The sequence below is a fragment of the Papio anubis genome, chromosome 1 (assembly GCF_008728515.1).
Source record: "Papio anubis isolate 15944 chromosome 1, Panubis1.0, whole genome shotgun sequence".
NCBI classification, from domain to species: domain Eukaryota; kingdom Metazoa; phylum Chordata; class Mammalia; order Primates; family Cercopithecidae; genus Papio; species Papio anubis.
In genome coordinates, this window is record NC_044976.1 from 97,928,915 (window position 1) to 98,073,093 (window position 144,179).

The 144,179-nt window shown below is 36.2% G+C and overlaps 1 protein-coding gene across 1 annotated transcript; it reads left to right on the forward strand.

The window, feature by feature from the left end:
- The first annotated feature begins 52,529 nt into the window (after positions 1-52,529).
- PLPPR4 (phospholipid phosphatase related 4) lies at positions 52,530-98,016 on the forward strand. The gene is made up of 7 exons (XM_003892246.5): positions 52,530-52,914; positions 76,811-76,996; positions 85,641-85,770; positions 87,932-88,127; positions 89,801-89,858; positions 90,640-90,813; positions 94,120-98,016. The coding sequence occupies exons 1-7, from the start codon at positions 52,693-52,695 to the stop codon at positions 95,443-95,445; spliced, it is 2,292 nt and encodes a 763-aa protein (XP_003892295.1). The 5' UTR covers positions 52,530-52,692; the 3' UTR covers positions 95,446-98,016.
- The last annotated feature ends 46,163 nt before the right edge of the window (positions 98,017-144,179 follow it).

A 144,179-nucleotide genomic window follows, 5' to 3' on the forward strand; every position in this document is an offset into this window, starting at 1 on the left:
GGGAGCTGGAGAAATCTAGATTCTGATCTTAGGTCTCCCACTTTTCTCTGGCTATAAGCCTTAGGCACAACTACAGAGGCCCAGTTTCCTCATTCTAAACTAGAGCCAATACAGTTTATTTTGAAAGAAGATTAAATGAGGTAATGGGGTGAATATGTTAGAAACCCCTAATAAATACTAGTGCTCTTCACCTTCCTTGTTTTCTGAGCTGCTTATTTGGTGTTTTTTGACCCAATACACTAGCCCCTGTTTTTTCCACACTGAGAAGTGAGAAAAAATAGTTCAACAATACATACAGTTTTTTAGTTTCACCAGTGATGAAATCTATATTAAAGTCATAAAATATATTGTGAAGAATCAGAAATATTGGTCAATCCTTTATTTATTAGAGTAATGGGATAATAATGTTGGAAGCAAAATTATGGTTCAATATGATTATGATTGATTTTAAAGGGGCATTAGAAAAATCATTTTTCATTTAATCTTTCTTAAACCAGTTATGCCAATTTTCTTATGTTCACAAGAGCCAGAAAGGCTTGCAGATTCATTTCCACTCTCTGATTAAGAAAAATGTCACATATGAATAGTAAGAATGATTCCTTTAGTGGAGGGATGTGGAAGAAGAAACTAGCTCATCTGTTATACTAATGATACAGTAAAGATATCAGTTTTTAAAAAGAATTGATTTTTAATGAATGGAATAAGCTTGTAAGATCACTTGTCAATGCTCTCTGTTATGGATATAATATATTCAGCACACACGTCTATTGGTCAGCTTTTTGGGAAGGAAAGGGAAAGAAAAAGAATAGCCTTTAATTACTTACTCCAGGCTTATTTTAATTTAATTCAGTTTATTTTTCCTTTGACTCTGTGTTAACTCGTAATACATAGCTGACTGTATCATTCAACCCTTCCTTAAAATTCAAAGATCACTTAGAACTTTTAAATAAGTCCCCCAAACAAATGTAAAATCAAATTCTTATCTAAAAACTGAATGAATTCTGTCCTCACAGGATACATGAGAATATTACAGTCATTTTAATGAACTAAATATCTTGAAAATTGTCACCACAACTTCCTTGATATTCAGAGACATCTTCTTTATCATGAAGGGGATCTGTTTCTGGTGCATTTCTTCTTCCAGCCAATACGACATTTGTTGAGCATCTAACTGTGCAAAGCAATGTTTTAGACACTTTACTAGTCGCTGTGAGAGACATGTGGAAAACATGGGCTCTTTCTTAGGAAACTTAAAATCTATGTGGAAATACAAAGTACAGAGAAATAACTATAATAGCAGGCATATTTCTCATTTTATTTCTTGTTTGAGAATTACCAGATTACCATTTCATTGCTTGGAAATTATTATCTTTTGTTAGGTAGGGGAATCAAATGTTAGGTAGGGTTGTGAATGAAGGCTATAATTTGCTAAAACTTGTCAATGACATAAGAAGTAAAAGGCACAGTAGTATTGAGGAGGGAGAATTATCATTTGGAAATGGAGTAAATACGAATAAATTTTGAGTGCATTTTATAAATGAGTAAGAACGAAAGTGAGCAACAATCAGAAATAATGTAAAGAATATAATTCCATTGTCTGATGCCCAACATAAAACAATATAGAAATTTAATACGGTCCTTAAGTCGTTGGTAACTAAATATCTGCTCACTGGTTGAAGCTTTTGCTGAATGAACTTGATACAGGATAGCACAAACTATCTAAGGCAATGTTTGTTCTAACATATATTTATTTCATACTAAGAAATTCAAACCACTTCAGAGTAGAACTTCCTAATGGCCGTCCCCCTAACAGCAGCTTCCGTTTAGCTGGGGCTTTGCACGTTGCAATTTATATTGTAATTCCAACACAGCGGTTTATCTGTGGAAAATCAATAACTAATACTGGCAATAGCCAAAGTAAAGCAGAGTTTGTAGAAATGAGGGTGATGTAACTTGATCTTGCCTTATGATACAAACACCTGCTACTATCACTTGGTCTGGGTTAAATGCTTTAACTGAGCAACCGATCCGGTGGTCTAGTGTCAGGTAACAAGACAGTTAGGACTGCTGCAAGGGTGTTACATGCCCTCATTTCAAATGACAGCTAGGTTTACTCTCACAAACTGAACAAAAGAATGGATTCTGGTCTAACAAGTGATTTTAAAAGCTAGTGGCTGGGACTCAGCTGTTCAATTAAATTGAGCTTAGAGAGAACCAATTAATAGAAGAAATTTAACTTTTGGGAAAAAAAAAAAAACAAACTGCTTCTAAAGACAGCTTCGCACAGGATTCAGATCTAGTCCTTTTGAAATATAAGTCATGTTAAAATACACAGTCCTCAAAAAGTTGATAGAAAGGACCCAGGTTTCCCCCATTAAAAAATCTCTCTCCTCCCTCTCCCCCCACACCAATAACCCAATAACTATTATAATTTAAGTAAAAGCTGAGCATAGCTAGGACTTGGCACCTGACACTATGTGAGGTTCCAAAATGTTTTCTTAGAGAGGTAGGGGCTGCTGAGGTTGTGAAACTCCCTGTCCTCACCTTTCAACCCTTAACCCAGAGCGCAACTTGGCTCTCCCATGGCTGGAGTGGGAAGATGGTGCTGGCTCTCACCCTTTGCTGTGAGGCACGTGAGCCCTCCCGAAACCTGAGGCTCCTCAAGTCCCCAAAACACACCCCTCATGCAATTGGGTTGCCTTGGGAGCTCCAAGCTGTCAGTTAGAGCACAAGGACAAATAGGCATTAAAAATAAGAGGCTTAATTCTGGCAGTTGAAAATAGAAGAAGAGATTTCCCTCTCCTCTTTCTCAGAATATTTACATTAGAAAACTTGTCATTGTAAATACTTTATCATCTCTTTAAAATGTATATAAATTATTTAAAGATGAGATAGGCCTTTTGTCAACTTTATGACTGGAGAATGTCTTTCTCAAGGACCAGGGATCCACCTCTTTGAAACGCAAACATTAAAAAGATACCACCCCTGTCTTCCAGTTTCTGTGGGAACCTAGGAGTCTAACTTCAGTGCCTGCTCCAAGTTGCAAAACCACCTACTGTCATAAAAACATGAGAAGTTTGTTTTACCTAATTGTAAGCCAATTAGATAACACAGATGGTCACTTGAATTACCTAATCAGATAAAGTAGGGATCAACTATGTGTGACAAATGGTGTTGTCAAGCCTTTTTGTTTGAGGACTAGTTATTGTTTATCTTGAAAATGTGGATGTATTGGGTTGTATCTGCTTAGCTACAGAAAAGAGTGAGATTTCTTTCTGTCTTTGCAATCTCTTATGCAGATTGCTGATGATGAGTATCACATGCTGGTTTAATGCTTAATAGTGGTTTTTTTTTTTTTTTCTTTCTCTACTACCTTCATGGAAAGGATTTCTGGGTTGAGAGAAGATTTTATTTTTTAGCACATTTTCCCAACACAGAAAGAGTCCAATTGACCGCTTAGGGAGCCCTGAGTTTCTGTCTGGGAGCCGTCAGTCATGGTAACAGAGCTAGATACTTATTTATTCACCTATTTGAAACTCACCCCCTTTTGCCCTCACCCTAGAGTAAGGGAGATTTGAAGCTGTTCCTCTTGTCCTGGAGATGTACAAATACTCAATGACCTCCACGTTTCATTTAGACAATAGCCATGGTAGCTTTTTGTATGTTGGCTTTATCAGAGTCATTTATGAATGGAAACAATTGAAGTGAAACTTTGCTAAGGTTCAAAAATGTTTTCTGTAACTAGAATTTTTGTTTTTGATAAATCATAATACCCTAAATCTGTAATCAAAACAACAATTGTGGCAAACAAACATTACTACCCCAACTTCCCCTGCTACCACCACCAACCAGCCTCGGGTCTTTTCTTCCAGTCAAATGAAAATCCATGTAATACAAGATCTACTCTCTTAACAAAATTTTAAGTGTACAGTGCAGGACTGTTTATGATATGCACATTGTTGTACAGCAGATCTCCAGAATTTTTCACCTTGCATTACTGAAGCTATACCCATTGAACAGTAACTTCCACTTCTTCCTCTTTCCAGCTCCCGGCAACCAATATTCTACTTTCTGTTTCTATGAGTTTGGCTGCTTTATATACTTCATGTCAGTGGAATCATACAGTATTTATTCTTCTATGACTGGCTTATTTCACTTAGCATAGTATCTTCAAGGTTTATTCATATTGAAATATATTACAGGATTTCCTTCTTTAAGATTGAATAATATTCCATTGTATGTATAAACTACATTTCTTTACCCATTCATCCATCAATGGACCTTCAAATTGTTTCCACAGCTTGGCTATTGTGAATAATGCTGCAATGAAAATGAGATTGCAAATATCTATTCAAGATCATCTCTTCAATACTTTTGAATGATTATCAAGAAGTGGGATTTCTGGATCATATGGCAGTTCTATTTTTAATTTTTAGAGGAACTTTCATATTGTTGTTTATAGCAGCTGTATCATTTTTATATTCCCACCAACAGTATAAAAGAGTTCCAATTTCTCCGTATTCTCACCAAATCTTGTTATTTCTGTATTTTTAAAATAATGGCCATCCCAGCAGGTATGAGGTAAAATATCATTGTGATAATGACTTGCATTTCCCCAATTATTAGTGACATTGAGCATCTTTTTATTATTATTATCATTATTATTATTATTATTATACTTTAAGTTCTAGGGTACATGTGCATAACGTGCAGGTTTGTTACATATGTATACTTGTGCCATGTTGCTGTGCTGCACCCATCAACTCGTCAGCACCCATCAACTCGTCATTTACATCAGGTATAACTCCCAATGCAATCCCTTCCCCCTTCTCCCTCCCCCCTCCCCATGATAGGCCCCAGTGTGTGATGTTCCCCTTCCCGAGTCCAAGTGATCTCATTGTTCAGTTCCCACCTATGAGTGAGAACATGCGGTGTTTGGTTTTCTGTTCTTGTGATAGTTTGCTAAGAATGATGATTTCCAGCTGCATCCATGTCCCTACAAAGGACGCAAACTCATCCTTTTTTATGGCTGCATAGTATTCCATGGTGTATATGTGCCACATTTTCTTAATCCAGTCTGTCACTGATGGACATTTGGGTTGATTCCAAGTCTTTGCTATTGTGAATAGTGCCGCAATAAACATACGTGTGCATGTGTCTTTATAGCAGCATGATTTATAATCCTTTGGGTATATACCCAGTAATGGGATGGCTGGGTCATATGGTACATCTAGTTCTAGATCCTTGAGGAATCGCCATACTGTTTTCCATAATGGTTGAACTAGTTTACAATCCCACCAACAGTGTAAAAGTGTTCCTATTTCTCCACATCCTCTCCAGCACCTGTTGTTTCCTGACTTTTTAATGATCGCCATTCTAACTGGTGTGAGATGGTATCTCATTGTGGTTTTGATTTGCATTTCTCTGATGGCCAGTGATGATGAGCATTTTTTCATGTGTTTGTTGGCTGTATGAATGTCTTCTTTTGAGAAATGTCTATTCATATCCTTTGCCCACTTTTTGATGGGGTTGTTTGTTTTTTTCTTGTAAATTTGTTTGAGTTCTTTGTAGGTTCTGGATATTAGCCCTTTGTCAGATGAGTAGATTGCAAAAATTTTCTCCCATTCTGTAGGTTGCCTGTTCACTCTGATGGTAGTTTCTTTTGCTGTGCAGAAGCTCTTTAGTTTAATGAGATCCCATTTGTCAATTTTGGCTTTTGCTGCCGTTGCTTTTGGTGTTTTAGACATGAAGTCTTTGCCCATGCCTATGTCCTGAATGGTACTACCTGGGTTTTCCTCTAGGATTTTTATGGTATTAGGTCTAACATTTAAGTCTCTAATCCATCTTGAATTAATTTTCGTATAAGGAGTAAGGAAAGGATCCAGTTTCAGCTTTCTACTTATGGCTAGCCAATTTTCCCAGCACCATTTATTAAATAGGGAATCCTTTCCCCATTTCTTGTGTTTCTCAGGTTTGTCAAAGATCAGATGGCTGTAGATGTGTGGTATTATTTCTGAGGACTCTGTTCTGTTCCATTGGTCTATATCTCTGTTTTGGTACCAGTACCATGCTGTTTTGGTTACTGTAGCCTTGTAGTATAGTTTGAAGTCAGGTAGTGTGATGCCTCCAGCTTTGTTCCTTTGACTTAGGATTGTCTTGGAGATGCGGGCTCTTTTTTGGTTCCATATGAACTTTAAAGCAGTTTTTTCCAATTCTGTGAAGAAACTCATTGGTAGCTTGATGGGGATGGCATTGAATCTATAAATAACCTTGGGCAGTATGGCAATTTTCACAATATTGATTCTTCCTATCCATGAGCATGGTATGTTCTTCCATTTGTTTGTGTCCTCTTTTATTTCACTGAGCAGTGGTTTGTAGTTCTCCTTGAAGAGGTCCTTTACATCCCTTGTAAGTTGAATTCCTAGGTATTTTATTCTCTTTGAAGCAATTGTGAATGGAAGTTCATTCATGATTTGGCTCTCCTCAATAAAATACTGGCAAACCGGATTCAACAACACATCAAAAAGCTTATCCACCATGATCAAGTGGGCTTCATCCCTGGGATGCAAGGCTGGTTCAACATTCGCAAATCAATAAACATAATCCAGCATATAAACAGAACCAAAGACAAGAACCACATGATTATCTCAATAGATGCAGAAAAGGCTTTTGACAAAATTCAACAGCCCTTCATGCTAAAAACGCTCAATAAATTCGGTATTGATGGAACGTACCTCAAAATAATAAGAGCTATTTATGAAAAACCCACAGCCAATATCATACTGAATGGGCAAAAACTGGAAAAATTCCCTTTGAAAACTGGCACAAGACAGGGATGCCCTCTCTCACCACTCCTATTCAACATAGTGTTGGAAGTTCTGGCTAGGGCAATCAGGCAAGAGAAAGAAATCAAGGGTATTCAGTTAGGAAAAGAAGAAGTCAAATTGTCCCTGTTTGCAGATGACATGATTGTATATTTAGAAAATCCCATTGTCTCAGCCCAAAATCTCCTTAAGCTGATAAGCAACTTCAGCAAAGTCTCAGGATACAAAATTAATGTGCAAAAATCACAAGCATTCATATACACCAGTAACAGACATTGAGCATCTTTTGGCATACTTACTACTTGTATGTCTTTTTTGAAGAATGTCTATTCAAATCCTTTGCCCATTTTCTAATTGAATTATTTATTTATTTATTTAATTTTTTGCTATTTAGTTTTAAAAGCTCCTCATGTATTTTGGATATTAACCCATTATTATATGTGTGATTTGTTAATATTTCTCCCATTCTGTTGATTGCCTTTATATTCTGTTGATTGCTTCCTTTGCTACACAGATACTTTTAGTTTGATGTAATCCTATTTACCTATTTTTGCTATTGTTACCAGTGATTTTTGTGTCATATCCAAGAAATCATTACTAAGACCAACGTTATAAGGCTTTCCCCCTATGTTTTTTCCTAGAGGGTTTATAGCTTAGATCTTACATTTAACTTTTTAATCTCCTTTGAGTTGATTGTTATGCATGGTGTAAGATAAGGGTTCATTTTGCATGTAAACATTCAGTTTCCCCAACACCAATTGTTAAAGAGACTGTTCTTTCCTCCTTGTGTAGTCTTGACACCATTGTCAAACATCAGGTGACTAAATGTGTGGCTCTCTATTTTGTTCCATTTTTTTGTATATCTGTCTTTATGCCAGTACCATACTGTTTTGTTTCCTATAGCTTTGTAATATGTTTTGAAATCAGGACGTGTGAAGCCTCCAACTTTGCTCTTGTTTCTCTAAATTGTTTTGGCTATTCATGGCTTTTTGTGGTTTCATATCAATTTTAGGTTGTTTTATCTATTTCTAAAAAAAAAAAAATTCAATCGAGGTTTTGACAAGGATTGCATTTAAGTCTATAGATGACTTTGGATACTCAAACTCTTCCAAAAAATCAAAAGGAAGTAACAAAAACTACCAAACTCTTTTTATGAGGCCAGCATTATCCTGATAGCAAAGCCAAAGACACTGAAAGGAAATAAAGCTACAGACTAATATTCTTGATGAATATAGATACAAAAAATAATACTCAACAAAATATTAGCAAACTGACTTCAACAGCACATTAAAAGGATCATACAACATGATCAAGGGAGATTGATCCCTGGGATATAAGGATGATTTAACACATGAAAATTTGACACACCACACTAATAGAATGAAGATATTAAAAATCACATGACCATCTCAATCCATGCAGAAAAAGCATTTGACAAAATTCAAACTCTTATGATAAAAACACCACGCAGACTGGGAATGGGAAGAAATTATCTCAACATAATAAAAGTCATATATAAAAAGTCGACAGCTAACATCATATTTAATGGTAAAAAACTGAAAACTTTTCCTCTAGGACCAGGAACAAAACAAGGATGATCACTCTCGCCACTTCTATTTAGCATAATACTAGAAGCCCTAGACAGAAAAATTGGGCAAGAAAAAGAAATAAAAGGCATCTAAATTATAAAGGAAGCAGTAAAACTATCTCTGTTCACAGATGACATGATCTTATAAGTAGAAATCCTAAAGATTCCACAAATATATTAGATGTGATAAACAAATTCAGGAAAGTTGCAGGCTACAAAATCAACATAACAGAAATCAATTCTGTTTTTATACACCAACAATGAGCAATTCAAAATGGAAATTTAAAAACACTCAATTTACAAGAGCATCAAAAGAATAAAATAGTTACGAATAAACTTAACCAAGGATGTGAAAGACTTGTACACTATCAAACATTGCTGAAAGAAATTTTTTTGTAGATTTCAAAATAACTACAGGAGTGGATGTGAAATGTGCCCAACAGAATGAAATGAAAAGTGTTTGAGGTAATGAATATCCCAGTTACCCTGATTTTATTATTGTATATTGCATGCTTATATCAAACATCACATGTACTCCTAAGTACATAAAACTGTTATGTACCCATAACAATTAAAAATTTAAAAAATTAAAGAAGATACAAATAAATGAAAAGAAATTTCCTCTTTTCTGAGTGGTGCCTATTGGTATCCTGTATTTTGATTAACTCAAATCTTTAAATGTATACTTAGCCTGGTTAGCTCTGACTAGATTAATCTATATGTTGATGCAATCACTTTACAATTAAATGGATTTTTTTAAAACCTCTAGATGGGATGAAGCAGGTTAAGTGGGTACGCTTGATGTGGAATACAGAGCCTGAGGAGGCACAGTAGAGAAAAGTGATAAAGAAGGGACTGGGAAATAAAGAATCTGGGAAATACATGGACTCATAGAAAGAGGAAGAGTTAATAGAATTTAGGGAGCTCAAACCAATGAAATGCCTGTAGGAAATTAAGATTTTTGGGGTTACTCTGGACCAAGGATTCAAAGGTAAGAGCAGCTAATTTTAGGTGTTATGGGTAGATTATGATATGTACCATTTGCTTGAACTGGGAGATATCCCTCTAGCTAATCCAGACAGGGTCCTAAAGGGAAGAAGGAGAAAAGACAGATATTATCCAACAGAGTAACTCCAAGTTCAAGAAAAAAAAAAAAAAAAACTTTACATAGAAATACTAACTCTAATTATATGGCCTATCAAAAATTTGCCTGCTTCTCTGTAGTTTATGCACAAAGAATCTAAATTGAATTAAAAAGTAATTTATATACATTATGCAATTAGTTGAGATTGTGCTGGTTCCTGGAAGCCATTGAAAATGAGAATTCGGGTCCTGTTCCTCAGACCCAAAGAGGTCAAGTGTTCTCAATCCCTTGAATGATGTTTCTAGAAGAGACTGGTGGCAGAGGTACCCACTCTTTATTACAGAAAAGTATTTTCAGACACTTGACCTCATTATCTATTATGCCATATTTATGTTTATAACTTCTGTCCTCTTAAACTGAGATTTTATTGTTAACCTAGAACTGAGTGTGTGGGGAACAGAGTATGAAAGGCAGTTCTCCTATTGCCAAGTCTGGTAAGCAAGGGACATTGTAAGAGAGAAGGTAACATGGGAACCACAAATGCAGTCAGAAACATCATTTCTTCTTTTCTAAATATGACCCCTAAATATGGCAAACAAAACTGGTTCTAACTTTTGAACTGCTCCTTCCAAAGACCTTGAGGAGCAAAAGAACCATTGGTATATTCAGAACCAGTGAAGACGATGGATGCTTTACTCAAAAATAGTGTAGTATATCTGCCTCTGAAAATTGGAGGATTAGTCTGACTCAGGAATTTATGAAGGTAAATACTATACAATCCAACCAATGTCTGTTCTTTCTGTTTGGGGAAAATTGAAATCTATTCATGAAAGGACTTTGTAGCTGCTAAAAAGAATAATTAATACTCAGTTGGATTTCATATGATGTGTTTGTTACAGATATTGTTTGACTTCCCAATTTCTCATAAGACAGGCGTTAGAGGAAACATAAACTCTCATACTTGAAACTCCCCAACTGTGCTTTATTCATTATTTTAGTTACCTTATTACTTCCAAAGTTCCAATTACACTGATTTATGTTCTAAGGAGGCAGCCTTTTTTTTTTTGATGTTTTTGTTTTTTTTAATGGAGTTTTGCTCTTGTTGCCCAGGCTGGAGTGCAATGGCACGATCTCAGCTTACTGCACCCTCTGCCTCCCAGGTTCAAGTAACCAGCTAATTTTTGTATTTTTAGTACAGACAGGGTTTTACTACATTGACCACGTCGGTCTCGATCTCCTGACCTCAGGTGATTCTCCTGCCTTGGCCTCCCAGAGTGCTGGGATTGCAGATATGAGCCACCACACCTGGCCAAGGAGGCAGCTTTTGAAGTTACCAGCTCTTTAAAGAGCACAAATCAATGCTGAAGAAACAGGTAACTTATTTGGCATATGGGTTTTATAGTTTTGATGGCATTTTTTAATACTGTACCCATTGAATAACAGAGAATTGATGTTGAAGAAGCAGCTGATAGTGTAGCACTCAATCAATGAGCATGTAATGGCAAAGAGTTATTCAATTTGTGCCACTGCCATGGAACTCTGTAGGAAGATCTGTGCTAATTTTAGTCATCAGAAAAAGATATTGATGTCCTTGAAGAGGACATTTTAGTATTAGTTTTATTAGAGAATAGAAAAGCCTCTTGTCCTCAAAATCTCTTTCCACATTATCTCACTTGATTCTCCAACCAACTTTTTAAGACAGATGTACTATTGTGACCTCTATTTTACAGATACAGTAGCAACTAACATTTATCTAGTGGTTTCTAGTTTCTGATGTGCTTTCAGTGTCTTCTTCACAATTACATCTGAGGTGGGATGAAGACACCTGGGCTCAAAGTTCTTACTAACATAGCAAGCCCCCAGGTGACTGTCTTTGCCACTACTCCTAAAAGAGCACCATCATCTCCCCTGGTAATTTTTTGAAGAATATTTATCAACAATATTTTAGATAACTTCAAATCTATTTGGAACTCTTTATTTAAGCAAATATCCTCATAAATCTGGAATAGTGTCCCAGTAATCAGTGGCAAGATTGCATAGCCATTCCAAGTATGAAAATCAAATTTGTAAAATGTCATTTTTGGGAAGAGCTCCTCTTGGAAGCCAACTATTGCTGCTCTCAATGCTCCATAAATACATGAATAGTACAAGAAAACTCTACCTTTCCGGCAATCTCCAGATGAAGATTCAGTAATGGCAACTTCTAAAATTGGCATGGGATCACAGTTTGCATACATTTATTATAAAATATATGACCTGATATCTGTGAACAGTAGAAATTCATAATGTCTGCTCTTGTAGAAGGTTGTGGTAAGTCAGATGTGATGGTCAAGTCACAGATTTATGTCCTGAACTCACAAAGCAAACATTAAGCCTGCGCTGCTCATCCTCAGCCAACAAATATTTGCTACGTGTCAACAATGTACGAGTGAGAGAGGAGAATTCCCTTGACCCCTTCATAGGACACACAAATGGGGTGGCTCATTTACTCACCTGCCATGCTCAGTCCTTTATGAGAGGGAGCACATGAGTGGACGGGAGCGGGAACCAGAGTGAACAAAAGCTGAAACTGGCCAGTTGCTCCTCTCTGGTGGGGAGCAGGCTCTGTGTGGGCCCTGTGGCAGCTTCTAAGTGGGTTACAATGCTCTTTTAGCTCTGCTGTCCAGGAGGGGGTGTCTTTGACCCCCCAGATCGCAAGAGGGTGTGTGTTACAATCAGTGCTCTTTTAGCATTTGCTGTCCATGGACAGGGAAGTGTTAACCAGCTCAATGGAGGGTCAGGGTGACAGCCTTTTATATCCTTCCCTTTGGTATCCAAGTTCTTGTCCAGTGTCCAGGAAGAATTAGGTCACACAAATAAATTGAAGGGTGGTGAATGTGAAGGACTTTATTGAGCAATGGAAGTGGCTCTCAGTGGGAAGGGAAGCTGGAAAGGGGGTGAAGTGGGAAGATAATCTTCCCCTGGAGTCCGGCCCTCCCTGGCTGAGCTCCCCTCTGACTATCCCTGGCAGAACTCCTCTCTGACCATAATCTCTGATGTCCAGCTGCTTCTTTTCTTGTGTTTGTGTGTGTATGTGTGTCCTCAGTCTGGGGTTTAGAGTTTTTATAGGCACAGGATAGGGGGTGGGGTGAGCCAAAAGGCAACATTCTGGCAAGAAAACAGGGATAGTTTGCACTTTGGGCCCCAGGTCCAGGCTTGAGAGTGGAGGCCTTGCCAGGGACCCTGCCCTCTTCTACCTAGTATTTCCCTGCCTCCTGTCCATATCACCAGTTGCAGTACTAGGCATGTGAAAGACTTAGATGTGAGTGAGACAAGATTCCTGAATTGTTAAAAGAACGAGAAGAGCATATATGCAAAAACTATTAACATTCTATAAGTACTAAATACTCACTGAACATAACACAGAATTTATAATCTCTAAATAAGTATAATGCTATATTATTATTACTAGTAATTTTTATTACTGCTATAATATTATTTATTGTTAATAGAGATATTTATGGCTGTACTCCAGTTTATGAGCTAATATTCAGATTCATACTTCGTCTTACCAGTATTAAAAAATCAAACCATCGAAAACTAATTAGTATCATTCCACAAGATATAATTTGATCTTTTCAGAGTACTACTCTAGGCCTTGAAGCCATATCTAAAGAGACTGACTTTTTAAAAAAAATTGAAGAAGTGATATTTTCCTGGGGCTCCTTGGATTAAATCCAGTCTTCTCATTCTTATTTCCATAATGTGTATTGTGCTAGATCTTGAAAATGCATTTAATCTCTTGGCTATTGTTTGGTTGCTTTTTAAAACTGATACTGGCATGAGTTTGCTTTGGCAAACCTAAGTGCGTGGGCACTGAGCTAAGATTCATGGTGAAAGGAGAAGCATTGTGGATGGGATGTTGGAATTATAGTTCAAATTTGGTTAGAGGTTGGGCCTAAAAGTAGGTGTAAAAATTCAGGCTGAATGTAGATGCGCAAGTGAGTAGGAGGTATAAGAGAGAGCTGCTGAGACCAGTGAGAAATATGCAGCTCTATCTCCCCAGTGCCAAAGTCAGTCCTAGAAAATAGAAACATTCAATCAACGGATCATCATGCTTCTGAAATTGTTTTCACTGATGCTCCATATCACGACTTCCCACCACAGACCTGGGTGCTGTGCCAACTCTAAAGCTAAGCACAATCTCTGCCTTTCTAGCTGAATTGTTAAAGAGACTGAGCTCAATCTCCATGGGTAGAATGTGGGATGAATGGGGACAGAGGAAGTGAAAAGACAAACAGCTGTTCCTCATTAGGTGATGAAGGGCTACAGTCACTTATAGAACAGAACAATGTATTTTTGAGTATCCCTCTAGGTCCACCCAAATTATTTACAGGACTCAATCATTCCTGCCTTCACTTAGTGAAGAAAAAAATGGATCTCTTTTTTACTGATACTTTATACCACAGCCAAATCAGGAAAGGATAGAAATCTATCTGCCTACAAGAGATGGAGGACTTTCTAATAAGCTAGCTATTTCCCCTCTCCTCAACACATGGAACCCCCCCCCCCCCCACAACACACACATTGACATACATAAACATACATTTTGGCCTTAGTGGAGAAGGCACAGGATCTCCCCTCTCTCCTGGCTGCTGGTTCATGACCGAAAACCCAGACAAGGCCCTCCTTCAGTTCTCTGAGTTCTAATCCTCCTGCCCACTGTCACATACTTATCTCTCACCTATGTCTTCCTCATTAGTAATTCATCTGGAATATGCATCAGACTCAATCTGACCTTGTTCGATATTTATATGAATTCCGAGTTTCTGTTAGATGTCCTGAATTTCTTTTGACTTCATCTCTTTACTACAGAGCAATAATCACCTCTGTGCAAAACACAAGCACACACACATACCGACACCCACAGCAAAATGCAAACAGGCTATACACACACACACACTCACCAAGAAAAGTCTCGAATTTCTAGCCCTTGGGCTTAGTTTTATGCCATTAATGTATTCCTTGCCATCTTGATCTAAATGTGACCGATTTGAGGTGCTGCCCAATTTTACAGCCTCATTGAGTCACATTTTAAAGCTCATTACAGGGTCTAAAATGATTTGTATCGCCTCCCACTTTGAAATATAAGCGTTTTAAAAATAAAGTTTCACTATAAATAGAACTGCTCTGAAATTACATGTGGCACATAATTAAGTGATACACATTTAAGCACCCAGCTGTTTCATAATTCTCCAGGACCTGCTGCTGCTGCACTGAAATTCAGAAAATACACTGCCCTTATTCTGGGCACACTCAAACCAATGAGAGAGGTAGGCACAGATATAGTTCAGCAGGATGCCTTGTGAATAAGCAATATTTGGAAGCAGAGAGCCCCACATCTAATGGGTTTTCTTTCTTCAACTCAGAAGCACCAAGACATCAATGCCTAGAATCTTGACTGAGCAGTTGTTCCTCTGATGAACAGAAGCTGACCTTTCCTCCTGCTGGGAGAATAGCCTCCGCACATTCCGATAAGTATCAGAAAAATGTATAGCTTGCACGAGAAGTGGAGCTTCTCCCTGGGTAGTAAATCTATTGACACACACATGGGTTTTTCTGTCCTTGGCAAGCTTGAAGTCCAGAGACTACAGAAGAGCAAGTAATGGAAGGAAAACATGTACAAGTCACTTACCTGCTACAGAACCTGCAGCTCGCCTTGCCTCTGCAGAGTGCCAGCCACAGTTACATTAGGAAGCGGCTGGTGTGATACCATCAATATTTAAAGGGGAAAGAGGGCATGGTAGGAGGGGGTGTCAAGGGAGGGGAGGGATGAGAGTAATCTTTTCAGAAAGAGGCCAGAGAGTATCTCCTTTCCTTCTCTAATAACTCATTGCTCTGAGCTCTGGGACTGAATGGTAATGCCTAAAGCAAGCCTTCAGGTAAGAACAGGAGTACAAAAAGGAGGGGGGAAAGAATAGGATGAGGAAGAAAGGAAAAAGATGGAGAAGAGAAGAGAATGAGATGAAGAAAGAGGGAAACTGAGGAGGTGGGTATATGGCAAGAAAAAGAGAAGCAAGAGAAAGAAGAAGAAAAAAGGGATGATAAAATGAAAATAGAAAAGCAGAACAGAAAAAAAAGATTTATTTAACCTGAGCATAATCAAATACTTGTTTAGTATAGTCTTGGTGGAAGATTTTTTCACTTTCCTAGTCAGAGGGGAAACAGATATGAATGATCATTTACCTCTGTAAATAGTGCTGAATGATACAGCATCATGGGAAGCTTCTCTGTCTGCCTTGCTCAAGAGACAGTTATAGAAGCATATTATTTTAGCACTGAAATGAAATTTAGAGGTCATTTAATTCAATCTCTTATTTAATGTATGCTTTCTCCACAACGTTTCTGATAATTAACTCTCCCTCTTCTTCTCGCACATCTCTTAAAACAAGGGGGTCACTCCCAGAAAAGTCGTTTGTGTCAATTTCAGATAATGCTCAGATTTCCGAAAGTTCTTCATCTTCTGAGTAGAAAACTGTTTCCTTAGAGCTTCCTTCCATTGGTACTCTTCTTTCTTATGCGGGGACAAAGAGGAGAATAGAAAAGAAACACATAGAAAGGAAGGGAAAGAGGGACATTACGGTGGAACATCACACAACAACTAGAAAGAATGTAAAAAAACAAAAATAAATACTTAAAAGGGATGTAAAAGTTGTGACTCTGAAAAAAAGGGAAATCGAATAAGAAAGGATGAAAGAAGATACAAAACATAGAAGAAAGAGAGAGTGAAACACGGAAGAATGTTTTGTCATCTAATTATTGTCATCTAATTAATTTTTATTTTAATATTTCTCTAATGACTTTTATTCTTTTATGTATTTTCCAAACTGGAACTTTATTGTCGTGAGGAATAATGGCAGCTGCTTAATTGTCTTTTTTTGTGTTATAATTTTGAAAGTGTTATTTTTCTCTCATTTTCCAAATATAGTCATAATCTCCAGAGTCCAGCTTTTGATTTAAAAATGATGCAGTTAAATTTGTGATTCTTCTGTCTAACATGGTCATTACACGGTTGGAGATACAGTAATTGCTTTTTTGTTTTGTTTTGTTTTTCAAGTGTTAATGATTTCTGTACTATAAATAAACTGGATGTTCTCTAGTTGTTCACAAACAACTTCCATCTGGGGTTCAAAATTATAATGGTTTTGGCTTGGTTCATATTTATGTATTGTTAGCATCTGAAATCAACTAAAAGGAGAGATTTTATCTACCACCGACTTGTTCCTAGCCCGTTTCTGAATTTTCAAATCATTTCAAAATACTCTGCTCATTTGTATCTCCTTATAGCAAATATAACTTTATAGAATCAATGTTAATTTTTAATTTATTCTCTAAGCAAAATAGGAAGCCATAAGTACATATTATTAACTGTGGAGGAAACCTCTTCACATAAGATACATTAGGTTAAAAAAAACTAAAGTCAATGGCTACAGTAAAGAGATTATATCCACTTGAAGGATTTTTTTTAAGTTCAGTTTTTCTATCTATTTATCAGAAACCTTTCCTCCAAGGAAACATTTGAGGAACCAGTACTGTCAAGAAAAAAAGAATTTTCTCAAAATTATGTTATTTAAAATAAAGGCTTTGTTATGAAAACCCTCCAAGTTTTATATAAAATCTTCTCTAATTAGCTTAAATAGATTTCTTGACATAAAAATTTACACTGAAAGCTTCTTGTTATTGTATCATTTGGATGTTGCCTTTAAATTAGAAAATATCTCCTATAGTCTTTTACACTTAAAATGTTTTCATTATTAGTTTTTAATTGTATAGTTCTCAGGTAAAATAGCAGCATTTTGAGAATTTTTAAAAAATGCCATTTTCTTCCTCAATGTAAGAACAGATTTGAAATCTAGGAGGGCAAAAACATTTTTTCACCAAACCAAGATTTTAAAAAAATGAGTTATTTTGTATTAAATAGTATAATTAACTCACATGAACGCTGATGGCAAATGAATATTGTCATCAGATAAAGAATTGTTCATATGCTCTTATCATTTTTGAGACATTTCCTAAGATCTTACCCATATTATTTGCTGAAAAATTTCAAGTTAAAGAATATCTATATAACTCAAAACTACTGTTTTCAATAACAAGATCTGAGAGTAAGTAAAAGTTGTATTTCCCCACCCAGGGATTCAATCTGTTTTGCTTCTTTATACATTTTTATCTCTGATACCTAAAATTTGAAAGACTTATTTAAGAAATTGATAATGATTACTATATGGACTATATTAATCCATATTAACATGGATATTCTGGTAGCTTTTTCTTCTTCTCGTGTATTCTTTTCTCTGAGAACAGAGTTGAGTAGAGTTGAGTTGAACAAGAAATTTCTCTCTCTTTCAATTTTCTACCTAGGATGCTTTCTCTGAATGTAACAAAATACTTTCTGCTGTTTTAGCTTTCTAGTCTTTATCTACTTACTCTGTGACCCTTCCAGTCACTAACCTTTCTGGCTTCTCTTGTCTTCAGCTGAGGCCTTGCTGGGATTAATCAATAGGCTGGGATCTTAAAAAAACTTTCACAGATGGATGGATGTGTTGGAAAAGAAGAAGAGATAAAGGATGACTAAATTTTTCTGGTAAAGAGATTTAGTTAATCTATACTCATACTACTGCCACTCTTACAAAAACCACAGGATGGATATTTTTATTAAAATGTCACAATTATTATTTCCTGAGAGAATAATAACTGTTTAAAAAGAAAATCAATCATTGTAACATCAGGAATAATTTCTTTTTCCAAGAAGAAATAATCTAACAAAGGAAAAACAACTATTTTTTAAAATAAATGTGTCATAGAGTTGATATCTTCTATGTAGGAAGTAGCAGATAGACTGCAAAGCATTTAGGAAAGGAAATGATTTACGTCACTTTATATACTAGGTACTTTTCTAGGAGTAGTTGAAATAATACTGAATAAGACATAGTCCTGGACACTTAGTTTGTTTGTATCAGTAGAAAAGATGAGACATTGTGCAAATAAATGAGATACTAGGCACAATACAATCAATGGGTAGTAAACGAAAGAGAGTGGACTGCTTTGGGCACATTATACCCATCAAATAAAATGTATACTTCGAAAGCCACTGGAGCCAGTGGCTCCACCAGAATCTGGGGAAAGGGTTAATCAGAGAAGGCAGTGTGTATTACTATTGTCTCTAGCATTCCCTCACATTGCTTTGTGGAAATTGAAAACCTGGAGCTGTTTCTATGTTCTTCAGCCTTTGAGAAAGCCTGTCTGGTAGACAAACAGGAGCTTTATCTTGCCTAGAAGAAAATGGGACAGACAACACCAATACAATGGTCTTAGGCTTTATTTAATTCCTGAGTTTAGAAAATATCAGAATGAAGTTGATTTTCCTAAGCCTTCAGCAGCAATAAAGCAGCTCCAGCTACTAAATGGAAGTATTGTGTCAACGTTAGGATATTGCAAAACCCTTTGCTGCCTACTCAGGTCTGATTTTATAAAAAGGCACAAAACTCTGCTTTAGATTTGAGAGATTTTAGAGAGGCTTGAACCAAGAAGCCTTCCATCGCGTCACTAGAAATACACGTTTGTGTTTTTTATTTTTTAAACATCACTCTTTCATTCATTTAGTCATTAGTTCCACAATATTTCTTGATATGCTATTGTGAGCCAGGCACTGTACGTGACACTAGGAATAAAAAATCTCAGGGGACAGAGTGAAGTTGACAATTGAAAAGATTTGATAGAGATAATGATTAAGCTGAGACTTAAAATGTGCTTGGGAAAGAAAACTTATGCATTCTGACAATACTTTAGTAGGAGTCAAGATAGCAAATGGTTGCGTCTAGCGACTGGAGAGTCTAGGGCAACTGGACCACATTTGGAATTTGGGCCCGGAGGATGGAGGGAATAGACACCAAAATGGGGCAAAAGCTTTGAAACAGAAAATGTGGGTGCTGCTAACTTGTTTGGCAACAGCATTTTTTAATGACAGCCATTTCTAGTAGTCAGATTATCTCAGTCTGTTCGGGCTGTTGTAACAAAATATTATATACTTGGTAACTTATAAGCAATAGGAATTTATTTTTCACAGTTCTGAAGCTCAGAAGTCCCAGATCAAGATGCTGGCCGATTTCATTCTCTGGTGAGGGCCTGTTTCCTGGTTTATAAACAGTACCGTCTCACCACGTCTTCTCATAATGGGAAGGACAAGGGTCTCTCCAGGGCCTCTTTTATAAGAGCACTTCCCATCGATAAGGGCTCTGATTTCATGACCTAATCACTTCCTATTTTCTAATTTTAACCTTGGGGGTTAAGACTTCAACATATGAATTTATGAGAGACATTCAGAACATAGAAGAGGTGTTTAGGAGGTTAAAACATCATGTTTTTTCAAGCAAAATCCCACTTTATCAGATGAGCTGGCCTTTTACCATCCACTTCTGACTGCTGTTGCTTGATCACTAATAACTCTCGCATGAACAGAGCTCCAACCCACTACTTCAGTTGAAATATGAAATGTCCTTCTCTGATGCTGGGTGCATCCCAACCATTCTGGATCCTGTCCCAGGAAATAGCACCTGATGAAAGTTTTGCCCCCTGTTGTCCATCAGTTAACCAGTGGGTACACAATGAGGAGATAGGCTCTCTGGGGGCATCAGGTGCCATGTGGCAGGTGTCCCTGAAGTTTTATCTCTTTATTCCAACCACAATGAGCAAGTAGTAGGGTTGCATCCAGCAAAGAAGCAGATTATTTTTCAAAAACAACTAGATGAACATCAAGTTAGAATCTGGTTAGAAAGCTAATTTCTAAACATAAGTGGTATAAAAGCTATAGTTGAAGATTTACAGTTCTGTGGAAATATCTATGTTATATTACTACTATAAATGAATAGAATAGGCAACAAAGTAATATGTAAGCAATATTTTGGAGGGAAATGCATATATAATTTGAATGTGTAAATATGTATGATACTGGAAGGGCTCTTATCAAAATGCTTAAAGCGATCGTCTTTGGGCAATAGGGGTAAAGGTGTTTTTCCTCTATCATTTTCTTTGTTTTCAAGTTCTTTTTGTTGTTGCATTGAGGATTTTATACCAAAATGTTACATACATATATAATTTGATAAAATTAAATCATTCAAGGTTGGAATTGTGCACTGGAGAAGCATATGTCTCCATTTTGGTCTGGAAACTGGACCTCTGACACTTTTAGAGTCATAATTTTATTCATAATTTTTTATTGTTAACAAATTAAAAATATGTAAACAACACAGTTAGCTTCATTGTGAGGTGGAGTCTCTCTAAAATTTATTTTAGGCAAATAAGGTTATAGCCTGTCCAGTCCAGTGTCCTTTGCTAATAGGTATTATAATAAAACAAAAATATGAATATGTATCACTTTCTGAATTTCCCTTTGTCAAATGTACCATCAAGCACATTTTGTAGACCTCCCTGGCTTTTCTTATTACAGAACACCAGATGGACATAGAAGCACACAGTGTGCTACAAAACATTTACTCCTACTCAAGATTTGTGCTGACAGATTCTACTCCACAATTTCCCTTAAACTGTATCATAGCCAATGCCATTATGGAATTAACTCACTGCCAGCAAATACAGTGGTTGGTAACTTTTATTACAATGAAAGCTAAGCTGCTGACATTGAATCAGGATGCTCAGGATGCTAGTTTTGATTAACTTGTACCCTTCTTGTATTTTCTGCTATTAAAAAAAAAAACAATATTGTCATTACTTTGCAACACTTCAGCTTGACATGAAAATTGGGCAAGTTAGTAGCATTCTGCTGCAGGTGCACTTGTTGAAACTTACTAGTGAATGCTATTGGTATAAATACTCACACTGCACCATAGATTTCATCCAAAGTTGTATTTTTCTGCAACTCTCCGGTTAAAATTCTTCTCTCCTTGTATAGCACCTTCTTGCACATTTTAAATACAAAATCTTAAATGAAAGGGTAAGAAATTGCTTTATATTTAATTCATTTGCAAAGGATGCATTGTTCTTTGCAGCTAGGTTTGGAAAGAATCCAGTATTTACCTTCTTTTCCCAGGGAAGTATATAATTTTAACTTCAATGTTAAATTGTCATCTATGGTTGATACAAAATATTTTTAGCACCTTTCCCTTCAATATTAAAAACAACAACAATGATGATAAAAGTAATCTGAAAACGCAAGTAACAATTTAAAGAGCGGAACTATTACTGTGTTCCTATAGTAAATACTGCTGGAGTGATTGCTGATGATTTTCATGGTGCATAGTATAAACACTTTTGTGCACTGGAATTATTGTCTAAAAGTTTTCACAAAATGTAAGCCAATCTCTTCAAAGACCTAATTGACTCAACCCTTGAGGTATTCCCTTGAGGAAGAGGGGTTTTGTAGCAGCCTCTGGTCGGTGCATTCTCAGAAGCCCTAACCTTCAGTGACGGAAATGTTAGAAAAATATAAAAATCTAGTTTTTCTGCAAAATACTTCTGGCAACCTGCAGGATACAAAATAGTGCTAAGAGTGCTTCCAGAATGTCAAATTTGCTGGCGGAGCTGGTATTACTGGGCACTCATCTAGGGAAAGACAGTTGTAGTACAGCAGCTCTAGAAACCAAAGCATTACACATATAGTCATGGAAGACCAATGATGGAGCTTGTGAATCGAGATATAAGGATTGATTTAAGCTCTATCACAAGCAACTTTCTGGGTGTAGTCTTGGAAAAACTCTTATATCAGTAAACTTTAGGGTGGACCATCTTTTTGAGACTTTAACCTCTCAAGTTACTTCCTAGGTTAAAATTTAACTATTACTTATTAACCGTTAGACTTTTTAACATACATTACATCCATCTTATGACTCTCAAATCTCTTCTGACCTTGTCACTCCCAAATCTTCGATCAATAAGTCATGTAGTAAATTAATCTGTAATTTTGAAAAGCAACTTTTCTTCTTTTAGAGTCTATGCAAGTGCTTTCTAGGGGTAGTTGTTTCACTATTGCAGTCAAAAGGTGAGATTTTAATAAAAACAATTTTCAATAAGCAAGAAGTAGAGAACAGACCTGTAGAGGAACGTTGTGTAATATATGGTGAGAGAAGAATATATTTCAGAGGGTCTGTCTCAAATAATAAATTAAGCTTTATTATGCCACAAATTATGGTACTTAATTTATTGTGATCTACATATTATGTATACATGTACACTCACAGCATTGCCATGTAATCCTTTGGTTTTGCTGCATATTAAGGTTGAGTCTCTTCTTATAAATCATGACTTTGGGGAGCAGGCAGCAACTCTTGGGGATGATGCAACCCAACTCTCCTACTTTTCAGATGCAGAAACTGAGAACTAGAAAGGTTAATGATTTGCCACAGTCACACAATCAGTTAATGACAAAGCCTAGTCTAGAAATCATGAAGCTTGACTCCTTGATAGTGAGCCAGTAGGTAAATTCTGCCCTGCCTGCACATTAAACTCTCCCGAATCACTGAGGTACCATTTTGTAAACTATTACTGTAAGTCATTAAGGCTCTTTATTTGTAAGCATCTTAGAAGCAATTTCAAAAGTGGTGCCCTAAAAGGTCTTGAGAGTAAGTGGAGCTTCCCAAAGTGTTTTTTTGTTTTTTGTTTCTTTTTTGGCTGGGGGGGGGGTCCCCAAGAGAAGTTCACCAGTAAAGATAATCTAGTTCATTGTATTCGAAGCAGCACAAAATACCATATATTCTGAAAATAAGAATATAATTTTACAAATGGTTGCTTCAGAAAGAAACACTAAAACGTAAACAGATAGTTTGTATGTCTTAGAAATGCAAAGAATGATAGCTTGTTTTCATTGTAGAATTATTAAAAAGCAATCCAGCACTACTAGTCTGTCTTTTCATCTCTAAGAGATTATCTCAGTTGTAGATGAGGAGAACGCTGGAGAAATTAATATGTTTCTAGATTTCAAAAAAGCACTGGATGGTCTTTTGTGATATAATGATGGATAATAACAATAAGTATTATGTGAGTAAGTAGTTCATTAAATAATGACATGCAAGAAAATTGATTCATGTCACCTAAAGAAGTAGTCAGTCATGTCTGTTAGTTTTTCTTGTTGGTCTTGGCTTGAAAATGTAGAAATGATTGTTATCAAACACTCTGATTATTTATTTTCACTCCTGTTCCAAAAAGAAATTTAGCATAGCTTATAATGATATTTATACTAAAACATGAAAACAACATTTAGAAAAAGAAAACAATTGAAGAAAAGTAAGAAAAGTTTAAGCCAGAAGTGAGGTTGGCACTCCAAGCACATGCTACATATACCATCCATCTTTCACACAACAGTGGCAACTAACTTCTCTTTTTAGGATTTCATGAATAAGAAAGTTTTAGAGTTAGGCATACAGGCTCAGTATTTTCATCTTTAAAATGGGTGTAATAATAGTATCTACCTCATAAGGTGGGAGAAGATTAAATGAGATAATGCTTTTATACCTTTAACACAGGTATAGGCTCAGAATAAAGATACTAATGAATAGCTGTTGAATCCACAGCTCACTTATAACATGCATCAAATTGCATTTGTTTTGATTCTGTTGTCTCTCATGCCCATTTTGACACATGGAAGGAACTCCATAAATATCCATTGAAAGAAAGAAATCTAAATATTTCATAATGGTTTTAGAGGTAGCCAATTCAGAAGATGATAGATCAATATTCATAAACTTTTCAATACACTGTAAATGTGGGCTTATGTATCAAAAACGAAATAGAATTGGGAAACTTGTAAATTCCTGTTTTTAGCCATTAATTGCAAAAGTGCAAGATGTGAGCAATCTAGCTTAAGAGCAATTCACATGAAAAAATTTGGGCTTCAGGTAGACATAAAGCCAATACAAGACAATAGTATTATATTGATAAAAAATACACTGGATTACTATTAATAATAGCACTTATTTAGATGTAAACATTAGGTCATTCAATTCTCATAACTACACAGAGATATCAATGGTTTGCAGATTAGGAAAGAGTGGCTTAGAAAGGTTAATTTCCTTTTTTAAGGACACGCATCTAATGTGTGCCTGAGTTGTCTTTTGGATTCTGAATCTAGTATCTACTGACTTTTGTGTGTTATGTGATATTGAGACCAAGGTGGAAAAGGCTGGTTGTATGCCATAGCATAAAGTGACCATTTGAAAAAATACTGACATTCTGAAAGATTCCAGAGAAAGAGTTGATATTACACGAGAAGCACTTGACGCGACGAAGAGATTTAGCATTTAGGAGAGATTTAAAATGGAACCACTCTAGCTGTCATCAAATATTGAAGATCTGTCATGTAGAAGGCAGTTTTGGTGGTCCATCTGGTGATGGCAAGAAATTCAGTGCAATACAAGGGAGATATTAAAATTCAACATGTTCAACAGTGAATAGATTTCTTCAAAAAGTAACATGTTTCTTATTACTAGAGGTGTTCCTGCCCTGTGAGCTTTAATTTTGTATTCCTCTATAAAAAGTGATTTTCTTATTTAAAATGTTGCTTACTTTTCAGTGTTAAAGTCCTCTTTCTTGCTACCAGTTTTTGCATGAGTTGTCCCTCCCACATATCAATTAATAGAAAATACTCAAAAGCAACTTTGGCCACCACTGATACTTGTCTAGAACCAAACTTTAGGTATCTCACTTATTTATTGCTGGCCTTCTGATTTTCTCATTCTAACATGACTTTTGTTGAACAGCTTAGATTTCCTTCTCTGACTTAAGGTTTTGGTTTCCCAGCTCACCTGGTCCTAACTCAAGATATGTACTTAATTTCAGCAAATCCTTTCCCGGCAGATAAAAGACAATCAATTTACCTGGGCATTTAGTTCCCCCAACCCTCACGCCCCACTAGCTTCTCAAGAGTAGACTAGGCTTCCATTAACTTTTTCTCCAGAGCCCACTGGAAATTTTTGGGCTTGACATAGAACCTAGGAATTGAGAGCCAAACGACTGTCAAGTTGTGAGAGTCTGAGATGGATAAATCTTTGTGGTGGCTGGTTAAGTCAAGAGAGTAACAAAAGACCATTTATTGAAATAGGATTAAGGTAGCAAGTAAGCCAACTGATTTGTGTCATATTAAAATGCCCTTTATTGTTTAAAGGCCATGTTCTCATCTCTGCTTCTGTTCAGACAAATAGTTTAAATTTCTATAACCTTATAACCCATCTCTTTCAGAGGAGTAAATGGTTTACTCTAATTGTAAATATTTACTCCACAAATCAACAGGAACATATTCCAGTCAAACAATACAAATATAAGTACGTAAGTGAACAGTCACAACTAATCTAGTTTTTTACCATCTATTTTCCATTCTTACTTTCCTGCCTTTCTGATCTTGAACATGTGGTCAATTTTTAGATAAAGTTCACATTCTTCATGCTATCAAGGAGTCCTCTTTTTGCCATCTATTTTCCATTATTTTTTCCTGTCTTTCTGATCTTGACCATGTGGTCAATTTTTAGATAAAGTTCACATTCCTCAGGCAATCAAGGAATCCTGTATTGATGGACCCATTGAATCTATTCTACCTACTGTTTAAGAACAATTTCATAAACTCCCACATATTTACCAAACACCTACCACAGGTACATTTTAATTCTGGCCAAACGTATCCTACTACCCCCACAAACAAATGGATTTCTGCCACCAGACCTTGACTTTTCATGTGTTACCTTTCAAGAATAAACCTCTCCACCAACACATTCTCTTATAATTAATATTGAGTCCATTTCAGTTCCTATTTCCTTCATTAAGTCTGCATAAGATTTTGGTTTCAGATTCTGCATTATCTAAATTTCTATAAAATTTATATTTTAGACTAGTCTATTACACATTTTCTTATAGTCTTCTGTTTGTTGGTTGATCACTAACCTGTAAGTAAATCAAAGACTTGGGTCAGTTAAATGTTGATTGGAATCTCAACTCTAAACTTGCCACGGAGCCAGCATGGGCAAATACTTTAACTTCTCTGAGTTTCATTTTCTTTAAATGTAAAGTGAGAATATTATTTTTACTTCAGTGCTTTTGAGAAAATAAAAATGTAGTGTATACAAACTCTTGACCCATAAGATGTGTTTAATAAATATTGGTTAATTCCATCTCCCTTCTCCCAATATTTCATGAGTATCTTTTGAATCACTAACTGAATTGTTAAATATGTAGTTACACAAGTAGTGTCTTTTACTATTGCCATGTACATCCTTACTGTTCTGAGTACTCATAGACAGAGTATATATACTCAGTGAAATAAATGTTTATAGGAGTATTAATCATCATAACAATGATAACAGATGTCTCAGATACCCTTTGCTGCATAATAACTACCCTAAAATGAAGAGGCTTAAAAAAAAAGAAAAGAAAAGAAAAAAAAAGCAGTGATTGAGAACTACTTCCAGAATAGCAGTGTGGGGAGCTCAGCAGATCCTTTTCCCAGTGCCGCAATCATAGCTGGGAAAATTATATTTTAAAAATCACTTAACAATCTCTATAAGCTGTTGTTAGGGCATACAGCACATGCAAACATATTCAATCAAGAAAATATACTAAATATCTGAAGAACAGCATGAGTCTGTGGCATGTGAGCCATGACAGGTGCTCTCCCTTTCCTTTCAAGCTCGACATCATGAACGCTCCATTCCAGGCAGGTGAGGCCAAGAACAATGTGCTCTCTCTCCCTCCAGCTCCCAGTTGAGGGCTGTAGCATATCCCCAGACAGAGTAAGTCAACAGCATTTCTTATTCCCCCGTCCCCGCTCTGTGTTGCAGAATCAAGACTGCCGGCTGAAGACACACATTTGATTCCTCTTATTGGCAGAGTTCCATGGAGACTGCATAATCCAAATAAAAATAATAAATATATATCAGTGTTGAAAGGCAGGATATGAAGAACCAACAATATTTTTTTCTAATGTCTGGAAATGGTAAAGCTTATGTGATTGTATTGAGAGTGAAAACAGAATGGAGGAAATGCCACCACAGCTGGGCCCCAAAGGAGGATAAATGTCTTTATTTCTAGCAGAATCGCAGAGTCACTGGCACAGAGAGAAGGAAGGGCTAATGTATGTAGCTCTTCCATCAGGGTAGTCATAGAAGAACTGCCACAAATTGGCTAAGCCACTTAAACTTTCCAAGCACCATGTATTAGATTTTCAAAGTACTAATTAATTAATCAAACCCCTCTGCACTTTTGGGAGTTAATCTTAAAGAAATAATCAGAGTTGTGGATTTTTTAATGAGAACAAAAAATATGATAACAACTCAATTGTCCAACGAAATTTAAAGAGTATGTGTACTATGCACTAATATGTAACTAATTATCACTATACAGCAAAGAGTTTTGAGTGTTTTCTTAGATTTGGCAAATTTTATGTATCAGATACTTGTGAAATAAACATGTGTTTTATGAATAGAGAATTGAAGATGTGTAGAGAAATAATCATTTAAAATGTTGGTGCATTTTCTTCATCACACAACCCCTGTTGCCTAAGCTAAGTTCAAATATTTTGCCTTCAATGGTTCTGGCAAACAGCTTGAAAAGCTCTTTGGCTGGCTTTAAAAAAAATAATGGACTATCTGTGTCTGTCCAGATGTATGATTATGGTTATAATACCAACTTCTCTTTAAAGAATGACTACTAAAACCACAGGAAAGACCGTTCACAAGCATGCCCTAAGTAAGAGGATAAAACTGTTCCAAGCTGTTTTGGCAATTGATGCTAAATTATATTCTGTCACATGTCTTAAAAATATGTGAGAAAAGACACACACAGACAAAAAAAAAAAAAAAAAAAGAAATGGGGCCGGGCACGGTGGCTCACACCTGTAATCCCAGCAGTTTGGGAGGCTGAGGCGGGTGGATCACGAGGTCAGGAGATCGAGACCATCCTGGCTAACACAGTGAAACCCTGTCTTTACTAAAATTACAAAAAAATCAGCCGGGCATGGTTGCAGGCACCTGTAGTCCCAGCTACTCGGGAGGCTGAGGCAGGAGAATGGTGTGAACCTGGGAGGCGGACCTTGCCATAAGCCGAGATCGTGCCACTGCTCTCCAGCCTGGGCGACAGAAGGAGACTCCGTCTCAAAAAAAAAAAAAGGAAGCTTACAATTCTAATTTTTAAAATTTATTTGTTCACTGACTTAATATTTATGTAAGACTGAGGAAGCAAAGGTGACTAATATTCTTTGTAGGTCTTCAAGTAACCTATGACATAAGGTGAGGTACCAGTATGCATATAAACAGTTGTACCGCAATGAAATAGACGCTAGAATATTCAAATAATACAAAGTATGATGGGAAGAGATGTGAGAGAGTGATAAACCGAAACTGTAGGCTAGATTGTGTATTGCTTTTTCTTTTTTGAATGGTGTCATTGGATAACAAAACAATGGCCAGAAAGTAGCCTGACTGTACAATTCTTGATCAAGATATAAAATACTCTGTGAATAGCATCCTTTACAATTATGCAGCATGGAAGCCCTAAAAAAGGAAAATATTATGGTCTTTGGAAGTTTACAAAGACCTCCAAATGTTGGCTTTTGAATCCAGCACTTTCTAGCTCCATTAGTTGCTCATGCTTTTATTTGCAAAAGCGTAAGTTTATGACTTATAAAAAAGATATCATTACCTCAAGTTACAAAAAAAGTGAAACTATATGCCTTAGTTCACTTGGGCTGGTACAACAACATTCCACAAACTGGGTGGTTTATAAACAACAGAAATTTGTTTCTTCAACTTCTGGAGTCTGGGAAGACCAAGATCAAGGTGTTCGGTGATACCAAATCTGCAGGTGTCTTGATCTTGGACTTCCCTTTTTTTTTTTTTTTTTTTTTTGTCTTTTATTTAAATAGTTTTGGAAGTACAGGTGGTTTTTGGTCAGATGGATAAGTTCATCAGTGGTAATTTCTGAGATTTTGGTTCACCCATCACCCAAGCAGCGTACACTCTAACAGTGTACAATGTATCCAATATATAGTCTTTTATCCCTCACCTGCCTCCCATCTTTTCCCCCAAGTCCCCAAAATCCATTATATCATTTTTATGCTTTTGCAGGCTCATAGCTTAGCTCCCACTTATAAATGAGAACATGCAATATTTGGTTTGCAATATTTACTTTGATTAAAGTAAATCTGAGTTACTTTACATAGAATAATGGCCTCCAGCTCCCTCCAAGTTTCCAAGTTGCTGCAAAAGCCATTATTTCGTTCCATTTTATGGCTGAGTAGTAGTCCATGGTGTATATATACCACATTTCTTTATCCACTTGTTGGTTGATGGGCATTAGGTTGGTTTCACGTTTTTGCAATTGTGAATTGTGTTGCTATAAACATGCGTATGTGTGTCTTTTTCATATAATGACTTCTTTCCTTTTGGTAGATACCCAGTAGTGAGATTGATGGATAGAATGGTAATTCTACTTTTAGCTTTTTAAGAAATTTTCATACTGTTTTCCATAGTGGCTGTACTAGTTTACATTTCTACTACCAGTGTAAAAGTGTTCCCTTTTTACCACATCCATGTCATCATCTATTATTTTTTATTATAGTCATTCTTGTAGGAGTAAGGTGGTATCTCATTGTGGTTTTAATTTGCATTTCCCTGATAATTAGTTTTGTTGAGCATTTTTTCATAAGATTGCCTTTCTTTAATTTTTACCCCATCATCTTCACTACTTGACAAATCTTTCTTTTTATATTTGTCTGTTTCCTTCTGTTAGAATGTAAGCTCTTTGAAAGGCAGGGACTTAGTCTTTTTTGTTTACTGCTGTATGTCCCATGCCGATTCTTCCATAGTAGATGTTCAGTAAATATTTGCTAAATGAATGAATGAGTGGATGGCTAGTATACATGCATGACTACTTCACCATCTTTTTTGTGTACAAAGCATGCACTTTGTGCAGTTCTGCTATACTGAGGTAAATACTTTTTAATTCCTCCTATCTGATTCTCTCCCACAGTAATGTATTGGAATCCAGGAAAAACTGCAATCCTTGGAATATACTTTAATGTAGCTCTTCAGACTTCCTCTGCTCCTGCTTACTATATTTTACTTTGGGGAATTAAGTTATTTGAATTCAGTGAAGCATTTCAAGTCCCTCCCTGTTTGTTTTTGGAAGTTGTAGTCTCTGAATGAATGTAGGAACACTGGGATAATCCCACAAAGTAGCAATTCCAGAGGAAAAAAAATAGCCCCTCATTTTCCTGGTTTGTACAAAACCATTACTTGAGCCAGGAGCCATTTGATTGAAGAAGAATTTAGATTTTTTTTACCTTTTCTCAGATTGGAAGAATTGCTTAGCTTCTTGAAACAAAGCATGAGTAAGATATCAACTATGTTTCTCAATTAATGGAAAATCTACTCTCATTCTAACAAAAGATTAACAACTATAATGTTCAGTGTTGTATGTTTTTATTATTTTATTATTTATTTTTGTGTCCTCATTAGTGTGTTTTCTAGAAAATATGCTAAGCTAGTTATACTCTATTAACCAGATAACTTTTTCAACCTGAAGTCAAAAATTGTCATGAAGAAGCTAGTAAACATCTGCTAGTGATGTTAAAGAAAAAAATTTCTGCATCCAATTTCTAGATTGAATTAGGTGAAACTTAAATTTTCTTTCACCTTTCATATGCTCTTGAAAGTAAATTTATCTAAAAGTTATTCAAATAAAAGGTGTTTAGCAAATATAAAAACATTGCCTTACATTTACTTGTTTCTTACCTGCACAAACACTAGGCAGAAACTGCTAATTGCTCACCTGAATGTCAGAATTGTGATTTTTGTTGGGTTAGGCGATGTGTCCATCTTGAAAATTACATTATGCCATTTCTGATGCTGTTGGCCTTTTCTCCTCCTCCTAGATGGAGAAGCCAACTTGTGACTAAATAAGCTCAAGGTAAGAATGCAGGACTGAAACAGTAAAAGAAACCTGGGTTCAGAAGGGATTCATGGAATTTCTGTACTCACCCTGGACTACCAACTTCTGGTACTGTCATGTGAAAAATAGCAAACACCTTATTTCCTTAAGCCACTTTGGTGTGTGTGTATTCTATTATTTGCAGCCAGAAGCAATCCTAGCTTTTTCACATTATATGTGTGTGTGTGTGTGTGTATATATCTAATATATATAAGATGTATATCATATATAATACATAAAACATATATGATATATATCTAATATATATTTATATATATCTTATACATATCATATATGTGTCATATATATGATCTATATCTCCTCTTTGCTGTTTTAAAAACACTGAAGAACTAATAGAGAGTAAGGATTAATTACTAAGCCAAAATTGAAAAAGAAAACAAGAACCTGGAGAGATAGTTGAGCGCAGAAGCTACTTTTGGTCTTAAGGCATTTGTTAATACTGGAAATTCAGAACCTATATCTTGGTTACTTGTAGGGCAACAGTGACAGAAGCCCAAAGCAGGTAACAAGTGGGGCTTACTCCCCAGTGAGCTGGGACCATGGTAGGATACATTCTCAGGGTAAAGGTGAACCAGAAATAGTACAGCCCTTTCAAGGAATTGCAGCCCCTTTTCAAATTGTCTGATCAGGAAATCTCAACTTTACTCAAAATGATTTCGGGCTAATAATCCTACCAGTCACCCAGCAGGAGCAACTGCAAAACTACTATGTCAGAATTGACCTTAACATAAACCCCTCAACACACTGAAAAACAACTTTTTAGTTATAATTACCAATATGTTTGAAAACAATCAGGCCTACAGAAGTTGATGGTGACAACCAGCAGAAACAAAGACAAAACAAAGATCCACAGGATCTCATATAAAAGAAGTTATTGGAGACAAATTATAAAACATCTGTATTTTGAATATGTACTGGGCAACAAGAGCAAAACTCCATCTCAAAAAATAAAAAAAAAGAAAAGAAAAGAAGATAATATAAAGCTTGAAATGAGGAGGAGAAACTGTCATTATTCTCAGACAACATGAAGAAAACTACAGAAAAGCCATGAGGATTAATGACAGAGTCTAACAATTTTTCTATACATACAAAATCGATAAACAGATATAACCCATTTTCCTATACAACAGTAACAAACAGGAAAAAAATGCCATGTACACAGTAACACCAACAATACCAAATACCTCGAATAAATTTTGAAAAGAGATGAAAAAAAAAAACTCTGCAAAAAAAAAAAAAACCCTATAAAATCATCGTTGGGAAATTTTACAGGAGACGTAAATATATTGAAAAATAGGTGTGTCCATGGATTAGAAGGCTAAATATTATAAAGAGGTCAATTCTCCATAAATTGATCCATAGATTTAATGCTATTTCAATTAAAAACCTCTTCTTGTTTTTGATTGTTTATTATTTCTGTGAAACTTGACAAGTTCCTTCTAAAATTTATAAGTAAAGAACCCAAAAAAGAACAGTGTGAAAGGGAATTGTTCTATCTTATGTCAAGATTTATCATCATATAGTAACAATAGAGATCGCAGGGCAGTGGTGCTTGGGTAGAAAAAATAGATAGACTGAACAAAATAGAATTCTAACACAGAGACTCATGTATATACGGACATTTGATTTATGTAAGTGGTATTATAGCCAAGTGAAAGGGAAAGTTTTAGTTTTCAATACATAATGTTATGACATTCGAGTATCTTTTGGGAAATAAATATTGTAACTCATTCCTTAAAAAAATAATTTGAGGAGTATTATAGACCTACATATTAAAGATTTTAGTAGTTCACTAACAGACTATCTTCTTGATTTCAGATCTTAGAAAACTCTTACACCAGACACAAAAATCCATAACTATAATGAAAAAAGTTAATCAAATGGACATCATTAAGATTTAGAGCTTTATGATGTCACTTAGAGATATCATAAAGAAAATAAAAAGTGATAGACTGTATTTGTCAGAAAAAACTGGCAAAGAGAACACATCCAGAAGATATTTTTTAAAATCTACACACAAAAGAAAAACAAAAATGACAAGAACCTTCATAGAAAAACTGGCAAAGGATCTGAGCAAGCACACCACAAAACAGACTATTCAATGGCCCATAGATGTATGAGAAGGTGATCATCTTCATTAGAAGTTTAGAAAATGCAGCCAGGTGCAGTGGCTCACACCTGTAATTCCCAGCACTTTGGGAGGCCAATGCAGGTGGATCATCTGAGGTCGGGAGTTCAAGACAAGCCTGACCAACGCGGAGAAACCTCATCTCTACTAAAAATACAAAATTAGCTGGGCATGGTGATGCATGCCTCTAATCCCAGCTACTCAGGAGGGTGAGGCAGGAGAATCACTTGAACCCGGGAGGTGGACGTTGTGGTGAGCTGAGATTGTGCCATTGCACTCGAGCCTGGGCAATAAGAGTGAAACTCTGTCTCAAAAAAAAAAAAAAAAAAAAAGAAAGAAAGAAAAGAAAAGAAAACAAAAAGTTTAGAAAATGTAAGTAAAACTGAAATGAGGTATCGCGAACCAACAACCACGTTTGTTGCAATTAAATAGTCTCGCAATACAGAATATGTGGAGCAATGGGAATTCTTACACATTGCTGGTACCACCACTTTAGAAAACAGTTTGCTGTTATGTGGAAAAATCAAAATATTCATTCTCTATGGCTAGCACTTCCACTCCTAGGTACGCACCCTAGAGAAACTAGTGCACATGTGCACCACAAGACATATATGGGAATATTCTTAGAAGCCTGATTAGAATCCCCAGAAAAAAAAAAACTAACCTAACTATCTGTAATCTTTGAAATGCCTAAGTCATTGCTGTATTTCCACATACTAAAATTTGTAGAGCAACAGAAAAAAGAACTACATTTACATGTCATACACAGAGGATTCTTAAAAACATCGTGTTGAGTGAAACAATCAAGGATCTAAAGAAGGAACACATCGGGAGTTTCTAGTAGGTTGGCAACCTCCTATTTTTTGACCTGATAATTACTCTGGAGTTAACCGTGTTGTAACTTATTAAATTATACATCTGTCTCTGTATTTTTCAATATGGGTGATTATATTTCACATTTTTAAAAGCAAAATAAAAATATAAGTAAAACCTTATATTTGTCTTGTAGATTCATTATTCTTAAATATGTGGGGATTGAATACATTTGTGTGAAAAAATATCTGATAAGCCAGAGAAATAACTCAATTTAGGACAACTTCCTAGAGTTTCAATACTTACAATGGGGAAAGGAGGAAAGACATCGATTCATGTACGGAGGCCTTTGGAGGGAGTGAACGGATTTAAATGGTAAATAATTAAAATACACATGATTCAATGTGCAATTACAATGTGATGATTTTAAAAATAAATAAAATTTTAAAAACACCACACATGATTATATTATAGAGTGATACCTTAATTCACATGAATTAAGAAAATAAAATACAAGTCTTCAGATAAGTTTATCTCTTTTGTAGATATAAATTTATTATCCTCTTATGAAAAGTAGAAAAGTTTGACAAGTACTGCTGAATGGAATGGGACACCATTAAAATGTGATCATAGGTGTATTATATGCTGAGGTTTGCATTTTAGACAATTACTCTGGCAATAGAATACGATGATTAATCAGACGCAAAACTGGAGACAGGGCTAACAGTTGGAAGGATTTTTCAGTATTCTCAATGAGAATAGATTAGGGCATTGTGACGTAAATGAGAGGATACCTCAAGAAATTAGCAGGACTCAGGGGCCAATAGGAGAGGTAATTAAGAAAAGTGTCTTGGATGGCTGGGTGAAACTAATAAAAGAATACAGGAAGAAGAATATTTTTAGGAAAGATGAATCGTGTGTAGTTATATGGGAGTTGGGAGGCATTAAAATGATATTTCCACCAGCAGCTCTATGTCAGTTTAGAGAGAGGATTGGGTGTCACTCGCATTATATAAAATTTAAAGTCTTGGTAACAGTAAGAGTATATAGAGCAAGTCCACTTCTTGTTTTAAACCATACTGTGTACTCCCTTCTAACATATCATTTATATGTGAGGTCTTCAAAATGAGTAATGGATATCCTGTTAGATACACTAGACTAAGACTTCAGTATTGCATAGTTTTTAAAAAAATATTGTCCAAGTGCTAAACTGCCATATAAACTCTTTCCTAAATTTGATCTACCTCAGAAAATGCCATGCTGTTCTCCTTTCTCATCTGCTCAGTGGCAATCACCTTTCTCTTACTTTATAAAAGACTGATAAAATTTTCAGATACCTTGACTTGTTACAGTAGGTAAGAACCCCAAATGCAATCTAGGGTTCAATATGTTGAATTTTGAACAACTGGCTTCAATTAACTAGAATCAGTTTATCCTCCTCAGATAGAGTTATGTTAAGTCAAATTCAAAATTGTAAATTTAATTTTTAACCGTAAAAAATTATCAATTTCTTGGTAACAATTCTTGTGTCAATTTATCTGTTTTTTTTAAAATATATTTTCAAGTACTTTGACTGCCGTTTCAAACACATTTGGCATAAACGTATCAGTTTTTACTTGTAATTAATGGGCAAACTCCAAATGTAAATAATACCTAATTTTATAGAGTTACTTTTACTCTATAATATAAGTTTTACTGGATAAACAAAGTGGTTTTAAGTGGATGAGCAAGGTATATTTTAGAGTCATTTGTGATGTCTTGGTAATATTTTTTAATTATACTTCTATGAAATTGAGAAAACAATAATCATAATGTCTAATCAATAATTTTTTAATAAGGGCAAAATTCATGGCTTTTTAATTTTATATACATTTTAGAAGTAGATTGTCAAGTTGCTCACATTTTTATTGGGACTGTCTTGAATTTATAGGTGAGTTCAGGAGAACTAACAATTTTTTATTATTGAGTGTTTCACTCCAGAAAAAGTATTACTTTCTTAGTATAATATCAAGAACTTTATTTTATGTCATTAAAATGTTTAATGTTTATCATAGAAGTCCTGCACAACTCTAGGTTAATTTCTAGGGTCTGCATTTTTTTTTATACTGTGGCAAATAAATACAGCTACTTTAGTTTATTTTGGCTAAGTTTTTGTATGGTTTACTATTTCTCCTCTCTATACTTTAAAATTTTTTAAATGTTTTGTAAATATGATGAAATTAATTTTTAAATATCATGTGTTAATCCTTGCATTTTAATTAAATAACTTAGTCAATATAAATTCATGTAATTATATACATAAATATATTATACATACGCATATTATATATTTTTAAATACATATATATCTTCCATTTCCTGGTATGTTTTTTATTTGCTCTACATGTTATATTTTCTTTTCCTCTTTTTTTTCCTATGAGAAAACGCAAAGACCTTAGCATACTCTAGATCTATTTAAACTTTTCTTGACTTACATGCTATTTTTATTATGTTTCTTTTTCCATACTTTCATCAAGGTCTAATCTACTGCTAAACCTAGCTATGTAATCATTCAGTTACATAATTTTTAGATAGTTCCTCTTCAAATATGCAAACCGAAATCCCTTGAAAAAATTTGTTCCACTTTTATCTCCATGAACAGACTGAGCGCTTGTTTTACATGTATTGTGATTTTATTTACCAGCCAATTTTATTTGAAAAAGTATCTTTAGATAAAGTTTGTGACTCAGTGTGGCATTATCTTCTTCAGAGAGGATTTTGTTTCCTGCTTCCAGTTACCTATGGGTAGTTGTACTACAAGATCAAGGTTTGAGAATTCTCTATCTGCCTGGGTGATCCCCAGAGTAATATTTACATCCTCCTTCCTGAATTTAGCCTCTGAGGTGTTTGTCCAAAACCAGAGTGTGTTCTACTATATTCCTTACTAACTTGTTGGGCATTTCATGCCATTAAGAGGATATTTTTCGGGCCAGGTGCAGTAGCTAACGCCTGTAATCCCAGCACATTGGGAGGCTGAGGCTGGCGGATCACCTGAGGTCGGGAGTTCGAGATCAGCCTGACCAACATGGAGAAACCCCATCTCTACTAAAAATACAAAATTAGCTGGGCGTGGTGGCGCATGCCTGTAATTCCAGCTACTCAGGAGGCTGGGGCAGGAAAATCGCATGAACCCAGGAGGCAGAGGTTGTGGTGAGACAAGATCACCATTGCACTCCAACCTGGGCAACAAGAGTGAAACTCCATCTTAAAAAAAAAAAAAAAAGGATATTTTCTTTTCCATGTTGTGTCGAGCCTTTTTTATTTGTTCTTATGATGAATGTTAGTCTGAATTACCTAAATCACCATTACTAGAAGCACCTTTTTAAATTTACATTGTTAATGTATGAATGTAAGTTTTAAATAATAATGGTATATTGATTCTATTGCATACATTTAAAAAAGTGATATAACATTTGAGTGTTAATTTATGTAATATCAATATTTGCCAAAATTATATCATTAGCAGTAATTTAAACATTTGTTAAAATTTGAGATACTGATATAGAACGGTCAAAAGAAAGTATTTTTAAATATCATTTTAAGAGGTATATGAGAAAAACTTTTGAAGTCTGTTTTCTAAGTATTTGATTTCATATAACTTCCATTAGTATAGTATGAACTTGTTGGGAACAGGAGCTGTGCTCATTTATCTCTGTAACTCTAATGCCTGGTGCAATACCTTGTCTAGAATACTCCCTCAAAAAATATTTGTCAAATATCAAATTTTTAGTTTAGCTTAAATTTGATTGATAAATATGTATGAAAATGTAGCTATCTCTCTTTTATATGTGTATGCACATACACATATATGTGTGTATATACATGTATATGTATATCATTATATATACTTTTGAAATTATTATTGTGTTATGATGGTAATGAGTGGCTGGTCAACAATAGAAGACATTGTTTCCATTAAATCAAGTCATATTCCTTTCCAATCAACACAACATTTGGTTTCGGCGTTTAAATAACATTAAGACTGTTGGTCAAATGACATGTTGATTACATCTAAAAATCTGGTTTTCCTGAAATAATCTTTAATTTACTCTGATTTGGATGCCATTTAAAATAACTTACAAAGGACTCAGCACAGACTGAATAAATTAAAGATATTTTTATAATGTGGCTTTTGCCATTTTATGACATTTTAAGGTTTAAATTTTGCTCTGAATAATATTTGCAGAGGCAAGTAGATGTCTGAAATTTAAATATCATATTAAAATATTACTTCACTATATTTTATGGTGTATTAGGGAATATATTTCATTTCTGTTAACTTTTTTATAAAAATAAATTTTAAACTCTACTTTGTGTCCTTGTTATTCCTGTGTGTCTGAAGTTATGTCAGAAAGTCACTGTGCTAAGAAATTCACATCCACAGAATGTGACATTAAAGAGTCAAGCACTATATATTGTGGTTGGGTAGAATGTTATTTAAGAACTTGGTCATGAGGGAAATTAGTGAGAAATGGTATATGAGGAAAAAGTCATGGTCCTTACTAGAGACAGTAAGATCAATCACATGAGTTCAGACCAAACTCAGAGACTAAAATTCAGAATTAGTGAGAATTAGGATAGATGAAGTGTTGGAAATTGCGGAAGTTGTTGAATATCAGGGATCAGGATTTACTTTTCTGTAAAGGTCCTGAGAGTAAATATTTTAGGTTTTGCATGCTACATAATCTCTGTCACAGCTACTCGACCCTGCCATCATAGGGTCAAAGCAGACATAGACAATTCAGAAATGAATGGGTGTATTTGTGTTCCAAGAAAACTATTTACAAAAGCAAGCTGGATTCAGGCTGTGAGCCAGTCATTCTCCAGCCCCTGCTCTAGAGGCTCCAAAACCCCCAAGGTCCAACAGTCCACTTCCAATGTCAGAAGAGAGAAAATTGAAAAGCCTCATTTTTCCTGTGGCATTTTTACTCTATATGCTGCCACATCCTGGTCCTCCACAGTCCAGTGCAGGTCACCTCGAGGATGCTGAGGCTCTCTCCCTCACTTGGAGCCTGACACAGACTCCAGTAGTGCCCCACTTTGGGACTGCCAGGTTAGAGCTCTATTATTTTACAATCTCATGCTGATTCATGGTTCCTCAAAGCACAACACTATACAAGGTGCTACAGTTGAGGAAATGCGAGATGAGTTTCAAATCTATCTTCCCAATCGATCAAAGTAAGGGGTTTATATAGTGGGGCAGGAATGTGGCTAAAGTGCAGGTAAACAAGAATTAGGCAGGGGTAGGTAAGAGGAGTTGGTCAATAGGCAGCAGGTGGTTGGTAAGGCAATGAGGATGAATAACGGATCTGGTGTCTCCTTGTCCAGATGCAAGAATCTAGTAAGTTTCAGTTCCTTAATACTACTTGGGAGTCCTGATAGTCGATTTCCTGAGAAAGGAATGCAGAAAATTATCATCACTATTGCTATCATCTTTACCTATCATCTATCTATCTATCTGTCTATCTATCTATCTATCTATCTATCTATCTATCTATCTATCCATTTGAATAAGACAAATATGTTTCTCAAGCTTTAAGACTGAGTGGTTCACAATGAGATACCATCTCATATCAGTCAGAATGGCTATTTAATAATAAACAATAATTACATATTAATATAATAAAATATATTGCTCTAATATTATATATTAATATACCTTTTAAATTAATAATTTTAAAAATATAAAATGACTTTTTAATAATGATAAAAAATAACAGATGCTGGTGAGGCTGTGGAGAAAAGGGAATACTTATACACTGTTGGTGGGAGTATAAATTAGCTCAACCATCGTGGAAAGCATTATTGTGGTTTTTTCAAAGAACTAAAAGCAGAACTACCATTCAACCCAGTAAAACCATTACTGGATATATACCCAAAGGAATATAAATCATTCTACCATATAGACACATGCACATTAATGTTCATTATAGCACTATTCACAATGGCAAAGACATGGAATCAACCTAAAGGCCCATCAATGACAGATGGGATTTTTAAAATGTGGTACACATGCACCATGGAATACTATGCAGCCATAAAAAAGAATGAGATCTTTGCAGGAACATGGATGGAGATGGAGACTATTATCCTCAGCAAACTAATGCAGGAATAGAAAATCAAATACCTCATGTTGTCACTTATAAGTGGGAGCTAAATGATGAGAACTTATGAACACAAAGAAGAAACAACAGATACTGGAATCTACTTGAAGATGAAGGGTAGGAAGAGGGAGAGGAGCAGAAAAGATAACTCTTAGGCACTGGGCTTGATTCCTAGATGATGAAATAATCTGTACAACAAGCCCATGTGACATGAGTTTACCTAGATAACAAACTTTCACATGTAACCTTGAACTTAAAACAAAAGTTTTAAAAAATATAAAAAAATTAAGACTAGGAGGTTCAATTTCTATGTTTATTGAACTGTAAATATCAATTATATAGTACAATTTGGCTGGTTTCACTTTCTTACATGAGGATCCTAGCTTTTTAAATTAAATCAAACAGATTCATTTGTCGAAATACCAGAGCAAACAACTTTCGTGGCTTCCTTGGCGTTAAAAGTCTTCCTTAGGGATGTTGGGTCCTATTCTATTTACATTTGCCTAGATCAACTCTTTTTAAAGTAAAGATCTGCTCCAAGATGACTTCTCTCTTTTCCTGTAGAATGAACTTGCAATTTGTCTTCATGAAAATAAAATTTAGCCTTGTTCAAAAGAAACTCTTATTCAGGTGTGAGCTCATTTTCCTGGGAGGCAAGAAGCCCTTTCTGGAAGGGCTAGACATTCTAAATTGAACAGAAGCTCAAGTTTTTAAAATGCAAATTAAACCAACGCTTTGTATATTGATTCTTTTTAACTTGCCAGTGCCCTACTTATCTTTACTCCGGCATCACCTCACACCTGCTGGCTTCTCAGACAACTTGCACAATTGACCAATCAAAACCTGCCAGCTTCAGTTAACCCCAGTGAGCTGCACCCATGGTCAAGACATATGTGCCTGCAAGTAGAGAAACTCCAGAATCACTACATAAGAGGGGTTGATAGGCATCCTTGTCATCACCTCTCCCTGCAAGTTGTGGGTGGCAGTAAATTATGCAGTGGTGAGTAACTGGTGTTACAGCTTAATTTGTAGTCTATAGTGATGCATTTCAGGATGATGGCATAGTAAGATTGATTATAGCTTGAAATCAGATACTGATTGGTAACACTTCATACTTACTCCCACAAAAAAATCTTACAACATCATTAGTATCATTCTACATTTTTTTGCATTTTATAAAGTGTAAATTGCACAGAGATTTTTGTTTACAAGTGAAAGGAACTCACAAACAAGTAACTTAGGCAAAAACAGTCGGGGGAGAAGGTGATTACTAACTCATATACTGAACCTCAAAGGTTGAACAGAAAGTTGTGTTGGAGCTCTTCTTCTAAGTAATTGAAATCAGGGACTAAAAGCTCTTGAGAATTTCTATATCTCATCTCTTCTCTATTAATGCCAGTTTTATTCTCTTTTACAAGTGTAAGACTTTCTTCATTTGCTTAAGGAAACATGACCACAGGAAGCTTTGGTACTTACATCTGTACATCTTTGCCACCAGAAAGGGAAAGGCACTCTTCCCTCCTGACTCTAGTCAGAACACTCCTGGGTGGGTATTCAAATAGGCTCCTACTGGTTTCATGATCATCTCTGGACAAATCTCCATGAGCAGAGGATATAGGGTAGCATAAATGATAGGCTTCACTTCAGTTGTGTGCTCACCCCATCATTAGTGTGGTGCAATCTAACAGAAAATGTCCGGATGTCCCAGGACCACATATTAGCTTGTATTTGGAAGAGAGGACCTCCCTCAAAAGAAGGGAGCAAACGAAATCGACAGATATTTCCTACACGTGGAATCAAAGATAAAGTTTTATGAAAGAACATTTTATTGAATGATAAATTAATAACATACAATTCCATGTAAAGGACAAGTCAATGAATTTGAGAATTCTGAAGATTAAGTGAGCATAGTCTCCCTATTTGCAGAAACAGGACTAGAGATTCTCTGTTGTTTGTGACTCCACATATATACGAAATCAAATCTGCAGCCAAGAGTGGTGGCATGTGACTGTAATCTCAGAGCTTTTGGAGGGTGAGGTGGGAGGATCACTTGAAGCTAAGAGTTTAAAACTACCCCGGGCAACATAGTAAGATTCCAACTCTACAGAAAAAAAAAAAAAAAAAAAAACAGGAATGGTGGCGTGTAATACCTGCAGTCCCATCAGCTTGGGAGGCTAAGGTGGGAGGATCATTTGAAGCCAGGAGTTCGAAACTGCAGTGAGACATAACCGCATTACTGCACTCCAGCCTGGGTGACAAAGAAAGACCTCGCTGAAAAAAAAAAAAGGAAAGTAAAGAAAGAAATCAGGTTTGTATTACTTTTATATATCAAAATGGAGTCCAGCATAAATAGAGTCATTTTTCAACTATCAATGAACACATCTACATCAAAGGAGTAAGTATAGGGTTAAAAAATATTTACAGGGTAAATTTTTATGTATTTTATTTTATTTCATTATTTTTAGATGGAGTCTTACTCTGTCACCCAGGCTGGAGTACAGTGGCACGATCTCAGCTCACTGCAACCCCCACCTCCCAGGTTCAAGAGATTCTCCTGCCTCAGCCTCCCAAGTGGCTGGGACTACAGTTGCATGCCACCATGCCCAGCTAATTTTCATATTTTTAGTAGAGATGGGGTTTCACTATGTTGGCCAGACTGGTCTCAAATTCTTCACCTCAAATGATCTGCCTTCCTTGGCCTCCCAAAGTGTGTGATCACAGGTGTGAGCCACCACGCCTGGCCAATTTTTATGTATTTTATATATTGCTGTGAAATTGAAATAAACTTTAATTCTGTATGTTTTATTTTAAAGTTATGAAGTGTCTTAATTTTAGGAATGATCTTGCTTCAGCTCTTTTGATAAGAGCTTTGATAACAGATAGTATACATGAAAGTTGTATGAGTGTTAGCCAAAGTTGTTTTGCATATCCAGGAAGGTGTTTTCTTTTATTCATTTATTCTAAAATCATTGGGAATTTGCCCTAATTTTTCTTACAATTGGTTCTGAAACATAACGGTTATCATCACAGCAGTCAAATTAAGACAGCGTGTAAAGAAAAGTTGTATTTTAATGTGACAAATAAAAGTCCCAGTCCATAGAAGAGTTCAACAGGTAAGAACAGGACAGGTGGGAAGATGTATGCAAGAGCCACATCGATACACAGGTAGAGAAAAAGAGGACAACTAACATATAAATTATAGAACCATTTGGAGCTGTCATAGCCTGGGAACAAACTCGGAAAACTTCAAAGGGGAAGCGAATCTTCAGTAGAATTTAGGATGCAATTTAACAGAAGGCATCGGGCTGGACGCTGGGGAAAGAAGAAGGGACAACACAGATCCACTTTACTGAAGCACATTTCTCAGCAGCTCCAAAGAGATGCTCAATATTCCCATGTTGTACTAATTATAATACATAATCTAACTATGCAACCAATGGATAATCATTAAAGGATTGAGAGAATGCACTTCTTGTTGGGGCCAATAGTGTTCTCATAGTGCTGGCAGAGAGAAAGAGAGAGCAACAGGGTGCTTATTAGTTTACATAAATTATAAAATTAATAATTGTACATTCAAAATACTTATGTTGTTCCAGTGTTATACTCATCACTAGAAGGAAGGGTAAAAAGAATGAAATTTATTTATTCAATAAAGATTCGCTGAACTCTTGATATGTACAAACTACTATGTTAAGGGTTCAAAAGAAAGGTGAATTAGATACAACTTACACTTTCAAGAAGCAAAATAGTTTTTGGGGGAAAATAAGACAATCAAAGCAAAAGTTTTATAATGTGATCTACATAGCTGTCCAAAGAAAGCTCTAACGGATCACATAGGAGGGAAGGTTTGAGGAAATCTCATAAGGAGGTTACTTTGGTTTGAAATTTGAAAACTCATTAAAGGAAGAGTACAAAAAAGGCTTTGGTACAAGAGAATATGGTTTATAAAATGCCATGTAGCCTAGGATGTCTGGAGCTAGTGATTGTATAAGGAGAAGGAGAGGTGAGATGGAAAGATTGGTGGAGGCCAGATCACAGAGGCCTTTACATGCCAGGCTAAAGACTGAATACAATTTTATAGGCAATGAAGAATCACAGAGCATTTTTGATCAAGAGAGTGGCATAATCAAAATTGTGTTTTAAGAGAATTTTCATGGTGCAAAATTATAGACTTGATCAGAAAATGGAAGATTCATGGTTAGGGAAATTAGCCAGTAAGCTATGACACTGTCACTGAAATAATGAAGTGAACACAATGGTAAGAGCAGACATGGAAGAGAGGAAATGGAGAAAAGAGAAATGACGTGTTGTTTCTCCAATTCACTCCTACAACTGGAAGTACAAGATGAGAATATATCAAATCAAATAAAATGATTTATAGTCACATGCTAGATTGTACAGTCAAAATAAGTTCTACTGGTATTTAGCGAGATGCCTTTGAGAGCTAGAGTAGCAAGGACAAAATTCAGAATGTGGGATATGAATTCATTCCAAGAGAGTAGAACAGCATGTGAGGAGGCACAGGAACTGAACAAAGATGGTGCAAGTGCAGCTCAAACAAGCTTATCAGAGGAGAGGACACATCTCTGCAGAGGGGGACACAAGACAAGTGTCTAGTGGGGCAGGACTTACCCAGAGGGGTGTTGTATGATGGAAGAGCCTGGAGGCCGTAGCAGACTTTTGTAGGAAACCAGGCATTAATTCATGCTAATGGAAATATAGAAGAGAAAAATACGAAAGGGCAAAAGTTCATTGGAAATTCAAAAGAATTTGGAGACTAAATATAAGGGACACAGGCATGCATAAATCAAGGATGATGACTAGATTATTAGATTGAGTGGTTTGGATCATCTTATACTTTAATTAGCTACTCCTTGTTACTTTCCAGGAAGATAGTAGAGAACCAGTTGCAGTGTGACACTGAAAAAAAAGGAATAGCCAATTCATATGTATGTATTTCTCAACCCTTTCAGACATAAACTAGTGTATTAATACAGCACAATAGGGTAAATGTTTTAAAAGGGAATTGAGGGCTGCTGTGCAGAACTTGGTAGGAAAAATACCACATTTTTATAGTACATGAACATGAAGAAAAATCAAGTTTTGGAGAAATATATTAACTTTAAAACTTCCAAATACTATTCAGTTTTTAAATGAGAAACTTGGACTTACTTTTACAGAGAATGGCTACGTACATTTTCTCATCAGAATTTTTACTTTTGATCTCTTTAAATCCCTGATAGTAACCATTGAAGAGAAATTTTGCACAAGCAGGGGATAAAAGTCTGATATCATTGCTTTGCAATCATTAAAAATATAACAACCCTTGAAATTACATGTGAAGAATTCAACAGCTCTGCCTTCATCGACAAAAGCAATGTTTAAATTTCTTGTGATAAACTTAGATGTTTCTAAATCAAATTAAATATTTTTATCACATGTTGCAAAAGAGAAATGATGCTTTATTTGCAGAATGTACATTCATTTTTAGAGCTATTGCTATGTAGGTAGCATGGAAGCCATATACAAGACATATCAGTACCCATGGACAGAATTTACAGAGAGAAGAGAAATAGCAATCACTTCCCTCAGTTGTGCCCATGAGGAGAACTGCTGGATCTCTCCACTCTCCAAGCATCTTTAGCAGACCACACCTAGGGATGTGCCCGGTGCTCCTTGGGCAGTAACATATGCCGCAGCTGGCTGTCCAGTAGGTTTCCAGGTAGTGGGGCTCCCTCTTGGCTGTATTTAGTACACTGAGGTGGAGCAGCAAATTCTGAAGTCATTCCTCTTTTCTCCTGGTTTATAGCCTTCGGAGCTTGCTGTCACACACTGTTCCACCTTGAACCTGGATTATTGCAGCCAGGAGCAATCTGCATTGAGACTTGGCAGAGACCCTGCTAAGGCCCTGAGGGGATCAATATCTTGTGGGAAAGCTGAAACCCATTCACAACACACTAGTATCACAATGCACAACACAACTCTGCAATAAACTTTTAATTTTATTCCCTGTGTCACTGCTATAGGTTTTCTTGGGATAGCCACTGATTTCCAGGGCAGATATGTTCCTGTGGGATGAAGCTCCATAGATTCATGTAAACCAGCTTCTACCATATCCTGATAAGGAATCACAGAGGACCATAGTGGACAAAACTCATTGATAGTAAAACAAACAAACAAACATAAAATTATATTTTAAACATCTCTTGCCTGAACCAGGCATGGTGGCTCACACCAGTAATCCCAGTACTTTGGGAGGCCAAGGCAGGCAGATCACTTGAGGTCAGGAGTTCAAGACCAGCCTGGCCAACATGGTGAAATCCCATCTCTATAAAAATACAAAAATTAGCCTGGCATGGTGGCATGCACCCGTAGTCCCAGCTATCAGGAGGCTGAGGCAAGAGAATCACTTGAACCTGGGAGGTGGAGTTTGCAGTGAACTGAGATCGTGCCACTGCACTCCAGCCTGGGGAACAGAATGAGACTCCACCTCAGAAAAAAAAAAAAAAAACTCTTGCCAGAAGAATTGCTGAATTGCTGTTAGGTAAATTTGGTGTTAAATTAAAAAACAAAAAAGCCATGTCTTCTTATCAAAGGTATGTGAATTTTTTTGTTGTGGGCACAGAAAATGTTTTGATTGGTTATGGGCACAGAAAATGGGCTCTGGCTAAATTAACGGGAAAGACAGAAAAGAAGAGAGGAAAGGATATATTTGGAAAGACAACAGGGATATAAAAAGAAACAAAAGAAAAGGAAAAAGCCAGACTTCTTAAGGGAAAGTTAACAAGGACAGTTCAGAGAATCAAAAGGCCAGCCTTAATTATCATTCTCTTTTCTTCTACCACGCATCAACACCAACAATTTTCTGTCTCTGTATCACTTTCCTCAATATTCAGACTCCTGGGGAACAGGGTCCAGTTGTTCACATTTTGGTCACTATCCCATCTGGCCTAGGGCAGACTGAATACCTTCATTTACAGTCCCAGTTTGGACTGTAGAAGTGGGACAGTTTATCATGAAAATTCAAGAAACCACCACAGAAAGAAGGAATGATGGCTCCTGAACAAACACAACAACATATGTCCATTTCACTCATCTAACTCATTCATTTTTAGATGTGGAAATAGAGTCCCTGAGTTAAAATGCTCTTATCTACAGCCATGGAATTAGTCAAAGATGAGGCTGGAACTAAAACATCACTTTCCTGTCCTTCAGAAACTTCTCATTTCAGTGCTTTTCCTGCTTCACATATCTACATATTCAGTTATGTTAAGTCTCTTCTGTTTAGAAAAATGCAATAAAATCTTACATTGTCCCCTCAAAATGTGGTGGAGTGGGCTGATATCTGAGAAATACATAACTAATTTAAATATATTTTTATGACCTTAAAGATAAATGTCATGCAAATATCCAAAGGGCAAGTAGTTGCCAGGAAACAGAAAAGCAGTTTGCATTTGGCTATGGGCACACAAAACCAATATATAGAAAAACGACTTCTTTCTTATCTGAGAAGTCTGACACTTTTAATAATAATGTCAAATGCACTTTCAGGCATATTTTTTTCCATGTTATTTGTGCTATGAAGTACTGTCTCGTGAAATGTCAGAGTGCTGCTTTTTCAGTGGGTGCCATTTTTCATCTGAATGCACTGAAACAGGATTTCCATTGAAAGTGTTCAAGTTCTGTGAGGCACATTAAATTGTTTTTAATTTCACTATTGTAATGTAGAGCTGCAACTAGCATACATGAAGCAATATTCAATATAAAAGTTTTGCACTTGGCTTCAATGTGAATTTACATGGTAAAGATGGGATGAAGCATATTTTTTAGTTTTGGAATGTTCTCTAGTAGCCTCTGTGCTGTAAGTGGCTTGAATGTCAACTCCTCTCATGGACTTCCTTGACTACCATTCTTTTTATTATTATTATTATTTTATTATACTCTAAGCTCTGGGATACATGTGCAGAACGTGCAGTTTTGTTACATAGGAATACAAGTGCCATGGTGGTTTGCTGCACCCATCAACTTGTCACCTACATTAGCTATTTCTCCTAATGTTATTCCTCCCCTAGCCCCTCACCCCTGACAGGCTCTGGTGTGTGATGTTCCACTTCCTATATCCATGTGTTCTCATTGTTCAGCTCCCACTTATGAGTGAGAACATGCAGTGTTTGGTTTTCTGTTCTTGTGATAGTTTTCTGAGAATGTTGGTTTCCAGTTTCATCCATATCCCTGCAAAGGACTTGAACTCATCCTTTTTTATGACTGCATAGTACTTCATGGTGCATATGTGCCACGTTTTCTTTATCCAGTCTATTAATGATGGACATTTGGGTTGGTTCCAAGTCTTTGCTATTATGAATAGTGCCACAACTACCATTCTTAAGAAGTTTCTCATAGTGACTGCAACTGCACCTTAACTGTTTCTTTAGTAGTCTATATCACAAGATATAATTATATGTTTGTAAAGAGAGGCAGTACATGTAGCCCTTAAGATCACATAGCCTGGAGCAACCTACTGAGTTCAACAATCTCAGCCCCATTAATTATGTCTATGGTCCTTCCATACAATCATAGTTTACATCTCTGAGTCTCAGTTTTTTAACTATAAAATATGATAGTAATGATACTAATTTCATAAGGATCTTGTGAGAATTACATGAGGTAAGATGCAAAGTATTGTTAATGGTGCCTATTCCATAGTGAGCTTCATGGAGGTGTTTTCTCTTACTATTACTAATCAATTGTCTGTATCTGTCTTCTCTTCACCTACATTAGCCTGTGAATTCTATGAAGGCAACAAGCATATATATTCTTTTCTCCAGTGGGTGTCTTGTGAGAAATATGCCTCTCACGTAGACGGGGATCAATAAATACTTATAGGCTGAATGGATGGACTGATGAACGGATGAGGTAGTTTTACGTTTCACCAAGTGCTTTCACATATATTGTCACAATTAAGCTACTAGGCATTGTTGTCAGATAGTACCAGTACTCTTCTCATTTTACATAATAGAAAACTAAAGCTTGGAGATACTAAATGGCTTGCTTATGAGCAGAGTTCAAACATTACAAACCCTGAGCTCAAATTCATGTCTTCTGACTCCAAATTTCATTCTGTTTTGGTTCAAACTTTTCTATTTATTTATTCTATCTCTGAGTTCTGTCTGCTGACTTTTTTATAAAATAGGGAAATCATTTGCCGTGTTCACTTCATTGCATTGTTTTGAGCATCAAAAGTGAAAGTAGGTAATATATATCAAACTGTTACCCAGTGTAAGACATTATTATTGTGTTTAGCATTTAAGAGAATCTTTAGCTTGATTGTTTTAGGAAATGCTATACATTAGAAAAATAAAATTCAAAAGAAAAGAGACCGAAGAAAGGAGAATCTGACCTAAAGAAAGATAAAGGATTTACGATAAGAATTGTCTTTGAATTCTGAAACATTTCCTAATCCTTGACAATGTGAGCAGGTCAATCTGGGCAGACCAACTAGGGAGGAAAAAAAGGATCCCTTTCTGATATTTGGACAATTTGTTGAATTGTTGAGGTATGGTCAACATACATCTCTGATATTTTATCACATACCTTCAGGTTTTTTGCTATTGAAATTAAGCAGGTATAGATTTAGTCTTATATTTCACCCTTTCTTAAATAAAAACACTGAGTTTCCAGGATAATAACATCTGTCTTAAGTTACATATGTTCTAGTTTATTTTTTACCTCACCAAAGATTGTAAATTTTCTTGAAGTACCAAGAAGGTTGAAAAAAGAAAGGCCTCCAGTACCCAATACCCAACCCCCACAACACAAAGTAACATTGGTAGTAATGAAAAGTATAATTACTGATTAATGTAATAGTTAAACAGAATCAACAAGCACTTAATGAACATATACTATGTTAAAAACTATGCTATCTAGTTATATATGCATCACTTAATTTTATTGTTCCATTTATTTCTTCACTGTATACTGATAACCTACTCTTTGCCAGGCACACTTCTAGTTACCAGAAAATATAATAATGAAAATGTACTGGACCTCAAGGAGTTTACTAGTGGGTGAGGCAGGCAAGATAAAAAAAGGACACAGAAATACTTGATATACTATCAAACGGTGATAAATTCTATGAAGGAAAATAAAATAGTATAAAAGAATAAAGAGTAACAGAGGTCTGAGATTATGAATCTACTTGGTGCATCAAAGACAACTTCCCTGAGGAGTTAAAATTGGAGCAGAGATATGAATTAAGTGAGGGGGTAAGCCACGCGATTTTGGCGGAACACAGTTCTTGGACAAAGGAACAGTAAGTGCAAAGCTCCGGAGGCAGTGAAAGGCTAGGCTGGAATGGCCAGACCATTGAGGTGCAAAGTGATGTGAATGAGGTCCTAGAACCAGGCAGGGTGGCCAGGCAGGGCTTTAAGGAAGAGATGGGAAGTTTGGACTTCCCACTGAAGTGGAAGAGAGCTCTTGGGGGGTTTGGGTAGGGGAAAAACACAATTGGGTTTACTTTTCAAAGGACCTTTCTGGTTGCTACATAGGGAATGGTTTGTAGGTTGTGGGAATGGCAAGGGCAAAAGCTGGTAGAACAGTTAGAAGGCTGTTATGTTATGCCAGTCTAGGCAAGAGATGGCGGTCACTGTGTGTGGTGGGAGGTGGGGCAAGTAGTGAGTTTGGGAAGAAGATGTAGTTCTCTTCTGAGTACTTCCATTTTCTAACTGAAATAAGAGTTAATGTCAGGAACTGAGAATGAGGAGATTTGAGAAGTGAGAAGTTGTGAATGGAAAAATGGCTGGACAGAAAAAAATTACAGAATTGTGGGGGCAACTCCAGGACCTACTTGGAGTTTGTGGTCACGAGTTGGATGTGAGACAGGAGCATGCAGTTACGTGTTTTCCTCCAGTAACTTTCAGTTGCTCTGGTAAGAGCGAAGAAGTTGGCTCAACTAAGCTGGCATATTATCAGGTGAGTATGGCAAATTGGGAGGCGGAAACAAGCAATTATAATGCAAGACTTTGGAACCCAAGCCTGGCAGAGGAAAGTGGGAGCAAGAGGTGATGTTGGCAGTGAAATGTGTACATTATCAGATAGGGTGGTCCCATATTGCTAAAGACCTATTGGAGGAGCAACTAAAAGAGGGAAATGGACAAATTGGTTGGAAATTGTTCATCACATGCTTGAAATGGAGACTTGGAGATACTGGAAATGGCCTGGGACATGTGATCACAAAAGTAACTTATCTTTATTAGTATAATACCATGTCTCCTGTTTGCTGGGTGTTTCTCTCTTCTGTATCAACTTGATACTTCTGGTTGCCAAAGCAATCACAAAATTGAGACCAGCCATGTATACTGCCAACAAGGTGAAGGATTTCAGATTATTAATATCTGAAGACATACTTCTTTTTACAGTTATGATTGTGATACTGACACTGTTCTGGGAGTGTGACAGTGAGATTAGAACATACAGTAGCCTCTGGGCTCAGTGAGGATGCCTATTACCTGCGCATTCACACATCTGCCTCTCTGGATGCAAGGAACCCACATCATTCCCAGGCAACCGGTAGTGTTTGTTAGTGGGTGTTTCGGTGTGGAAGGGAGCCAAGGAGTCTCCTAGGTAGAATCCCCTGTAGGAGTTGTCATTCCTGGTTAGTAACCAGCTTTCAGTGAGTGCCTACCTCGGCCTACTTTTAGTATGGGATCCAAGATCTCATTTCGTGCAGACAGGGGTTGGTTTTCTTGCTATGGGTCAATGCGCTGGAGCAGAGCTTCTGATCCTTAGCATTCTTGAATAGCATTCCTAGAGTGACCTGGGAGGGTTCCCAGAAGGGGACTAGGTGGCTAGGCTCCTCTACCTCCCTACTGCAGAAACCAGGAGTGCGTCCCCCTTTTTGGATTCTTGACGTCAAGCTCCGGCAGCCTTGGAGCCTCCCAAGGGCGGTAGAGAGCTGAGGGAGGGTGACAGGGAGGGGAAGCCATTGCAGCAACAGCTTGGAGGAGGGAGCTGGACATCGTCTCTCACCAGAAAAACGGGGAGCAGGAGCCAGACTAGGGGAGGAAGAGGACTGGCACGCTCAGAGAATCGCTGGGTTGCTGCAAAAAGGGGCGGGGAGAAGGCGGGGGCGCTGCATGCAGCGCGCTGGCTCCAGCGGTGGCCGCGGGGAATGTGACATCAGCGGCGCCGGACGCTTGGGGCTGGAGGAGGCAGCTCGCCTCAGCTGCGCTGTGCACACCTCGCCCGGGGGAGAACGCAGACCCGGGCAGGCGGCAGGGATGTCGGCGAAGGAGAGGCCAAAGGGCAAAGTGATCAAGGACAGCGTCACCCTCCTGCCCTGCTTTTATTTCGTGGAGGTGAGTTGGCCCAGCGCCTTGGCATAATGCAGATCCTCTGGGCATCTCCTGAGCGAATTCAGGTCCTGGACAGCGTTGGAGGCGCAGAGATCGTGCCAGGGCGCGCGCCGCTGTCCCCAAATGCCCGACCCTCCCCTCTTCCCCTCGATTTCACAGCAGCTCCCCGAATGTGCCTGTGAATACCTGTCAGCCCGGGGTGATTACCATTAGAGGTGTCGCTGCCGGGTGGCCTACGGGGAAGGGATACCTGTGTGAGTGAGTGCGGTTTTAGTTCCTTGGCCCTCCTGTAGTGCCTGTGTGCACAACGTCCGCTAGTGCCCCAGAGGGGCCATGATGCCCATATTTCGGGATTTGTGTCTTCAACCTGCCGAGTACGTGTCGGGAACTCTGTGTGCACACAGCTATGCCTAGGGCATATAAGGGTTGAAGGTGTTTACATAGTACAAATATTGTTGATTGCTTTTATTACCCCTGCCCCCCCCCCCACAAATCCTTCTCCTATTATATTATTATGGTGCTCACATATGCTTCTGAAATTGGATCTGCATCTCTAAACATCAATCATCGGTGTACTGGCCTCTTTCCACAGTAAAAAAATACATATTATGTATGTGTGTATACATAACTATATATAATATTTCAAATCTATGACATCATCTGATTTTACGTGATTTGTATCTGTGTATTTACTGTGCTGAGCAGTATTATAGATAAGCAATTAAATGCAGATGTATCCATCATGACCCTCTAACTTGCCAAAATGCAGTATTTGAGGGAGAAACAATTGGTAGGAGTTATAAAGATTGGCAGATACAGTGGTTCTATGTACTGTGCTCCATTGCATTAGGAAGACATTTTTAAGCAAGACGTTTACTAAATTACAGATACAAAAGGGGTATATTGCATATGTTTAGGGAAATCAGATGGTTTTAGGCATAAAACTATATTCTGTGTAGTTAGAGTCTGGGTTGCATAGAGAATTATAAGACTGTTGCTGAATCATAAATAACCTTCTCTGGCCATCTTTTCAGCCAAATATGGAGGTTTAGCCCTTCCAAGTACAAACAGTAGATTCTGTATTCAATGATTGCAAGGTTTATCTGTGATGAGGAATAGTCACTGCCTTGAAACTTGGGAGAAGAGATATTGTCAGTCTGTTCTTATAGGTAACAATATATTTGGAAGTTTTGTAGAGGTGTCATAATTTTTTTAAATAATTTCAGTTTTAAGAAAGATGTATGTGACTTGCATAAGTTTCAGAGAAATGATGGGTGACCCTTCATTCGTGACCCATAGAAAAGAAGCAAAAAAAAAAGGACCTATGTATTTAAAATAATGAATTCATTTATTATCCTTTCTCTTTTCACAAGAGATTTTTGAGACCACGATTGACCACGATTTAGGTAATTTTTGTTGAAAGATAATGAAGAGCTTTCTCAAGAAAATGTAGGTAGCAGAAGATTCCATAATGAAAAGGGTGAAGGAATAGAAAGATGAGATACCTGCCTTCAAGTTCAATCTATCAGACCACTTGTCGCATTGCTAATCCATGTAGTTTTGTGTTATAGTGATTTCATTTGTGTCTGAATCAATGACATCTGTCTAGGAGAAATCAGTTTGTCTGAATTCCATCTCCAGGAAGGAACACACCTGAGGTCAGCTAGAAGCTGACTACATGGGGGTTGCAGCTATATGGCTTCAAGGAAAATGCCCCCATGAAAGAGGATGCAAACCAGACAATTAAGGATGTGCCTTTACAGAATGTCCGTGTGCACTTTTGAGGCATCTTTAACTGGAGTACATGTCCCTTAAGCAAGAATTTTAAAAGTACAAGTGCCTCGTAATGGATTTGAATTGTGTGTTTAGGAACAGACATCTGACAATTGTTACTTCTTTTCCATGAGTGGAAATAGCCCAGATTCATTACTTTTACTTTGGCCCATTCAGATATCCTCTATGAATTCCTTAGCAGGGCAAGCTATAGAACAATTACTTGAAGACAATTCATGGAGTTTAAATGAGCATTGATGACACTGTGTCTTGGGGTTAACAAACTTCAAAAACAGATCCACACAATTGGATTGCAAATTATCTTCCTAAAAATTAAATGTATGATGAACCACTAAAGAGCCTCCAGAAAATGGGAGACTGCATTAGGATAACAATTATTTAAGGGTTTGACCAGATGCACTACCACGCTGCTTTGAAATGACTCATTTTGAAGGTGGTGACAATGTACTAAATTTACATCTCTTTTGTAGGCTGAATAAACATAGCTTGAATTTGCATGTTAGTAAAATGCTCTAGAGTAATGACACTTTGCTTTCCAGCACAGTTTCCCAAGACCTTAGAAATTAAGATGGAAAAGTGAAACATGAGTGAATCTCTTTCCATCACATATCAGTCTAAAGCACATATTTTTAGCCTTCTCTGTTACTCAAACCATAATTTAAGTAACAAGAGGATTCTAACAAAACAGATCTCAGAAGAAAACAGTGCCTGGTTCTCAAGTCAGTGACACCATGAGCGACTTACACTTTGCCTTTTTTCAAGGAGTTTAGGAGTTTGACATCACTAATTCATGATAGGTATGAGATGTAAAGAAACTTTAATTGGGAAAATGAGGGAAGGGAAACTTTCACTTGAGTTGTGAAAGGGGCTAAAATCAAGATGGACTGAGTTATATCAGGAAAATGGCAGCATGCTCTGGGAAAAACCTGGGCCTTGCACACAGATTGACTTGGTTCAAACACCACCTTTGCCAGATACTACATGAATAGTTCTGGCCAAGTTACTTCTCTCATCCTTAGTTTCTTCACATATAATAGAAATTACATAATATAAATATAAATACACCTGTATTCATACATAATAGAAATTATTATACCTATGTCTTAGAATATTGAATATATCATGCGGTTAAAGGATCATGGCTGAGATATGGTAGGCAATCAAGATATGTTAGTTCTTTTCCTTTCTTATAACTGTTCTTGACCTGAAATAAATTATTTTACTTACAGTTTGGACTTAAAAGATCAAGTCCTGACAAGGTCCAGCTTGAGAGTTCCCATTGTTGAGAAGAAGTCATCTCCCCAGTTTCTAGAAACAGTTTGGGCTCCACAGGCTTCTTGAAATGGATCTGTATTAATTGATACAAATGGAGAGAGTGAAGTACTATTTAAAGTTTGTACAATAATAATGACAACCATTTATAAAGTACTTAATATGTACTAACAATAAGCTAAATGCTTTACATGACCATGTCATTCAATCTTCAAAGTTTCTCTTTAAGAAAGAGCCATTATTATCTGTGTTTTGAAGAGAAACTGAAACTCATAAAAGTTAAACAACTTGCCCATTTTTATAAAGCAAAGTTAGAGGCAAGGCTGGCTATTAACTCAAAGCTCATGCTCTTCACCACTGCAATAACAATCTCTCTCAACTTGTTGAAAGAACATTCATATAGGCAAAGTTACTTTCTATGGTTTCTCACTGGTAAAAAAGGAAGATGTAGTAAGGCAAGGGCACACTGACAAAGGTAATACAGTTTTCTCTGACAACAGATCGGTTTCCTCAGCTCAATTCCTCCTCCACTGGGAGCCTCCAAGCACAAAGAGTTGGTGGACAGTGCATACTCCCCACATTGGCTCATCAGTTAGTGGCTAGTGCCCCTCAACAAGAACTCTGGATAGATGCAAGGAAGGAGTAAAGATGTTGGCAGCCCATTTGCAGAGTGTCAAGGTATCTCTAATTATACCCCTATGGGCATTAGGCTGAGGTGTTCGTGTTCAGCTACTAAAAGCAAGTAATCTTGTCTTTGTTCACCGCCATACCTGATGTTAAAGCACGCATTGGTTTAAGGGATAGAATTATTTTTTCTTACATTTTTGGTTTATGCTGCTGTTTGCTAATGAAATGGCTTATGGTTGACAGTAATATTGGACGGCGATTTGAAAAACACGGTGATTTTTAATTTTGCACATCATTTTATGAGCAAGCTTCATAACTCAGTTTTACACTGTACAGCCTGGGGAAACAAAGGTCAAGTTGTGAAAAGAACTCTCAGATAAGCATAGCCAAACCTTATTAGGATAAAGAGAAAAGCAGGTTAAAAAGGAATGTTCCACTAAAGAAAAGGTTTATCATGCCCTTAAAGTTCCCAAGTACCCTGCAAGTGATGGCTGTATCACTTACAGTAGCAACTGCAGCCAGCAGTATACCTAGAGTTAGCAAAAGAGTTTTCAAACTTTTTTTAAATAATTATACTTTAAGTCCTGGGGTACATGTGCAGAACGTGCAGTTTTGTTACATAGGTATACACGTGCCATGGTGGTTTGCTGCACCCATCAACCTGTCACCCATAGTAAGTATTTCTCCTAATGCTATCCCTCCCCTAGCCCCCCAACCCCCACAGGCCCTGGTGTGTGACGATCCCTTCCCTGTGTCCATGTGTTCTCACTGTTCAGCTCCCACTTATGAATGAGAACATGTGATGTTTGGTTTTCTGTTCTTGTGTTAGTTTGCTGAGAATGTTGGTTTCCAGATTCATCCATGTCCCTGCAAAGGACATGAACTTATCCTTTTTTATGGCTGCATAGTATTCCATGGTGAATGTATGTCACATTTTCTTTATCCAGAATATTACTGATGGGCATTTGGGTTGGTTCCAAGTCTTTGCTATTGTGAAAAGTGCCACAATAAACATATGTGTGCATGTGTCTTTATAGTAGAATGAGTTATAATCCTTTGGGCATAGCCCAATATTGTATGCGATAAGGCTGGTTGTCTGGGACTAGTGCACTTCCTTTATGCAAAGGATTACAGTGGTCCATCTGGGGCTCAGGCTCACAATTTTGTTCTCATTAGTCATCCTTCTCAAAGATCAATTCATTATGTAATGTAAACAAATGACAAATTACCTTTTTAACCCTAAAAAGATATAAATTCTTAACATGAAATAAATGGGAATGAGATTCTTTTTCCTTAAACATTCTGCTATATGACATAACATTTTTATAACAAACCTGATGCTAACTTTATGAAGGCAGAAGAGTTATGCTTCACCTATATGCAAATATATTTTGACAGGGTTACCGATACAGAAAAGAGTTTGAAATTGCCTGTTATTCATATGAGAAAACACACAAAGACACATATGTATGCACAAATACACGTGGAGTAAGAATATCATCTCTCTCTCCACTCAGTATAAAATTACAGTATCTGAAGCATTCCAATTCAGAATATTTGAATCTCAAAAAATTAAGATTACTCAGAAAGTTTTCATTCCTTTTGTTTTTTTCTTTTTGTGGCAGGGTCTTCCTCTGTCACCCAGGCTGGAGTGCAGTGGCATGATCTCAGCTCACTGCAACCTCTGCCTCCTGGGTTCAAACGATTCTCCCACTTCAGCCTCCTGAGTACCTGGAACTACAGGCATGCACCACCACACCCAGCCAGTATTTATAATTTTTGGTAGAGACAGGATTTCATCATGTTGCCCAAGCTGGTCTCGAACTCCTGGGCTCCAGCAATCCTCCTGCCTCAGCCTCCGAAAGTGCTGGGATCACAGGCGTGAGCCACCACACCGGGCCTACTCAGAAAGTTTTCATTACTTTGAATGTGTACTTAGCAGTAGATATGTTGCAGGATTTTGTTAATGGAGCTTAATTACTATAAGGTCAGTAACTAAACAGTTTGTTCAGGAGTAGAAGCCATTGCTGCTACTCTGTTGCTATCCTACCTGGGGAAGTTCAACAAGCCTTTGAGCAAAGACACACATTTTGAAACACATTTTGAAATTGTGGTGTCTTGACAAAATCTTAATACAATTTTTATTTTCTTCCCATTGGAAATCGTCCACAGGTTTTTAATTGTAGCAAACATTAATTCACAAGATTTCAGTTCTATCTCATGATCTATGTTAAAATTACATAACTCACTTGATTTTCTTGCTAAGAAATATTGCTAGCTTATTCCCTTTTACATAAACTTCAGCATCAGTAGGAAATATAAAATCACATTTCTGCATTGCATATACCAAAATAGTAGCTGTAGATTTTTTTTCTCTTCTTTAGATTGTATAGAAGTAGAGTCTGCTCAAAGAAGTACTTCAAACCCTGCCAAATGAGATGAGTTGGCAAGTCTCTTCTCTTTCAAAGTCACAATGCATAAACTCTGATGCAAAATAAAATAAATAGAGACTAGAGCCCTAAGTTTTAGAGATAGAGTTAAATGAGGACATTTCTACAAATCTAAGTATTGAACATAGCGCTTGCTATTAGGGAATTATTTTCTATTTCTAAACATCACGACTATCTTACTGTTTCTTCATGGCCAAGTTACTCAAAATGTGATTTGTTCTACTTTATCAGGAAAGAAAAAATACTTGGCTTCTGCCAATTTCAAGGAGATTTTAATAATAATGATAATAATCATAGTAATAAAAAAGAATAGTCCATTTCAAGTCTTCTTTATATGACGGACTCTCTAGATACATTATTTTTAGTTTGGAGAACTATCCTATTGAAAAGGCATTGCTATCTTTATTTTTTGAATCAGAAATTGTAGCTCAGAGAGCTACTGTTTTTACCAGGGTCGCATAGCAATGAAATGAGGGAGTCAGGATTTCAGAGCCTGTCCATCTTGCTCTTGCATTATGACTACACCATACTGTCTCACACATGCTTCCAACAACAATGCTAAACCTAGTGAAGAAGTGCAATGGAGAGCCCTGTCTCTGCTGTGACTTGGCTAGCTTCATGGTATCTGGATGTGTGTCTTTGAAACATGTCTGGTTGTGGCTCTGTCAGAGTTGTGGATCAGAGTTTTTCTCTACATTCAGCTACAAAACTTGGCTGTGTTAGTGCTTTTTCCTACTTAATAGTAACTGGTTTAATTTTTGATATGTCTGAAAGGCACAGTGTCCCCTAAAAACAAGCTCTCTTTGGGCAAGCACAAATGGCACCCGTGAGTCTCTGATGAAGATTAATGAGGATCAATGGGTGGGGGTGAGAGGGAAGACTTGGAAATTAAATAGAGTTTAGGAGAGTAGAATATGTAGGTCAATTAAAATGATAGAAAGAAAGAAATTCAAAAAGATAATAGAAACAGAGAGAGGTCAAGCCAAGCAGGATTAGAAGAAAAAGCATTAGAAAATTGAAGGTAGGAGTGAAGTGGGTGGGGGTGTGTGTGTGTGTGTGATTGAGATCCAATCTATGAGCAAACCATGGAGACCCCTTTAAACATTTTGGTTGTCTAAGCTGGCTTGTTAAAGATTATTTGAGACGCAATTATTGCTGTTTATGTTGGAAATGTATTACAAATGTTACTCATAGCAAACACATTTTCTCTCAGCATATGTATACAGCATAGGCTATTTCTCAAGCAACCATTGTATTTAAAAGGTGAGGAAATGTCTTACAGAGTTTAAAAGTCTTATTACAGAGATAAGTCTAATAAAATTATATAATCCAATGACATATGGCCTCACTGTTTCTTCAATCATGTAAGAAAATTTTGCCTTGAAAATGTTAACTGAGTTAACCTTTGGACATGCCAAGTATGCCCGAGTTACCTAAGGACACACTGGTTAATATCAGATCAGGAATAGAACCTAGGTCTCCTGACTCCTGTTCTAGTGCTCTTTCCTAATTATTACTATTTCTAGAATTCCTTATATTAGAAAGTTTCCCTCTGGATTATAACATTTAAAATACAGGTCATTCTAATTCTACATGTGAACAAATTGGGCTAGCTGTTTGTGCTAACTTCCAAACACATTTCATGACCACCTTACATTAAACAATTATGAATGGATCTTCCACTGTTCCAAGTTGTTAGGCTCTTTGAAAAGCATGGTAATAGCTAAAGATTAGAAAATCAGAAAGGATTTTTCTCATTGCCTACATGCCCACCTGTAATTTCACAATTAACTCCCTTGACATGAGGTCTCTAACAGATAGTAAAGGAAAGCATAAACAAGGGAAGGAGTAAGAATATAATTTATGTCATCAGCTATAGAATAGCTTTGAATTTTCCCTTATACTTCAATGTAAATTTTTCATACATTATCTCATCTGATCCTTTAAATGCAACTGAGAAATAAATATAAACTCTATTTTAAAAATTAAGTAACGAAGACTCAGAGAAGTCCAAAAACTTGTCTAAAACTCAAGTAGTGCTATTTTCCATCTTGGTCAAAAGGAAAAAAAAGGTGATATTTAAACTGTGAAATGTCTAATTATGAGCATCATGGTAGCCTTTTATGGTATGAATTAGCTGAGAAATTTATTTACAGTTAACTATCGAATGGAGTAATCTTTTCATGGTCAAGTGGATTTTGAAATATGGATGCCAAGGATAGAAATGCTAATTTTGGCATAAGTAACGTTGAGGTGTTTTTCTTATCAATAATTAGACTGAACCAATTGCACTATCTGGACTAAACCAATCATTACTATCTGGTTGTTTGTCAAGCAACATAGAGGAGGATAATTGCTTTCTTATTTGCTGTAACAAGATGGTTTCTGTCTGTGTAAAACTGGTATTTAGATCACTTAGGAATAAATTAAAGAAAAGGGGAAAGACAAGTAATTAAAATCAATGTATTTGTGGAAAAGGTAAACATGGAATCAGTACATTTAACAAAAGAATGATGTTTGGGAGTGAGAGCAATGGAAGTAGATGTGACTATATTGTTAACAACTTAATGCTCTTACCAAAAGTCTGTGCTATGGGTTTGTTTAGAGGTACACTGCCATTTAATGAAATCTTAGACATGCTTCAGAAATTGAGTCCTCATGGATAGAGTCCAAAAGAGACTGATCTTATATCAAATGTTCTTCAATACAGAATGCTAAAATGAAATTCCAGGGTATAACCTGTTTTGTACTCTTACAACAATTTATTTATGTACTGAGTAAATATTTATTAATTTCTTATGATGTGACTTTTGGTAAAAGTAGTAGAAACGATATAGAATCATCACTGGCGTACTTTCTAGTCAATAGTAGAATTTCCATAAATTTTAACTGGATGTAATAAAACAAGACTAATCATATGAACATAAATTTTTCTTTAACTGTCTTTTATCAGCTTGTGGAGACATTTTTATTTGCAGAGTGATCATAAATTCCCTATCAGAGACATTGCTCGGCCTTGTGGATTATTGAACAGTTGAAGATTAAATCAATATCCAAGGTCTATATGAGTCCTTATCTCTTAATTATGCTTATGTTCATTTTATGATCTAGGACCTACCTATGGATTGTTTGAGATTTGAAATTTCAAAGGCATCAGTGAAGCAAAGAACTTGCAATTTTAGTTTTCATAGAAAGTTGTTTCAGTTAGATAAGGCACATACACCACAGACAATTTTTTGTGCCTATGGTAAAACAAACTATTAGATATAGATATAGATATTTTTTTACTTTTGTAAAATAATATAGCTTTTTTTTTTTAACTCGATCTGCCAATTAGCTTTGTAATCTTTGGCAATTAACTTATTTCCTCTAAGCCTCATTTTCCTCATTTGAAAATGATTGAACTATTGTGGTCAGGATAGAGTAATTATGACCCCTTAATCATATACAAATTATAAAATATGGCCAAGAATTCTAAAGCAAAGTCAGGCCTAGTAAACGAATTTCCCTTTCCCATTTACCAACACCGCCTCTCCCATCTTGTCTGAAGTAAACTTTGTGGTGGCTTTAGATGCTACCAGATTACCTGGAAAGGGGCTGGTTCTCCTGATTGTTTTCTATTGGTATCACACATTTATGTATGTTTTATACAGTGTGCATACAATGGTAGAGCAGTTTATTATAATGTTTAAATACAATAACAACAAATATTTACTGGAATTTCTGCTCATTTTTAAAGATAGAGGGACATATGCACACACTTACAAAATAGAGACCACTTCTTTTCAGTACCCTTATCTTGACCTAGTCAGTGGAGGGGAATTCTCATTTACTGAGCATCTTCTACACACAGTGCCCAGGTAACCCTCTACTGAAAGTCCTTATTCCAGGGTTGTTGGGAGGCCCATAATCTGTAAGCCACTGCCGTTCTCAGCTTTCCAGAGTTCTAAAGTGTCATATATAAACTCATCATCAGCAGTGTCTGTTCAATGCAAATTAAATATCCTCCCATGCCTCAACTGAACCATCTGTGAAATAAAGAATATTACGCTTTCTAAAAAATGATGAATAAATTAGATTTAGTCTTTGGGAAAGAGTCATCTCATTTAGGCTATTGTATGATTCATTGAAATCTTTTTTTTAAGGCAGTTGCATACACCCTGAAGAATTAACAGGTTACTTATCCCTTGGGTGATGATCTGAAAATGCTTGTATTGTAGCAACTGAGATTTGACTGATTAAAACATGGAGAACATCCAACTGTGAAGATTTGGACATAAATAATGTCTTCTTCATGGCAAAACCTCATAAAAAGGATGGTCAGCAATCTGTTATAAACAATGTACTATAGAGAGATGAACTTTTGAAAACTCTTCTGCATTAAGACCTCATTTAGTTTCTAGCTTCCAGTTGAATTTGATGTACATGAAGGAAAATTATTTGATGGTGTTATGTTTCTCAATATTTAAGCCTCAGACTAGTGGCTATTCCATAGATAATATTGGTTCTAGTAATTTTTAGATGGTTGGCGCAGGACATAATTAAGAAAAAAATCCTTTTATTATTTATTTTTAAACTCCAGCCTGTATAACAATGCAAATAGCAGAGAGCAGATACTCTCTCAATAGATCTGTGATGCATTAGTTGTGGTGTTGGTCAATAAATCTAGCAGCTTAATTAATGAATATAGGGAGACAGAGCCTGGACTGAACCTCAGCTTTGGCCTTGGCCTTGGCCACATTATTCTTTGTCTGACCTTGAAGGCTAGTGGTCTTTTCAGTCCTGTTCAGAAATAGAAGAAGAGATTGCTAAGACTTCACTGCTCAAATGTATGTTCCGACATGACTAAGAATGGCCAAGTGTAGCATCCCCTAGAAAATGCCTACTCTATGGGACTACAAAAAACTTTAAGAACTGCTCATTCCTCATTCCAAATCCCCCAGCCAACCAAACTCAACAGGCTCTGTTTCTTCCTCCACCACAACCCTTCACCTTCCCAAGATTCCAGAGGTCAATGCAGCACAGTAGGGAGAGGGAGCGGGGTATAAGGTATCTCATATGGGATGACCCTAAGAATCACAATGTCCTTAGCCATCTGTCCTCAGTTCCACATTCTTTCCACGCCATGTTAAAAAAAAATCACAGAGAGGACAGCAATTTACAATCTAAGCAGAAGCTCTTTAGCATGGACACTGAGCTTGGGCAGTGAAGCAGGGCAATTTAGCTCTCTCTCACACTCTCTCTATTTACTGTTGGTTCAAGCCACTTACCTTCCCAGGTGATTGTGTTGGTCAAGCAATCCAAAAGCAGTTATATTTTTTCATTTAAGTATTTAGTAATAAAGTGGCTTTCTTTGGCAGTTATATAGCATTTTATTTATATATATTGTTCATCTTTTTGATGCATTTTCCAGTAAAACACATAATACAATCCTACCTACTTTAATTAATTTAATCACAGCATTAATATGTTAGAAATTAAAATAGAAGTTATTAATGTCCCACATTAACAGCTTAACTTCAACATCTCTTTTACATGCACCAAGCCTTTTCAAAAGTGAAACTTAAATAACTAAGGCCTTCAGCAGCACTGGAAAGTTTTAACTTTGAAGAAGGGCTCATAATGTGCATCTAAGTGTGCATCTAAGTGTGTATAAAGATGTGTACGTAGGAGACAAGCTCAGAGGGAAGAGAAACTTGTGATACGCTATAGTGTTCTAATCTCTGAAATTAGATGAGAAATTCCTTTTCTGGATAATTAATAGGTCAAATAAAATGTATTAGGCACAAGGCAAATACTAAAAATATTTGTTAAATAAATTGAATAAATATAATAGAAAATATGAACTTTCATAATGTTTAAGTAAAATGGTTTAATGATAAAATTGATACCTTATTTTAATAAACATTATGAAACTATAATTAATTTAGAAACACTGATGGTCTTTAATTCAGTCATTTCTGTGTGTATAATGTTAAGATTATATGTCAATTTAGATCTCAAAATCAAAAATTTGCTTTTCTTATGCTATAACTCAAATACAGGGGGACTTCTAAAAGTTCATGCAAAAAAATGGGATTAAAAGATAAACATAAAAAACATAAACTTTATTTCTCAACATAAGCTCTATCAAGTTCAAGATAATTTTGCAAGCAATGATAAAAGCTGTTTGGTCCATTCCTAAAGAACTGATGCTCCTGGGAATTTAACCATGTCATTGCAAAATTTTTTACATTATCAACTGAAGAAAAATGGATACCTTTGAAAGATTTCTTAAGATTAGAAAACAAAACTAAGTCAGAACGAGCCAAATTAGGACTGTGAAATGGATGTCTAATGATTTCTCATTGACACTGTCACAAAATTGCCCTTGTTTGGGTGAGAGAGATGAGCATTGTTATGGTGGAGAAAGATTCTCTAGCAAAGCTTTCCTGGGCATTTTTCTGCTAACACTTTGGTTAACTTTCTCAAAACATTCTCATAATAAGCAAATATTACTGTTCTTTGGCCCTCCAGAAAGTGAACAAGCAAAATGCTTTGAGCATCCCAAAATTATGTTGTCATGACCTTTGCTCTTAACCAGTCCACCTTTGCTTTACCAGGACCACTTTCCCATCTTGGTAGCCATTGTTTTAATTGTGCTTTGTTTTCAGGATCATACTGATGAAACCATGTTTCATCACTTGTTACAGTTCTTTGAAGAAATGCTTCAGGACTTTGATGGCCCACTTGTTTAAAAAATTCCATTGAAAGCTCTACTCTTGTCTGCAGTCAATCTGGCCACAGTCACTTTGGCACCCATTGAATCGAAAGTTTGCAAAACTTCAATGTTTCAGTCAGAATTGTGTAAGCGGAACCAAGGGAGAGGTCTATGTTGTTGGCTATTGTTTGTGTTGTTAGTAGTCAGTCCTCTTCAATTCGGGTATGAACAAAACAAATGTTTTCCTTGCAAATTGATGTAGATGGTCTGATGTTGTGGGCTTCATCTTCAACATCATCTTTTCTCTTCTTAAAATGAATCATCCATTTGTAAACTTCGGATTTCTTCTCTTTATAAACCTTCTGTAAAGTATCAATGATTTTGCCATTCTTCTACCAAAGTTTCATCATAAATTTGATGGATGTTCTTGCTTCAATTTGAGCAAAATTCATGTTGCTCTGATAGGGGTTCTTTTCAAACTGATATCTTATCCTTCTTGGCGTTTCAAACTAGATCTTTTTCAGACATGTTTTCAGTGAGTATGAGCTTATTTTGGTGCAAAAAATTGAAATCCATTCACAATTTTTTCATAATATACATGTTCCATGACTTTTGAAGATCCCTCATATAGAAGTTTTAGTTATGTCACTTTTGCCTGACATTATTGCAATAGACTTTTTCCCCTTAATGCTTGTTTTGTATGCACTATGTCTTTCCTTTGCCAGGTTATGTGAACATCTATATGCTTTCTCTGTGTGAATATAACAATCCCACTAATAGGGAAAGCACTATTTAATCTAAGGATATTAAGGTCTTAGTTTTGTTAGAGGACATCAAGAATATACGCAATATCACACATTATAGAAATTGTAGGGTAGCATTAACAATCTATAAAGAGAAATATTCTAATTTTTTAATTTTGTTATTTCTCAATGTCTTTGGAAACCCATTGGTCCATAGCATAAGCTCCTAGGAAGAGGTAGTATGTACAATAATCACAAACATGAATTGGGAAGCCAGATTTCTTGAGTTTGTAATCCAGCTAACAAGCCGTATAACCTTATACAAATCATGGACTCTTACTGTATAACCTTGTACAAATCATGTAATCTCATGTAATCTCAGTTTCCTCATCTGTAAGATGGCAGTAATAATAGTACCTTCATCAAAAAGGTGTTGTGAAGATTGCATGAATTCAAACATATAAAGTACTTTAAATGGTACCTGTCAAATATTAGTAGCATTAAATTACAATTATTATCCAAATTTTAAAATGTCTGCTGTATGTTGTAAGGGAAGAGAAATTACAGCTGGAAGAAAGGATTTAAAAGCAATTACTTTTAACAATTGAAATACAGATCCTCAGCCTCAGGTCTTAGTCTCTAATTTGGTTTAAAGAATAAAATGCTTCCCAAGACAATGCACATACTTCAGTGTCTAATTATGTAAGAAGAACAAATTTTTACTACCTGAGGTTAAGACTGGTGATTACAAAACCTACTACCCCAAGCCTAGTGCTAGATCAATATTCAGGTAATAAAACAACCATTTATCATTATTTTTGACTTTACTGTTAGATCATTGAGTGGTTGTATTGGTCCTTTTAGAGCTGTAAAGATGTAGTTTCATATTCAGGTATAAAACATAGAACAGATTTTTTTCCCATTCAACCTAATACATCTACTAGGTGAGGTAGCTCTTCTCTATTAATTATCATTGCTATGGAGGATCCAATGTAAGCTTCTTGATTTTTTTAATGCTAACGAAATCATTAGAATTCTAGAAATTCAAAATACAAAGCATTTTCTTGTGGTAGAATAAATGAAGATCTTTTTAAATGGGGGATATTTTCTTAACAATACAGCAAGAACATCTCAACATTTGGCATCTCTCTTCAAATTATCCATGTATGTATTAGTTTATTGTATATTATTGTATATATTAGTTTATTGTATATTGAGGACACCTAATATGTCAGGGATAAAGAGATGGATAAGACAATTTCTCTGCTTTCAAGGATCTTGTGGCCGAATAGGAGAGAACGTAAAGGAACAACTGCCATCCCATATGACAATTGCTATGATCCAGGCATTCATCAGGATATCTCTGTATGGTCAGAGAAAGTGATCCAAAGGAAACACTAAAAGCAGGAAAACATCTGGAACCTTACGTTTGCCTAATTTCTGATACTTTATATTAGAAATCATTTACTAGGGAAGACAAAAGTGAAAATAAAAGCAGACCATATCCAAAATATAATTAAATGCTCTTAAGATATTCCCCAAACCAAAATAATACAAATGACTTCACAGAAACTGCACAGGGAAGAACCTTGCGGACCTGAGGGCAACACATCAGTGAGAGTGTGATTTGAAAGCGTCTGCCAGCCCTTTGCTGTTGTTGCCGTTGAAACCCCTTGACACATGGCCATCTCTCTCCTTGTGTCCTTTAAACTGGCAATCTCATTGAAGCCTGGGGCTATCCTTTCCTGAAAAGCACTAGACTAGTGCCAGATGGTGACATGTGGCAGAATGGCAGCAGGATACACGGCGGTGCATGCTTCCAGGAATTTAACAGACCAGGTTTCTATTACTGGCCTTTGCAGCCAGGCGTTCTATTTTACTTATCTGGGCCACGGTCCTTATCTTAAATTTATCTTAAGAATCCCAAGGAGGTTATAAGAATTAAATTAGATAATTAGGAGGAAATGTCGAAATGAAAACTCAGTAAATGTCCTTTGCTTTTTAGGTCTGAGTACATACCTAATAAATTCTACCGAAACTGAGGAGCTCTAGAAAAGATAGATCTCAGATTGGAACAAACAAAGAAATTTTCATGTTTGGGAGATAAGGAATAAGTGAGTAGAGAACATGTTTAAGAGTAATAAGAATTAAGAGAAACAGAGTGGCCTTCTTCAAACTGCACCTGTCCCCTAGGACCCCCTCTCCCCATATGGGCACCCCACATGCAGTTATCTTAGCATTGTGGAGGAGGAAAGCCAGATGAGTTCCATGAGCAAAGAATTTTGAGCACATTTCCCAACTTAGACACCTGGGTAGGAGTCTGGGTGTTCCCACCTGGGGGCTTTGTGGCTATTGCACAATTTATGTAAACTATTTCTGCCTCAGTTTTCTCATTCGTAATTTGGGGATACTGATAGATTGAATATAGCAATCTTTTAAACTTAACTAGTATCTTGCACCTAAGTCTTCAACACCTGCTGTGTATTTTTCAGAAACTGTCTATGTTTTTTGTTCCTTTAATCAAAATTTCTTGATTTCTTTCAATTAAATTCAGTGAACATTTATTGGACACCTAGAACATTCAAAGCATTGGGTAAATTGCAAAGGTTTCACTTTTGAGTACTTGATCTTAGGGCAAGGGCTGGTAATATATAAATAACTATAATCAGAGGCAGACTAACAGATCCTTTGATAAAGTTATATATGTAGTATATGAGATGGAGTCTTCAATTCTGAGTGGAGAGCCTGGAGAAGGTTTCAGGGAGAAAAAATTCTATGACCTCAACCTGAAAGGATAAGTCCAATTTTTATGAGAAATAAATGTGGAACTGTAACGTGAAGCAGAGACTAGAACGCATCTTTTTGAAATATAAATATAATGGGAACATGGGCTGTCTTTCTGGTTTAGGAGAGTGGAGAGTAGGTGGAAAGCAAAATTAACCAAGAAAGGCAGATCAAGGCCATATTTTTAAAAGTCATAAATATCATTCTAAAAAATTTGCACGTTATTTTGTTATTAATGGGGCACCATTAAATGCGCGATGAGGTGTGAATTCTAGGAAAATTAGTTTGGAAGCATTGTGGAGGATGAAACAAATTATGAAGAGAATAGCGTTTTTTTTTTGTTTTTTTTTTTAATTCTTTTTTTTGAGACGGAGTCTCGCTCTGTCACCCAGGCTGGAGTGCAGTGGCCGGATCTCGGCTCACAGCAAGCTCCGCCTCCCGGGTTCACGCCATTCTCCTGCCTTAGCCTCCCGAGTAGCTGGGACTACAGGCGCCCGCCACCTCGCCCGGCTAGTTTTTTGTATTTTTTAGTAGAGACGGGGTTTCACCGTGTTAGCCAGGATGGTCTGGATCTCCTGACCTCGTGATCCACCCGTCTCGGCCTCCCAAAGTGCTGGGATTACAGGCTTGAGCCACCGCGCCCAGCCTAGAGTTTTTTTTTTTAAAGGCCCTAATGCTTTATATAAGGCAGTGACAGTGTGAAAGAAATGAGAGAAATGATTCTTCATTCATGACAGTATATGAAGCATTTCAGTATTAGATTGCAATGTAAAAAAAACCCATCATTTCATTGATAAGAAATGACGCCCAGAAAGGTTAAGTGACTTTTCCAAATCCCAGAAGAAGCTGGCAGAATAAATAAGGGGAGAAACTGGATTCTTCTGGTTCTGAGGCCAGACCGGTTTCCCTCAATCACACTGCCCTGTTTCAATTTGTATCTATTCATGTCATACAAGCCGTATCTGTTTTATGTATAAAAACCAGTTTAGACTTCTAGACCTTAAGTAATGTTGCAGACTCATTCTGACCAATTATTTCCCTTAATGACACTTTAAGTGTTACTGTATGTTTATAATTTGTATTTTTGAAGTTCTTTGCAGCCAATCTGAATATGCTATACTTAGAGCGAAGATAGTTTTATATATCATAAAGCCTAATATTATTTTATTATTATTATCAATATTTGAAGAAAATATTAATCTGTATTAGCTACAAGGCAAAAAAATACTACAGAATGCCACTAAAGATCATACTGTAGGAAGTAGAAAATTCCCTCACCACGTGTGTGTTGACCTGTGACAACCTTCTTCATGGCTACAGGCTTTAATACAATTGCTTTGATCTGCTAGCATTTTTTTCCCAGTTTGAATTGAATTTCAATGTACTGTATTACTGTTTCAAATTTCACATTTTATATGATTTCAGGGTATTTATCAAGTTGGTTCCAAGCATCTCATTTTAAATGTGTTATTAATATTAAAATCTTCCTTTATCTCTTATAATAGATCTTGCATATGATTGGCACGAATATACACAATTATTTTCTTTGCCTTCTTGTGACATTGCTTATATCAAAGCTAAAATAATTTAACTTTGAAATGTCTTATGCTAGCGTTGTTCTCCAAAAGTGAGGATTTTGCTGCTTAAATCATCCAGTACCAATAATTTGCAGCTTTATGCCTCCAGCCTTGGTCTCTCCTGTTAGCTCCAAGTCGACATCTTACTTTAATAACTAAGAGACGTAACAGTTTTAATACTTTCAAAACAGAATCTTCTATTCTTTCCATCCAAACTTCTTCCTATCCCAAGGAATGACATCACTGACCTAATTCCTCAAACCCCATCTTTGAAATCAACCTTTATTGTTTTATCTTCTTCACTGATCAAGCCATAAACAAGGTTTGTTATATCTGTCTCCAAAACCATATCAACAATCTACCAGTTTCTTTGTATCTCCAGTACTAAACTCTAGGACATGCTGCCTCATCTCTCCTGGATTTCCGCCATTGCCATGCAACCACTAGAAAGTAAGCTCTGTGAGTGCATGGAGTTCTCTGTTTGGTTTACCGCTACATTCCTTACACTTAGAGAAGTGCTGGGTGCCTACTAGGCATTCAATACATATTTGTTGAGTTTTGAACAGCCTTCTAAATTTTTACCCTATTCCTACTTTTGACCCGCCATGATCATCCTCAATCTGACAGCCAGAGATCTTTGTAAAATACATTGCAAATCCTATTACACCTCTGCTTGAACTCTCCGGAATGTTTCTGATCCTACTTTAAATAAAATTCTAACTTCCTCCTTGGACTTCAGGACTCTGCAACGTCTGGTCCCAAATCTACCTCTCTGACTTCATTTTGTATCACTTCCTCCATTTGATTATGCTTTTCACCTGGTTTTTATCCAGTTAGTTCTTTCTTGCCCATTCAAGTCCCTGCTTAAATGGCACCTACTCAAATAGGTTTTCCTTGATCTAAAATAGGAATTCAGGCACTTAATTACACAGCCCTCTTCTTTATAGTATGTGTTCTTTCTGATATATATATTTCTGACATACATTTAATATATATAATATATATTTTTTACCTGGTTTCCTCAACTAGAATGAAATATTCAGAGGGACAAAGATTTTGTTTTATCATAACTGTATTCCCAGGACCTAGAACAAGGCCTTGGGCTAGGAGGCTCCCAAAGATATTTGTTGAATGACTAAATGGATGAGCCACCATTACCATATATATTAATTGGCCCTTTGTGACTATGGTTTCCACCAGTTTTGATCAAAAGGCTCTTATAGGACTCTGAATTCATGATGGCTATGAAGAAGGCAAAGAATGCAGCTGATCTGTTTTGCCCTAGGCTCAGAGCAAAGTGAACTCTCCCCAAAGAAAAGTAGTTTGTCTTTATTATAATCATGCTAAAAACAAGTAAGCTATCTGATCTAGATAATGTGTCATGATAGATTTGATAAAATGTTTCACTAAAATGGATATATATAATCTAAATTTGTCTTTTTAAAGTTGACATCAGAAAAATCAATATTGACTAGCAAATGTGGTATTTTGAAACACCTTTCTTTTGTTTGCCCTGTTCTCTAAAACGGTTATAATTTTTCTTCTTAAAAATTGCTCTATTATTTTCACTCACAGGTTCCTTAGTGGATGGTAATTATAAGAATCAATCTTTTCTTTTTGAAAATAAACCGTTTTCCTAATCCTCAGGTAATAGCTCTCCTCTCTATTGCTGCATACAAATAGCTTGGTTCAGACGGGCACGGCGGCTCATGTCTGTAACCCCAGCACTTTGGGAGGCCAAGGCAGGTGGATAACCGAGGTCAGCAGATCAAGACTATCCTGGCTAACACGGTGAAACCACATCTCTACTAAAAATACAAAAAATCAGTCAGGCATGGTGGCACACGCCTGTAGTCCCAGCTACTCGGGAGGCTGAGGCAGGAGAATCACTTGAACCCGGGAGGTGGAGGTTGCAGTAGGCCAAGATGGCGCCCCTGCAAAAAAAAAAAAAGAAAGTTTGGTTCACACTTTTTTGAGGGCTATATCATGACTGGAGAATAAAATTTGTAGTGTTTGGCTACATACTTTTAAAAAATCTCTTTAAATCTCATTTTCAAAATCTCATTTTAAATGCAATCAAAACAAGTCTGTGTAATTTTATTATGTGCATATCAATTCTATATGTATGCCAAAATTGGCACATACCATCTGTTAAATTCCTTACACTCAAAAAAAAAAAAAAAAAAGCTCTTGTTGAGCATTTCAAAGATAAAAAGGTAACTCTGAAGACAATTATGTTAGAAATAAACATTGTCATTTAATTCATTACATTGGGTAGTAAACTACAGTATGGGAACACCATGTATAAAATTATTTATTTCTAAAATATAATGAATATAATGAAGATTTTATACAAGTAACTCTTTATTACAAACAAAATGATGTAAGGAACAGAGTAAATATGATTTGAAAAAATAAGAGAAATAGATATCAAAAAGAAAAAAAGATTCTTTTTAATAGAGATGGGATTTCACCATGTTGGTCAGGCTGGTCTCAAACTCCTGACCTCGTGATCCGCCCACCTCCCAAACTGCTGGGATTACAGGCATGAACCACCAGGCCCAGCGAAAAAATGATTCTTATTATGGAAACAAATGAAGGTTTTAAAACATGCTTCTATAGAAATGTAGAAGATATTAATATGGAAAATTATATAATTGGAAAGATGATATAATTGGAAAAATTGTCAGTTTCAGGAAGGCTACTGGCTGAAAAGACTAATGCATAATATTAGTGACAAATTAATTCATATGTTAATGTAGCATATATGTATTTATAGAGATACATGCATATATATTTGGAAGTCACTATACTGTATATTAGTGGCAACACAGAAATCAGTACGATTAGGCCCCTGCCTTAAGGCGATTTTAGTTTGGGAAGCAAAGCAAAAGACTAAACCTAATTTATAGCAGATAAAAAAGAGCAGTGGGTAAAAATTTCCTAAAAAGAAGTACTAGGGGATTAAGACTAAAGAAATTACTCTCAAAAGGTATTATCAAGCAAAGCTTCATGAGAAAGGTGATGTTTAATGAATATATTATTGTTACTAGTTATAACAATAACAGTACTTAATAACATTTATAAGCTATTTATTCCAGATATTGTTGACTTTGGAACTAGAATTCATGTATTCAAAATCCACCTCTGTCACTTATGACAGGTAACTGCTTATCCACCTGCAAAATGAGGATACTGATAGCAGTTATCTTACATCACAATAGAAAATTTTAGGTTAAATGAGTTTAAAATCTGTCAAATTAATTAAAATATCTAAAACAGAAAAATTGACGCATAGTAAGCACTTTATGAAGTACTTGTTAAATTAATACTTAAATATATTTATATGGATTTAAGTGGAAATGTAAATAATGTGCATGCACCATGAAGTGCTGATTTATTGGTCAAGATTGAAAGCTACTATTCGTGCACTATCGAAGAGGGAAGTAGTGAGGCGGAATGATCAGATACTTGAAGTGATCGAATAATAGTCGCTAAGAAAAAATAAATATTTTTGATATACTTTTGGTTCTCTACAAAGCATCCATCTGAAAAACAGAAAGATAATGCAAGATTACTTACTATGTATTTCTTTTTTTCCCCCAGTAAACCTAATTATTTCTTAATTACAAAAAAAAAAGACCTCTTGGGAATAGAAGGCATAATGCTGTCTTCTAAAAATAAAAATTAAAAAATTGTTTTTTTCAAACCAAACAATCAGAAATCATGAGCAGTAAATATTGTCTTTATAAAAAACATTTCCTGTTTGCTTAAATAAATATTATATCCTCTAAAGGAACAAAGCCTTAAACTAAGCAATTCTTTGAGTGTTACATAAGTCTACATTTTCAGGTTCTGGAAAGTCTGGCACTAGATTCAGCATTTGTGATATTTTCTGTTTAGCTGAGAGCAGGTCTCTCACTAAGCTACTGCTCCTTGATGACCAAGTCTATCTTTTGTTCAATGTATTACATCTACCTACACAGTGCCTGGCACATTCAAACATGAATGAATAAATAATTGAACCCAAAAAGGGTACACAAAACCTAGAAAGTACACTGTGCCTAGTTTAGGGAGACCAAATAGATGAAACCCAGTGAAGTCAGGATTTTCAGATAAACAATGAACAATTTTCAGTATAAGTCTCTCTCAAATATTGCATGGGGTATACTTACACTAAAAATTATTCATTGCTATCTGAAATTCTGGTTTTGCTGGGTGACCTGTATTTTTATTAGCTAAATCTGGTAACTCCAGTCTAGTTATTGTAATTAAATTAAGGTTTATGCATTTATTCAATTAGCTAGTTATCAGCAAGTATTGATTGCTTCCTTAAATTATTAAATGATGTATTCCCTGCCTACCAAGTGCCAGGACTTATAAATAACACTGGCAGACTCTCACTTCATAGAGCACTTATTTCAGTGGGAGATTGGGAGAGATGAAAAACAAATAAGTGAAGTATTAAACTGGCAAGGTAATTTCAGTTAATGATAAGTGTCATGAAAAAAAATCAAGCAAAATGATAAGGTAGAGATTGAAGGATGGATCAAGAGCTGCCTTGGGTAGAGCGTGCAGAAAGTCATCATTAAATGATGTAAAGAAGCCAGTAGTATAAAGAGCCAGAAAAAGAGCACAAAAGGAAGAAGAAACAGCAAGTGCAAAGGATCCTGGGCAGAAATGAATTTGACTATTACAGGAAAAGAATGAAAACCAGTTAGATTTCAGTGAGCAGGGGGCTGAGGAGCGATGAAAATGTGGTACAAGAAGAATCAAGAGCCAAAACATGAAGCAATTTGCATTGCATGGGATGGCATTTGGATTTTATTCAAGTTGAGTGGGAACCACTAGAGTGATTCAGATAGGGAGTGATGTGATCTGAAATACTTCGTTGTTGTTGTTGTTTGTTTGTTTGTTTTCTTTATTTCTTCTAAAGAAAAGGGGGATACATGTGCAGAATATGCAGGTTTGTTACATAAGTATACGTGTGCCGTGGTGGTTTCCTGCACCTATCAACCTATCTTCTAAGTTCCTTCCCCTCAACCTCCACCCTCCAACAGGCCCTGGTGTATGTTGTTCCCCTCTCTGTGTCCATGTGTTCTCAATGTTAAACTCCCAGTTATGAATGAGAATATGCATGTTTGGTTATCTGTTCTTGTGTTAGTTTGCTGAGAATGATGGCTTCCAGCTTCATCTATGCCTCTGTAAAGGACATGATCTCATTCCTCTTTATGGGTGCATAGTATTCCATGGTGTATATATACTAAATTTTCTTTATCCAGTCTATCATTGATGGGTATTTGTGGTTCCATGTCTTTGCTATTGTAAACAGTGCTGCAATAAACATACATGTACATATGTCTTTATACTAGAATGATTTCTATTCCTTTGGGTGTATACCCAGTAATGGGATGGCTGGGTCAAATGGTATTTCTGGTTCTAGACCCTTGAAGAATCGCCATACTGTCTTCCACAACGGTTAAACTAATTTACATTCCCACCAACAGTGTAAAAGCATTTCTATTTCTCCACAGCCTCACCAGCATCTATTGTTTCCTGACTTTAATAATTGCCATTCTGACTGGTATGAGGTGGTGTCTCATTGTGGTTTTGATTTGCATTTCTCTGATTATCAGTGATGTTGACACGTCTGATCTGAAATACCTTTACAAGACCCCTTGGAATGCTGTGTGGAAAATGAATGGGTATAGTGGGAGGGTGGGAGTGAAAGTGTAGCACCAGTTAGAAGGTTGGGGTCGACTCGTAACAGGCTGTGACTAAGGTGGGTGAATTGGAATCCACGTTGAAGGTAGAAGCAATAGAACTTACAAATGATTTTTAACTCTGGAATCAGAGAGGAATAGTGAGAGAAGGAGAGAAAGCCGCTTGTTTTCTATGTATGGCCTGTATGTCAGGTAGAATAAATTGATCTTCTTTGTCCTTCATTCTTAGTTGCCTATATTGGCATCATCGGTGGTTAGCCTCTATTTCCTCGAACTCACAGATGTCTTCAAACCTGTACACTCTGGATTTAGCTGCTATGATCGGAGTCTTAGCATGCCGTACATTGAACCAACCCAGGAGGCAATTCCATTCCTCATGTTGCTTAGCTTGGCTTTTGCTGGACCTGCAATTACGGTAAGAATTACCCCCAAAATTGTGTTTATCAGTCCTGAAAAACTAAAAATCACCACATTTGTATAATAAATGGGTTCAAAGCAAACAAAAGATGAACTGTAAATCTTAAATCAAAATCGTGTCTTTGAGATATATTGACAGTATCATGTGGAAGTTAATAGCATAACGTTATTGGCATTAAAATTTAAACATTCTATGATTTGAAAAATTATTGATTCCTAGTGTTTATTTTTATAAATCATTATGAAAAGTTTTGTAACTTTATAATTCTCTTTGAATGGCTAATAGGATATTTCTGATACACTTCCTAATTAACTTACTTTACATGTGTTTATTTGGTATCCGAAGCCTGAAAAAATGGGGGGGGGAAATTACATATTCAACAGACTGTCTTCCAAAAGTGCATTTGGTATCACTTACAGTTTCATTTTTTTACTAGATTATCACTGTTTATTAATTATGAGTACTGAGCATAAATAATTATAAAGAAAAGATATAAAAACTCATTCAAGGCATCCATGCATGAACACATACACATACATACGGACATGCTCAAAGAATAAACTGTTTTATATTCAGAAAAGGCATTTACATTTTAAAATGTTCATAAATTCAAAAGAGCTAGAAGAGAACAATTTAAATGTTCCTAGCATAAAGAAAAGATAAATATATAAGATGATGAATACCCTAATTACCCTGATTTGATCTTTACATGTTATATGAATGTATCAAATTATCAGCTATATCCTGAAAAGATGTACATCTATCATGTACCAATAAAAAATCTAAAATAAATAATTAAATAAATAAAATATGTACATAAAGAAATGCTCTAATGTACTGGAACTAAATTCAAAACATAGTTGTTTTTAATGTGTTAACATACATTGTAACACATTTTTAGATAAATCTATTAACAAATAAGACTGGCCAACCGTTTTCACCACCTCTTTTGCCCCAAAAATACTACCTAAGAGGACAAGAAACACTTTTCAAGGGAAATGATATTGACTTCTATGGTGAAAAACTCGTGTTTTGCTTTTAGCATGTTCATGAATGTCAAAGGAAATGGCTATGAAATTAAAAGCTTTATTTGAAAGCTTCACATTCTAGTTAATTGACCTGTTCAGGCTCAGTACAGCAGCAGTTTAAGAAGAGTCTCTGCATAGATGTTCTAAACGCTACACTTTTATGTAGCTATGGATTTTTTCAATTCCCCAATACTAAATAATGCTGGGAATTATTTAATATAATGCTGTTTACACTTTAAATACATAGTGTATAAAATATTCTCAGAATATAAAATGGAAACTTAATTTTCATAGAACTTTATCATATTTAAAAGGTCTCTAAATACTTTATAAATTAATGAGTTATTCGACAGTGATTGTCCGATCATTAGAACTATTAATGATGTACTTGGAAGAAGCTGAGACTCTGAGACTAATAAAATATTCTTAGAGTGCAATATTGCTCAGAATAACAGTATTTTCCTATCATTTACTAAAGTTTTAATAAAAAATTCATATTATGCAGTCATTTTACCAGGGCAGAAAAACAGAACTAAAGACAAAAGCCACATGATTATCTCAATAGATGCAGAAAAGTCTTTCAATAAAATTTGACATTGCTTCATGTTAAAACTCTCAATAAACTAGGTATTGAGGGAACATACATCAAAATAATAACAGCCATATATGACAAACCCAAACATCATACTGAATGGGCAAAAGCTTGAAGCATTCCCCATTGAAAAACAGCACAAGACGAGGATGGCCTCTCTCACCACTCCTATTCAACCTAGCATTAAATTCTGGCCAGAGCAATCAGGCAAGAAAAAGAAATAAAGGGCATTCAAATAGGAAGAGAAGAAGTAAGACTATTGCTGACTAGTCACCAGAGGACATGATTCAATGTCTAGAAAACCCCATTGTCTCAGTCCAAAAGCTTCTTAAGCTGATAAGCAACTTCAACAGTCTCAGGACACAAGACTATTGTGCAAAAATCACTAGCAATCCTATACCCCAACAACAGTTAAGCTGAGAGCCAAATCACAAAAGAACTCCCATTCACAACTGCCACAGAAATAATGAAATATCTAGGAATACAGCTAACAAGGGAAGTGAAAGAGTTCTACAAGGAGAACTACAAACCACTGCTCAAATAAATCAGAGATGACACAAACAAATGGAAAAATATTCCATACTCATGGGAAAACATCAATATCATTAAAATGGCCATACTGTGCAAAGCAATTTATAGATTCGATTCTATTCCCATTGAACTACCAATGACATTCTTCAGATAACTAGAAATAATCTATTTCAAAATTCATATGGAACCAAAAAAGAGCCCAAAGAACCAAAGTAATCCTAAGCAAAAAGAACAAAGTTGGAGGCATCACATTACCCAAGTTCAAACTATACTACAGGGTTACAGTAACCAAAACAGCATGGGCATGGTACTGGTACAAGAACAGACACATAGATCAATGGAACAGAATAGGGCACCCAGAAATAAGACTGCACACCTACAACTATCTGATCTTTGACAATTCTGACAAAAACAAGCAATAGGGAAAGGATTCCTTATTCAGTAAATGATACTGGGATAACTGGCTAGCCATATGCAGAAAGTTGAAACTAGATCCCTTCCTTACACCATATACAAAAATCAACTCAAGATTAATTAAAGACTTACATGTAAAACCCAACACTATAAAAACCTTGGAAGACAGCTTAGGCACTACCATTCAGGACATAGGCACAGGCAAAGATTTCATGATGAAGACACCAAAAGCAATTGCAACAAAACCAAAAATTGAAAAATGGGATCTAATTAAACTAAAGAGCTTCTGCACATCAAAATAAACTTTCAACAGAGTAAATAGACAACCTACAGAATGGGAGAAAAATCTTGCAAAGTATGCACCTAACAAAGGTCTCATATCTAACATTTATAAGAAACTCAAACAAATTTACAAAAAAATCCAATCCTATTAAAAAGTGGGCAAAGGACATGAACAGACACTCCTCAAAAGAAGGCATACATGCAGCCAACTAGCATATGAAAAAAAGCTCAACATCACTGATCATTAGAGAAATGCAAATCAAAACGACAATGACATATTATCTCATACCAGTCAAAATGGCAATTATTAAAAAGTCAAAAAATATTAAGACGGTGGTGAGGTTGTGGAGAAAAAGGAACATTTATACACTGTTGTGGGTTCAACCATTGTGGAAGACAGTGTGGTGATTCCTCAAAGACCTAAATTCAGAACTACCATTCAACCCACCAATCCCATTACTGGGTATATACCCAAAGGAATAGAAATCATTCTATTATAAAGATACATGTACACATATATTCATTGCAGCACTATTCAGAATAGCAAAGACATAGAATCAACCTAAATGCCCATCAATTATAGACTGGATAAAGAAAATGTGGTACATATACACCACGGAATACTATGCAGCTATAAAAAGAATGAAATCATGTCTTTTGCAGGGACATGGATGGATGTAGAGGCCATTATCCTTAGCAAACTAACACAGGAACAGAAAACCAAACACCGCATGTTCTCATTCATAGCTGGGAGTTGAACATTGAGAACACATAGACACATAGAGGAGAAAGACACATACTAGGGTCTACCTGAGGGCAGAGACTAGGAGGAGGAAGAGGATCAGTAAAAGTAACTAATGGATACTAGGTGTAATACCTGGGTGATTAAGTAATCAGTACAACAAATCCCCATGACATGCGTTGCCTATGTAACAAACCTGCACATCGTGCACATGTACCCCTGAACTTAAAATAAAAGTTTAGATAGATAAAGTTTATAATATATATAAAGTTTATATATATATATATACACACACACACACATAGATGCTTTAAATGTATCATACTGCCACACCAGAAAGCGCTTATCCTAATTGGGTAAAGTGCTCAAAATTATTATAATTGATATATTTGAATTTGAAATAAATTACATAAAATACTATACAAATGATCATGCCTCTGTTATAAAAGTTGTATTGATATTTAATCATTTAAACAATTTGATTGTACATATCCAGAAGTCTTTCTCCCCTAGGGTATTTTATCAAGTTGCTAGGAAAGCAAATTTAGTTGTGGCACTCCCCGCCAGCACTATTTATTTCATGTTGCTTCTTTTGCTGACACTGTTACATGTCCAGGGGACAATAACCTTGGTGTCATCACTGTGTGCCTGCTTGTGTTGACTCCTTCACATCCTATAATAAATTCTCAATATACAAGTTTGGGATGCTTTCTGAGGGATCTGGCATTAAAGCTTTCTTTCTTGAGATCTGAGAAATAAAAGAGAAACTCCACCATGGCTCCCTTTCACCTGGCTGACCTGGGAATTCCAGTGCCAACTCCTTCCAGAAAGGCATCGTTCAATTCCTAGGTCTCCATGGAGCCTCCATAGCTGCTGCATGCCTCTTCATGGAAGGAAAGGCAAACTGGGGAACTATTTATGCTTCAGGATCCCTGGTTTCCCTATATCACTTCAGGATACTCCAAGATGACAGCAATTCATCCCACCACACTGGTTTGATAGGTTTTAGGTAACTAACTGGATGGTGAGACAGACTAGACTTTGCTGACATCAAACACTTTGTCACAGCTTTCTCTCCAAACGTATACTATACTTCTAGATTTCACTCTAATTTCATTTTTTTCCCTTGGTTTTGAAGGCCTTCTCCCAAAACATACATTTTCTCAGCAGTGATCCTCTAGAGTCTGCTGTCATCTTGTTCTAAAAACCATAATTCTATCTCGAATCTTCCTACATATATAGCTATGCTAACTCCTTTCCCCCTCTCTTCCTGACAGTAAAAATAACAGACTCTAATTTCTGACTTTCCAGGATGTCATTTGCTTTTCTATCTTTAGGGCAGCATAAGCCTGTTCCAAAAATGGGGTAGTGAGAAGGGATAGGGAGGTCAGCAGAACTCTCAGTTTGGGGATGAGCGTCCAAAAGGACTTGTGTGAGGAGAACCGCCACCCGCCACGTGGAGTGGAGGGAAGGCAAAGAAAAACAAAAGGCCTTGCTTCAGCCAGATTCTCCAAAAGGACCTTCCTATGAATACAAAGATCAGCTAATTTGTATGCAGGAATTTAAATATGAATCATTCAGTATTTGCTTCCCAGATTTTTTAATGCTTTGAGAGATGTTTAAAAATAACTTGTCTTCGTGATGTTACACATGAAAGTGGAACAATGTATTTCATTTATGTGAAATGTATATGTTTATTTTTCTGAAATTGCCCTTAAATTGAAAAATTTCTTCCTTAATATTCAATTTTCATTTACTTTCGAGTGATAAAACAAGCATTCTGTTTTAGGTTCTTCGGAGATTATTTCTCAGAGAAAATGAGAAAGACTATTTGGGTTTATCATAAATCTTCATGAAGTCTATGTGAACAGAAAAAAATGTGCACTTTTTCTTACTGGAATTACAATTTTACTACATCTTGTTAAACAATTAATACATCTAATTCTATAGAAGAATTCTATCAGAATTTAATTCTAGCTCCTGGGATAGACTTAGCTTTAAGAGACTACACAATCAATATGCAGAATATTAGACATGTTGGGGCTTCCAAAAAACATTCATTGAAAATTTAAATATTGAGGATACTGTGATGAATACTATCATAATTTTTGTTGTTTTCTTTTACAAGAAAGACTTTTGGATTGTGAGTTCTCCCTATGATGACTGTTCCATGGCCAGGTTCCTTATAGTACTAAGAAATATATTTCTTCTCAAAACCTCCCCTGAAGTAGTCATTATAACATCTCCTCCCAACACCAGTCCATAACAACAACAACAAATTGTGTGCTTTTCAGGATTGAGTACGGGACAAAACAGAGACTGTGAAAAGATACTTGTTGTAAACTGTTTTCTGTTTACAAATGCAACAGCAACAAATAATTTTCTTATCAGAACCTAAATTCTGACACCATACTGCAGTACAACAGTGTGCCATTCAAAAGGGGGAAACAAGCTAGGCGTTTGGAAATGCACTGGGAAACAGATCCCCATACCCTGAGGAGACCTAGCTTTATGCCAAATTGAATTATTTTGAAAACTCATGAATGACATTAGCTGAGGTTAAGTGACAGAAGTGAGTGTGAGAAAATGAATGTCCTGTTTAATGACAGGGATGGTTGGGTGATGTCAGAATACTGATAAGAAACCTCTATACACATTACATGGTCTAGCCAAATAAGCGTTGCACTTCTTTTACATATGAGTTTTGAACATATTCAAACAACTAAAATAAAATTCTTGGCCCGGAGCGATGGCTCACACCTGTAATCCCAGCACTCTGGGAGGCAGAGGCAGGTGGATCACTTGAGGTCAGGAGTTCGCGACCAACCTGGACAACAAGGTGAAACCCTGTCTCTACTAAAAATACAAAAATTAGCCAGCCTTGATGGCACATGCCTGTATTCCCAGCTACTTGGGAGGCTGAGGCAGGAGAATGGCTTGAACCCGGGAGGCAGAGGTTGCAGTGAGTCAAGATCATGCCATTGCACTCCAGCCTGGCCTACAGAGCAAGACTCAGTCTCAAAAAAAAAAAAAAAAAAAAAAACTCCTGAAATCTCAAGGTCTCAAGGTCATTTGAGATAATGACTGTTGTATGACAAAATACACTTTTCTATACAGATAAATTCTTATGTAATTCAACACTCATGGACAAGACATGAATCATTACAAATATAAAGAGAAAACAAAATTATTCACAGAATTTTTATTGAGGAAGTGAAGGTGAAATTAATCTCTTTTAGCTGAATACAATACATTTCAGGAATAAGTGGTTAATTTTCTGGAGATGATGCATTTGAGGTAGCAGTTATATTATTCTGTGTAAGTGCTGTTTTATGTTGTATCTGTCTACACAGAGTATAGAATCTATTGAATTTCCATGTCTAACTTGAAATGCTAATGTAGGACTGTATTTTTCAAAAAGTATACATGGTTAACTCAGCATCCAATGGTTTGAAATGAATTCCTTTTGATTGTTTCTATAATGATTGATTTTAAAAGAGTTTATTATGCCACATGATTTTCACACATATGGTTATATGTAGAGTTCTACTGTGATAATTATTCTTCAAATTTTTTATACAAAGTAAGATTATTTATAATTAAACATGTACCATATTCCCTACAAAAGTAAATATAGTCATTTAAGTATTCAAAGCAGAAGGCCATAGGCTTACTGTCATTAGTTTTGTTTTTTAACTGTAATTTTGAACACTTCATAAAATAAATGTTAAGCTAGTAATGACAACTGAGAGGTTTTCCCTGGAAAACTTGTTTCAGTCCTAATCAGAGTTATAATATTTACAGTGACATGATTATTTGTATTTAAGAGACAGTATCTCATTTAAGAGACTGTTAGTATCTCACTAATCGTACTTTCTCAGCTCCACACATTTATAGCAAACCAATATCTAATTTCACAACAATCTTTTAGGCACAATTATCTCAAATATTTGAAAAACTTTTTCATGAATACAATGGATCATTTTAAATCTTGCTTCTGTTGTACAGGATAATTGACAACCCAAATGCCTAAGGTAGTTAGCAAATGTGAGTTCCACAGTAAAAGCCAAACATGCAAATCTCACCGTGCCAGGCATTGTGCTAGACAGTGAAGGTGAAAGATAAATAAGAAATGGTTCTTCCTTCAGAAGGCCCCAGTCTAGTGAGAGACAGCCAAATGAACAATTTCATAAAGCTATGCTAGAGGGAAGGACAAGATAAGGGAGCCACATAGATGGAGATGTAATTCAATTTAGGGTACAGTAAGAGGTTTCAAAGAAAACTTACTGAAGAAAATCATGTCTAAATCACATTGAGTTCCTTCATTGATCTCACAGGTCCTAAAATCCTACAGCAAAGTGCCCTGTTCCTTATCTTAAGAGAGTCCTCTTGATACTACTGTATGATTCTCTGTCCATTGTGAACACATTGTCTAAATGCCTATACCTAGGAAATATTATCCTGCTGACCTAGATTCTCTTGTAATCTGCATTCTCTGATAAGACAGCCACTAGCCACCCGTGGCCACTTCATTTTATATTTGTTTATTTAATTTTTAAATAATTAATACAATGGAATAAGACCAAAAATTCAGCTACTCATTTGTGGTAGCTATATTTCAAGTGATCAATACCCACATATGGGTAGTGGCTACTGTATTGGACAGTGTGAAGGACAGTTCTATCATTGCAGAAATATTTATGGGACAGCTATGCTGTAGACAGCACCTTTCTACATTCACACACTTTCCATGGATTGATCCTTCTGCTCAATCCCAAATTGATTTATGGACCTAATCTGCTGGTAAAATCTTCCAGTACATAAGAGTCCAGAAGACCCCACCAAATCTCATTAGAGTGGCCTGATTACTTAATTCTCACTGCTTGATCAAATTCTCAGAAGAAATTACTGTGCCTCTAAAACTTTTAAGAAAATTTACATCCTTACTTTATTGAATTGATATGTTAAAAAGTGACATGTAATTCCTTTATACCTGTTGGCTTAATAGGTATTCCAATATGCCTTTTCCTGAATACCCTTCTATCTTTGCAGATTATGGTAGGAGAAGGAATTCTCTACTGTTGCCTCTCCAAAAGAAGAAATGGGGTTGGACTGGAGCCCAATATTAATGCCGGAGGCTGCAACTTCAACTCCTTCCTCAGACGAGCCGTCAGATTCGTTGGTGGGTGTGGGGAACCACAAAGAAAAGAAATGTTTTCTTTTTCAAATAGAAATGTCATATTTAATTATAGATATTAAGTCTCTTACACTAAAATTTAGATGTATAATTTCAGTACATGATGAGTTTTACATTGTACAAGAAACTGTTAAAACACCAAAATTTGGGCTTTGTATCTGAAATGTGTTATTTACATTTGTTGCCCTTGTTTTGAGAGCTAATATGCCATGCATTTCAACTTATTTGTGCCATAGCTCTGGTTGAAGCATGAATTTATTTTAAAATGGTTTCGGTGGATCTGTGTTCAGTTTTTTAAAATGGAGAACAAACGTCAGCAGGCCAGAATGAACAGACAACTCTTCAGAAATTACTTCAGTCACACGAATGATTCCATTTCAATTTTCCTGGAATGTTTTTATCCAGAAGTTACTACACTTTGAAATGTCACCATTGAGTACTGCATCATGGCCATTTTTCCTTGGTTGTAGCCCCTAATGTTACCTTTCATCTTTCATGAGACCTATAGAAAATCTATAGACCTGGCTATCATCATCTGAATCAAACCAGTTTTTAAACCTTTGTCTCTTCTGCATAGCATGGGGCCATCTTAATGTTGTTCCAGTCATAGGTCTTTTATTTTTTTTAATATAGTTGAATAGTCACCCACAATACATCACACCCACCTGAATGTTTTCTATTCATTCCCAGTAAGTCGGCATAAAATTATTTTTACCTATAACATGTAAGCTCAAAATAATTGATGGCTTTGCTTAATCCCTAGTAGATAATTATACACAAATTTCTTTCCCACAAGAGGAAGAATCAGGTCTAACTCATGCCCCGGACTCTGCTCCACTAAAGCATTTTCTTCCCATCACATTGAGAAGATAAGAAAACAATAGACAGCTTAACAGCATCGCAAACTCAGGCAAGGAAATAAAACTCCAGGACATGTAGCTGAACACAGAGAAAATATTCCCTAATGTAACAAAATACTGTGGACAAAGGGCCACATACCCTCTCTTGACTGGAAGAATGATCCATTCCACCCTAGAGAACATGTTCCAGAGCCTGCGTCAGCAATAGGTCTAGAAAGTCCATTATCCGAAGGAAAAAGTAAGTCTTTGCATGCTTCTAGGAATTAGAATGTGGCAACAAAGTTTCTGTGCCATGAATCCCAGGTGTGTGGGTGGAGAAGCAATTGGAGGAGTGGTGGTTAGGTGACAGTAAGCAGTGAAGAAAAATGCAAAACAGGGTAATGTGCAAGCCAGCACTCTTGGTCTGGAGGCGGTGACTGAAGAATTACCCTGGTCCTCTCGTAATGATTTCTATGAGTAACTCATGAATCAGAACGCAAGCTGTCAAGTCAGAATGAATCTAGGGTGACAAGAAAACCTAGAGTGAGCAGGTTCCAGATCATGTGCCTGTGAGCAGAGAGTTGGACTCCCAAAGATAAGGCCAAGCAAGCAATTTCAAGAAGATATGGAGTTTGCATGTTCAAGTGCAAGGATTTTTTATTTTATGGTTTAAGACTGGTCCTAGGAGAGAGAGAAAAAAGAATTTGGACCAAGAGATGTAAGAACAGCATGTCCAAATTCCAAACACACAGGTAGGCTCCCCACATTAGTGTACCTAGGATACGATTGTCATTTCCATGTCAGGGCCTGCCTGACGTTGTCTCTGCTTTAATTAGCATTCCTAGTATGATCACAGCTTGAAGAGAATTAGAATGGATTCTGCAGAGTGTGACGACTGTGGCTAGTGTTAGAGACCATCAGGGAGAAATAACCCTGGCAACTTAAAAATGCTAAGCAAATTAAAACTACTTTAAATTTTGCTTCATTCCACACATGTCATCCCTCTCAAATCATACCTTAGCATGCTCCAAGTGTCTGACAAGTGACTTACAGTTAATGTTAAGAATTGGTCCTTTATAACCAAATTAACAAAAGTGCCTAAAGTTACTACTTTGGAGATACCCATTGCCTTTACTTTGGCCGTAAATATCTGTTTAGAAGTTTAGGAATTTTCTATACTGTCTTCTTGAAATTAGAGAAAATGAGCACAATAGATTTTAAGATCTTAATTCATTAATGTTTAATGAATACGTTTGATGCTGACACAACCACCAACTTGGTAACAATTTCTTTCATTTTGCTTATAGGTGTTCATGTATTTGGACTATGCTCTACAGCTCTTATTACAGATATCATACAGCTGTCCACAGGATATCAAGCACCTTACTTTCTGACTGTGTGCAAACCAAACTATACCTCTCTGAATGTATCTTGCAAAGAAAATTCCTACATTGTGGAAGATATTTGCTCAGGATCTGACCTCACAGTTATCAACAGTGGCAGGTTAGAAATAGGTCTAAAAACACTCTGCATCATTGTTTTCATTATTCAAATGCTGTTTGGAGTATCACTTTAAGCATGGCTTTTTCAGTCGTAATGGTTTTTTTTTAAAATTTTTCTTTTCAATTCAATGATCTTTTCAATGACTAAACCATAGAAACCTATTGGGGGCTTATTCCAAATTCTTCCCTATGTCTCCAAATTTCAGCCCACCTTCTTGCTACTAGTCCCTATATCACCAAACTCCACCATGTTTTGTGATCGATCCTATACTCATTATGGTTTTAGGTTACTATAAATGGTTTATTTCAGAATATTTATAGTCAGTCATGGCTGACAGTCAATATAACTCTAGGACTGGTTTACATGGAAGACTAAACACATATGAAAGTTGTATCTCCATTACATGTTATATTAAAAAAATGTGAATTTTCCTTTTTGTAAAGTTTGAGAAGGGGTAACATCTAGGATTGCATATGATTTCTTTCAATCAGGTCTAACTCATGCCCCAGACTCTGTGCCACTAAGTTCATTCATTCTTTGAATGAACCTAGGTGTGCATAGCTTCTGGCCTTACATGTCAGAATATAAAGGAAACTCAAGAAATTACCAATGCATAAATTTTTAATAAATAAAGCAAAAATAAACTTATATGACAAGAGATAGTAGTTTAGAGGCTCAAAAGAAATAAATTGCAGAGGGATAAGGGCCAATCAATTATTGTAAGAATTGAATTTTCCATTCAATAAGTTCCCAAATATTCACTAAGGAGTCAAAAATAAGTTAATAGGTACAACTGAATAATTAAAGCCTGATGTTATGTGATTATACACATTAAGGTTCTCATGTATCATTCAATAATTTTGGACCTACAGCCAAGACCTATGTCCTCTATTTTTTTCTCAGTCCTATTATATTAACTTATCTCTATTGAATAGCGATCTTCTTTATCATGGTACCAAATAATTAGGAAGGCAATAATTTAAGTGAATTTTATTTTTTCTAATTTTTTAATTCATTGAAACAAGTCTCTATTCTTCTTTCGCCTGCCCTTTTCAGTGTCTCTTCACCATCCTTGCCTGCTCTTTAAACTGTTTAAACAAGATGATTTATGATTCTTGAGATGAAATTACTGTAAAGTGTACTACATTTTGTTAATTTTGTAGAGAAACATTTTGTTAAAATTTGACTTTTCTTATGCTTTCTAGAGTATTAATAATATACATTTAGATCCAATGCCATGAGAAAATAACTTCATTTTTAAAAAATTCTATGTAAATAAAACAATGTATTTAGGAGCATAGAAAAAATTTACAGCTAGGTTTTGTGAGCTGTTACTTTGAACTGGTATAACTCTTACACCAAAGAACAATGATGTTTTCCAATCCATTTCTACTTTCAACCATCGTTCTAGTGATGTAATGAAGTGGCCCCTTGCCAAGCTAGCAGTTCTTTATACTGGAAAGTACATCACTATTATTTGTTAATATTAATGGTGACTAGCAGTATTTACTTTATCACTAAGGTCTTTCACCAGAAAGCTGAACAGAAGGTAAAATTATTGCTTATTGTCTTGTGATTTTAAGTTGAACGTTCTAACCACTCAGTGTCTTTGAGATTATTGCTAACAGTGTATCTGAACTACAAGGCATAATTTGACTATCTTCTTTTGGCAGAAAGTCCTTCCCTTCTCAACATGCAACCCTTGCTGCCTTTGCAGCTGTGTATGTTTCGGTGAGTAACTGGTTCTTTTTGTTGAGTTGTGTTCTGCAGAAAATCTGAGCAATGAATGTTGTCTCCAGGTGACTAATTAGATGATATACCCATGTAATAACAGAATGGTAAATTTAGTACTGCAGCCTTAAAATACAATGGCATCCAAAGCAGAAATCAAATGCTACTATAAAAAATAGTACAGTAAAGGAATTTTTCTACACAGTTATAATAATATTTATTTATTCTGGTATCCCTTTAATATTATACTTCATGGAAGGATATTGTGAATTATAGGAATGTTACAAAACTTGAAAGAATCACAATAAGTACCCACAAAGACATACAACGTGCACACACATACACACACACAAACACACGCACACACATATGCTACTTTAGTATTTCTGTAACAAAAAGTTTTAGGTCAGTATAAATTTGGAAATGTTGTACAATGAATAGTCATTTTATCTAATTTATACAATAGTCCGTGAAGTCTTTCCTGAGAAAAATGAACGAAATTATATGACAAGTAACATGGAGACTAAACAGTTAAATGGCTAACTCTACTGGTTTGGTATTTTTCCAACCTTCATATAATTAAATGAGAGATCTGTTATTTATTTGGTGAATTTCATCATGCATATCTCTTCTTGGCAGGTACAGAACATAGCCATAGGAAGGGGGAATGAAACAGTAAAACTGAAGTCAGTTGTATCAGACTTTTAACTTTTTATTTGATTATAATTTACTAATAAAATGGCCTTTCTAACATACTTAACCCACTTCTTCCATTTTTAAGATGTACTTCAATTCCACATTAACGGATTCCTCTAAGCTTCTGAAACCTCTCTTGGTCTTCACATTTATCATCTGTGGAATAATCTGCGGGCTAACACGGATAACTCAGTATAAGAACCATCCAGTTGATGTCTATTGTGGCTTTTTAATAGGAGGAGGAATTGCACTGTACTTGGTAAATAATTTACTATTATCTTATAAACCAAAGTTTAAAATGGAAAACATGCAGAGAATATTTTGCACTATAATAACTTCCTTGCAATATATTTTAAATTTACAAGGAAATGGCCACATCTCCATTCTATGCCAAAACACATATCCCACTTTCAACAAAATCATTTATTGAACTCTTACTATGAGCCAAAAATTGTAATTTTAAAAAGATTTTTGAATTTTGTCTTTATGCCCACCAAACAGGAGGTGGGCAGGGACTACTATTGATAGTATAATTATAATGTTACAGATGAGGAAAGTGATTATTGCCAAAAGTAAGGTTAGTGGAAACAAAAATTTAGTTAAAGGTTATATAACTTTCCCAATACCACAAATTTAGCACCTGAATGTTACTGTGATACAATTAGTATTGACTTCTTTAACACTACTCTTTTTTCAAGAGTGGTCTTCCTCTAAGGGAAATATCCTCAGCATAAGGAAAGTGAGATTGTCCATTTCATTTTGTCATGCATGCATGCATTCATGCATTTTACATTTATTCAATATCTAATCTGTGCCAGGGATTGTATTGAACATGAAAACACTGAGAAATAAGATGTATTTTTTAGAAGTTTACAATGTAAAGATTAACATAAATATAAATGGTTACAACATGTTCAATGATATAACAGGGTATGAACAAAGTATTTTGGGAATAGCAAACTGCCTAAGGACGTTAGAAAACACGTCACAAAAGTGATGTGTGTGTGTGTTGCTGTTGTTGTTGTTGTTTTTAATGAGAGTTCCATGGGGTAAAGAAAGGAGGGAGGACATTCAAGAAGAAGAAACTACATATGCAAAGAGACAGGCATCTGAAAAAGCAAGTGGAAGTGGAAGGTGGGGGAACAAGAGGAAGGAGACATAATGGCCAGGTTTCCAGCATTGAACACTGGATCGATGATGACTTCATTAGCAGACCAGGTAAATGACAGATGAAGCAGATTTGTAGGGGTAAAGGGAGTTGAGGGGATCAATTGAATCAATAACCAGTTGAGTAGTTGCTTCTGGAGTTCAAAAAAGCAATTAGTACTGGAGAAGGATATTATTTAATGGAAGTACCATTGTAGTTACTACGGGTATATAAAATTGCCAGGTCATAAAAATAAAAGGGAGCCAGGGAATACCAATAAACAAGTGACAAGCAGAAGAAAAGGCAATAATGAAAGAAACTGAGAAGAGCTGACAGAAATAAAAATAAATTATCTGTAGCTACAGTTCTCAGTCATGTGGTCTTAGTGCCCTTGGAAAGGTATTACAAGAAAATGATTACCGAAATACAGGTAAAGGACTGAAGTGTGCTATAATTTTATACGTTTTTTTTAAATTTTCATAAACTAGCATAGTCAAGATTGTCACTTTAAAAGTTATTCTTACTCACATGCATTCTTCAGTGCAGGAGAAAGGGATCAAATTAAAGTTAGTGTGCCAGAAATTGTGCATAAGCCTGGGTTGCCTATAGGAGTGTTGGCAATGTGCATTGCAGAAGAAATAAAGAAGATTGGAAATGCCACTCTCTAGTTTATGTATCGCTTTTTGCATGTGTGTCATTTCATGATGTCCTGGAATTAGTGTGGGATTTATAGCCCAAAGGATTTGATTATGAATCCAGATTTTCCTCCACTTAGCCAAGTCACACAGCTTCTCAGAAGCCTGTTTCTTCACCTACAAAATAAAGATACTAACTCTCTGTCCCATGTCATAACAAGAATTAAACAACTACAGTTATGTATCACATAATGATATTTTGGTCAACCATGGACCACATATATAATACCACGATGATCCCATAAGATTAAAGTACTGAATTTTTTCTATATGTTTTCTATATTTAGATATGCAAGTGCTTACCATTGTGTTACAATTCCCTAGAGTATTCAGTATAGTAACATACTGTAGGATTTTGCAGCCTAGGAGCAGTAGGCTATACCATAGACCCTAGGTGTGTGGTAAGCTATACCATCTAGATTTGTGTAGGTGAACTTTATGATGTTCACACAATGACAAAATCATCTGTCAATGCATTTCTTACAATGTATCCCTGTCATTAAGCGACACATGGCTGTACTTGTATGGAGAGCTTATAGTTTAGTGGAGGATTTTCCCCAACTTACAAATTTAAGTACAATTATTAATAGAATTCATGTAGGGATTGCTCATTCTGGTGAGAGCATAGAAAGATACTTAGAAGAAGGAATTAAACTACTCGAAGAGGCAGGAGCTTGACTTTATTTCATTTCTGTCTGCACTCTTGCCCTAAAATTGGAAAATTTTCAGTTCTAAGCCAATGTTTTGTTCATTGTTAAGCATTCTATAAAATGTTAAATCAATTTTTTTTTGTTTTGACTTGAAAAGTAGACAGTGGTTACCTCCTTTTGAAATTAGCATGCAAAATGCAAATCGGTGTCTGCTGCTTGATTTTATCTCTAAACCAAGTATCTCAAAAACTGAAAGTCCAGCAGGGATTAAATCTTCTATGTACCAAAAGGGTAATGATTTTGAGGCTGAACTTTAGGCTTTTTCCAAATTTTGCTTCCCAAATCTAAAAAAAAAAAAAAGATACACTGTGTATGAAGAAAAAATTAAATAAAATCTGGCTCAAATTTAGTGCAATGGTACTAAATTGATCAAAGAGTATTTCCCAATTTATGACCAAGTTTAAATCAGGAAAGAATCTAGGTGCCCCAGTCTGGTGATGGTTTTTGCCCTCTCTTCCAAGAGCACCCTGCACAATGCCGAACACACAAGGCTGTACTCTGTGTGGGTAGCAATAATACATGTCTCTGACCTTATTTCAAAACCAGATATCATGTTTTATGAATGATATATTGTTCTATATTTTGTACACCTCTTCTGCTTTCCATCATATGATTGAAAATGGAAGGTAAAATAAATCATTTAAGCCATTTGAGATGTCACTCAACAAGAAGTTCCTAAATCTGGAGATATGAATTCCTTTGAAAAGCAGGAAAAAAAGTCCTTATTTCTCTCTTGTCTGCTTTTTCTTCTGAAAAAATACACAAGATAAGATTGACAAAAACATCCAATAGGATGGAGAAAAGAATGGGGTTCACATTGCTGAGCAATTCATGCAGTGATTTATGATATAACTATTTCCCTGCAAAAATATAGTTTTCATGTTTCATTATTTGTATTAGTCAATGGTGTGTAAGAAGCATATACCTATGTATGTACTTCAGTGGGTATTCTAAGGAAATCCTCGTGACAGTCTTCTAGTGCATGATATTTATTGCTTTTTCTCAAACACTAGGGCTTATATGCTGTGGGGAATTTCCTGCCCAGTGATGAGAGTATGTTTCAGCACAGAGACGCCCTCAGGTCTCTGACAGACCTCAATCAAGATCCCAACCGAGTTTTATCTGCTAAAAATGGTAGCAGCAGTGATGGAATTGCTCATACGGAAGGCATCCTCAACCGAAACCACAGAGATGCCAGCTCGTTGACAAACCTCAAAAGAGCAAATGCTGATGTGGAAATCATTACTCCACGGAGCCCCATGGGGAAAGAGAACATGGTTACCTTCAGCAATACCTTGCCGCGAGCCAATACCCCATCTGTAGAAGACCCTGTCAGAAGAAATGCGAGCATTCACGCCTCTATGGATTCCGCTCGATCAAAGCAGCTCCTCACCCAGTGGAAGAATAAGAATGAAAGTCGAAAGTTGTCCTTGCAAGTTATAGAGCCTGAGCCTGGACAGTCACCACCCAGATCCATAGAAATGAGATCAAGCTCAGAGCCTTCGAGGGTAGGGGTGAATGGAGACCACCACGGTCCTGGCAACCAGTACCTCAAGATCCAGCCTGGCGCCGTCCCCGGATGTAACAACAGCATGCCTGGAGGGCCAAGAGTGTCCATTCAGTCCCGTCCTGGGTCCTCACAATTGGTGCACATCCCTGAGGAGACTCAGGAAAACATAAGCACCTCCCCCAAAAGCAGCTCTGCTCGGGCCAAGTGGTTAAAAGCTGCTGAGAAGACTGTGGCCTGTAACAGAAGCAACAGCCAGCCCCGAATCATGCAAGTCATAGCCATGTCCAAGCAGCAGGGTGTCCTCCAAAGCAGCCCCAAGAACACTGAAGGCAGCACGGTCTCCTGCACTGGCTCCATCCGCTATAAAACCTTGACAGACCATGAGCCCAGTGGGATAGTGAGGGTTGAGGCTCACCCAGAGAACAACAGGCCCATCATACAGATCCCGTCCACTGAAGGTGAAGGCAGTGGCTCCTGGAAGTGGAAAGCTCCTGAAAAAGGCAGCCTTCGCCAAACTTACGAGCTCAACGATCTCAACAGGGACTCAGAAAGCTGTGAGTCTCTGAAAGACAGCTTTGGTTCTGGAGATCGCAAGAGAAGCAACATTGATAGCAATGAGCATCACCACCACGGAATTACCACCATCCGCGTCACCCCAGTAGAGGGCAGCGAAATTGGCTCAGAGACGCTGTCCATTTCTTCTTCCCGCGACTCCACCCTGCGGAGAAAGGGCAACATCATTCTAATCCCTGAAAGAAGCAACAGCCCTGAAAACACTAGAAATATCTTCTACAAAGGAACCTCCCCCACACGGGCTTATAAGGATTGAGTGATGTCCATTCCATCATTTGGGCTACTCCCAAAAGACCATTTGTCGATTCTACCTGTGCTCTGTTCCAGCGAATTGGGAAGTCTCACCAAGCTAGATTGTCTACCATCAGCCCAGAACTCTGTAACTTTTCAGAACCGCTATACTCAAACTTGTAGATCTCACATCAAGGAGAGGGAAAAGCACAATGCGAGAACCTAACTAACGTGATGGTGTGAAGAGTTTTCTTAAGACGTGTCGTCAAAGTTAAAAGGTTTTGCAGAAAGCAGTATCAAAAGAAAGTGGTTTTCTTCAAATGTATACTATTTTACTTCCTGAATGTGCCAACTTTGGGGATTTTTCTTTATAGTGAGCTGTGGGAACCCAGAACACACACGTTTTCCCTACAGCAGAGGCCATGCAGTATTATATATTCATTTTGCAGAATCTGCACCTACAGCTCAATACGGTTGGTGCTGATTATTATAGTACATATACCATGTAAACTCTCAAACTCTATTTAGCTGTGAAATAGTGGTGTGCAATTCCTTGTTAAAGAAATGCTACTTTATTAAGAAGATGCTGGCTGCTTTGTGTTAGAATAGGACACCCCGCAGCTTCTCTGTAGTGGCTCTGTCACAGTCAAAAAAAGAAAAGGTTTTTGTGCGTTTCTTCAAAATTCTGCTTTCTTCAACATCAAAAATTGTGTAGGAATATTTTCAGTGAAAGGGAATAACTAGTACTTTTCTGCATAGTTTTTCTGCTGCTTCCTTTTTATTTAAGTATAGGTACTGCTAATGAATCTGTTTTCTTAGTGAGTAAATTTGCATAATTTTATAAATATATTATTTTAGAGAATTTTTTGAAATTGTTGTGATCATATTTTGCTTTCTATGGCTTCTCCTTAACTTAATTTTTTGATGTTATAGATACATTCTCCTACTTTAAAAGCAAAAATAACAATTGACATTCCTTGAGCAAAATATACTGCTGTGAATTTGCAAACAAGAAATCTGAGCCAAAACTTGACATTGTGGGTTACATTGCCAGAAATGTTGGTCAAGTTTGCCCTTAGATGTCTACAACTAGCTGGCATAGGTTGCCATCTTAACAAGTAATCTAAAAGTCCCTTTTCATTCTACATTATTAACTTTTTTTTTCTATATCCTGCTGACCAGTAAATTAGAGCCACACTGGTTAAGTTCGACCCTTGTCTCTAAAACATTTTTGTTAATTGGACACCAAGAGGAAGAATCTGAAAAAAAAAATGCATATTGGTAAGTCAAAGTAGCTCACGGTATAAATTAAGAGTGACTTCAAAATATCTGAATACGCGCAGTTTTAGTTTAATATGCAAACAACCATTTTTGCTACCTATCCTGAATCAAGCCTTGAGCCTAAATCAAAGGAAACCAATACCATTGATAATAAGAAGATAAAAACAAAATATTTTGGAGTGTTTTCCAACTTAAAGTATGAAGACATATTCAGTTCTTGGAACTTAGTATTAAACCTTTTTAACGCCATTTCATAAGAATTCTGATATATACTTGATGATTGCCAAGGGGATGAGAGGAAACCACAGAGATGGTTGATCTAATCTTAGCTCACTTTCCAATAATAGAAGGAGTTGTTTACAGATGAATAGTATCACATCATTATCAATTTCTACATGAAAAGGGCAGAGCTTTCTAGAAAAACCAACCTTCTAAGGCATTAGGAATTTAGCTGAAACCAGCAGAATTGAAATCTCTGGCAATAAAACATGGACTCGACTATATCCCTTCTGGCAATTTCCTTCTCAGAGAGGGGAGTGGGAATAAAATGTTGCCTTCCCCACTTCTCACCACCACCACCATCATGATGCTTCTACTGGCTTTTGCCAGTTTGTAGAGGGAAAGGTGGGTTGGTTTTAGTGCTCCGAAGAACAAAAACAAACAAACAAAAACCCCTGCTACAGCATTTCAGGTGCAGTATGATATTTCCTAATCTTTCCTATTTCTTAACAAAAGATTTTAAAGTACTTCTCTAGTCATTGAAGTTTTTTTTTTCTTTACATAAATATTGATATATTCTTTTTCTACTCAAAGTGCCAAAGGCTACAGTTTTTAATGACTTAACAAATTGTACCACATTGTTAAGGACATGTAATGACAGACACTAGAACTCAGACCTCTGCATGTATATTTGATAACATGTCTTTTGTAAAAAAAAAATTACAAAAAAAATTTGTTTACATTCCACTGGTACCTTAATTTAAAATAAATCAGACTAACAGGTGGTATCTCTTCTTAGTGTTCTATTTATCTTATTTGCTAATGGGAGCACTTCTTCCTTTGTTAGGCTGTGCTTTACTGATAAAACCAAGTATTGAATAAAGAGAGTTAATTATCTTTTTAAAGTAAATAAAATTATGAAAATATATATAGTATATATAAAGTATTGTGTTTAATAAAATGTTATGCAATGTTTTCCAAACTGATAAAGTTTGTAAAGTGCTATAAATGTATTTTGTTAAGTACAGATAAAAGCTATTGTGTGAGTATATTGTGCTAAAATCATAGAAATAAAGATTAGATTTCTTCATCAAAATTGGAATATTTTTGTTTTTACTTCAGAGTCTGAATAGATGATAGCTTGGCTTGTAAGAAAATAACTGAGGAAATAAGAATAAATCAGAATTGATTAAATTCATAATCAATGAATTTAATACATAAACATAAATGTAATACATCATCAATATTTAGGAATGGGTTACAACTAAGAAAGAAAAGTTTCTCAATCTATGACATGTTTTCTTATTGTTTAGAATTTTATTTTACGCTTATTGAAGGCAGTTTTTTATACTTTAAACGTATTTTTGCATATCAATGTTACAGTGTATAAAAAAGAAAATATGAAGGACTTGACTAAGAATAGTTGATGTACTTAGTTTCCCAAACAGTAGCGCCCTTTATGCCATCATGGCCATTGGCGCTGCAGCTTTTCTTAAAAGAATGCTTCACCATTAACTCCACGATATTCTTCCGAGCCATTAAGACTCATTATATGAATTTTACTGCTGATGATTTGTACATCTAACTAGAAGGTATTAGCACAAGTTTTTAGACCATAACCAGAACTTAGGATTTACTCAAATGGTCCTAAGGAGTTTGTTGAGTGATATGTGAAGTTACAAATGTCCAGTAATGCCACCAAGTTCATGTAGCTGTCCAATTGCAACCAAGCTCATACATACCAGGCAACAACATCACAATCGCTACCTGGCCAACAGCCAATGTAAGATACTGTTGATTGTAGGAAACATCCTGGTTTTAGAGAAGTTAACATGTGAAAAAAAAATGTGTATCTTATATAATGGGTGAAATACAGTTTCTCTAGGTCTTTAAATTAAACTTCTCTAGGTCTTGATTTTTTCATTTCTAAAATGGGGACATTCAGCCATATTTCCCTTTCTAAAGGATGTCCTAAAGTTCTCAATTTCTATGGATTATCATTATGTATTTTATCCAATGAGCAAAAACTGGTAAGAAAATAGGAAATAACTTAATGATCTAAAATAAGTAACTATTTAGTATTGCCATCTTTGACTACAAGGTTAATAGAAGCAAGCCAACTGGGGTTGCTGAAAGCCTACATCAACCATTTCACCACATAACATATCAAAACAGGTGGCCTGTATACGTATATCCCTGGTCCTAGTACCTTTCTTATGAGGCAACAGGTGAGTAGATTCTTGGTTATTATATACTTAGGAAGCTATCATTAAGGGCCCTATTATTTCTGTCTTTTATAGGTCAAGTCTTTACTTTATGTCTATGAGTAATTTCATATTACAGTTCAAAGGGAATATGAACATGTATGCGTGATTCAGAGAGTAATTTAATTAAAATAATATGAATAAAAAATAAAAATGAATTAAGATGATTTAATCTAAATTTAATCTAAACAAAAACAACAACCATGACTTGGAAAATTGGCAAAGGCCTTTTTGTGACTGGATATTTCATTTCCTCTGCTTAAATATGTTTCTGACTTTATTCTGTAAAAAGATTCTAAGATGCTCTAGGATCAGATGTTCCCATTTGAAGAAAGCATATATTTCAGTAACAGTATATAGATCGCAAGTAAGATCTATTAATAGAAGATCCCCATTGATGATGCTTTCAAGTTGAAAGAATATTTAGATGAGCCATTTGATATAGAAGTGACTTTTATTTCACTGTCCAAACAATTGTTAGCCAAAGAAAGTTCCTAATTTTGTGTATTTGTGCACCACAGTTAATGACAAGTAAAACTATAACTCTGCCACCAATTCTACTTAAGAAACTTGAATGCCCTTTTCATCTCCTTTACTCCCCTACCTTAAGATTCTGTCATTGCCTATAAGAAAAATGTATCTAAATTCTAAAGTTACATTTTTAAAATGGTACAACTGACCATTAGATGAATGAGTTTAAAGAAGAGAAAATATGAAAATTGCATTTGTATAAAATCTCATTTTCTATTTATCACCTTTTATGCCTGGCTACTTCCTTTTAAGAGTGAAAGAAAGGAAGTCAAGGATAAGCCTCTTTGTCGTTAAAAAGATGATATAAGGCCAGGCATGGTGGCTCACACCTGTAATCCCAGCACTTTGGGAGGCCAAGGCAGGCAGATCTCCAGAGGTCAGGAGTTCAAGACCAGCCTGGCCAATGTGGCGAAACCCCATCTCTACTAAAAATGCAAAAATTAGCTGGGCATGGTGCCAGGCACCTGTAATCCCAGCTACTCAGGAGGCTGAGGTAGAAGAATCCCTTGAACCTGGGAGGCAGAGGTTGTAGTGAGCAGAAATCATGCCACTGCACTCCAGCTTGGGCGACAGAATGTGACTCTGTCTCAAAAAAAAAAAAACAAAAACAAAACAAAAAAACAAAAAAAAAGAAGAAGAAGAAAAGAAAAAAAGATGATATAGCAGTGACATCCATCATTTCTAATCCACTCGATTGACCCCAACTAGATCCAGTTTAACTTTTCCTTTCATGAATCGTGCTTTTAAGGTCAAATCTAGAATATGAAAATAATTCTCAAAACTCAACAGTAGAAAAAAAACAGAGTAAATAAAAAACAGTAAAAAGGTAAAATAAAAATGGACAAAAATATGTACAGAAGTTTCACCAAAAAAGCATGTACAGATGGCAAATAAACACATGAATAGATATTCTGCATCATTAGCCATTTGGAAAATGCCAATCACAAGCACAATGAAATATCACTAGTCATCTATGAGAATGATTAACATTAAAAATAGTAATAATATCAAATACTGGTAATAATGTGGAAAAACTGAATTGCTCATATACTGCTGGTGGGGATGTAAAAGGTACAACCACTCTGAAAAACAGATTTATAATATTTAAAAAACTAAGCATACACTTAACCATACAACCCAGCAATTGTACTCTTGGGCATTTATCTGACAGAAATGAAAACTTATCTGCCCACAACAAAAATGGTACATATATATTCATAGTTTCTTTATTACTAATAGCCAAAAACTAGGAATAACTCAGGTGTCCTTCAATGGGTGAATGATTAAACAAACTATTATATAGTCACATCATGGAATATTATTCAGCAATAAAAAGAAATGAACTATTGATAACCCCACCAACTTGATTGAATCTCCAGGGAATTATATGGAATGAAAAATCAACACCAAATAGTTATGCAATGTGTGAATTATCTCATGCAATAAACAGTATAGATACAAGCAATCTGTATTTGAAGAGGTGGATTTTCATCTTTAATACACGGTTTTCAAGGTTGTTCTAATTGCCACAATTTCCAAGCATAAGTAGGATAGGAGTAGGAGGGAGGAAGTCAAGGATAAGTAGTTTTACCTTTAAGAAGATGCCATAACTGGTATCGATTATTTATGATCTACCTAACTGGCCCAAACTATTAGATTGGTGCAAAAGTAATTATTAGGTTGGTCCCATTGAAAGTAATGGCAACAACCATGATTGCTTTTTCTTTTTTTTTTTTTTTTTTTTTTGAGACGGAGTTTCGCTCTATCGCCCAGGCTGGAGTGCAGTGGCCAGATCTCAGCTCACTACAAGCTCTGCCTCCCGGGTTCACGCCATTCTCCTGCCTCAGCCTCCCAAGTAGCTGGGAGTACACGCGCCCGCCACCTTGCCCGGCTAGTTTTTTTTTTGTACTTTTTAGTAGAGACGGGGTTTCACCATATTAACCAGGATGGTCTCGATCTCCTGACCTCGTGATCCGCCCGTCTCGGCCTCCCAAAGTGCTGGGATTACAGGCTTGAGCCACCGCGCCCGGCCGACTGATTGCTTTTTCACCAACCTAATAGATCACCTTTCTGCAAGAGAGGCTGAAGAATGTACTCTGTAGCTGGGAGGCCCTGGGCCCAGCTAAAATTGTGCATGTCTCTTTTCTAAGTAGGTAGAAGAGGATGAGAATAATTCCTGGGGACTAATGATCAGTCTCTGTCATACCAGCTTCAAAACACTTCACAATCTAACCTACAAATTCATATAGTCTACTACTTCTCCAGGAAAACCTGTTTGATAGATAGATACGTAGATAGATGGTAGATAGATAGATAGATATATACAGAGTTTATTTTTAGCTCCCTTTCTGAAAAGTCTTCACTCCTCCTTTTAAAAATCCCCTTTGGTCTTCAAACTTAAATCTCAATCTTCGTCTATACAATTTTAGAGCTGGAAGGAAACTGAAGGGTTTTACTCAGTCATGCAACTGGTAGGTGTCAGGGAGGCACTGAGAACAGGGAACAGCTGTGTTCTGTTAACTTTTTCATTCCTCAAGATTAGCACATCATCCCACCACACAGGTTGGACATTCATTAAACATTTTTAAATGAATGAATCAAATAATTCATCTTCTGACATCACTAGAGTCAGTACATTTTTTAAAAGGGCTAACTTCATCTCTCCTTTTTGAAACTATTTAAAGATCCTTGATCTGTATGGCCAATGCATTTACTTAATCATACAGTTTGTATGATTAATCAATCTGATAAATGAGACATTGAATATTTACTACACACTAAACTATAAGTTCTTTATAAGCAGTTCTAGCACAACAGATGTTTAACAGATATAGAATAATTGAATGAGTACAGTGTGCTCTATCTACTGTGAATAAAAAATAAATAAAATAAGTAAATGAGACTTATTTGGAAGAGAAAGGAATGGTTGTCCATTTGAGTGTGCCCTGAAGTTCCAGTTTCTCAAAAGTCCACTCTGAGACCCTGAAGCCAAACTTATGCTATTTATGTTTTTATCTTTTTTCTTATTTGAAGCATGTTTAAAACGTGTTGACATAGTATAAGCCAGATTTCTTGGAACAAGCTGTTTTCTCACAATACATATGACCTAGCAACAGTTGTTTGTTCAGATGTTCCCACCTCCACAGTAATCTTTGTGGAGGCAAGTGCTAATAAAGTATACCTACTTATTCCAACATTTAAAAAACAAAAACAAAAAAACAGAAAACCCTCTATAGTCAAGCATGCAAGGTTTTTTTCTTAATTCAAAATCAAATAATAGACCAGGACCTACAGTGATTTCTTTGTACCTGGCATATCCACTGCTCTCTTCTTGCTACTCAGTGCGCCACTCGAATATCACAATATTTTTCAGAATTCTAGAGTAGTGAGAGTCTTTGAGGTCAGACTGACAAGTATTCAAATTTCAGCACCACCTACTGTGTGCCTCAGTTTTCTTACCAGTACAATCAGTATAATAATTTAGGGTTGTTACGGGGATTAAATGACTAAATATAGGTACAATATTTAAAATATTGTGTGACATTTAGTAAGCAGCACATAAATGTTCTTCCTTATTTTTATTATTTGGAAGTGTTCTGTGGCTTCTCTATCTCCAGTCCTCACTTCTCCCTAGAATTCTAGATTCAAATATGTAACTCCCTACTTCATTGATATCTTTACTTAAATGTCTATAACTACCTCATATTTAACATTTTCAAAATACACTTCCTGATATCTACTCCCAAACTTGTTTCTTTCTGTTAGTAATGTCTAACTGTCCACCCTCCCACCACAGCTGCTAAAGAAAAATTCTAAACTCTATCCTTAATCCATTCTTTTCTCTCACCATTCACTCTCAAACTAAGTCTTATCAGCACTTCCTCCAAAATATAACCCAACTGTGATCGCTTTTTCCTAGCCACAAAAAAATAGGATCTACTTTGGGTATTTGGGTACGAGAATAGCACTCACAGATATTTGGCATTTAGGCAAAAAGGTTGGCAAAAATGTTCTCTTCTTCCAGATTTTTTTCCAAAAAAATCATGGAGAAATATTTGCTGTGATTCATGAAACAGTGAGTGGTTAAAGAGGGGGAGGAGTGATCAAATGTCAAAAAAAAAAAAGAAGAAGAAGAACCCAAACCATCCCCCCGAAAAAAAACTGTAAGGAAACTTCATATTTTAGCATGTTATTGACATGTTTTAAACGCTTTTAGAATAGAAAGTGGCATTAGAGTTCCTACAGTGGGTAGTTATTCTGGGGAAACAAATGGAATCATCAGAGAAATGCAAATTAAAACCACAATTAGCTATCACCTCACATCTATTAGAATGGCTATTATCAAAAAGTGAAAAGATCACAAATGTTGGCAAGAAAAGGAAACCATTGCACACTGCGTGAATGTAAAGTAGTATACCCGTTATGGAAAACAATATAGAAGTTCCTCAGACAACTAAAACTAGAATTACCATAGAATCCAGCAATCCCACATATGGATATACATCCAAAGAAATTGAAATTTGTATGTTGAAAAAATATCTACGTTCCCATGTTCATTGTGGCGTTATTCACAATAGTCAAGATATGAAAGCAACTTAAGTGCCTGCCCGTGGATCAATGGATAAAGAAAATGTAGCATATACACGTGATGGCATACTGTACAGCTTTTAAAAAAAGCAGGAAATTCTTCATTTAGAACACCCTGGATGAACATAGAGTACATTAAGTTAAGTGAAATCAGGCAGGTACAAAAATACACATTCTTTATCTTCTCACTTATATGTGGAACCCAAAGAAGTCAAACTCACAGAAGCAGAGATGGATACCAGAAGTGGGGGTAAGAGGGTGGAAAAATGAGATATGTGAGGCAAAGGATAGAAAACTTCAGTTAGACAAGAGAAATAAGTGTTAGTGATCTATTGCACACCATGGTGACCATAGTTAATTGTAATATATTTTATGTCTCAAAATTGCTTAAAAGAGTAGATTTTAAGTGTTCTCACCACAAAAAAATAGTAAGGTGAGATAATGAATATGCTAATTCACTTTAATTATTCTACAATGTCTACATATATCAAATATCACATTGTACTCCATAAATATATACAATTGTTTTTGTCAATTAAAAGTAAATAAAAACTAAAATATTTACAGAGTATCTCCTACGCGCTAAATACTGTTCTCTGTTTTTGAGGTGTAGCATGGGAAAAAAAGTTTCTTATTTCATACTGCTTAGGAAGTGCTGGAAAGTATGCTTTAACAAATGAGAGAGTAAATGAGAAAGAAGATATAGGCTCCAAAACACAATTCTAACACACACAAATACTGAAGGGCAGTCTCAGGAGCCTAGTTGTAACCAGGTGCGGAAATCAACTAGTCCAAATTGGAGGAGGAGGCTGGAGGGTGGATGGTGAGATGTCATTAGAAAGAGAATTCAGCTGAGTGCATCTGAAATGTTTGAGCATCTGGAAGAAATATTGTTAGAAATTTGACAGATCTCAGAGCATTTTGCAAAAAATTACCAATTAGACCTTTAAAGAAAAACTAAGAAAATAAAAAAGGCAACTATTAAAACTTTTGGACCAAAAAAAAATTAAACAGTAGATTTGTACATGCTTGACTCCACAGCAAATAAAATTTACATAATAATATACATACATGAGCACCAACCATTGCCTTAATATAAATTTTTGCAACAGGAAGGTCGTTGGTGACTGTGATGAGGAAAGTGCTAGGGGACTTGCAGGAGGGAAGAGCCTGATTGGAGTGGGTTCAGGAACAAATAGGAGAGGAACTGGAGACACCAAATGTAGGCAATGCTTTCAAAAAGTTTCAGCAAACATTTATCTCAGCATCATTAAAGATTTTTATTTTTGTGCAAGTTGGAATTAATACTTCCAAAAATGCTGAAACTATACATTATAGGAAAAAACATATGTAAATTTATGTTTACATGTTATTTAAAAGTTGATCCAGTCTGGGCACAGTAGCTCATGCCTGTAATCTCACTACTTTGGGAGGTCGAGGAAGGAGGATCACTTGAAGCTAGGAGTTCAAGACCAGCCTGGCTAACATAGTGAGCCCCCGTCTCTACTAAAAATTAAAAAAATAAAAGTACCTACCTGTAGTCTCAGCTGCTCAGGAGGCTGAGGTGAGAGGATCACTCGAGCCCAGGAGGTAGCGGTTATAGTGAGCTGAGATTGTGCCACTGCACTTCAGCATGGGAGACAGAGAAAGACCCTGTCTCAGAAAAAAAAAAAAAAAAAAAGATTAATCCAGTTAAGAACTTTCACTACACACCCCTCTTCCATCATCAAATTTTGAATATCTCAATTTTAAGACTTCAACTGAAGGATATATACCAACTAAGTGAAAGGAAAGGTCTTAATCTACACTTATCTATAAATAGAAATTGTTTATGCAGTCAGCTTTCCTTGTCCAGGCCAAACGTTCTAGTCAAGTTTCTCCACCTTGCTGAATCTAAATGCTAAATAACGGCTATGACAGAGAAGGAGGTGCTTCACTAGCTAAGCAAATCATTTTCTGCTAAGCAAATCAAAATGGTAAAGCATTACAGATGACAGGCTATTTTCTCTCTTCAAATTGATGTTGAGTGCATATAATCATGCACAGTCTTGGGGATTCTTTCATTATTAAGATTAATCATGACATCAGCATTTTTAAAAGCTGTTTTTCTTTAAATAGCCATGAAAGTTAGCCTCAGTGATAGGACTAGCCTCTTCCAGATACTTCTAATGAACACCTAGCAATCAGCAGGCAATCATGTTACTCCTTGAACTACTGAGAAAGTAACTGCACAATATGACATGTCAAGAGCCCTCACCCATGTATCAGTGGCAGGTGGAGTGTCATTCTGCTGAGATAAACCCAGGAGCAAGCAAAAGTGATATTCCCACAATTCCCCCGGCCCTCTGGATCTCTTCTCCCTTTACTTCCCTTAATAAAACACTTTTACCTGAAGTCTTGACCTGTTTTCTTTTGTGATCTTTTAGGTAATGTTGTCCCCTTTCAGTCTAAGCCCCTAGTGGAGTTAAAGGCATGCCCCCAAATTCATGTAGCTGGGTGTGATCCTAATTTCCACAAACTCCATTACTCAGGTCCTGGATGCTGCAGCTGTTGAAACGAGCCAATATTTTCCTGATACCCCCATCGTGTCTGCTCTATTTTTGAACTTTCTACCTCTTTCTACAGCCTATTTCCCCAATTAGATAATCCAATACCTGGGTTCCAGCTCTTGGATTAGAGCTGAATGAAATCTCCAGGAATTCCTTGTGGCATTAGTCTTGTCAATCCTATCCTGTAGATAGGATAAGATCCTTCAACATTATCCTCTAGAAGCTACAAACGTGACTGTGCTTTCCATACTTTCTATTCTAGCTTCACAGTCTTTCCTCTCCACTGAAGGAAGTCCAGTATTGCTGCTAGCATGCTGCACAAATGAATCATATATTCTAATCCTGCCAGAAGAAAATACAATAATTGCAGTAATTCTGGAGTTCCGATCTGATAAACAGTAGCAACTTTCAAAACAAGTGAAATGGCATCTCAATTCCATCAGATCTGGTGATCTTTGGAATTTATTTAAAAAATGCCAGAACCTAGCTTAAGGTTTGCTATTTTGTTGTTGTTGTTGTTGTTGTTCTTTCAAAAGTAGTGATTAAGAGTGAACATCCACCATGTTTTCATTTCAGTTCTGTCACTTTCTACTTTGTACTAAGCCTCTCAATTTCCTTGTTTGTAAAGTAAGACCCAAACTACCATGTGCCTAGATAATTGCCGGGAATAAAGGAAAGCGTTAGGGAAGGGCCCTCAATCTCATAGAGAATAGCAAAGAGTAGCAAGACTCCAAAAGAGAAGACTAAGCAAACAAATTGACTTGTGACAATTGCACACATCCCAAGAGTAGACAAGACACACTGGATCAGAGAACAATTTATTACTCACATCACAGCAAACATCAGGAGCATCAAATAGTAGCACAAATTTCCCCAGGTCCTGTGAGGTGAAACAGTGGGTCCAGATGGTGATTACGGCTGGGGAACCCAAGACTAAGAGTTCAGCACAATTTGTAGCAAGAAGTAAACAAGCCATTTTCCCTCCAGCAGGGAGCAAGCAGGACCTAGGTATTCATGTTTTAGTCACCTCAAACTGCTTGAGACCCTACATGAAAAATTAAGTAAATGGTTCTTGATCAGAGGACACTTAGGTCTTGCAGTTAAACATACTCAACAAAGACAAACATAGGCTATAGGGGAACCACAACAGACTGTCTTGTTAACAGTAAGCTTAATGAGCCTTTGATATGGCTATTTTAAACAGCACCCTGGCACATTTGTGATACTTTCACTATGTAATAATTAAGCAAAGTGATCTTTCAGGAAATTAGTCTTTTCTAACTCTATACATTTAAAATTAATTGGATTTGTCATTTGTGGGACATATTGTATACACGTTTGTAGCTATATTTTAAAATCAGATGATAACTCCAGATTAGAGGCAATCTTGTAGAGTGAATAAGGGCTTGAGATATAGTCACCAGATTTGGATTCAAGTCCCAGGTCTGCCACTTCCCTGCAGTGTAAATCTTAAGCAATTATCCTTTGATCTCTCTGAACTTCCATTTCTGCCTCTGCAAAATAAAATTTTAAAAATATCAGTCCAAAAACACGAGCTCACAAAGATTTTTGAGACTCGGATTGATGGTACATCTACAATTTCTTTTAAAATTATAAAAGATTAGTAAATACCATAAGTATAAACTAGCAAATAAATTTAGGGTTTGCTTAAAATTCATAATTTAACTTCCTCGTTATACATAGCTGAAGGTGTAATAAATGAGATGTGATGTATTCAAGTAAATCATTTCAGTGAATGGTGCAAGTATATCTGTGGATTGGCAATGCTCAATTATTTCCACCTGTGATTCGGCAGGCCGCCACCAGGAGATGGTAGCACTATTTGTGTTCTATTATTAGAATGCAATGTTTAGCTCCAATACTTCAGCATAGCAATTTAAATTATAATGAATAAGTTACTTAATATATATTAAAATCAATAGATTGCTCAAATATTAAATATATGCATTTATACGATAACATAAAGAAAATTTCATGTAGAGGAGGATTTTAAGAAATGTAAAACCCAAACATAAAGCAGCTTGGTTTATTTAAACTAATTTTAGTCACCAGATAAATCAACACTTAGGGGAAAAGGTAGTGTAGACTCTATTTTCTGCACCTGGGAGGAGGTGCTTTCCCAGTCCTTTGTAGCTGCTGCTGCCACCTAGATATGAAACTGGAGTGGGTCCCTTCCTCTCCTTCCTTTAAAGCAATGGGGCTCAGGGCGCACAAAGGGCTCCAACATAGTTGTTTGAAGTGTATTGCAAGTGTTGTTATTTCTGTTGCTTTTGCTGTTGCAAGCTTGCTCAGTGCTGTGACAAGACAGAAACCAGATATTATCTGCTTTGTGCTCGTGCAGAACTCTAGTACCAGCTCAGCATGTACCTGCAGTAAGTAGTAGGGTACTTGAGTCCTCAGAGTAATCTCACAAAAATCTTATTATTTTTCCCACCTTACAGATCAGCAAACTGATGAGCTGAAAGATTGAGAACCGAGATTTTAATCCATTTTATGAGATTTTAATCAATTTCTATCTTTGTTAATCAATGGGCACCAAGAGCATGGCTGGAATGTATGTATTCATCCTGGCCCAGAACTGCAACGTACCCAAGAAGTCACCATTGTATCTCAGTTCTGTTCATGTTGCTTCAGTCCACTTCCACACATGCTTTGACAGATCTTACAGCATAATCACTGAACTGTTTCATTACCAAGTCAGAGAGAATTCTTTCAGCTTTGTGGTCTGGGTTGCTAGAAATATATAAATACATGCCATGGGGGTTTGTGCATGTGTGTGCATAAACTTTAAGGGAAAATATACACCTGTAAGTATGTTAGCTGAAGCTCCTAAGTAGTGGCTGTATGAATATTTTATGTTTCCTCCTGGCCGTTGCTTCTGTAACCTGTTTCTAAAGTGATAAAAAGAGAGAGAGAGAGAATGCAAGAGAGGCCAGTTTCCATAGGAACACATGTAACAACGGAAAAACCTGTTAGTCTAGAAGACTACCTCCAGGTAAGCTGAACTCACACCACCAGTACTATGAGCAACACATGTACCCAATTTAATTGCATTTCAAAACGTCCTCTCTAAAAACTTCCCATGGGTAGTATTCACAAATGTTTTCAAAGTATAGAAACAGGATCTATCTGACCTCTAAAAATAAAAATATTTTAAATGAGAAAATGAATTACAATTTTTTATTTGTATTGGTACTATTTGAGTATAAGAAAAAAGGGCAGCATACAACATAAATACTCTAGGAGAAAATTAAGGCAATGCAAAGTAATTACTTTTTCTTAATTATTGGCTTTGTAGTACATCTAACTGCCAAACATGTTAGCTACTTGAGAGAGAGCCTGAAGAGTCAAAAAATAATAAGCAATAAGTAACATAGAACATTTATAAATTTACAAGATGAATTGCTATGAAAGAATTTGATTTAGATAAAAGTTGGTAACTTACAAATAACTTCCTATAAACAACATAAGAAAGCAAGATTAATCTGTACTATATTTTAAGAGCCCAGAGAAAAAAATCCCATTTTAGAAAAATATGTAATTCTCCAGAACATCTGCATACAGCTTTCAAAGAGGAGTTTAGGTATTACCATTTTAACAGCAGATAAGTTCTCGAAACTTTAGTATTACCTTCGAATTCTTTCCTTTTTCTCTTCATGTCCAACTTCTGATAAAACTCTGCATCTTGTCAATTCTCTTCCTTCCCCGTGACCTCATAGCACTCTTTTCCCCAAATGCTCTAGGTCCCCACACTGTAGGCTTACGATGCTCAGAAGCAGACCCACCTTGGCTTTTTTGCATTTCCTTACCCACACTCCAAGCCTTAGTGGAGGGAGAAGGTTCTCATATATTTGTTAGACAGATCTGATTAATTTTTTTTTTACAATATCATGTGAATGACTGATGGGGAGGTCAATGTGTTACACTTCACAGGGTGATCTACATTTAAAAGAGATATTTAAATTAAAAAATTAATTTGCTGGTGTGAATCCTTTGGAAATTGAGGAAATTTTTAGCAAATAAGTGAATAAATGAATACTCAAAGGAAGAATTAATTTATGATGTTAGAATTTCAGCAGCAACTCAACTATAAACCCCAATAATCTCCTACTTTCTATAATTTGGGCCACTATCCCCTTTACATATAGTCCTCAACTCTGCAACAAAATTTTGGAAACTTAGAAGCAATCTGATTTGTTCTTTATCACCTCTTCCCACAATGCTGAATTTATAGCACTGGGTACCTTTAAAAATAGAGATAAAGGTAGGGCTTAAAATCAGAACATGTTTAAGAATCAGCAAGAGCTACCACATGACCTTCTCACTGTTCCTTTCCCACTTCTACAGAAGACTTCAACTTTGTCCTTGAGACTATAAGACAGAGGCTTATTTGAGAGGGTAAGAGGTCCATCCCTGGGAAGCACTCATCACAGATAGGAACAGAAATCCTTATTAAAATCTCAAAGTTACTCACCTAGGAGAATTTGACTGGCACAAGAGAAAAGTGCTAAAGGGATTGATATCAACCCAGCCAGATTAACCAGATGGGGTATCAGTGAATCAAGAAAATATAATAGTCCCAGGCATGCATGCATGCACCCATTAATAGAACTTTAAAGTATATAAAGCAAAAATTTAAAAATCCACATTCAAAGGTGGATATTTTAACACCCTTCTCTTTGTAATTGATAGGTAGAAAAATATTAGTAAGCACACAGAAGTTTTGAATAACATTGCCAAAACTTGACCTAATTAATGACAGCCTGGATAAAGAATGGATAAAGAAAATGTGCTACAGATACACCATGGAATACTATGCAGCCATAAAAAGAAAATGAGATCATGTCCTTTGCTGGGACATGAATGGACCTGGAAGCCATTATCCTCAGTAAACTTATGAAGGAACAAAAAACAAAACACTGCATGTTCTCACTTATAAGTGGGAGGTGAACAATGATAACACTTGGACACAGGGAGGGGAACAACACACAATGGGGCCTGTCAGAGGGTGGGATGTGGGGAGGGAGAACATTAGAAAAAATAGCTAATGCATGTTGGGCTTAATACCTAGGTGATGTGTTGCTAGGTGCAGCAAGCCACCATGACACACATTTACCTATGCAACAAAACCTGCACATCCTGCACATGTACCCAGGAACTTAAAATTTAAATATATATATATATTTAACTGGGTCCAGTGGCTGACACCTGTAATCCCAGCCCTTTGGGAGGCCGAGGCGGCTGGATCACCTGAGATCAGGAGTGAAAGAATAAAACTCTTTTAGAGATGGGGTACCCACCCCATCTCTACTAAAAATACAAAAAGCATCTGGGCCAGGTGTGGTGGCGTGTACCTGTAATCCCAGCTACTCAGGAGGCTGAGGCATGAGGATTGCTTGAACCCAGGAGGCGGAGGTTGCAGGGAGTTGAGATCACACCACTGCACTCCAACTCGGGCAACAAGAGCAAAACTCCATCTCAAAAAAAAAGTAATGTTTAGCCCCAATAGCTCACTACAACCTCTGCCTCCCTGGTTCAAACCATTCTCCTGCCTCAGCCTCCAGAGTAGCTGGGATTACAGGTGCCGCCACTACACCCAGCTATTTTTTTTTTTTTTTTTTTTTTGTATTTTCAGTAGAAATGGGGTTTCACCATGTTGGTCAGGCTGGTTTCAAACTCTTGACTTCGTGATCCACCCATGTCAGCCTCCCAAAGTGCCGGGAGCCACCACACCTGGCCTTATTTATTTATACATCCATACATACATACAACTGCAGAATATGTATTCTTTTTATGTGCACAATGAAATACTAAGATGGACCATCTGCTGGGCCATAAAACAAGTCTTGTTAACTTTAACAGGATTGGATTCACATGTTTTCATACCATAACTGGATTTTTTTAAAAATTCAATAAGATATCTGGAACATCCCCAAATATTTGGAAATTAATCAGCTTCCTTCTAAATAACTTTGGAACGAAAAGGCAATCACTAAAGTATTAGAAAATATTTCTTATTAAATGATAATGAAGATACATACAACATACCAAAACTAGCAGGATGCAGCTAAAGAAATACTCTTGCTATACTTAGAAGGAAATTTATAGTTTTAAATGTCCATATTTAAAAAGAAAAATGCAAAGCCAATGATCTAAAGCAAGGCACTGTGCTAGACAGTAGAAATACAGTTGTAACTAAAACAAAATCCCTGTCTTAGTGAATAGAGCCTGGTGCAATGGTTGTCATGTGTTGGCATGAATAATCATCACCAGGAGTATTTATTAAAATGCAGAATTATTAAAGTGTAGACCAGATTACAATTTTCCCCTATGAAGCAATCACTGTTTTGGAGATACTCTTCACAATGAAAAGATCCATGTGACTAATAAACATATGAAGTAGTCCTCAATTTCATTACATATTAGGAAAGTGCTAATTAGAAACCACAATGAGAATTCACTACACACTCACAAGAATAACTAATGAAAAGAACAAAAAATGCTAACTGTTGCAAACATGTGAAACAACTACAACTCTCATCCTGTCGATGAGAGTTTAAATTGGTATATAACCACTTTGGAGATCTGTTTGGCAGTATCTGCTAAAGCCAAATATGTGCATTCCTCATGACTCAGCAACTCACTTCCTTAGTATCTACTCTATAGAAGTACTTACATATTGATCAAAAATGGTCAGAGCAACAACAATGTTGAGAGCAGTGCTGTTTGTAAGAGCCAAAATGAAAACTACATTAATGTCTGTCAACAGAACAGATAAATGAATTGAAACATTCACACAATTAAATGCTATACAATAAATACGGGGAGGAAACTACAAATAAATGCAAAAGGTAGATAAATACCATAAAGATAATGAGTAAGAGAAGCAGCATCCATAAAAGAGTATATAGAAAATATTTCTATTCAGACTAATTTCAAAAATAGGCAAAGTTATTCCATGATGGTAGAAGTTGGAATAATGTTTAACCTTAGGAAGTGTGAGTAGTGACTGGTAAGGAACCTGAGGGTAACTTTGGGATGTTGACAATGTCCCATTCCTTGACTTGGGTGCTATTTACATGAGAGATGATATGGTTTGACTGTGTCCACACTCAAATCTCATCTTGAATTGTACTTCCCATAATCCCCACATGCCCTGGGAGGGACCCAGTGGGAGGTAATTGAATCCTGCAACAGTTTCCCCCAGGCTGTTCTCGTGATAGTGAGTGAGTTCTCATAAGATCTGATGGTTTTATAAGCGTCTGGCATTTGCCCTGCTTGCACTCATTCTCTCTCCTGCTGCCCTGTGAAGAGGTACCTTCTGCCATGATTGTAAGTCTCCTGAGGTCCCCCCGAGCCATGCAGAACTGTGAATCAACTAAACCTCTTTCCTTTATAAATTACTCAGTCTTGGTTATTTCTTCATAGGAGCATGCGAATGGACTACTACAAGTGGGTTCACTTGGTGAAAATTTACTGGGCTGTCCACATAGAAATTGTCATATATAATATTAAAATTTTAAATAAAGGCAGAAGAAATATTCCCCCTTAATTTTATTTGACTCATAAAAGTCATCAGCAAAGTATTTCATTGTCAGGATTTCTTATTCCTAAAATTGCCAACTACTGTTCTTTATCTCATTACATTTAGCTAAAATCACTTGTACTGCTTTGTTAGTTCTCATACTTAGTATGTACAATTTGGGTGTTTGGATAAATGAAAGGCCATTAACACTCTCAAAATCAAATAATAAGGTCAATTTTTCATGAAGAGAATTATTTTTGAGGTTAGTGATTTACTATGTAATCCCCCTGCAGTTGTGTAAACCTCTTTGAGTCAGGGTAGTGTAGTCTACAGCTCCCTAACTGTAATGAAAGCTACCTGAGCTATTTCCCTTTGGGAATGAAATGCATTGCTTTCTGCAACTGAGCGGGCCTATAGTGAGTCATAATCTTCATTTTTGGAGCTATCTGATATAATTAATATGAATTTTTAAAACTAATCATTTTCCTTTTCATTTAGTAGACATATGGGAAAGCAATCCGTGTTTTTTGCCAGCCAAATTTTGAGAAGCTTTTAATTTAGCAAGAGAATATTCATAGAAACATGAATTATCTTATGCTCCCTAGTATACTATAAACTTCCTTTGTTGTTCGAGTAAAAAAAAATTCAGTTACTCATATTGGTTTATGTAAGGTTAAATTATAAGGTGCCTTTGACTTTAGGGTATAACTCATATTAATTTACTAAATAAAGGATAGTGACTCTAACATTCTTCATGCAATTCCATTTTATAGCAGTGAATACCTACAAATGAGAAAAATCCATTCATAAAATCATTTATCAACAGAACACTTGCTTTCTTTTGTTCTGCCTTTAAAAAATTAAAGCATGTTTTAAAAGTGAAAACTAAATCCCATTCCCACCAGAATTAGCTATAATTCCTTCTGCAGTCTTACCAGAGAGTCACAATCATTAACTTGGGAATGAATACATTACTGCACCAAACATGCCAACTAAAAATATCTAGACAATTATTTGTCAAAGGATTTTATCACTTTGATGGTCATCCATTAACATTCTTGACCTGTTCCTCAATTTCACCCACTGAATTCAACTCCCATGTTTGTGTGGTGGTAGCTGTAGAAGGGGTAGATATGGGTCAAGATAGCCAAATCAAAATGATCTGGACATTGCATCTGAGGTAGGTCTAATACTGGGGGTATATAGAGAGAGTGACAATTGCTTGCCTTAACACATAGTGTTAAGCGTACTTAACACTCTCAAAGTGTATTGGAGTTTTATATTTATCCAGTTTTCTTAAAATAACCAATTTCGTGACAGCATCTTAAAATGAGAGCATGCCTAGCTTCATTACAGTTGCACAAATTTACATTAGTGGATATAATTGTAAACTGTTTTTCCTTCTGTTATTATCCCTTGAAAAAGATTCTATTTTGCATTTTTTTAATAATTATGAGGCATTGTGTGTTTTATTGGTTTCTATTCATAATACATCTTTACTTACACTTTTATGGTTTCTGAATTGATTGCTGTTTTGGTTTCTATGGTAACTCTGCCAGTTGCCTACCTATAAATAGATATTTTATAATAACAGGCTTATCAGAGTTCAATTTTTGAGAACCCTTCTGCAATAAGAAGGAAAATTGCTAGAAAAATAACATATGAATCAAGGTTTATGGAAGCAGATCTCTTGTACCTATCATAGTGTAAAAATAGAAGAGTCAAATTGAAAATTCATGTAGATGCATGCTGGCAAGCATATGGTGAAAAGAAAGGAATACTCAACCATTTAAAAAGAAAAATGTAAAATTGGGATACACTTTTACATTTGGCCTCCATTTAAAAATTCATGCTATCTTTTATTTTATTTTATTTTTTATTTTATTTATTTATTTTTTTTTTTTTGAGACGGAGTCTCGCTGTGTCTCCCAGGCTGGAGTGCAGTGGCGTGATCTCGGCTCACTGCAAGCTCCGCCTCCCGGGTTCACGCCATTCTCCCGCCTCAGCCTCCCAAGTAGCTGAGACTACAGGCGCCCGCCACCACGCCCGGCTAGTTTTTTGTATTTTTAGTAGAGACGGGGTTTCACCATGTTAGCCAGGATAGTCTCGATCTCCTGACCTCGTGATCCACCCGCCTCGGCCTCCCAAAGTGCTGGGATTACAGGCTTGAGTCACCGCGCCCGGCCATCATGCTATCTTTTAAAATAACATTTATTAACTACACACAAACTACAGTCTGCATTTCTTTCACCACCTTCTTGTATTACTCTTCAGTGTGACTTTATAGAAACTCTTATGTATGGGTATTATCCCTTGGTTATATAGAAAGTATATATCATCTTCCAATTTATTCTTTATCTTTTAACTTTCATTGTATTGTGGTTTTATTTGCTATACTGACATTTTAGTTTATGTAGTCAAATATGGCAGGTTTTCCACTGTGGCTTCTGAATCTGTGCTTCACTTAGGAAGACTTTTCTACTGCAGGATTACAAACATTCCTCTATATTTCTTTTTCATTCTTGAATAGTCTTAAAGTATATTATGTTTTTACTCCTGCACAATTGAAAATCTGCACGTAACTTTTGACTCCCCCAAAATTTAAATACTAACAGCCCACTGTTGACCAGAAGCCTTACCCACAAGATAAACAGTTGATTAACACATATTTTGTAAATTATATGTATTATATACTGTATTCTTACAATAAAGTGAGCTAGAGAAAAGAAAATGCTATTAAGAAAATCATAAGGGAGAGAAAATATACTTACTATTTATTAAGTGGAAGTAGATTGACATAAAGATCTTCATTCTTGTCATCTTCATGTTGAGCAGGCTGAGGAAGAAGAAGGGTTGGTCTTGCTGACTCAGGGGTGGCAGAGGTGGAAGAAAAATCCACATAAAAGTAAATCCATGCAGTTCAAGGATCAACTGAATAATAGGAAGTATCAAATGTGTGCTAGTAACCTATTCATTTACTCTTTTTTACGAACATTGGAACCAGCTAGAAGTTCCACAAAACTCCCAGCACTGTTTGCATTTATTATTTAGTGCACAATTTACATCTATATAATGTTTAGTCTTCCATGCAGAAACATGGGATGTGTCTCTACTTGGGCTGTTCAGTTTTATGTTTAACAGTAAAATTGTAATATTTTATTGTCTGCTTTAAAAAATTCTAGAATTGTGTAGTTTTGTGCTATTGTGCCTGAAATATTTTTCCAGTTTTTCTTTCTAATTACTTATTGCCATTAATGCTACATATTCAGGCATGTTTAGCTTGCATTTTGTCATCTAACTGCATTCTCTTACTAGTTCTATCAGTTTTTTAGTTTCTTTATATATTTTTAAAAATAGTAAGGCATGTTCTCATTAGCTATCTCTGTGTGTGTGTGTGTGTGTATAATAAAGCTTTCCTTATAGTTCATCAAGTTATTTGTATATTTTTGAAAATAATCTCAGTATATACCAAAATGTCAAAGAAAAATAACACATATACATAAATGTATCAGTTTGTATACATCTGCCCCAATTAATACATGAATAGCCAGAGACAAGGCTGATAATTCTAAAAAATAATTAACATATTATTACTCTTTTATTTTACAAAAATGATTAACCACTTACAAATGTAGTAAGTTTTGTACATTTTCACATGATATAATCACCACTGTATTGTGAACACCTTGAAGTCCACCTTGTTCATTTTGGGATGCCCAGGCCCACACAGTAAACTCATTCAGTGTTGTTGAATCAATCAATCTTTACTGCCTTCGTTAACTTTTGTCAGTGAAAAAACCCACAATTTGATTGAAGCCTATGAAATTTTACTCTGCTTTGAAATTGTATTTTGATACCTCATTTGGTCTTATTTCTAAATGCTTTTCACATAGAAGATGATTGTACATTTAACTGAAGAAGGTTGTTTTTTTTTTTTTTTCACTTTAATCAGAATCGGAGGGCCAACTGTGGATGTCTTACATAAGAGAACAGAAAGATCAAAAATGCCTATTCTGAAAATTGTCTGTTTTTTCTAGAAAAAAAATATTTGAAACAAAACACTAAAATAATCTAAATATCTAGTCAGATTTTTATCTTCTCACAAAATTTGATTGTTTCACTATCATTAGAATTATACTTTCTGGGTAAATTCAAGATGCAAATTAATAAATTGTATTAGCTATGCTTTTTAATATACAAAATGTAAGTTACATATTCTTCACAGTGTGTTAGCATAGACAAATACAAATTATCAATAAAATTTCAGATTTATATTATACTTTCTGAGGTTTCTTCAGAACAATGATAATAACATATAGAGGATGCAAGAAAGTATCTTGATTTTATTCCAGTCAGTACAATGTTCCATTAAGGATGCATTTGTGCATTCGTTTCAGGGAAGACTGTAATGAAATGCATGTCAGACATTTAATGCCTGCTAGACATTTAAGCTGCTTTGTATTTAAAAGCATGACTTGACCTTATTAGATGCCTAATAACTGAAGTAATTGTATCTTGTAGTAATCAAAATGTCTTCCATTATAACAAAAATATGATTCAATTACATTATAGTATCAACTATTATTTCTGATGTTCAGAAAATTATGGTTAAATACATATTTCTGGTGCTAAAGAAACCCAGTTACATTTTTATGCCTGCAATAAGCAATGCTTTTAAAGAAATGAAAGTGCTATAATTATTGGAAAGTAAAAATAGTATCAAAAATGAAATATCAGCAATGCCTTCCATTTCTTGATCTGTTCAGACAGAGGCTGTTTACCTTCAGCAGAGCTTATTCTGCATATAACCACATACATGTATTTCATTTAAATAAATTACCAGAAAAATAGTGACTAAAAAAATGGGTTCTGATACTGGAAAACAATCCTTAATATCTAGTTATAGAAACTAGAAATCATAAAATGTCAATACAGTAAATTAGATCATCTCCCTAGTGTGGCAGTATGTAAATGTTACCTCTGATGCCATATTTGCAGTGCTGTGAAGTCTTAGACCAAACACCTCCCACTAGCTTACTCTCCAACGCACTTTCTGATTGGCTGTGCCTTGCCTCTGATTGTTACATGTAATAGCCTGTCTGTAACTCTGAATTGTTTGTGCTTCTTTTAAAGGCAGAAATGCTTTTCTTTATACATGGTCCAATACTTCATCTCTATGAGTTTTAGAATATGGAAATATTCAGTTCTCAATGAAAATAATAGTACTTTGTCTTGTGCCAATTTTCAAAGGGAATGCTTCCAGTTTTTGCCCATGTTAGCATGATATTGGCTGGGGGTTTGTCATAAATAACCCTTATTTTGAGATGCGTTCCATCGATACTTAGTTTATTGAGCGTTTTTAGCATGAAGAGGTGTTGAATTTTGTCGAAGGCTTTTTCTGTATCTATTGAGATCATCATGTGGATTTTGTCATTGGTTCCGTTTATGTGATGGATTACGTTTACTGATTTGCGTATGTTGAACCAGCCTTGCATCCCAGGTATGAAGCTGACTTGATCGTGGTTGATAAGCTTTTTGATGTGCTGCTGGATTCAGTTTGCCAGTATTTTATTGAGGATTTTCGCATCGATATTCATCAGGGATATTGGCCTGAAATTTTCGTTTTTGTTGTGTCTCTGACAAGTTTTGGTATCAGGATGATCCTAGCCTCATAAAATGAATTAGGGAGGATTCCCTCTTTTTCTATTGTTTGGAATAGTTTCAGAAGGAATGGTACCAGCTCGTCTTTGTACCTCTGGTAGAATTCAGCTGTAAATACGTCTGGTCCTGGACTTTTTTTGGTTGGTAGTCTATTAATTACTGCCTCAGTTTCAGAACTTGTTATTGGTCTATTCAGGGATTTGACTTCTTTCTGGTTTAGACTTGGAAGAGTGTATGTGTCCAGGAATTTCCATTTCTTCTAGATTTTCTAGTTTATTTGCATAGAGGTGTTTGTAGTATTCTCTTCAGTTCTGCTCTGATCTTAGTTATTTCTTGTCTTCTACTAGCTTTTCAGGAAAATTCTGGCCAGGGCAATCAGGCAAGAGAAATAAATAAAGGGTATTCAAATAGGAATAGAGGAAGTTAAATTGTCTCTGTTTGCAGACGACATGATTGTATATTTAGAAAATCCCATTGTCTCAGTACAAAATATCCTTAAGCTGATAAACAACTTCAGCAAAGTCTCAGAATACAAAATCAATGTGCAAAAATCACAAGTATTCCTATACACCAATAACACACAATAACAGAGTGCTAAATCATGAGTGAACTCCCATTTGCAATTGCTACTAAGAGAATAAAATACCTAGGAATACAACTTACAAGGGATGTGAAGGACCTCTTCAAGGAGAACTACAAACCACTGCTGAAGGAAATAAGAGAGGACACAAACAAATGGAAAAACATTCCATGCTCATGGATAGAAAGAATCAATATCATGAAAATGGCCATACTGCGCAAAGTAATTTGTAGATTCAATGCTATCCCCATCAAGCTACCACTGACTTTTTTCACAGAATTGGAAAAAAAAAAAAAAAACTACTTTAAATTTCATATGGAACCAAAAGCAGCCCATATAGCCAAGACAATTCTGGTCAAGACGAACAGGAGGCATCACGCTACCTGACTTCAAATTATACTACAAGGCTACAGTAACCAAAACAGCATGGTATTGGTACCAAAACAGATACATAGACCAATGGAACAGAAAAGAGGCCTCGGAAATAACACCACACATCTACAACCATCTGATCTTTGAGAAACCTGACACAAATAAGCAATGGGGAAAAGATTCCTTATTTAATAAATGGTATTGGGAAACCTGGCTAGCCATATTCAGAAAACTGAAAATGGACCCCTTCCTTACACCTTATACAAAAATCAACTCAAGATGGATCAAATACTTAAATATAAGCCCTAGAAACATAAAAATCCTAGAAGAAAAACTGGGCAATACCATTCAGGACATAGGCATGGGCAAAGACTTCGTGTCTACAACACCAAAAGCAACAGCAACAAAAGCCAAAATTGACAAATAGGAGCTAATTAAACTAAAAAGCTTCTTCACAGCAAAAGAAACTATCATCAGAGTGAACAGGCAACCTATAGAATGAGAGAACATTTTTGCAATCTAAGACAAAGGGCTAATATCCAAAATCTACAAAAAACTTAAACAAATTTGCAAGAAAAAACAACCCCATCAAAAAGTGGGAGAAGAATATGAACAGACACTTCTCAATAGACGTTGTTCTCAAAAGAAGTTCATGCAGCCAACAAACATGAAAAAATGCTCATCTACACTGGTCATTAGAGAAATGCAAATCAAAACCACAATGAGATACCATCTCACGAAAGTTAGAATGGCGATATTAAAAAGTCAGGAAACAACAGATGCTGGAGAGGACGTGGAGAAATAAGAATGCTTTCACACTGTTGGTGGGAGTGTAAATTAATTCAACCATTGTGGAAGACAGTGTGGCGATTCCTCAAGGATCTAAAACTAGAAATTGCTGGATTTGACTCAGCAATCCCATTACTAGATATATGCCCAAAGGATTATAAATCATGCTACTATAAAGACACATGCACACGTATGTTTATTGCAGCACTATTAACAATAGCAAAGACTTGGAACCAACCCAAATGCCCATCAATAATAGACTGGATGAAGAAAATGCGGCACACATACACCATGGAACACTTTGCAGCCACCAAAAAGGATGAGTTCAAGTCCTTTGCAGGGACATGGATAAAGCTGAAAACCATCATTCTTGGCAAACTATCACAAGAACAGAAAACCAAACACCGCATGTCCTCACGCATAAGTGGGAGCTGAACAATGAGAACACATGGACACATGGAGGGTAACGTCATACACCGGAGGTTGTCAGGGGGTGGGGGGCTAGGGGAGGGATAGCATTAGGAGAAATACCTAATGTAGATGATGGGTTGATGGGTGCAGGAAACCACCATGGCACATGTATACCTATGTAACAAGCCTGCACATTCTGCACATGAACCCCAGAACTTAAAGTATAACAAAAAAAGAAAAGAATAAAAAAAGAAAATAATAGTACTTTCTTTGGTACAAAAGTATGTTATTTTTTATTGTAGAGACTGTCTTTAGTAATATATGTCATGTGGGGTCTTACCTGATGTTAAACTATTTACCTCTGGAAAGACTTGAAAGTTTTGGAAAGCATACAACATCTTTTTAAAATAGTTTTATATGCCTTAAACTATTTCTGTCTTTCCTAAGACTGACATTTAGTTCCAAAATTTGTATTCCAGTTCCAACCTCAGTTATCTACACCCTTCTCTGGCACTACACCCCTACAGAATGGTTTCCCTCATCCTGACCATCAGAATCCACTCTACAATACAGATGCCTCTGACCTTTCAGATGTCCAAGTAGAAAGTACAAAAGAGAGGCCACAAGGCCAGACTCCATCCTTCACTCTGACACATACAATTTACCATCATGCTTCCTCCTGCTATGTATTATTTATCCCTATAACAATATTCAGACTTCCTTCTCACTCACCCAGTGTCCTTGTTGTTAGGGTCCTCCCACTGCACCCTTCTCTCAAGATCTTCCCAGGCTTCTCTAGAAGAAACGTCTTCTGATGCTGGTTGAGAATCCTAGATTCTGTTTCTGCCAATCCATGGACTCCCAGATCCAATTTCCCCAAGGAATACAGGATTGATTAAATAATCTGAACTTTGACTCATCCAAAGTTGTATTTTGAACCTCTTCACATGGCTTATAAATCTCTGGTTTTTAAGATTTACTTTCAGATATGCTTATTACTTTTATTTCTAGTATGCTCTCCCATCCCCAACTACTAAAGTCTTTTCTCATTTTTTTTCTGTTCACTTAAAATCAACAAGAATTCACTGGGTGACTACTAGGCATATAGAATGTGCTTAATACAAAGTGTGAGGCATAATTCCCTACCCAGGCATCCAACCTTTTAAAACTTGTATTATCTGTGGAGCATTCTGATGTCCAGTTTGTGCACGTTTGAAGGATTGGTATAAATTGATATAACAGAAAAGGTAATGGAGTGGCATGACCCAATCATTTCTATGTATTTTTTAAAGTATTATTTTCTTACTTATCATGTAATATGGAGAACTGAAATTTGAACTTGGTGAACCATTCAGGCATCTAGAAGAGTTTTGGGGGTTTAAACTCTTTTCAGATTGTACAAAAGAAGCAGAAATTAAATGGAACCTTTGTCTATAAACATATAATCTAAAACTGTATCTGATTTTACTTAACTTGGAGTTCTGTTTAATCTCAGTCCATATATCATTTAAGCCTCTGGTAGTACTGAGATGAATTATATGTAAGGGAAAATCAGAAACTGCTTGCATCAGAAAGCTCCAGTAATAATAATAATTTGTAAAAAGCCACAGGAGGATCTAAAAACACTTCAAATTATAATCCAAAGAAAATGTGGAAAGCCTACTGGATAAGAGGTTCATAAGCAGGCAAACAAAATAAAGCAAATTGGTTTCCAGCCTTCTGTAGGTAGGAGGTGTGAGACAATCTGAAATCACTGAGCAGCACTTATCGACGGTAGGTGTTTAACTTTCACCTGCACAAATGACAGAAACTGAAATAAAGAATAATAATACCTATTTGTATATCTGAAGCACTTTTTACTACATATTTCTCATGACATCCTTGTAAGAACCTTAATCAGGAAGTCCTATGTGTTAATGTCCATTGTATAGAATCTGAAAAAGGAAAAATGAATTGGAAAGGGGCTTGAGCAAGAATAAAGACAAACTTCTCTGACCTCACAATTTTAACTAGAGGTTGCTTATTTCTAATATAATAACAGGGAAGGCCTTTGATAGAAGTCCACTAAGAAGCAAGTGAAATGCTAGTATAGGTCAGAGAATGTTTTGAACTAAGTGAATTTCTTTATAGATTTTATAGGCCTTTATCTATGGTGAATGCCTAGTATTTGACCAGTTTAATATACACTTCCCCTAACTTACAGTGTGCGTTTATGCAAAGATCTATTTGATCCTCTCAGCAGATCTGTGAGGAAAGAAATATTGGCCATGTTTTAAGGAAGAGAAAACAGAGGCTTAGAAAGGCTAGTGTCTTGGCCAAAGTCACTCATACTAATGAATAAGTACAAGAAGCATGTACATCTGGGACCCAGGTTCAAAACCACACTTTGTGCTGCTTTGTCAGGGGTGAGTGGGAAAACACAGAAAATGTCATGTTAGGTTTATAGCCCTGTAAATACATGATTTATTGAATTGTTTCTTAAGTCAAATAGTCATGATGTAATTGTCCTACTGTCACAATAATTGAGTTAGTTGAGTCTATATTTTAAACACTTTCTCATAGCTAAATTGCTGTTTTGTTATTTAAGCAACAACGCCAATAGCAACAGTAAACGAAATCTTTAGAATTGACTAAATATCTCCACTTAACTGACGAATGCTTTTTTCTTTTACTTTGGTTTCTCTTCATTACTTGATTGTATATTATCTTTATGTGGTTTACAATATAGCCTGTCAGTTTTTCTTCTAGATGTTTTGGCAATTTTTTTGCTGAACACAGAGTAATGAGGAAATTATGGGAATAATCATTTCTGTCCTGGTCTGTCATCCCCCTTGGTAATCCTCACTAGTGTAAGTGGCCCTCATTCCTCCCTACCAATACTACACAGCAGTCAATGGAAACACAAATTTGGCTCTGCTATCACCTTCTCCTTTTCTTGACAGCCAATGAGAAAACTTAGCTTTAAGCCCTAGCTGTACTATTAACTATCTGGCCTAGGGCAGGGGATCTCATCTTTAAAAGAGTTCATTTTCTGATTATCAAAATAAGGAAATTGAACTAAAAGCTTTTCAAGACTCTTACATCTAAGGATATATATTATTAGCATCGCACTAGAACATAAGCTCTATGAATGCAAAGATTTTGTTAATTTTGTTCATTGCTGTATCTTCAGTGCCTACAACAGTATTTTCTAAAAGATGTTCAATAAATGAATAAATAAAGAGCATTTCAGTTCGGGTCTGCATGGGGAAAATTCATGTTTTAACATGAGAAATTGGATAGTTTGCCACTCAAGGGAGGCTTCATGAAGGAGCAATGCAGTCGCAGAAGGGCTCACCACTTTGAAAGTTCATAAACGACATCATCAGCCCATTTAAAGGTGACCAGGTGAGAGGAACTGACACAAATTAAATTTTGACTGACTGATAAACCACAGTTATAAATTCATGGTTTACAATAAAGGACTTGCACTATGTGTGTGGCTGGGATTTGTGTTTTCTCCAGTTCTAGTCTGTTCAGGCTGCTATAACAAAATGCCATAGACTGGGTGGCATATAAACAATATGTTTATTTTTCACAGTAGTGTAAGTTGAGAAGTCAAAGATGAAAGCCCTGGCAGATTTGGTGTCTGGTGAGGGCCCGCTTCCTGAGGCACCCACAGCAGTCTTTTCACTGTGTCCTCATGTAGGAGAAAGACAAAAGCACTCCTGTGGGCCCCTTTTATAAGGGCATTAATCGCATTCGTGAGCGCTCTGCCTCTGAGGAGGGCTGAGACTGTGCCTCTGGCCTACGAACTTCACAAATGCTTCTCGGTCCCCCGTCTCCCATTTCCACCCCCTGCCTTTGGTGGACAGGATGGCTAAATTGGACGAGAGTTGAATATTTCCTTTCTCCTTTGGAAGACTAGAGCCAGCTGAAGTAGGGTATCTCCTTTCCCCCAGGTCGGTTAGGTGCTGATAAAGACCAGCAGGTGAGGCTCTGATTAAATAGTTGCTCCTGGTGGCCAGCCTTGCTAAGTACACAGTGCTCTGGCATATTTCAAAATGCTTCTTTTCCCTGTCCTTTCTTTGCCTGAAGCAGGAGGGGATTTTTCTTCTCTATTCACTGCAAGAACCAGGTCAAGCTCTTGGAGATAAAATTTGCAAATGTGTGGGGACTCCCAATAACTGGGACCCCCTGGAGGTTTTCCATCTCAGACTCGTCCGCACGAAGCCTCCAACAATCTATCAATCACAGTTCAGGTTTCCCTATCCTGGTACTTGTTCCCACAGAGGTTTCAGCTCCTGGATTTCTGCTCTGTTAAAATGAGATTCTCTGTATTCGTCTATTGATCTCTCCAATTTTGGAGACAGCAGTTTGCCCTGTGACCTCACATCTTTCACCAATTTAAGAAGAGTTGTTTCTTTTTCAGTTTCTTCAGCTTTTTCCTTGTTAGAATGGAGTGGCAACTCCTAAGCTACCAGTATGCTGAACCAGAAACTACATAATGTACTTTTTAGAACACCTAAAAGTATAATGCTCTTTTTTCTGACCTAAATCCAAATGACTTTGAAAAGGGATTATAATTAATGTTAACAAAATTAAATTACTTATCTCCTAGCAATGGGAAATGAATTAATTGCCTAACAGCATAACAGTCTTCTGTTATGCTCTGTGGATGTTTTATTTTAGCCACCATGTTAGGTTTATTTTATTTTCTATCATATTCAGGACTTCTTTTTACAATATTCTTATTAATGTCATCAGCTCTCTTAGCAGAAAGCAAAAGTTTTACATTATTTTAATTTGTATTATTTCATGGTGTGTATTCTGCTGTTTTGTTGCTATTTACTTTAAAATTTTTAAATCATCAATAAAACATTTTGAAAGCAATGCTTATGGAATATTTTTTCTCAATTAGTTACCATGTCAAAATAATGTTGTTTTCTTTAAAGATACATGGCAACAATCAAAAGAAACGACTGCAGTTTCTTGAAACCCTCAGTCATAGGGGTGTAATATGTGATAAACAAAATGGTGTTACTTTGGTTCAGAGGTCTAAAATGGAGTAAAGAAGCCATTCTAAGAATTCCCTGAATGACCTAAAGTAAACTGGGCCAAACCACAACATCCTAGAAAATAGGTGAATTTTGCCAGCCCTGCAGCTCCTAAACAGCAACAACGAATGAGCTATTGACTCGTACTAAACCAGCCGCCTCCACTTATGAGAATTCTTTTAAAACAGTTTGTGTAAACACCCTCAGTATCCTTTCAATAATCTCTACTCCCTTTCCTCTTTCTGGAACACAATTTGGCTTCTAGTTGAATCTGTGTCTCCTGAATTGCAGTTCTGAAGACCCCAATAAATGCCTTGTCTTACTGCTTTACAGCCTGGTCTTTCTTTCCTTGATTGACAGGAGCTACTGGAAGCTCTAGTCCACTGGACTATGTTTTACTATAAACATAGCTATTTATAAATGCAGAAGTCACATGGCTATGCTAGCTTCTCCCCTTGGCAGTGTGGTGGGGGTTCAGGGGTTGATATAATGAGTTTATTTCAATTCCAAAGTTTGAAATATGTGAGCCTGGAAAAGAGGAAAAAATAAAGTCCAATTGATCTTATTATTATATACACTATTTTTTCAGTCTGCTGAAGGCAACTCACAGTTTTTTTTAAAAAAATTCAATAAATGTCAATTTAACTTCTATCCTATGCCAGGATCCTTTCTTAGAAACATGATATTTAGTTTGCTAATATTAACACGCAGAGTGGCAGGCATTGTAAAGTCAGAAGGAAGTAAGAATTTAAAAATGACAGTATTGATACATAAAGAGATAAATGAATTATAGTAAAAGGATAGGGTCCAGAAATGAGCCTTTGTATGGATAAATACACAATAATTGATAAAACAACTCAGTGGGGATGGTGTAGTCAGTAAAATGAGAGAAAAAAATTAGGTTAAATCTCTTTTTTGCACCATTTGCAAAGAAACAAATTCCATGTGGATTAAAGATGTAAAGATGACAATCAAAACTGCAAACACATTATTTAAAAAAAAATGTTCATAACTTTGGGATAAAAGAGACTTTTTTAAACAACATATAAAACACAGAAGCCACAAAGAAAATATTCAAGACTCATAATTTTGACTACATCAAAATTAAGAACTTTAAAAATCAGAAAACAAACTACAGATTGGGAGAATGTACTGTCCACCTACATAACAGAAAAATTGACTACCATTTAGAATAGATAAACTTCAGATAGTAAGAATATATTTTCAACCTTTGTAATGGGGAGACAATTACTTCCTAAAATAGATACAGACCTCATACGAATCAATGAGAAATAATAGGAAATTATAAAAACACTTTAAACTTTGATACTACTTTGTGTCGATGAGATTGTCAGAAGATTGATATTGCTGTATATTACTGTTAAGGGTGTAAACTGGCACACTCTTTGTAGGGAATGATTTGTCAGTACTCTTAGAAGTTAAAATATGGCTACTCTGTCACCCAACAATTGTACTTTTCAATATATTCAAGAAAGAAATATTTGTGTGTAGAAGAAAGCATACATGGCATTCACTGTGACATTGTCTGTTACAGTAAAAAGTTGAAAACACCAAAATATCCATGAATAAAATAATGATTACGGAAGGTCATACAATGAACTGCTATGCAGCTCTTGGAAAGAATAAGATATCAATATTTACACATGTGGAAAGATCTCCAAGGTGTACTATAGGGGTGAAAACACAATTTATAGAACAATATTCATATTATAGTCCCATTTAATTTAAAGACTAGTTACACAAAATAAAACAATATATTCCTATATACACATATGTAATAAACTCTTATGTAATAATGTTATACAAAATTTTAAACTAATAATGGTGGATATTTCCTAGGAAGTAGCTGGGGCTAGGAATAAAGTAAATGGAAACTTTACTTTGTCTTAGTCCATTTTCTGTTGCTTATAACAGAATACCTAAAACTGGGTAATTTATAATGAAAATACTTTCTTACAGTTATGGAATCTGAGAAGACCAAAGTTGAGAGGCCACATCTGAGAAGACCAAAGTTGAGAGACCATATATTTTCTTGCTAGTGGGGACTCTGCAGAGTCTCAAGGTGGCACAGAATATAACATAGTGAGGGGACTGAGAATGCTAGCTCAGGTCTCTCTTCCTCATCTTGTAAAGCCACCTTTTCCACTCCCATGATAACCCATTAATCCATTAATTCATTGACCATTAATCCATGAATGGATTAATCCATTCAAGAGGGAAGAACCCTCATGACCCAACACCTCTTTAAGACCCAGCCTCTGGATTAGGACCCCGCCACAATGGGGATTAAATTTCAACATGAGTTTTCAGGAGAACAAATATTTAAAACATAGCATTCTTTATCTGAATTATGTGAACATTTATAATAAAATTATTTATTTAATATTTATGTAATTGGAATATATAACCTTGAAGAGATCACAGTGATTATAAATACAGGAATTTGAAAAAGATCCATTAATACAAAGCTGTCAGGGCCATCTTGAAAATTATCCTAAATGACATAAACTATTTCTATTCAAATCTGGCTTTTATTATGTTAATAATTAGAATTTTTAATATTAATACTATTTAAAGGCTATTTCAAGAGCTAACTCATTTTACTTTTCATTTCAGTTTGGTTTTTACAATGCTTCCCACACTATGAAACTTTCTATAGAAGTCTATGCTGGTTCATCACCTCTATCAGTAAACTAAAGATCTGCATGCTATATATATGAAGATATATTACTCCACTTTTCAAAGGATCATTTTGCATTTTTGCTTTGATGTCAAATGAGATTTTTAGACAGTTTCCTGAAATAGTATAGTTAACACCAAATTAAATCTCCAGAGCATAATTCCTAAATAACCCTATTACCTCCATTCTCACCCTAGACCATGAGCACTTTTATAACTGTTCTAGCACTTATTCAAGATGCGCTTAAGGTATAATAATAAAAAAGATGCCCTGGATATCATGCATCTGAGTAAATATTAGGTGAAGGATAGATGGACCAATGGATGACTTGATATTTGGAAATCACTATAGAGATAAATATATTTGACCTCAGTCTTCTGTTTTAAATCTTTCCTTAAATCATTCATAATCATCATAAGGACATCCACTTCCAATGAAGTAGTTTTACAGCTTTATTAGAAGACATTTAGGGATCAGGGTGCAAAGATGTTTAATAAGTACATAAGGCTTAAATAGGATACTCTGCTACTCTGTCTCTGTGACTTTGTACATTCTTTATTATAAAATTTGCATGTACCCATGCCGAAAAACAGATGCCTATATTGTGATTCCCCCAAACAGTAAAAGCAATTAGGTTTTGTATGACGTTTTGCCACGTGCAAAGTAATCTCATATATATTACCCAGAAAACCCCTATTGAAAATTGCAAACCACTTTTACGCATATCCCCTAGTTCCAGTCCCCTATCTTTCTTTTTTCCCCCATAACAACAAACACCTTCTAGCATATTATATAATTTATTTATATAATAGATTTATTGTCTGTCTCTTCTCTATCTTGCCAACTCCAACAAACCCACATCCACATGCATTATAAGCTATGTAAGAGAAAGGAATTATATTTCTTTTCTTCACTGCTGAATCTCCCATGCCTAAAACACAGACTGGTACATAAAAGGTGATTAGTAAAATTTCGTTGAATAAAAGAATGAATGCAGCTTTTACAACATTGTTACGTGTTTTTAAATGGATAAAATTTGAGGATGAGGGAGTTTGGGTTGTTTTGTTTTGTTTTGTTTCATTTTGTTTTGTTTTGAGACAGCCTCACTCTGTTGCCCAGTCTGGAGAACAGTGCGCTCACTGCAGGCTTAACTTCCTGGTCTCAGGTCTCAAGCGATCCTCTCCCCTCAGCCTCCTGAGGAGCTGGGACTCCAGGCAGCTGCCACCAGGTCTGGCTAATTTTTTTTTCTTTTTTTTTTTTTTTGGTAGAGATGGGGATCATCTCACTTTGTTGCCCAGGATGGTCTCGAACTCCTGGGCTCAAGTGATCCTCCTACCTCAGCCTCCCAAAGTGCTGGGATTACAGGTGTGAGCACCTCACCCAGCCACTTTGGTTTTTTGAATAATAGAAGTATAACTCCAGTTCTCCCTGTTTTGCCTTGGCAATTAAATTACATGACGTCAACATCAGCAGCAGCAGCAGGATTCAAGTTTTGCACAAATACAGAGACGTCTTTTAAATTCTAAGACAAAGAGCTGATTCTCACAGGTCAGCCTGTTGCACTTCACCTTTGTCTGCATCACTTTGGGTTCAGCACAGATTGAAACTGAGGATGGAGATGGGGAAGGATGTTGCAGACAGTCAATACCGACGCCAGTTTTCTTTTAAAAGTTTTAAAAATCACAGTAAATTCATTTGCAAAGAGAATCTATATAATATGGCATATAGTCAATACTACTGTAAAATATGTTCTGCCCCAACTTGTCTTATGAAATGCTTTGCAGCATCTGTGTAGAATCAGATCTATTTATTGGCATTATTCCACAGTGAGATTTGTTCATATTCTCTGAGCACATGAAGACTTTGTAGAAGAGAAATTTGAATTTTATCTCAGCTTGAGCAGATTCAGAGTCAGTGTGACGGAAATGGAGTGAGAAGGATACTGGTCTTATCTCTCCCATCTCCTCTCACCCTCAGTCTGTCCCCGCTTCTCCACTCCACTAGTCTGCCACCACTCCCCACCTCCTCTCACACACCCACACAATTCGGCTTCATTACATCTTCTTCAATGTTGGGGTAGGGTAGGGTGGAGCAGGAAACAGAGAAAAGGGCATTGCTGCTGAAGACCTCTCCTGGCTGTCTTTTTCTTTTCCTCTCTTGGCTGTCATTTTCTTTTCTTTTCTTTTTTTTCTTTTCTTTTCTTTTCTTTTCCTTTCCTTTCCTTTGTTTTCTTTTCTCTTTTCTTTTCTTTTCTTTTCTTTTCTTTTCTTTTCTTTTCTTTTCTTTTCTTTTCTTTTCTCACTCTGTTGCCCAGGCTGGAGTGCAGTGGTGCAAGTACAGCTCACTGCAGCCTCAAACTCCTGGGCTCAACCAATCCTCCCGCCTCAGCCTCCCACCTCCCAAATAGCTGGGACTACAGGAGCACACCACCACGCCTGGCTAATTTTTAAATACTTTTGTAGAAATGGAGTGTTACTGTGTTGCCCAGGCTAGTCTCAAACCTTTGGCCTCAAGTGGTACTCCCATCTCAGCCTCCTAAAATGCTGGAATGATAGGTATGAGCCACCACATCCAGCCTGGCTGTCATTTTACTTTATGTGGCAGGTGACCTATTGGGTTCCTCAGAAAATCTTAAAGAAATATTTACAGTGTAGTTTGCTAATGTGAGAGACTTTCCAGCTTAAATCCCCCACCTCTCTCTCCTCTCACCTCTTGCTTTTTGGATTCCTACCTCAGCAAGCTGCTCTCTGCCATAGGTTCTCTTGAGATAGACGAAGTCTTGTTTCTTTTCATAGGGTCCGTCTACCTGGCCCTGGCCCACACACCCATGACACACCATGTGTTGGGAATGCAGATTTATCTCATACTTCTGTATATTCACCCTGCCATCTCTTCCCTGCCCCTTCCTCCTCTTCTGGTAGGTATTGGGGACAGAACCACAAGCACACCACCTTGGCAGACATCCATTCAGGACAAGAGATAGCTGCCTCCCTTCTTTATGGAAATGGCAGTCTAGTCGTGACTCAGAGACTGAGCGCTTGAGTGACACTGCTCAATTCAAGCTACAGTGCCTCCATTTACTGCCCCTGTGACAATAGGCATGTTTTTAAATTTCTCTGTACCTCAGATACCTCATCTATAAAATGGAGATAATAATATCTCCTACCACAGGATTACTATGAAGATCAAATAAGTTAATTCTAGTAAAAATGGCAATCAATATATTCTGTCTATTACTAATCCAAGTTTCTGTTAATAGTTGTTTTAGAAACCATTTTTGGTGTCAGGGAGAATGACTCCCACCCCTTCCCTTCTCCTGCCAAGGGAGCATAAAAAAGGCTCAGCACTCTCTTGTTAGTCAGGGGTCCACTCTAACACTCCTCCTCGGTTCCAAACTCCATCTGCTCTCACCTGCACTTCTGCAAATAGCACCCTAACCAGACGCCTCACCTCCCTACAATCCTGTCTTCCTCCTATAACCAGGACAATTTCCTGAAGGCAGAAGTCAGCATATATATATATATATATATACACACATACATATACATATATATATTTATTTTATATATATATATATTTTTTTTTTCTCTAGAGGACCAAATAACAAATATTTTAGGCTTTGCAGGACAAGAGGCAAAAATCAAAGATATATCGTAGGCACTTTCGAAACAAAAAAGAAAAAAAATCAAAAAATGTTTATTGACAGAAATTAAAATATAATAATTGAGCACAATTTTCTCATAATACAAGTAAATTAGTAAAAAGGAAGTAATTATTTTGGAAGGAATAACATTTTGCTTAATTGGGATTCAAGTCAGTGTTTCCAGTCCTCAAAATGATTGTGAATGTTAATCTGTTAATGCTGATCTGAAATGGAATTTTATGTTTGATCTTTGAAATTGTTCCTTACACAAAAGTTGATACTGCCAGTGACTACCCATGCACTTACATATATTGAAGCTAAAAATTATGTAAAGTTTTCAAGAGTTGTTACTATGCATTTTACAGTAATTGAGCCATTGAAAATTTGGGGTAACATGTCAGAAACAAGGTATGAAAACTAATGTAATCACTTTGTACACCTGCTGATAGAAAATAAACAGTGCTATTTTCAAAGTATTCTCAGTGAAGTGTGTTTGATAGAAAATAGGCTCAAAAGAGGTTGCAGAAACAATCAAAACATCACAAGTGGATTCAACTAACTTTAGAAATCTCCTTTTGATGCTGTGAATTTGAATCAAGAACAATAGGAAAATTTCTTACTCAAAATATATTAGTAATATTTTGTAACATGAAGGAAAAATATGTTAAAACATATGAATAATGTACATTGTTATCCGGATTAAATTTGATAATCTTGTAACTATTAAACGTACACAGTTGTTTAGTAGATCAAAAATCAATTAAGAAATAATCTTCAACTTTATATATCACATATTTAAATGTCATAAAATTAATTAAACCCAATCATTAAAGAAACTTAATAATCTATGTAGAAAGAAAGCATAAGTATATATACAGAAAAATGTGCTAAAAACATAAAATGGAAAAAGCTAATCTAATTCTAAGAAAGGAGATTGTTTCTCAATATCTCTATCTCATGCTAAAAATGGTTTTAAAGGCCACACTCAATAAATAGACAATGTTCACAAAAAGGTTAATGTGCTTAACATACTTCAATTAAAAAATGTATTCATATTTATAGTTTGGTTGTTTTTTACTTCACATAATTTCCAAATGTAAAAATAAACATGTTTTTATTCTACTTCATAAAACATTATAATTCAGCCCTGAGAGAAAATTGTCGAAGAACACAAGCTTTCATGCTTATGACAAAATATGTGGTATTTTGCAATAATAATTATGATGAAATCATCGAAGCCAAAAGGAAAGTGGTATAACACGTGGAAGGTTCTTAGCAATTTGCTTAGATAGTCGTTCAGTTCAGAGTGGTTATTTCACTCATAGAGATACAGAGTCAGAATCATTTTGATGAGGACCTTATTGCAATAATAATATAGCAGTAGATGTGTGATGTTCACAATACAAAGACATTAAAGTGGTATAAAATGTAAAATTTAAAGAATGTATCCTCCTTTAAAGGTGAATGAATGTATCCATGAATGAAAGGTGCTGAATGTATCTATGTTTTTGCAAGATTTTCTAAACTAAGGGCTTGGTTTTAAGCTGGGTTATTGTCCAGGTGCTTTTACAAGGTAAAAATTATTCCAAAATGCTACTTTAGATTCTTATTTAAGGATTATAACAAGATCACATTCGAAGAAGAATAAACTAGTAGTACGGCAACTAGAAAGACAATTATTAATTCTTATCACAGTAGCTACAATGGATATGAAGCTTATGTGTCATCTATCTACCAGGATTTGATGGAAAGTTCATTTATTTCCCCCAATAATCCAAAGAAGTAGGTTCCATTATTATCTCCCTCCTCATAATAGAGAGAAGGAAGCAGGAATGATGTAACTTGCCCAAGTTTGTCCAGCTGGTAAGCACCCATGCTTGTATTTGATTCTAGACCCTCTGCCACTTCACATCCCACGACACTAGTTTTTAAAGCAGAAGTTGTATGCACCAAAAACAAAACTAGAGCCCCTGGACAATAACCCACCTTAAAGTCAATCCACTTTCAACTACGTCATGTTGGAAGATAAAAATAATGTTAATAACAGCTAACATGTGGATTGTGCTTACTATGTGTCAGGCACTATTCTAATCAGTATTGTAATATGTAGTTATAATTATTTTACCCATAAGGCAACTGCAGCACAGGAAAATTAAGTAACATGCCAAAGATCATTTTGAAAGTGACAGAACCATGATATGAACCCTGGGGTCCAATCAGGTCCGAGTAATGACAGTAGAAAAAGCCTTCGCCTAGACTCCTGTATCAGCTAAGACCAAACATCCTTCAATTGACTCCCTCTTTCCGTATTGCATACAAAGTGAACTTTGTAAAATGTAAATCTGATAATATGCACCCCTGGTTAAGCTCTCCCAGTGGCTTCTCATAGAGCTTCACAAAAATATGACATTAGAAAGCCCAGCACTGTCTGAATCCTACCTACCTTCTGGTCTTGTTTCCCACTGAACTTCCCATCATCCTCTACTTCAGCCACACTGGTTTTTCTCGAGTCTGTCTACGTCCCACACTGCTTTCTCCCACAGGCTCTTGGCACAGATTGTTCTTCCATGCAGAACCCTGCTCTCTCTTTTCTTGCAATTCACAGCTAAAACATCACTTCCCAAGGAGAGACCTTCCCTGACTCCAGCACACATCACTGTTGCAACTTTACAATTATAATGTAATTATTTGATTAATGTCATTCTCTTTGTCTAGTCTATAAATAGAGGGAGGTCAAGACTCTGACTTGTTTTGTCACTTTTAGGTTGGGTTCCTTGAGACAAAGATGTATGTGCAAGTATCTTATTCGGGATGTAATTCCAAGAAGCACCAGTAAGAGAATGGGGAAGTAAGACAGGGAAGACAACACAGCCAATATAGGGTACATTAATGAACAGTTTGCCATTGTGGGAAATTGAAACACTCTTTTAGGGACCACTAGGAGACCATGTAGAACGCCCCTGAGAGCCATCCCACCAGAGGGATGAGACACTACAATATTACTTCATCACTTCCATCCATAATTGGTTTAGGGTTGCTCTCAGGAATGTTAACTCCTCGTCATTTCCAGTCAGTCATGCACACAAGCCAAGCTCATTCCTACAAACAGTGAAAGTATTCAGAAAGAGAATTGTCAGGTATTTGCAGTAAGAAGCAATCAACTTGTATAGATAGAGTTAGTGCCAGGGAAATACTGGTGGTCAACTGATAGCATCTGCTACAGTCCCTCCCTTGTGACCCAACTCATAATCCAAATTAAATTTGCTCAGACCTCAGTCCTGTCACAGATATTTAAAATTGATAAGTATTCACAATTTCTTTAAAAAAAACAAAGACAATAGGAAGATTCACAGTATAAACTTTATTCCCAGTTGCATTGATGCAATTTGTTCAGGCCATAACTGATATTAATTTTCTTTCTCCTCCACCACCTATTTTAGGTTGTAATCAAATTCAGCCAGCACTGTGGTCTAGGTCACTGGCTCCATAAGGTAAGGTCAGCCTGCCTCACCACTGAGGTGTCTAAGCCCTTAAATATGAGGTGCTTGTCAGGGCTATAGTTTCTAGAATATTCTGTTCACTGTTATCACTATGCATAAAAGCATCAGAAGTCTCCATAAAACTTCATTATGTAGCAATATCCTTATCTCCTTATGATAATTTGGCTCAATCATTCCTCCCTGTAGAGTATCTAATTTCTTTGCCTGATGGTTTACTAGAATGAGGGACCCTAAATAAACTGGTATAAGCCAATCCTTCCAGTTTAGTGGAACTTTTATTATTGCCCCTAGTTAGAACCAGGACCTCTAATTACTCAAAGCAGACAGGAAGTACAAATTCCCTAGGAATGATAAGGAGAGGGGCCATTTCTCAATCTACATCCCTGCAGCAGCTCAGCAAAGTGCTCCCACTATCAGTAGAGAAGCAGCACCAGGACGATGGTTTAGTGATTACAGAAACAGAATGTCATTGGCAGCAACAGCAGAAAAATAACAGTTGCATTAGGATAGTGGTAACAAATGCTATGGACAGAAACATCTTGAAATAGAATGATAAGTATCTATATCTATATTTTTCATTGATTCTGAATTCATCTTCTATAACTTCATAACTTCAGGCTTCTGCAGAAAAGCTATACAGGTCTCAGAGATGCATTTTTTTCATTTTTCTAACACATTTTAATTGATTTTCTATTATGCTTACAGAAATAGCAGATATTGGCTGCAGTGGGGTTAATGGATTGATATTGACAACAACAACAATATTAAATAGCAACATCCATTTCTTAACTGCTTATTGTATGCTGTACTTTCTGCTATGTGCTTTATATGCATCTAATGTGTACATTTCAGGGGTGAATACAAATAGGGTCATATTTGGCCAAGTGTGGTGGCTCACATCTGTAGTGCCAGCACATTGGGAGGCCACAGCAGATTGCTTGAGGTCAGGAGTTCAAGACCAGCCTGGCCAACATGGTGAAAACCCATCTCTACTAAAAATACAAAAATTAGCCAGGTGTGGTGGCACACACTTGTACTCTTAGCTACTTGGGAGGCTGAGGCAAGAGAATCACTTGAACTCTAGAGGCGGAGGTTACAATGACCCCAGATCATGCCACTGCACTCCAGCCTGGGTGACAGTGAGATTTCATCTCAAAAAACAAAACAAAACAACAAAAAGAAGCAAATAGGGTCACATTTATAAGAAAACACCAAGTCATGATACTAAGAGAATTCTAGATTTTTTCCAAGACTTTCTTCCGTCATTTGTCACCCAGAATTCCCAGTGGCCCTTGAGTAGGTAGTCTAAATGTAATCTACTATGAGATTCTAAGCCCAGTCATTTTAAGTAGTTCACCCCTAGGTCTATTAATAATATTTTCTAACTGCTACTCCCCATTCTTTTTTTAAAATCTGATTTTATAAAATGGACACATAATAATTATACATTCTTTTTGCATACAGAGTGATGCATCAACACCTATATGCAATGTGTAAAAATCAAATTAAGGTAATTAGCATATCCATCACCTAAAAAGTTATCATTTATTTGTGGTGAGAACATTCAAATTTCTCTCTTCTAGCTATTTTGAAACATACAATATATTATTCTTAACCATAGTCACTCTACTGTGCCATGGAACACTAGAACTTATTCCACCTATCCAGGTGTAACTTTTTACCCCTTGACCAACACTCCCCTCCTTTTCTCAGCCTCTGATAACTACCATTTTAGCCTCTACTTCTATGAGATCAATTTGTTTAGACTCCACATATGAGAGGGATCATGAGGTATTTGTCCTTATGAGCCTGGTGTATTTCACTTGTGATGTCCTTCAAGCTCATGCATGTTTTTGCAAATGACAGTATTTCATTCTTTTTAGGGTTGTGTATGCCATTGTGTATATATTCCACATTGTCCTTATCCACTCATCTGTTTAAGGACACTTAGGTAAATTTCTTATCTTGGCTATTGTGAATAGTGCTATAATAAACATGGGAGTATTGATATCTCTTCAAGATATTGATTTCCTTTCATTTGTCTATATACCTAGTAGTAGAATTGCTGGACCATACGGTAGTTCTATTTTTAATTTTTTGAGGAAGTTCCATACTGCCTTCTTCCATAGTGCCTGTACTAATTGACATCCCTACTAACAGGGTGTAAGAGTTCTTCTTTCCCCACATCCTCATCAACATTTATTTTTAATTTTTTTTTTTTTTTTTTTTTTTTTGAGACAGAGTCTCGCTGTGTCGCCCAGGCTGGAGTGCAGTGGCCGGATCTCAGCTCACTGCAAGCTCCGCCTCCCGGGTTTTTACGCCATTCTCCTGCCTCAGCCTCCCGAGTAGCCGGGACTACAGGCGCCCGCCACCTCGCCCGGCTAGTTTTTCGTATTTTTTAGTAGAGACGGGGTTTCACCGTGTTAGCCAGGATGGTCTCGAACTCCTGACCTCGTGATCCGCCCGTCTCGGCCTCCCAAAGTGCTGGGATTACAGGCTTGAGCCACCGCGCCCGGCCTAATTTTTTTAATAAAATGTCACTGCCTATTTTTGGACCCCTCCTAGAGTCCCCAAGGACGGAAAGTGAATGATACTTGCAGCTCTCGCTCAGCGCTCTCCTTTTCAGCCTTTTGCAACACTGTAGCCAAATCTGCTGCCAGAACCCTCCAGAGGATAGAGACTTCCCACAAGTCGGTATTTGCTCACTGGCGAATCCAATGTACCATTGGAATCGCAGACCCTCTTCACATATCCCCCAGATGCAGCTCTAAGTTCATTGCAGCTGCTGTGGTACATTCCCCCACACACTGACAGCTTTCAAAACATCAAGTGTCCACATCTTTCTGCCCACTTCTTTAGGCTTTCTCTGGAACCAAGGTGGAGCTTGCTCGGTCCATATGTGGATTCTAGAGCAATCATATTTCTTCTTCATTTATGAGGAGCTTCTATAAGGGCTCTGTTATCATGGTCTGCTATCTAGATACCATACTTTATCCTCTATGAGTAAATTGATTGTCTACACATAGCCAAGTCCAAATTATAGCAATGGATAAGTGTTCAGCTCTTTACCAGCAGTCTGAGAGACATTTTCAAGCTGTTCATATAGGCTGACAATATAGACTGCAAGAAGATGTAAGGTGGAATGATTAAATAGTGTTGGCAAAGCAAATAAAAGCCCATGTGAGTCTCAGCTTCAGTCCCTGCTACATATATACAGTAGGCCTCCTTTATCCTCAGGGGATACATTGCAAGACACCAATGGATGCCTGAAACCACAGATACTGCCAAATCCTATATATACTCTGGTTTTTTTCCTATATATCCATCACAAAGTTTAATTTACAAATTAGGCATAATAAGAGATTAATAACAATAACTAATTAATAAAAAAGAACAATTATAACATAATATTGTAACAAAAGTTAGTGAATGTGGTCTCTCCCCCTCCCCCCACAAATCTTACTGTACTATATTCACCTATTTTCAGACCACAGGTGACCACAGGTAATTGAAACCATAGAAAGCAAAACCATTCATAATAGGGGGACTACTGTATTTTCTCATTTAATTCTCACGTCAACACTCTGGGATAAGTGGTATCATCCTTGTTTAGCAGTGAGGAAGCCGAGACACCTTAACATATCTAAAATAACACACTTAACAATGGTCAAAGGTGCATTTGTAGTTTGGAGGTGGAGAAAGGGAAGGTACCATCTATCCAGTGTCATTGTCACCAAAATTGCTAACTAGAAAAGTATCTAAAGCAAAGATTGACTAAAACTTTTAGTAAACTTATGCATATAGTATAGTTTCAGTTTCTTCAGCACTAATCTAATGTTTTTAAGGTGAGTATATTTTTTCGGTATACTCATACGCATCCAGAATGCACATCAACATACTCAAGCAAACCACCATTTATAGAGGCATCCAGAAAAGTTTTTACATTTCTCCTAATCCAGAAGAAGATCATCATTTGTTCATGGTGAAGCCTTTTTGCAACATGTATACTAACAGCGGTTTGGGGTAAAGCCCAGATAAAATTAAAGAGTCTTTTCAATACTGAAATTAATTCCAATTTCAGCCTTTCAACACATACGTCCAACAAAAGACCTAATTATTTCATCATTTACATTTTTAACAGTATTTTAGGTACCACATGCCTAGCTAACAAGATTCTAACTTCAAGCTTCTTGTTTCTGTAAATCATTGTAGCAGCATGAACACGAGACAATTGTTGATATTCAGAGGCCCATCACCTCTCGTGATCAGAGATTTTCCATGTGAAAGATGAAATGAATGTCAGATGATTTTCGCCTATTTCAAAGGCCCACGTGCAACAAATAATGGAAGTGTTCTGACTCACTAAAAGAAACCAAAACAGTTCATCTACTAGGAATCTTTAACATACTTTGGAAACAAACAAAACGCTTTTTGAGAGCTGGTTTGTTTTTTCCTTACTTAAAAGAAAGCTTTGTTACAGAATCAAAGCCAAAATATAAATGCAACCCTCAGAGTGTTTTTCAATAAGAGGCAGAGAATTTAGGAGATTTTTTTTTTTTTAGTATGTATAGTGTGTGAGTTCAAAGAAAGGACCCTGTGTTTACTTCTTTTAATACAATTATATATTTTAGTCTCTTTTTGAGCTGTCCTCCTGCAATCTTGCACTTGTCAAGAACAAATCCAACATTAAGTTTCTGTTTGTATCAATGTAATAAGTTTTGTTTGCATTATATTTGATCTGTGCTTTACTTTCTACACAAACATGCATGTATCTTAACATTCATCTACAGGCTGCCTTATTAAATCCAATCCACTATCTCCTGTCCTGTTTCTCTTGCTCTAATCTTGTCTTTCTCCATCTCTCCCAGACTGTGAGCAAATAGCCTTTGACCTTATCTCATACTCACTGATAAAAACCTCTTTCAGAGCTGATTCAGGGCCCTGGGAATAGTCCTTTACCATGTCAGAGGACTTTCTGTATTTTATTATTTCTCTATTCACTTTTCAGCAACATGTTACTTTGCCTTTTCAATAATTGATTGTATTCGTGACTTCTGCCACCAGATTGAAAATGAACCTCCTTAAGCAAAAAAAAAAAAAAAAAAAAAAAAAAAAAGTTAGATTTTGAAAGACTTTACATTCTCTAAATAAATTCCTAACTGGCATGAACTGTCATTCACCTTCACCTAATACACAAATGTGTCACCTTTTATTGTGACTTAAGGAAGGTAGAAGTTATTGAAACAAAGAAAACCTTTTAAGTACTACCACATAGGTGCCAAGTTCAGCAACATTTAAAGTTAGCATCCCAAACGAAATATCCTAAGGCTATTTAATGGAAGCAATTGCAAACCATAGGTCTCATGCCATCAGGTAAAGTCAAAAACAGTGGAAATAGGGCTAATTATAGACCATAAATTTTCTGCTCTTTTTCTGACTGAATTTCTTCAGGATGCTAACCCTGGAGCCATAAAATCTTGGCACCCATTATTTCACAGTGAAAAGTGTTTCACTTTTTTCTTAAGTATTGAAGTAGTTCATGATCTTAAAATGGATTTAGTGAAAAGGCAGCAGCTTTCTATTATTTTTTTCCATTTGTTCCAACAAGGTCACAGGAAAATGTCAAAAGTAACTTGTATTGGTGTTGTTACCAATTTGGTTTGTCTTAGGTCACATATAAAAGCTGACTTGTGGATACATAAATTGCTTTTTCTTAAATTTTTCTTTTTCTTAGTTAATTAATTGAGATTGACGAGCATATGTATGCAGTTTAATCTTGCCAAAGGGCTGCTTGTGCCAAAAGCCACTTATTCTTTCTGGGCTTCTAACTCCAAACAGTTTACCAAGAGCAAAATGTAGCAAGATAGTGTCTTTCCCTAGAGACTCAGCATTTAAATAGATTAGGATCCCAAAGCAAATCAAGTGCTTCATGTCCTGGGAGTTTAATTCAGCTCTTGTTAATTAACTAGTCAGTGGATTGATGATAAGATGTTAGTTATACCAGAATAAAGACAGAAATAAAAATAGCCTTTCTGGATTTTCATATTTTGTCATATGTGTACTTAAGAAAAATAGAAAACTACTGTACCCAATCTGAATGCTAATATTTCTGAATAATAGATGTCATGGTTAGGACTGATGCTATGCATTAGTAGGCTACATGCATTGTATGATTTGAGAGACAATACAAGTTCTCTCTGCTAGTCTACCAATCCCCTCCACCAATGTTCTCTGACCCTACCTATTAAAGTTAGATTTATATTATAACCTCTACATACCTGACACTTTGAGTTACAGCTCAAGTATGCTGTTTCCTGAAAAACGATTTTAAGTATCATAAGGGTATAAGCCTCTTAAATTAATGTACTAGTTCCCGTCAATGACTTCTCTTATTGGATGGTAGAGAGCAAGGAAGACAGCAACACCCAAGGTCTGTATTATGGGAAATCCAGAAGTTTACTCTCAGTATCACATTTGGGGGCACTAAGCAGTTGGTTAGTAAAACAGAACAATAGAGGATGCGTAACTTTCTCAAAATTTAGGAGAATAGTTCGTGGGTAATAATGAGGCTGGGCTACTGAAGGAGCTGACACACATGTACAGTTAAAATTTAAATTCCTTGAAACTAGGACTGGGGTGAACTATTATATTTAGCCCCTTTCTCTAAAGAACACTTCTGTTTAATTCATTCAACAAACACTGAATGCTAACCATGTGCTGGAATGTCCTATAGGCACTGAAGATTCACAGTGACATCATTTGATTTACATTTTAGAACTATCACTCTGGCTCCTATGTGGAAAAAAAGACATCAGAGTGACAAAGTCAAAAGCAGAGAAGAAAGTGAGGAACTTATTCCAATAGTCCAGGAGAGAAATGATAATAACTTGAGGTATGACAGTAATCATGGAAGTAGTGCTAAGTGATAGGATTCACAACACAGTTTGAAGGTAGAGTCAATAAAAAAGGTAGAGATGTAGGAGAGGCCTAAGAAAATACAAGAATAGATATGACAATTACAGCGATGCAAAGTCTTTTGGAAAGGCTCAGGAGTTCTGTTTTTGAGATGTTGAGTGACATGGAGTAGAC

Coding starts and splice junctions, on each gene's coding strand:
- PLPPR4 (XM_003892246.5), top strand. CDS start 52,693: ATGCAGCGCGCTGGCTCCAGCGGTGGCCGCGGGGAATGTGACATCAGC. Junction 76,997..85,640: donor TTGCTGGACCTGCAATTACG/GTAAGAATTACC, acceptor CTATCTTTGCAG/ATTATGGTAGGAGAAGGAAT. Junction 88,128..89,800: donor ACAGTTATCAACAGTGGCAG/GTTAGAAATAGG, acceptor TTCTTTTGGCAG/AAAGTCCTTCCCTTCTCAAC.